This window comes from Dipodomys merriami, unplaced genomic scaffold (assembly GCF_024711535.1).
Source record: "Dipodomys merriami isolate MVZ:Mamm:240054 unplaced genomic scaffold, mDipMer1.0.p SCAF_401, whole genome shotgun sequence".
In the NCBI taxonomy this organism is placed as follows: Eukaryota; Metazoa; Chordata; class Mammalia; order Rodentia; family Heteromyidae; genus Dipodomys; species Dipodomys merriami.
The window spans coordinates 586450-725045 of NW_027205616.1; the positions used below are offsets into that span (position 1 = coordinate 586450).

General features: G+C 55.3%; 6 protein-coding genes and 1 long non-coding RNA gene across 9 annotated transcripts in view; 4 read left to right on the forward strand and 3 right to left on the reverse strand.

The window, feature by feature from the left end:
- Window positions 1-496: 496 nt before the first annotated feature.
- LOC138806611 (uncharacterized) lies at window positions 497-6865 on the forward strand. The gene is made up of 3 exons (XR_011365939.1): window positions 497-1573; window positions 2846-4868; window positions 5152-6865. It is a non-coding gene; the product is annotated as an uncharacterized lncRNA (long non-coding RNA).
- Window positions 6866-10867: 4002 nt separating this feature from the next.
- On the forward strand, window positions 10868-12667 carry LOC138806630 (putative per-hexamer repeat protein 5). Its single transcript, XM_069992069.1, has one exon. It carries the CDS (start codon window positions 10868-10870, stop codon window positions 12665-12667), a length of 1800 nt encoding a protein of 599 aa, XP_069848170.1.
- A 33277-nt stretch (window positions 12668-45944) lies between these two features.
- On the reverse strand, window positions 45945-61540 carry LOC138806612 (dolichyl-diphosphooligosaccharide--protein glycosyltransferase subunit 1). The gene is made up of 10 exons (XM_069992045.1): window positions 61255-61540; window positions 59617-59681; window positions 57985-58291; window positions 55108-55317; window positions 53072-53264; window positions 50247-50346; window positions 49310-49448; window positions 49010-49129; window positions 47611-47856; window positions 45945-46446 (listed from the first exon to the last, which is right to left on the reverse strand). The coding sequence occupies exons 1-10, from the start codon at window positions 61516-61518 to the stop codon at window positions 46264-46266; spliced, it is 1827 nt and encodes a 608-aa protein (XP_069848146.1). The 5' UTR covers window positions 61519-61540; the 3' UTR covers window positions 45945-46263.
- Window positions 61541-62979: 1439 nt separating this feature from the next.
- LOC138806631 (collagen alpha-1(I) chain-like) lies at window positions 62980-73410 on the reverse strand. Its single transcript, XM_069992070.1, has 2 exons — window positions 72360-73410; window positions 62980-64013 (listed from the first exon to the last, which is right to left on the reverse strand). Exons 1-2 carry the CDS (start codon window positions 73408-73410, stop codon window positions 62980-62982), a joined length of 2085 nt encoding a protein of 694 aa, XP_069848171.1.
- LOC138806614 (ras-related protein Rab-7a) lies at window positions 72492-111451 on the forward strand. Of its 2 annotated transcripts, XM_069992046.1 has the most exons (7): window positions 72492-72671; window positions 79451-79518; window positions 96559-96619; window positions 100799-100925; window positions 103522-103740; window positions 104773-104901; window positions 110013-111451. In XM_069992046.1, the coding sequence occupies exons 3-7, from the start codon at window positions 96567-96569 to the stop codon at window positions 110106-110108; spliced, it is 624 nt and encodes a 207-aa protein (XP_069848147.1). In that variant the 5' UTR covers window positions 72492-72671; window positions 79451-79518; window positions 96559-96566; the 3' UTR covers window positions 110109-111451. The 2 variants fall into 2 exon arrangements, with proteins under 2 accessions (XP_069848147.1, XP_069848148.1); XM_069992047.1 differs by lacking the exon at window positions 79451-79518.
- A 6873-nt stretch (window positions 111452-118324) lies between these two features.
- On the forward strand, window positions 118325-119048 carry LOC138806634 (histone H1.10-like). The gene has a single exon (XM_069992073.1). The coding sequence runs from the start codon at window positions 118386-118388 to the stop codon at window positions 118950-118952; it is 567 nt and encodes a 188-aa protein (XP_069848174.1). The 5' UTR covers window positions 118325-118385; the 3' UTR covers window positions 118953-119048.
- Window positions 119049-125544: 6496 nt separating this feature from the next.
- LOC138806615 (abasic site processing protein HMCES-like) overlaps window positions 125545-138596 on the reverse strand; it is a 20195-nt gene continuing 7143 nt past the window's right edge. For both annotated transcript variants that reach the window (XM_069992048.1, XM_069992049.1), the window contains exons 3-7: window positions 138122-138265; window positions 134407-134532; window positions 132199-132380; window positions 129734-129926; window positions 125545-125993 (exon numbers count right to left, since the gene is read on the reverse strand). In XM_069992048.1, coding sequence (XP_069848149.1) covers window positions 125751-125993; window positions 129734-129926; window positions 132199-132380; window positions 134407-134532; window positions 138122-138265 — 888 coding nt within the window. In that variant the 3' untranslated portion in view covers window positions 125545-125750. The remainder of the gene's footprint in view (window positions 125994-129733; window positions 129927-132198; window positions 132381-134406; window positions 134533-138121; window positions 138266-138596) is intronic.

Consider the following 138596-nt stretch of genomic DNA (forward strand, 5'->3'; position numbering starts at 1 on the left):
TGCCGCGGAGAGACAGACAGACCGACAGACAGCTGGGGAGTTCTTCCCGCGCGGGCGCGCCGCGCCTCGGTCATTTTTCACCCGCCGGCTAATCCTCGTCCCGCAGATAATGAATGGCCAATCGTTATCTGCCCGGGAAGGGCCGCGCGGGCCGGGAATTGTTTCCCGAGTGCGGCGGAATAAATGGCGCTCTTATCTCTGCCTTCCAGATCGGGGCCTTTCAGAGCCACCGCGGCGCCCGTGCGCGGCTCCGGGCCGCGCCGATGGGCGGCAGATAGCGCGGGCGCGGGCGCGGGGCGCCGGCTCCGGGGAGCGGAGCCGCGTGGGGCCCGCGCGGGGCGGGGCGCGGGCCCCGCGGAGCCGCGTGCTGAGCCCCGCAGGCCCGGGCCCGCTGCGCGCGCGCGGCTCCGGGGAGGCCGGCCCGGGCCGCGGCGCCCTGCGCTCCAGGCCCGCCCCCCGCGCGGCCGGCGGCCTCGCTCACCTCCGGCGGGTCAGCCCTGTCGCCGAGACCGGCCGTGCGCGGGCGCGCGGCGCCACCTGGCGGCCGCCGCGGACACAGGCGGGCTGGGCCCAGGCCCGAGGCGAGGCCGAGCTCCTGAGCCGCTGGGCACCGGCCGGTCACCCCGAGAACGTTCCGCGCCCTCCACGCGCGCCCCACCCAGCCCTGGACGGCGCGGCCTGCGGGGAGATGTCTCTCCTGAGGCCCGGGACGCCGGGAGCTGGCCGCAGGCCGCGTCCTCGGGTCCTCGCGAGGCCCGCGCTCGGCCGCTGTCTGCGGGAAGGCCGGTCCCGCCTGGCCTGGCCTGGCCAGCGGGTCCTATCTTCCCTGAGAGGGAGCCCAGTCCCCCGCAGGGGCTGGAGCTGGGGACAGGCCCGGCCAGTGCTCCCCTGGGCCCCAGGCTCACCTCCCTCTGGGATTTAGGCCTGAGCACCCTTTGGTTTCCCGAGTCCACACATCGGCAGCCATGGCCACCAGGGTCCATGAAAGGAGCCATCTCGCCAGCGCTCGAGGCGGGAGATTCCAACCACGGAGCCTCGCTGGCTGCTTGTCTCAAAAACCTGCAAGGAAGACTGGCCACATGACCGGTGTCTGGCGTGGGGTGAGGCGCTGGCGCTCTGGCCGGGGCTGTGTGGACTGACCGCCGTGACCCCAGGCCCTGTCCCGGGACACGCCTCTTCTGGAGAGAGCGGGTGCTGGGTGCCAGCTTTGGCTCTTTCGGATGTTGGGACTTCCCATACTGCCTTTCTTCTCCAGGGACAGCTAGCCACTCGTAATCAATTTGCTAATGAATGAATCCAGCTAACACTTTTAACTAATGTGTTAGGCCATGCTGTAGTAGACCCTGGCTCAACAGTACTGCACAAAACAGCCCAGGACCTGAGAATGCATCCCACTGAATCTCAAGTGAAAGCCAAACTCCTTGGATTCTGTGTAGCTGCCTTTCTGAGCTCCCCACCGTGAGGGCCACGCACAACACATCCCCAGCTACGGTAGGAGCGCTGAGAAGAAAGAAGAATCGGCTGTGCCTGACGGCATGGCACGCTGTCTGCTGAACGGAGGGGGGTAATCTGGGTAGGTCTCTGTGCACTAATGGTGCAGACAAGCAGCCCTGCCACCAAACCTTGCTGGGGGACTGGAACCACAGGGCGCTCGCTGGGGGGAGGTGCTTATAGCAGTGGGAATTCAATATACACGGAGTCCCTACAAGTTGCAGAGAAAAACAGCCATAAAAATGGGCAAAGGGGCTTCAAAATCCACTGGAACAAAATTGCTCTTTTAAAGTCCTCAAATTCATTCAGAGAAGTGAGGTTTTAGAACGCAGTGAGAAGGCGAGGGGGGGGAGGGGGGACAGGAGGCAGGGAGAGGCCGGGCAGGAGGAGGACACGCTTGCTGGTGGCTGGGGGTGCTGCCCGCTGGGGTGCTGCCCGCTGGGGTGCTGCCCGCTGGGGGTGCTGCCCGCTGGGGGGTGCTGCCCGCTGGGGGTGCTGCCCGCTGGGGGTGCTGCCCGCTGGGGGTGCTGCCCGCTGGGGTGCTGCCCGCTGGGGTGCTGCCCGCTGGGGTGCTGCCCGCTGGGGGGGTGCTGCCCGCTGGGGGGGTGCTGCCCGCTGGGGGGGTGCTGCCCGCTGGGGGGGGGTGCTGCCCGCTGGGGGGGTGCTGCCCGCTGGGGGGGGGTGCTGCCCGCTGGGGGGGTGCTGCCCGCTGGGGGGGTGCTGCCCGCTGGGGGGGTGCTGCCCGCTGGGGGGGTGCTGCCCGCTGGGGGGGTGCTGCCCGCTGGGGTGCTGCCCGCTGGGGGGGTGCTGCCCGCTGGGGGGGTGCTGCCCGCTGGGCTGCTGGAAAGCGACAACTCAGCCAGGAGCTTTCTCTCCTGCACTACCTGCATAGTCAGTGGAATTCAAACACACTAACTGCTCATCTTTATACTGGTTTTTGGGGCTTGAACTCAGGGCCTGGGCTCTGTCTCTGAGCTGCTTGTTGCTCAAGGCTAGCCCTCTACCGCTTGAGCCACAGCGCCATTCCCAGCTTTTTCTGTGTATGTGGTGCTGAGGAATCAAACCCAGGGCTTCATGCATGCTAGGCAAGCACGCTACCACTGAGCCACCTTCCCAGCCTGTTGGTGATCTTTTTATTTTTGCAAATTCTTTCTTGTGATTAAGTGATTACATAATTTCCCAAATTTCACAGTATTATGGGATAGTGATGCTCAGTTAAATTCACAAACACATTCTAACTTTCATGGGGCCAAGTGTGTATCGTGGTCTATAACATTTGTGAGTTCTATGAGCTTTGCGATACAGTTATTTCTTCCACGTCGGGTGATGTGTACGTTCCTTTCTTTTTGCATAGTGTCAGCTGTTCCCTCTTGGTCCCTTTGGTGATCTCTTTAAACTGCTGCAGAACCAATGCCCAAAAGAGGACAGAGAAAACTGTAGGAACAGCACAGTTTTTCACCGGAAGTAAGAACACTGACATCACCGTAATCAAAGCAGTGTGGTACCGGCAGCAGCACAGACGGAAAAAGGACTGAGTCCAAAAACCCTCCCCGGGGAGAGAGCCCCCTCTGCATTCCCAGCCAGAGTCCAGATGGACTACACTCAAATGTGAAGAGTGAATGACTAAGGACCTTGCAAAACTACCATGTGGAGGAGAGAGCACCAAGGCCTGGCCCCTCCGCCCCGGAGCCCCCAGTCCCGCTCTCTCTCTCTGGCCTCCTGGCATGCTCTTCAGACACCGCTGGCACGCGTCCACCCAGCGTGTCTGCCCCTGCTGTGGCCCCTTCCCCAGATGCCTGCACTTCTAGACGGCGGGCCTCCTCCAGCCCTCCACCCACCCCTTTGGATGGCTGGGGCCAAAGCCTGGGTGAGCGGGTCCCGTGCACCGGGCGTCCAGGCAGCCCTGCGTGAGCAGGACACACTGAGGCCAGGCAGGTCCAGATCCAAGGCCTGGGGTGGGAAAGGAGAACTGGGGGCCCGAGATCGGCTCTGAGGGGGGGCCCCTTGTTTGGAGACAGTAGAAGGCCCAGAGCTGGGTGCCCTGCAGGTTCCTGGACAGACAGCCACCTGGATAATCAGATGCAGCCAATATTCCTCTCCAGAAATGACATCCCCTCTGCCCACTGGCCTGGCCAATCAGCCCTCCTAGCAGAGGCAGGACTGGCTCGGGGTGGGCTGGACGCACACCTAGCCCCCTCGCTCTTCTGGGGTCACAGGTGATCGTGGGGAGACTGTGCCACCTGAGAGAGCTTGCACGAGAGTCAAACCAACCCCCAGAGAAGCTAAGAAGAGGGAGAGTCGCAAGCCCAGGGTCTGAAACCAGCCGCATCCCGAGGTCATGGTGGCACAGGCCTGTGCTGGCCGGGAGGCTGTGGGAAGACACCAGGCAGCTCAGGCCAGGCCAGGCCACTCCCCAGCAGCCAAGAAAGCCGTCCGTGCGGGGAGTGCGCGAGCCTCTACTAACCAGGGAGGCCTGAATGCGAGCAAGGGGAGAGCGGTGACCGGCGGAGCACAGAGGAGGAGAGCCAGCGGTCCTGTCCCGTCCGGCCAGCGCCCCGTCCCGTCCAGCACCCCCGTCCTGTCCAGCGCCCCCGTCCCGTCCAGCTCCCCCGTCCTGTCCAGCGCCCCGTCCCGTCCAGCGCCCCCATCCCGTCCAGCGCCCCCGTCCTGTCCAGCGCCCCCATCCCGTCCAGCACCCCCGTCCTGTCCAGCGCCCCCGTCCCGTCCTGTCCAGCACCCCCGTCCCGTCCTGTCCAGCACCCCCATCCCGTCCAGCACCCCCGTCCTGTCCAGCACCCCCGTCCTGTCCAGCACCCCCGTCCTGTCCGGCCAGCGCCCCCGTCCCGTCCGGCCAGCGCCCCCGTCCCGTCCGGCCAGCGCCCCCGTCCCGTCCGGCCAGCGCCCCCGGCCCGTCCAGTGCCCCCGTCCCGTCCAGTGCCCCCGTCCCGTCCAGTGCCCCCGTCCCGTCCGGCCAGCGCCTCTGTCTGTGTGTCCCTGGGAGCTGGCACAACCACTCACGCCCTCTGGCCGCCGCGCAGTCATGGGGGCACAGCAGCAGCAAAGGAGGCTGGGAAGCCACTGCACCACCAAAGTTCTGTGGAAGGAGAGAATGGATTCTGGACATCTCTGCCTTGTGGCGGATGGCTCCCTACTTTGGGGAGCTTTTGTGTTGAGCCTCTGCCGTCTACCAGTCCCATGAAGCCAGGGACGGTCTAACATCCCTGTCAGAACAAGACCTGGCAGCGGGGCCGACGCACGGCCCCACGCAGGACGGGTTGTCCTCCTCTGCTCTTGCCACCCTCCCTCAGGCTGCTCTGCCCGCCCTCCCAGGACGGCTCCCCCAGCTCTGGCGCCCCAGCCCTGAAGGCTTGGTCTTGGTGGGTGCTGCTGGGAGGTAGTGGAACCTTTAGAGGGGGGTTGGGGAGTGGGGGGGTTGAGGGGGCACTGGGTCCCAGCACTGCCGCCTCTCTCCTGACTTCCCAGGTGCCGCGAGGCCTACTGCCTGTGGCCCTGGAGAAACCTGAGGCCAGTGGTGTGCAACGCGGACCTCTGCTCCCCACGGGCTCCCACCCCGGGGTGTGCGCGGTGCGGGGGCTGGGTGCCGCCTTGCTTCCTCCGTGGCCTCGAGCACTGGCTTCCCCCCCCTCCTCTCTCACACAGGCAGCGTTGTCGGGTGCGTCTGGCCGGGCGCCCTTCCCGGAGGGGTGTGCAGGCAGCAGCCGGCCGGGGACACTCACCACGCCAGACATTACAAGTCCCGCCACAGAAATCTCTTGGAAGCCGGGAGCTGGTGGCTCACGCCTGTAATCCTAGCTACTCAGGAGGCTGAGATCTGAGGATCTCGGTTCAAAGCCAGCCCGGGCAGGAGAGACCGTGAGACTCCTATCTCCAATAAACCACCAGAAAACCAGAAGTGGCGCTGTAGCTCAAGTGGTAGAGCGCTCGCCTTGAGCTGAAGACCTAAGGGACAGCGCCCAAGCCCAGAGTTCAAGCCCCATGACTGACAAAAAAAAAAAAAGAAATCTCTTGGAGTCACTCCATCCTAGAAACGGCACTTTCAGGGCCACTGCTAGGGCTCCTTTCCCAGTCCACACCTGAGCTGCGGGGTCCCCGCACCACAGCCCCTCAGGGCCTTTGCCACCACCGCACCCGGCCAGCCCGCGCTGGCTGGACTCAGCTGCAAGCCAGGGCTCGGTGGAACCCACACGCATGCGGCGCTGAAGGCCTCCGTCTGATCAGCATAGGGACCACAGGGTTCTGACAGGTAGCTGTCAGGGAGGCTGAAGATGGCGCTGGCTGGGCGTGAGCTCCTCCTACGGCCAGTCGGCTGTGTACTCTGACCCTGCTGGGGCCCAGCCACGTGTCCGTGCCACGGGGACCCCCAGATTATTTGTACCGTGAAAGTCAGCAGCCAGGCCCCAATAGCAGAGGTCCAGGCCTTAGCGGTCTCTCCTGCTGGAGACCATGTCACACAGGCCTGCTTTAAAAAATGCTAAACTATCTAGACACACAGAAGATTAAATCGAATAATACAATAAACAACTGCACACTGCACATCAGCTTAAGCATTAAAAGATCGCTAGTTAAGGGACATAAACTTACAACAGTCCAGGATAAACTGCACAATATTTTTGTAACTTTAGGTAGGATGGGATTTTCTAAACACTACTCCCAAAGCAGAAGCTATAAAGGAATAGATTGATTTGCGGCACAGCACAAAAGTTTCAGCACAGGCTTAGTGAAAGGTACTAGAAGCAAATTTAAGAGATAAACAAAAGATGGAGTATTTGCATGGCATGTAATGAAGTAGCAATCACTATACTATGCAAAATGTTCCTGAAGTCAGTAAGAAAAAGATAAATAGCCCAATAAGAAAATGGTCATTCATACAAGAAACCTAACGCTCAATAAAGATATAAGAAAAAAGCATGTCCTATCTATAATCAACCAGAGACTTGGAGCAGCAATGGAATACGATTTTTCACTTAGATGGGGAAGACAGTTCTGCAGGTACCCAGAGCGCCACCCCCCACACAAGGCTCCAGGCTGTGAGGGTGTCTTCTTGCCATCCTGAAGAGCGACTGGTAGAATCCAGTGGCCTTCACTGCGACGTTACGGTCCCACACCGAGAGCTGCCAAGCAGAAATGTTAGCACAGGGCACTCAGCATGAAAGCACACACCTGAAGATCCTCTCCAGAATCCCCGTCACAAGCACCTTCAGGATTCATATGGACCGGCATCGCTTCCATGGTAATGAAGTTACAGTGCTTCTTTTGTAATCTAAAGCAGGACTTTCAAAATTCGAGTGACAATGCTCAAGTAAGCTATTTTAAAATAATAAAGATGAAAGCTATTTTTGTTTGTATCTGTGAATGGTGTCTTTGGTGCCTTATTCTAAAGAATCTTTGCTGAACTCGGTGTCACAAAGGGTTTTTTTCCTGGGTTTTCTACTAGACTTTTGGGAGTTTAGGCTCTTGGGTTTAGATCCATGATCCTTCTTAACTTTTGGTGGGGTGTAGAGGTCTGGGGTTTGAGCTCAGTCCTCCTCCCTTGGCCTCCTTTGGGTCTAGGATTACAGCTGCGGCCACCACACCTGCCCTTCCAGTTAATTGGTGAGTACAGTAATTTGCACTTTCATTACAGTTTTGACCAAGAGTAACCCAAAGCGTATGTATATATAAACCAAAAGAAATTTCAAACACAAAACTTTAAATTCCTGAGCTCTGCCCCCAGCCACCGGGGAGAGCTGGCAGACCTGCAGTGCTTCTGCCTTATTTTCAAATCACAGTGATCCGCTAAGCGTTTCCACGTACTTAATTTTGAGAAAATCGGCCTCCCCAAAAGTGGTTTTCACGAAGCCAGGTACAAATTACAGTAGCCGCCCTAAGCCAGGAGGACTTGGACTGGGTCTGTGTCTCTTGTGGACCCCCAGCAGGGGACTGTGGAAGTGCAAGGGTTGTTGTGGTAGAGATACAAATCACCGTAACCAGCACAATCAGCCTAAGATGTATGTGCTGTAATGGCGGCCAGGTCTAGCCTGCTCTAGGTGAAGGGACAGCAGCTACTTCAGCTCCAGTTGACCAGTGCCTGTGAGTCAGGCTCAGCCTGCCTGAGTTCCTGGGGAAAACTGATAGAGCCTCCACTGGGAAAAGGTCCTGGGCCTCTACCGGGAGAAGGTCCTGGCCTCCTGAATCAAGCCTCAGAGGCCCACAAGGGCCCCAGCTGCCCAGTGTCCTGCAGAGAAAAATAAGCAGATGGTTTTGCTGACATAAGGGAAAGTGGTGTCTCTACTGGCCTTCCCGGCTCTCTGTGTCTTATGGTGGGCACCTACCACCCTGGACGTCCGGTGAGGCTCTCCGGTGAATGCCCACCACCCTGGACGTCCAGCGAGGCTCCTGGTGGCGACCATTCTTCTACCATTGGTTGTCTCTCCTCTGGGGAAGTTGGCAGCCATGGTGGTCATTCTCATTTCATTCGTGATTCTGCACAAGGCTAATGTTCTGATTCTATCTTCTAGGAGTGTGGAATAGATGCTTAATTCCATCCCTTTATTTACCAGTTCACAAAATAATGAGTTGGCCCCTAGTGCTCTCCAAGTGGCGGGCGAGGGTGTGTGCCGAGCGTCTTCACAGAATTCATTCAGGGTATCGATGGCCACTCCATCGCTGGTGCCAAGAGGAAGGGCTGGCACACAGCTGGGTGCCAGCAGCTCACATGTGGAATTAATCCATTTTTGGATACTTGCCGAGCCCACAGACCGGGTCCATCCATCAGGCTTGAACACATGCCCAGTGAGGTCACCCGCACAGGCCGCAGTGTTCTGGCTGGAAAGGAGGCTGAGGAGGGGCTCCTCGTGAAGGGGGACATCACCCCTCAGGACGCCACTGTGGGTGCGTGCTGGAGTTCACTGGAGGTCACGCAGCTTTGCTCTGGCCGTGCAAACTAACCACTGGCAGGAGCAGCCAGCTCTAGGTCTGGGGTGTGGTCTGCACAGGGAGGAGCAGCCGGCTCAGGGCTCTGGGGTGTGGTCTGCACAGGGAGGAGCAGCCAGCTCAGTTCTGGGGTGTGGTCTGCATAGAGAGGAGCAATCAGCTCAGGGCTCTGGGGTGTGGTCTGCACAGGGAGAAGCAGCCAGCTCTAGGTCTGGGGTGTGGTCCGCACAGGGAGGAGCAGCCAGCTCAGGGCTCTGGGGTGTGGTCTGCACAGGGAGGAGCAGCCGGCTCAGGGCTCTGGGGTGTGGTCTGCACAGGGAGGAGCAGCCGGCTCAGGGCTCTGGGGTGTGGTCTGCATAGAGAGGAGCAATCGGCTCAGGGCTCTGGGGTGTGGTCTGCACAGGGAGGAGCAGCCAGCTCTAGGTCTGGGGTGTGGTCCGCACAGGTTTGGGGTGGGGCCGTTCACCTCACTCTCAGACTTCCTCCGGCTCTGTGGGCAGGCCACCATGCCAGCCAACATGTGTGGCACAGCAGGCCAGGTTGCAACACATGCCCGGCATGGCAGTTGGTGAAGGTTATGCAATCACCACCAACGTACGGAAACCACCGTGACGCCCAGGGGGAGCAGCATCTGGCTTTGCCACCCGGCCACGGCCTTGTGTTCTGTGGCCGTGGCCTGAAGAGTGGCCAGGTGCGTATGGAGGGTATTGAGAGCAGGGACGCCAGGTGTGAAGCCAGCAGGAGCAGGGCACCTCTTTCCTGGAGTCACCTGGGGGTCCATGGACCCTGTAATCCCTGCACAGTGGCCTCCTAGCCTTGGTATCCTTGCCTCCACAACCCCAGAGGAAAGCACGCAAATGCCTGGTGACCTTCAGGACCCAGGAGAGGAAGGGGAACAAGAAAGGACAGGGCAGGACTTACCTGGGCAAGCAGGAAGGGCTGCCACTGCCGTCCCGTCCCCTGCAGGGCTTGTGACAGAGTCAGCGCTGTGGGGAGTCCCAGGGCGGTCCCTCCCCCGGCAGAGGACTCGTTTTGTTGTTGTTTGGTCAGTTCTGGGGCTTGAACTCAGGGCTTGGGCGCTGTCCCTCAGCTCTTCAGCCTAAGGCTAACGCTCTACCACTTGAGCCACAGCTGGTTTTTCTGGTGGTTCATTGGAGAGAAGAATCTCACAACCTTTCCTGCCCTGACTGGCTTTGAACCACAATCCTCAGACCTCAGCCTCTTGAATCACTAGGATTACAGGTATGAGCCACCAGCACCGGGTTCATGAATATCCACTTAACTGCCCAAAAGCTGGAAATGGAGTTGTGAGTTGAGTGAGCCACAAGCAGAGGAGCAGCCTTGAGCAAAACAGTTTGGGGACAGTGCGCAGGCCCTGAGATCAAGCCCAGACCGACACACGTGCATGCACGCGTGGACCCATGCACACAATACACTCCCATGCACACATGCACCCATGCACACACGCACACCCATGCACACGCATGCACCTATGCACACACCCACACAATGTGCCCATGCACGCGTGCACCCATGCACACACGCACCCATGCACATGCACACACGCACGCCCATGCACACGCATACACCCATGCACACACCCACACACAATGTGCCATGCACGCGCGCACCCATGCACACAATGCGCCTATGCACGCGCGCACCCATGCACACACGCACACCCATGCAATACATGCACCCATACACACACCCACACACAGTGCGCCCATGCACACGCGCGCTGAGACTGGGCGAGTCCGGGAACGTACCTGGTGCCCCGGCTCGGGACAGACCGCTCCCGCCGCGCCGCCGGCTGCCTCCGAGGCGCCCACGGGGCCAACGCCAGAGCCAGGGGCGCAAACCCCGGCGAGGCCCAGGCCCAGGCCCAGGCCAGGCCAGGACGCGACCCAGGAAACAAGAGACGCGGGAGTGCGAGGCCCGGCCGGTCCTCCCCTCCGTCTGGAGCGGGTTCCGGGCGGCCCAGTGCCAGCCCGACCCCTTCCCTCGCCACCGCGGAGCTGAGGCTCTTGGGGGGGTGGGGGGGGTCTGTGGGCCGCGCGTGCGCCTTGGCGCTTCCTGAGCCGTGGGCCGCGCGTGCGCCTTGGCGCTTCCTGAGCCGTGGGCCGCGCGTGCGCCGTGGCGCTTCCTCGGCCGTGGGCCGCGCGTGCGCCGTGGCGCTTCCTCGGCCGTGGGCCGCGCGTGCGCCGTGGCGCTTCGCTGTGCCGCGCATGCGCCGAGGCTCTTCTTGGAGGAAGTCTGTGAATCCCAGGGGCACCTTGACGGTGGGAAATGCTTCGCCCGTGTACTTTATTGAAAGGAGGGAAAAACACACGGAAGGCGTTACCAAGAGAGGCTTTTATGGGCGGAACGCTTTTGGGGGAGGTCGGCCGTGGCCCTGAACCCGGGGCCTGGGCGCCGCGCTCAGCGCCGAGGCGGGGCTCGGATGGCCGGGCCGGGGACGGAGGACGGAGGACGGGGACGGAGGACGGAGGACGGAGGACGGGCCGGGGACGGGGACGGAGGACGGAGGACGGGGACGGAGGACGGGGACGGAGGACGGAGGACGGGGACGGAGGACGGAGGACGGAGGACGGGGGACGGGGACGGAGGACGGAGGACGGGGACGGAGGACGGGGGACGGGGACGGAGACGGAGGACGGAGGACGGAGGACGGGGGACGGGGACGGAGGACGGAGGACGGGGACGGAGGACGGAGGACGGAGACGGAGGACGGAGGACGGGGACGGAGGACGGGGGACGGGGACGGAGGACGGGGACGGAGGACGGGGGACGGAGGACGGAGGACGGAGGACGGAGACGGAGGACGGAGGACGGAGACGGAGGACGGAGACGGAGGACGGAGGACGGAGACGGAGGACGGAGGACGGGGACGGAGGACGGGGGACGGGGACGGAGACGGAGGACGGGGACGGAGGACGGAGGACGGGGACGGAGGACGGAGGACGGGCCGGGGACGGGGACGGAGGACGGAGACGGAGGACGGAGGACGGAGGACGGGGACGGAGGACGGAGGACGGGCCGGGGACGGAGGACGGGGACGGAGGACGGAGGACGGGCCGGGGACGGGGACGGAGGACGGAGACGGAGGACGGAGGACGGAGGACGGGGACGGAGGACGGAGGACGGGCCGGGGACGGAGGACGGAGGACGGGGACGGAGGACGGGGCTCGGATGGCCGGGCCGGGGACGGAGGACGGGGACGGGCCGGGGACGGAGGACGGGGACGGGACGGAGGACGGAGACGGAGGACGGGGACGGAGGACGGGGCTCGGATGGCCGGGCCGGGGACGGGGACGGAGGACGGGGACGGAGGACGGGGACGGAGGACGGGGACGGGCCGGGGACGGAGGACGGGGACGGAGGACGGAGGACGGAGACGGAGGACGGGGACGGAGGACGGGGCTCGGATGGCCGGGCCGGGGACGGGGACGGAGGACGGGCCGGGGACGGAGGACGGGGACGGAGGACGGAGGACGGAGGACGGGGACGGAGGACGGGGACGGAGGACGGAGACGCCTGCGAGCAAAGGACTCCCCGCGGTGTCCCGCCACGCGCCCGCCTCCCCCGCCACGCGCCCGCCTCCCCCGCCACGCGCCCGCCTCCCCCGCCACGCGCCCGCCTCCCCCGCCACGCGCCCGCCTCCCCCGCCACGCGCCCGCCTCCCCCGCCACGCGCCCGCCTCCCCCGCCACGCGCCCGCCTCCCCCGCCTCCCCCGCCACGCGCCCGCCTCCCCCGCCACGCGCCCGCCTCCCCCGCCACGCGCCCGCCTCCCCCGCCTCCCCCGCCACGCGCCCGCCTCCCCCGCCACGCGCCCGCCTCCCCCGCCTCCCCCGCCACGCGCCCGCCTCCCCCGCCACGCGCCCGCCTCCCCCGCCACGCGCCCGCCTCCCCCGCCTCCCCCGCCACGCGCCCGCCTCCCCCGCCACGCGCCCGCCTCCCCCGCCACGCGCCCGCCTCCCCCGCCACGCGCCCGCCTCCCCCGCCTCCCCCGCCACGCGCCCGCCTCCCCCGCCACGCGCCCGCCTCCCCGCGGGCATCGCACAGGCCCAGGCCGCCCGCCACGCGCCCGTGGGAAGCGGCCGGGGCCGTCTTAGGGCTCCAGCACCAGCCTCAGGGTTCGCCGACGGGTCTGGCCCGGGCGGGCGGCCACCGGGGCCTTCAGCCGGCCTGGGCTCGGGCGGAGGAGCCTGCGGGGAGGAGAGGAGTGGAGCGCCCCAGTGAGAAGGTGCAAGGTAAACGATCAGAGGAGCCGCATTTTGAAGGACCAAACCTTGGAGACTTTTTTACACAGTTAGCAGTCTGTGACGCCAGCCAGACCTGATCTCCCTTCTTCACGAGGACGAGAGATGACCCGGGTGGAGCAAGGCAGGCTGCAGCCATGGGGACGCAGGAGGGGCCCGTGGGCTGCTGACACGCACCCCAGCCTAGCCACGAGCTCCCGGCCTTGGGCTCCCCACCCACAAATGGGACGTACACATCCAGGTGAGGGGCCCTGGAGGTTTCAGGTCCCCAAATGGCTTTGTACCCGGTGACAGGGACAGAAATCAACGTGAAGAAGGACACACAGGAAGAAATCAGACTGGGCTGGGCACCGGAGGCTCACAGCTGTAATCCTAGCTACTCAGGAAGCTGAGATCTGAGGACTGAAGTTCAAAGCCAGCCCAGGCAGGAAAATCCATGAGACGCTTCTCCCCAATTAGCCACCAGTAAACAGGAAGTAACGCTGTGGCTTAAAGTAGTAGAGTGCTGGCCCTAAGTGAAAAAACTCAGGGACAGTGCCCAGGTCCTGACTTCAAGCCCCACAATAAAAGAAGGAGGGAGGGAGGGGGGAGAGAGAGGAGAGAAGGGAGGAGGGAGGGAGGGAGGCCATGTGAAGGTAGTACAGTGATGGCCCCAAATCTACCTTCCCTTCCTCAGAGAACAGGCTTCCTCCAGGGCTTCCCGAGGCCGTCCGGAAGGGCTGACAGGCCACCCAGGCAGAGGCCTGTCCTTCGGCCACAGGCGGTCAGAGTCATTGCTCCTGGCTTAGGGCTGGGAACTGCAGATGGGGTGGTGGACCTAGCGCCTGGGCCTGCCCCCTCACTCAGGAAGAAAGTCCACGGGGCGGGGTCGCCCCAAGGACCAGCCCTTCCCCAAATCAGAAGCTTCATTTCATAAATCAATGACTCTCCATCCAATGACACCTGCTGGATGTACCATGCGTGGTAAGAGCCCAGCTCCTCGGTGGGCAGCCCGGCCCTCTCCCCTTCCCCGGTGCCCTTGGCCTGCCTGTCTGTCCATCCATCCGTCTGTCCGGCCCATTCTCCCAGAGGAGGCCCAGGCGGCCTTGGGGAGGCCTGAGTAGAGGCAGGTGAGGTAAACACAGAATCCAGCAGAACGCACCAGAGCAGGGGAAGCCTGACACTCGAATTTACACGCTCACAAAGCTGTGTGTGGTGCAACTGCTAGCATGGCGTGTGTGCACGGCGCTCCGTTACCATCTTACTTGCAGATGAATGTTTAAAAAGAGGCCTTACGTTCTCTGTCGCCTTGCCTTCTGGCCCCAACTTGCTTTCCACACGCTCCTGCTGAGAGGAGAGGGAGGGGCTGAGCCACGGAAACTCTGGCCCCTGGCTGGGGGCAGGGTGCACCCAGGCTCCAGCAAGGGCTTGGGCAGGAAGCCAGGCAGGAAGGGACCAGGGAGTTTCTGGAAGGGCTGTCTGGAGAGGCCAGCCTGGGTCTGGTGGCCTGGTGGCTCGGTGGCCTCCCCCTCAGTCCAGGGAACCCTTGTTCTTCCTGGCACACGCAGAGAATGGCGGGGGGGCGAGGCGTCGGTCACCCCATGGGTAGCCAGGGGCCGTGGGAGATGTGGCACATCTCCGTTCCCCCTGCTCAAGGTTGTGAGCAGGGGAGCAGAGTCCTCCGGGCGGTAACGGGACCAGGAGCGCGGGGCTATGAGCTTCGCCAGGCGCGGCCAAGGCAGGGCCTGGCGCTGACTGCGGGGCTGTGAGCTGTTGCCCCTCTCCCTGTCGGTGTTCGAGAGAGAGAGGACAGCTGGCCGCCACACGGCCTCAGCTCGGGTGCTCCAGCCCAGCCGCAAGCACCAGGGCCGTCTGCGGCCTTCACAGCCGTCTATCCCCCCGTGGATTGTTCCTCCATCCGCTCCCTCACTCAGCACAGACCCAGGGGCCCGCCCTGCCACACTCAGACCTGAGCCTTGCCCGGCACCAGCTCGTCCAGAGCAGACGGCCCATCCACTCACCCACAGGAGCAGGACAGAGACAGGATGGGGGCAGGACTGGGGGGGAGGGGAGGGGGCGCGTGGGGGCAGGGCAGGGGCAGGGCAGGGGCAGGGCAGGGCAGGGGCAGGGCAGGGCAGGGCAGGGCAGGGCAGGGCAGGGGCAGGGCAGAGGCAGGGCCGGGCAGGGCAGGGCAGGGCCGGGCAGGGGCAGGGCAGGGGCAGGGCAGGGCAGGGCAGGGCAGGGCAGGGGCAGGGCCGGGCAGGGGCAGGGCAGGGGCAGGGCAGGGCAGGGCAGGGCAGGGGCAGGGCAGGGCAGGGCAGGGCAGGGGCAGGGCAGGGGCAGGGCAGGGCAGGGCAGGGGCAGGGCAGGGCAGGGGCAGGGCAGGGGCAGGGCAGGGGCAGGGCAGGGCAGGGGCAGGGCAGGGCAGGGGCAGGGCAGGGGCAGGGCAGGGCAGGGGCAGGGCAGGGCAGGGGCAGGGCAGGGGCAGGGCAGGGCAGGGCAGGGCAGGGCAGGGCAGAGGGAGCGGCAAGGTGAGTGTGGAAACAGCTGTGGAATGTGTGTGGCTGGGTCAGGGTCCCGGGGACTGCATTGCTGCCAGCCACTTGCCAGCGGGGCAGCGCCTGGCAGGGCGCATTGTGGCCGGAATTCCTGCAGGACGCTGTGTTCTTCCCGCAGAGCAGGCGGTGTGGCGGTAGGGCGGGCGGGGAGGGTGGGGCCGTCCTCAGATGCCGGAGCTGGGCACGGCCCCATGCCACCCTTCCTGCTCTGGGCACCCCCACCACACCAGGGCCCTCCTGGCTCCCTGCTCCGGCCGCCCGGGCGTCCGGCCTCCTCCAGGTATGTGAGCAGGAATAGCTGTGTACCAGGTATGACTGTGGCGTGCATGTGTAGTGAGCATGTGGGGAGGGGTAAATGTGTGTGTGCTTGCATGTGAGAGGTGTGAATATGTGCAGTTCCATGTGAGATGTGTAACCGTATGTGAATGTGTATTGTTTACTTGTGGATCGTGGGACTGTGTGTGAATGTGTGTGCTTACGTGAGTCCTGTCACTGTATTGTGTGAGCATACATGCATGAGTACAAAGGTGTGGTGTGTATTGAATATGTGTGATGTGTGCTCTGTGCCTGTGCACTAGCCCAAGATCTCCAGAGCAGAACTGCAGGCCTGGGCTGGGCCGGGGCTGGGCCAGGGCTGGGCCGGGGCTGGGCCAGGGCTGGGCCAGGGCTGGGCTGCTGAGCTTCTGGGGCTGGGCTGGGCTGGGCCGGGGCTCGCTGCTTCTGCCCACAGAGGGGCTGATCAGGGCCCAGCAGAGGTGATGTCTAGTGGAACCTTGGGGAGCAGGTGCTCCTGGGATGCTTCCTGACAGGCATTGCTCTACGTGGGCAGGGGAGGTCGCCGGGGTCAGAACTACCACATGGGGACCCGGCTGCAGCACCCGCGGGGTGGACAGGCCCGGCCACATCTCAGGGTGGAAGAGCAACGGTACAGACAGCAGGGGCAGGCCCCCAGCTCCGCTGCACCGCCCTGCCAGCGGCCGCGGGCATCCAGGGACCAGCCCTGGGAGCAGAGCTCTGACCAGAGTGGGGTGCGGGTCTTCGGCTAAGTGCCGACGGTTTACAGTGCCACCAGCTGCAAGTGCTTAGTGTGGCTGCAGCATTTGGGAGCATCACTCTGATGGAAGGAAATGCATCTCTGGAGCAGGGGGGTGGCTGGGCACACAACCAAGTCCTGCCAGCTGGCATCGGCAGCTGCACTTGACTGCCTGCCAGCCATGTGAAGCCAGAGTTGGAAGAAAGAGCTTCAAGAATGGAAGGGTAGCCGGGCGCCAGTGGCTCACGCCTGTCATCCCTAGCTAGCAGGAGGCTGAGATCTGAGGATCATGGTTTGAAGCCAGCCTGGGCAGAGAAGTCCATGAAACTCTTATCTCCAATTAACCACCAGAAAACCAGAAGTGGCACTGTGGCTTAAGTGGTAGGCGCTAGCCTTGAACTGAAGATCTGAGGGACAGCGCCCAGGCCTAGAGTTCAGGCCCCATGACCAACAACAACAACAAATAATGGAAGAGTGACCAGCCATATTGAACCCTGCAGACATGTCACACTTGCTGAGGACTTCTTCAGGACTGTGTACAACATCAGCCGTACAAAACATGGTGCAACAGAGAACCACCTCTTGCCATTTGGAAAGTCCATATCCTTAAACCAGCTTGCAAGTCAGAGCAAGAAGGAAGGAAAGAAAGAGAGAAGGAGGGAAGGAGGGAGGGAGGGAAAGAGGAAGGAAAGGAAGGGAGGAAGGAAGGAAGGGAGGGAGAGAGGGAGGGATGAGAGGAAGGGAGGGAGGAAGGAAGGAAGGAAGAAGAGGGAGGGAGGGATGAGAGGAAGGAAGGAAGGAAGGAAGGAAGGAAGGAAGGAAGGGCATCAGCTTGCTCATTTTCAACCTCTTGTAGTTTCTCACACAGGTATCAATGCTGTGATTTTGCCTCTAAGCATGGCTTGACTGCATCCCATGAGACTTTTTAAGACTATTGCTCAACTTCTAAATAGTTATCCTTTAAATTACTTTTCTACTCACATACATTGTGATCAGAGAAGGTACTGCACATAATTTAAATTCTTTGAGCCTGAATTGAGGCTTGGTTCTCAGTGGGAAGCAAGCTGGTAAGGTTCTAGTTTCTATTGCAGAGTTCTTGGGTGCTGTGGAGGACATCAGATGTCGGTTAGGTTGAGATTGCTGAGCCTGCTGTTTGTATCTGTGTATCCTACTTACATCTTTTCAAGTTGTTCTGTAAGTTACTGAGAGAGATAAGAAGTACATTAATTGCACATCAATCCATTTCCATTACTATAGTTGTGTCTGTTTTCAGGCTTTCCAGCTTCGTGGTAGCATGTGTGACGTCGAAATGCAAACACTGTTGGTAGAAATAATTTGAGACCTAGGACACTATTATTTCCTCCTGTAGGGTCTGAAGGCTGTCTGGGGCACTGCTAATTCTCAATCCAGCTTTTGAGTTTGAGATTGCTTCAAGCTCAGCAGCCCACCTTGACTTTTGGGCGGAAAGCGGGGGACCTAAAACCCAGGCCGTGTCACTCCTGCCAACTTCTCTTCCTGCAGCTGACAAGCTGCCAGACACACTCCTCCACTCCTCCGATGCTGGCAGACACCCGAAGGACAAGTATGTCCATGCTGAGCTCTCCTGTGTGTGTGCTGGACTCTCTGTGTGTGTGCTGGACTCTCTGTGTGTGTGTGCTGGACTCTCTGTGTGTGTGCTGGACTCTCTGTGTGTGTGTGCTGGACTCTCTGTGTGTGTGTGCTGGACTCTCTGTGTGTGTGCTGGACTCTCTGTGTGTGTGCTGGACTCTCTGTGTGTGTGCTGGACTCTCTGTGTGTGCTGGACTCTGTGTGTGTGCTGGGCTCTCTCTGTGTGTGCTGGACTCTCTGTGTGTGCTGGACTCTGTGTGTGTGTGTGCTGGACTCTGTGTGTGTGTGTGCTGGACTCTGTGTGTGTGTGTGCTGGACTCTGTGTGTGTGTGTGCTGGACTCTGTGTGTGTGTGTGCTGGACTCTGTGTGTGTGTGTGCTGGACTCTCTGTGTGTGTGTGTGTGCTGGACTCTGTGTGTGTGCTAGACTCTGTGTGTGTGTGTGTGTGCTGGACTCTGTGTGTGTGTGCTGGACTCTCTGTGTGTGTGTACTGGACTCTATGTGTGTGCTGGACTCTCTGTGTGTGTGCTGGACTCTCTGTGTGTGTGCTGGACTCTCTGTGTGTGTGCTGGACTCTCTGTGTGTGCTGGACTCTCTGTGTGTGCTGGACTCTCTGTGTGTGTGCTGGACTCTGTGTGTGTGTGTGCTGGACTCTGTGTGTGTGCTGGACTCTCTGTGTGTGTGTGTGCTGGACTCTCTGTGTGTGCTGGACTCTGTGTGTGTGTGTGCTGGACTCTCTGTGTGTGTGTGCTGGACTCTCTGTGTGTGTGCTGAGCTCTCCTGTGTGTGTGCTGGACTCTCTGTGTGTGTGCTGGACTCTCTGTGTGTGCTGGACTCTGTGTGTGTGCTGGGCTCTCTCTGTGTGTGCTGGACTCTGTGTGTGTGCTGGACTCTGTGTGTGTGTGTGCTGGACTCTGTGTGTGTGTGTGCTGGACTCTCTGTGTGTGTGTGCTGGACTCTCTGTGTGTGTGTGCTGGACTCTCTGTGTGTGTGTGCTGGACTCTGTGTGTGTGTGTGCTGGACTCTGTGTGTGTGTGTGTGCTGGACTCTGTGTGTGTGCTAGACTCTGTGTGTGTGTGTGTGCTGGACTCTGTGTGTGTGCTGGACTCTCTGTGTGTGTGCTGGACTCTCTGTGTGTGTGCTGGACTCTCTGTGTGTGTGTGCTGGACTCTCTGTGTGTGTGTGCTGGACTCTGTGTGTGTGCTGGACTCTCTGTGTGTGCTGGACTCTCTGTGTGTGTGCTGGACTCTGTGTGTGTGCTGGACTCTCTGTGTGTGTGTGCTGGACTCTCTGTGTGTGTGCTGGACTCTCTGTGTGTGTGCTGGACTCTCTGTGTGTGTGCTGGACTCTCTGTGTGTGCTGGACTCTGTGTGTGTGCTGGGCTCTCTCTGTGTGTGCTGGACTCTCTGTGTGTGCTGGACTCTGTGTGTGTGTGTGCTGGACTCTGTGTGTGTGTGTGCTGGACTCTGTGTGTGTGTGCTGGACTCTGTGTGTGTGTGTGCTGGACTCTGTGTGTGTGTGTGCTGGGCTCTCTGTGTGTGTGTGTTGGACTCTCTGTGTGTGTGCTGGACTCTGTGTGTGTGTGTGTGCTGGGCTCTCTGTGTGTGTGCTGGACTCTGTGTGTGTGTGTGCTGGACTCTGTGTGTGTGTGTGCTGGACTCTCTGTGTGTGTGCTGGACTCTCTGTGTGTGTGCTGGGCTCTGTGTGTGTGTGTGCTGGACTCTGTGTGTGTGTGTGCTGGGCTCTGTGTGTGTGTGTGCTGGGCTCTCCTCTCTGTGTGTGCTGGGCTCTCCTCTCTGAAGCTCTGCACCGTGCAGACAGTGCCCCGGGAGCCTTCGGTGCCGTCCGCTCTCCGCTGGCCTTTTGGTGGGCATTGCTTGCCCCAGCTTTTCCACTTGTCCTGGGTGGAAGGATTGGTGCGAACCACATGGCCACCTTTGTAGACCTCGAACTCTGCCCTCATGTGTCTGTAGAAGAAGCCCTCACTTTGCATTTCACGCAGGAAGGACCACCGTGTGTCACAGTGGGTCTCGGCGGGTGACTTGATTTGGGTCAAGGTGTGCCTGTGCCTGTGGCCGAGCTGACCCGTGGGTCCTGGCTCCGGGTGTGGGGTCCCGCTGAGGCTGAGGCCCAGGAGCACAGGGAGCGGGGCACGGCCCACTGGCCTGGCCGGCGCCGGGGGCTCTGCCGGGGCCGCCGGCTCGGAACCCTCCGGGTGAGCCGCAGGGCCAGGTGCCCAGGACCATTCCCAGCCAGCTCTCCCCTGGGATGCGGCCTGGCCCAGAAGAAAAGGTCGTGGGCTCCTGAAAGTGGACTGATTCTGCATTCTCTGCCACACACGCATGCGCGCGCACACACACACACACACACACACACACACACACACACACGTGTCCCCAAATCTTAATTGTGGTAAACCACAACCACCAGCATGAAAGCAGAACTTCCACTTGGTGATGTGGCATTGGCAGCGCCCAGTGAGACACGGGCCAAAGCCAGGTGCCACCGCGTGGGGCATGGCAGGAGCCGCGCCCGGCTCCCCAGCTCGGTCCTGGCCTCGGCCCCCCAGCTCACCGGAGCCCGGACCTCAGGAGCAGCAGCTCGGCTCCAGCCCGCCTCACACGCAGCCCACCCCACGGCCCTGCTTCCTGGCTACGTCCTTCCCACAGACGTAAAAAGCATCTCTAAACCAGGTGGTTGAGATCTGTGGATCACGGTTCAGTGCTGGCCCAGGCAGACCAAAAACAGCCACACGTGGAGCTGTGACACACGCTAGAACACTAGCCTTGAGCAAAAAAGCTAAGGGACAGTGCCCAGGTCTTGAGTTCAAGTCCAGGACCACACAATAAAAATAAGTAAATAAGTAAATTTTCAAAAGCCGCTCTCTGTGCTGCATCTTGATGATGTCCCTTGGTCCCTAGGGGCTCCAGGGCCTGGGCCTTGCATGGACAGCCCGGCCTCGGTCCCGTGGGTCCGCCGGGGCCAGGCACAGGGGTGCAGTCCAGAGCACCCCCTGTCAGCCAGGCTGCACGTGGCATCCTGGCGCTGTGCCAGGGCCACGGATGTTGCCGCAGCCATTCCGAGTGCCTGCTAATAGGTTGAGTGTTTTTGTGGGGTTTGAACATGGGGCCTCAAGCTTGCTGCACAAGCACTCAGCTGAGTAAACCAATGCTTTCTTTTTAATAGTCTCTGTTTGCCTGGGCTGGCCCAGCATCATGGCGTACCAAAATATTCCCGTTGTGATAGGAGTGAACCACCACACCCCGTTTAACAGTTGAGATAGGGTTTTACAAACGTTTTGCTCAGGTTAACCTCAGACATGGGCCCCCTGATCTCAGCCTCCTGAGATACCAGCCAGGGTGCTCACAGCTGGATTGATTGATTCTGGCGTGCACAGAATCCATGTGTGCTGACGTGCACAGAGCTCATGTGTGTGGAAGGAGGGTGGGTGGTATTTTGGCTTCCTCAGGCAGCAGGATCTCCTGGTTGGAGGAGGTGGGAGGCGTCTGCGGGTGGCTCAGCACCTGCACCGGTGGCTCTGGCAGCAGCTGCCACCCCTGGTTTGCACTCCCTTTTCCCCCAATCTCAGGTGGGACGGGCAGGCGGGGGCAGAGGTCCCTGTGTCTCTCAGCTGCCACAACCCTGTCTGTGCTGGCCAGGGTGCCAGGGGCTAAGGGTCTGGGCCAGGGCAGTGGAGGCTGGGATGGAGCTGGAGGCTGGGCTGGAGCTGGAGGCTGGGCTGGAGCTGGAGCTACAGCTGGAGGCTGGGACAGGGCTGGAGGCTGGGACAGAGCTGGAGGCTGGAGGCTGGAATGGAGCTGGAGGCTGGAATGGAGCTGGAGGCTGGAGGCCAGCTGGCCGAAGGGATTATCTGATGGAGCACTTCCTCCATGGCACTAATATCCACGTGGGAAACAATGCCAGGCTTCCTGTCCGCTCAGAGAAGACATGGACAATGGGAAGCCTCGAGTCACAGCGTTTCCATTCCTGAGGCCCAGTCCTGGAAACGGAGGGAGGGAGAGTGGTTTGCTCGTGACCTGACAGGCAGGTGGGGGCTGCCCCAGAGGCGGCCAGCCCGGGGGTTCCACCCGGGAGGGACCGCCCACCGCCTGGCCCGCACACACGTCCACAGATAAAAGTTTCTCTGGTAAAAGGACGTCTGACGTCCCGGCGTTCACACACTGGTCTCCGCCCTGACTCCACCAGGAGTCGCCGGGGCTGAAGCCCCTGCTTCACCTCAGTCTCTCCCGGCAAGTCTTTGCCTTCCCGTCTTCCCAGCTTTCTGGAGGAGAATGGGTAAAGTTGTACACTCAAAGAGCTGCCCCAGCCCTTCCTGCCCAGGGCCTTTTAGGGAGAGCCTCAGTCCCCCTCTGCCTGGACCAGGCCCCTTCCCTCCGAGCACGAGTGAACGAAGGGCCGGGTGCGGCTCAGGGGCCCAGCCTGTGGCCTGCGCCAGCCTCGGTTTCACCCCCAGCCAGAAAGGGCCAGGCTATTGTCCTTTAAAAGATAAATATGGCACGCCCTCAGGGAAGAAGGATTGTTCATTTCATGGCTGGTGCAGAGATCCATGACATTCCAAACATTGCCTGTCGATCAAGCCGTAGCCGGTTATCAGCTGAGCTTCAGTGGGAGCCTCTCCAGGCTGGGCCTGGGCTGAGGCCGGCCCCTGCCCGCGAAACCCACAGACCGAGGCCCTGGTCCTTCCCGATGACGCTTCCGGGTTGGACCACCGCGGACACGGGCGTTGACCCTTGTCCTTGCAGAGCTCCTGGTCCTGCATGGAGCCGGGGGAGGGGCGCGCGTGCCCTCACGCCCTCGCCCCGGCGGGTCCCGGGGCCCCAAGCACACTCACGCTGAAGACCCGTGCGTTCAGAGATGCCTGCTACACAGCCATTCTGGAACACACTGTGGCATACACTGCGCCCGGGCTGGTCCAGGTGGCCGTGGCCCCGCAGCGGGGCCTCTACGTGGCGGCGCTGTCTGCCCGTTGTCCTGGGCTGGGTCAGGAAGGACGCTCGTTGGCAGGAGGAGCTCAGAGCTGGCGCCCACCCCTGCTGTTCAGTCTGAGAAAGGGGGCCAGCTTCTGGCTCAGGGTTCCCGGGAGGACCCCCCCCCCCCCGCAGCGCCCGGGGCCTCCGGGAGCCCTGCCTGCCCCGGCCAGCCCCCTACCCGGCAAAGCTCAGCCCTGCGGGGCCCAAGCCTGAGGCTCAGCAGTCGGAGCGGCAGTCGGGCTCGGGGACCCAGCACGCCCCAGATGTGACCCCACGGAGCTGAGGAGATGCCAGGCCGCCGTGCAGCTCCGGTCTCCTGCAATCCATGTCCAAGGGAGACGGCGACACTGCAGCGCCGGCAGCCTCAGCCAGGCCTCCCCGGAGGACCGCAGAGAGCACCGCCGTGCCCTGCGGCCCTGCCCACCGGCGCGGTCACAGGCACCTCGTCCACGTGCACAGGGCCGGCTGGGGGTCCTCGGGCCCAGCTCCCCAGCGCCCAGTGTGCCCACGCCCCTCCAGTGGGGAGGCAGAGGAGGGTTTGGTGTGTGCTAGGGGCCTGTGGTGCAGGCCTAGCCTCCTTTCATGGACGGCCTACAGAGGCCACCCAGCCCTCCACCTTCCCTGCACAGCCACGGCTGACCCTGCCACACGCAGCCAGCGAGCTCCACTTCACTGACAGATGAGCTCAGCTCCCTGGCTCTGATGGGCCCAGGCCCCTGCCCGACGTCCACTCTCCTCCCTGACTCCGGCCTCCACCTGATGTCCACTCTGCTCCCTGAGCGCAGGCGCCTGCCCGCCTTCTCCTGCCCCTGCCTCCCACTGGAGGGCTGTGGCTGCCCCTGCTGGACGGCGGGAGCATTATCACGAGGCCCTGGGCCCGGGCTCTTCTGCCGTCCCCTGACTGACAGAGCTGCCCTTTGTGGAGGGGGAGATTAGAGGCGCCCAGATGACAGGGACGCTGGCCCTGTGCACGGCGGAGCTGTGCGGAGTCCTGACGGGCCTGGAGGGGGTCCAGCAGGGGAAGGGGGGCCTCCCACACAAAGGCCAGGCCTGTCTTCACACCTGCGAGAGCCGGGCTGCGGCAGGCGGGGCTGCGGGGGATGAATAATTCTCTCTGAAAGAGGCTTGTCACGGGAGACAGCTGGCCAGACACGTCAAATAAAGGCAGGCAGTGCGGTGACAGGGGACATTCTCTGCACCGGTGTGCTGCTGCGATGCGCCGGGCGCTTCCAAGCTATTTTATTAAAAAGAGATGGGGGGGGGAAATACCGCCGCAGAAGCGAGATGAGGCTCAGAGCCCCGAGAAAGGCCAGGCCCTGACGCCTGGCTCCAGCCTTTACCTGTGGCAGGAAGAGCCACCCTCTGGACAGGCCTAAGACCCCAGTCTGAGCCCGCAGCCCCTCTCGGCCACCTACACCCACCCCTGGCCGAGACCCCTGCCCAAGTCCAGCCCAGACTTCCAGAACCATCCCGGATGCCTGTGGCTTGTGGGAACGCCCGGCCACCTCGCTTTCCTCTCCTCGCCCGGCGCTCTCCTCCTCCCCCCTTGCTCGGGGCCCCGGTGGGCATCTTTCCTGTGGACATAGCTATGCCTCCCCCGGCTGGCGCCCGGAGCACGGGAGGCCCTGCCCAGCCCCCGGCCTCCCACCCGCGGGCAGGCCCGGCGCCACCCCTGCGCTTGAGGAGCTGGGTGCCCATCTGCCAGTGCGAGTGCCCCGCCGTTCACAGAGGAATAACTGGGCGAGCCGTGGCAGTGCTGACGCTGCCCCGGTCCATCCATGGTGAGGGCTGGGTGCCAGCACCCCGGAGGCCGGGCGGGAGGCGCTCAGGTTCAAGGCTAGCCTAGGCTACACAGGCTAAAAAGCACCTCGAAAGAATGATGTTGATCGATCTCACTATGCATGTCCTTATACTCAGCCATTACCAGGCCACAGAATCCCGTGAACATTGTGGATGGTGTACTCGTGCGTGCGTGTGCGTGTGTGTGCATGCGTGTGTGCGTGCATGCGTGGGGAGGGTTGTCTCAGTATGCTTACTTTGTTACAAGAAAACACCTGAGTCTCAGTTATTTGTAGAAAAAACAGGTCCACTTGTCCTGCTGTTTTCTAGGCTGAACGTCGGAACGGCAGGTGACGGCTCCGGCCAGGGTCTCCGGGTTTGCCGCCAGGGCAGTGCACATCCCTGCACCACGAGGAAGCAAGGGGACGCCGTGTGATGAGACGGGGCCCAGACGCGGACGAGGCCATCCTCCCGGTGAACAAACTGCAGCCTGGCCTCAAGGAAGGAGATGCTGGGGCCCAGGGAAGCCTGCGGATGCCAGGGGCTGAGGAGGCCAAGGAGGGAGAGGAGGGGAGAGGAGGGGAGAGGAGGGGGAGGAGGGGGAGGAGGGGAGAGGAGGGGAGAGGAGGGGAGAGGAGGGGCTGAGGAGGGCAAGGAGGGGAGAGGAGGGGCGAGGAGGGGAGAGGAGGGGTGAGGAGGGGCGAGGAGGGGAGAGGAGGGGTGAGGAGGGGAGAGGAGGGGTGAGGAGGGGAGAGGAGGGGGAGGAGGGGCGAGGAGGGGCGAGGAGGGCTGAGGAAGGGAGAGGACGGGGGAGGAAGGGAGAGGACGGGGGAGGAGGGGAGAGGAGGGGAGAGGAGGGGAGAGGAGGGGCAAGGAGGGGTGAGGAGGGGAGAGGAGGGGGAGGAGGGGAGAGGAGGGGGAGGAGGGGCGAGGAGGGCTGAGGAAGGGAGAGGACGGGGGAGGAGGGGAGAGGAGGGGGAGGAGGGGTGAGGAGGGGAGAGGAGGGGGAGGAGGCGTGAGGAGGGGCGAGGAGGGGCGAGGAGGGGCGAGGAGGGGGAGGAGGGGTGAGGAGGGGGGAAGACGGGGAAGGAGGGGAGGGGCGAGGAGGGGGAGGAGGGCCAGGCGGGCGAGGTGGCTGGAGCTTGCTCAGGGAATTCCTCTTGGTTCATGGCTCATCCGGCCTCTTCTGCCTGTGACAAGGGAGCGCAGGGCTGGGGCCTCCCCAGGCCGCGGTGCCCCCCAGGCGAGGACTCCGGATGCGGCCTGGGCCTGGGCCTGGGCGCCCTGCGGCCCACACAGACATCGGTGTTTCCTCGGCCTTTCTCCACAGGATGAAGGGCACTGTTTGAGTGTAATGGGGAAACTGAGAAAAGGTGAACGAGAACGCCGTCACATACCTGTGTGCCTGGCATCTCCCAAATAAGGTCTGCGAAGCCAGGGCCACAGCATTGCCTCCCACGGGCCTTGTCCGGAGGGAGCAGGTCCCACACCTCCATCCTGACCTCTGTTCTTCCTCAGGGCCAGCCTAGCTCACCCCGGCGCCCCGGGCTGTGGAAAGGGCACAGACACAGACCAGACCAACTGCCCAGAGCCCTCCGCGAGGACCACGCCCTGAGCACTCTTGAGACGTTGTGGGTTTGGGGTTTGCCTTGTGTTCTCTGGCACGGGGTGGGGCGGGAGCCTCGCGTGTGCCGGGGCTCTGCGCTGAGCCCCTCCCCAGACTTTCCCACCCTTCCCGGCTCTGGTGAGTTCACACTCTGCTCACACTCGCTCTGCACAGGCCCTGCCCTGACTCAGAACCTCTGCCGCTCTTTCAGGGAGGCCTGGCATTTAGAGGCCTGGCATTTAGAGACCACAAACGAGACACGGGGTGTTCGCGCGTGGCCTTGTTTCCGGCCGCTCTTGAACACCCAGCATAAAACACCCTTCACATTTAGCACAAGACAGAGCTCACACTTGCAGTCCAATTCCGTGCCTGTGGTGTGTCTCCTTTCTCTCTCGCCACAGTACAGGTGCACGGCGTTACCCTGTGTCCTATCTCCTTCCCATCCAAAGGCCCCATGCGAAGCTCCAGCTGGGCAGTGCTCGCGGAAGGGACGGCCAGGGCGGAAGGGTGGCCGAGGTGTGTGAAGCCACTCTGGGCCTCCTGAGCCACATGGGGAACTACGCGAGGGGAGTCCTAATCGGGAGGCCCCAGGGCTGAGGCTGGAGCAGGAGGCTACTTGGGCAGAGAAGAGCTGAGCCCTGCCAGCCCAGCAGCACGGAGGCCAGCGCCGCCTGGCCCGGAGGGGCCCCGCTGCGGGCATGCGTGACACCCAGGCAGTGTGGAGGCGGCAACATACACCGCAGCGTGTGCAGTTTCCATTCAACACAGACGCTGCGAGGAGGAGAAAATGCCCGCGTGGGACTCACACTGGAAGCTGGGTGTAGGTGTGTATAGGACGGTGTGCACACCTGTTCATGCTTGTGCACGCACACGCTAGGGTGCTGTAGGAGTGAGTGCATCCGCGGACCACACACAGGGAGAGGAGGGCAGGAGCTGCCTCCCCAGTTCCGGGGAAGTCTTCTTGTTTCACTTCCAAATTGTAATATTTTTCAATAATCTCTATCTTTGGAGAAGTTTCAGGTTTACAACACAACAGAGCAGAACTCCTACTTACCATCCATCTCCCCACCGCAGCCTCTCCAGCCCCAACACCTGCCTGCGGGGCTCAGCTGCCAGTGAGTGACCCCACGCAGCATCGGGCCCCACACACAGGGGACATGAGGGTTCAGGCAGGGTCAGCCTGGACTCGGGAGAGGAGGAAGGCCCGGGGCCAAGCACTGCAGTGTCACCGCTCAGGATATACCTACCACTAACTACAGTGTCAGGCTGCAGTGTCACCGCTCAGGATCTGTCCCCACTAACTACAGCAGCACACTGCGGTGTCACCGCTCAGGATATACCTACCACTAACTACAGTGTCACACTGCGGTGTCACCGCTCAGGATCTGTCCACCACTAACTACAGCAGCACACTGCAGTGTCACCGCTCAGGATCTGTCCACCACTAACTACAGCGTCACACTGCGGTGTCACCACTCAGGATCTGTCCACCACTAACTACAGCAGCACACTGTGGTGTCACCGCTCAGGATATACCTACCTCTAACTACAGTGTCACACTGCGGTGTCACTGCTCAGGATCTGTCCACCACTAACTACAGCGTCACAATGCAGTGTCATCGCTCAGGATCTGTCCCCACTAACTACAGTGTCAGGCTGCGGTGTCACTGCTCAGGATCTGTCCACCACTAACTACAGCAGCACACTGCGGTGTCACCGCACAGAACTCCAGCCCTGCATGCCCCGTGCCCCGCGCAGGTCTGGGCAGTGTTGGGAAGGCTGTAGCCTGACCATGGTGACGTGGGTGATGAGAAGCACACACTGGCCTGCTACTCAGGCCTGCCGTCCCACAGCCCCTGTCCACCCTTGGGAAATGACGTCGTAGGCTCATCATGCAAGACAGGATCTCCCCAACCTGGCAGGTGGCAGGAATGAGTGATGGCCGCCTCCTTGTCACTGTGGGGTCCCCGTGACTCTGAAGCTGCCCCACGAGAGTGCCTTGCCTCACTCACACTTTGCTGCACACCGAGAAACTCCTCTGCTCCATTCTTAGACCTTTCACCAACAAACCAAGGGCCGGCCGGCCCTGGCGACTTTGCCGCCTCCCCGACCCCAGGAAATCACAGGTCTTCTCACGGCCTCTGTGGTTTCTCCAAATGCACGGAAACTTTTAGCAGGTGCTATGGTGATTAACCTGACTGCCAATGTGATTGGATGGAGAGACAGAAACGAGGGTGTACCTTCTGGCAGGGCTGGGAGGCTCCTTCCAGAGACGGTTGCATCCTGAGGACTCTGCTCCAGCCGGCGGTTGATCCACTGATGCATTCGAAATTGGAAAGTGGTAAGACTGGAACAGAGACCCTGGTTAGAGAGCTCACGGGGCACAGCGTCGAAGGCTTGCCTTTCCAGCACACACTCACTCTTGCATTCTCTCCCACACATGCACACGCACACTCACACATGCGCGTGCACACACACACACTAGGCTGCCTGAGGTGAGTGCTTCTGCTCCACCACCTCCCGCCGTGACCCTCTGTCCCTCAGGCTCAGCAGCAGGGGGGCAGCCAGCCATCGAGCGTCCTGAAATCACCTTTCAGCTGCCTGTCTCGGCAATGGCGCCGTGGCTGCCTAGCCACCCCTTGGCAGACGGGCTTCCTCCAGCGCCCACGCGTTTGCCACGTCCACGGTTTTCCGTGAGTTGATAGTGCTTTGATTAGCACCGGGTCACGCCGGAGCGTGGTGCGTGGAGGCCCCGTGGTGGGAGGTGAGGGGAAGGAGCTACGTGTGAGCAGAATCTGCGTGTGCAGGGCCCGGCAGGCAGAGCCCCGCGGTGGAGGTGGCCGGGAGGCAGGGACGCCTTTGAGAATAAGTGGCCATGCCGGCCCACGTCCAGGGCCTGTGCTGACCGGAGCCACTAGGGGCCGGCCTCACGCCGCTCCTTGCCCTTGTCCCTGCCCACCCGTCTCCTGGGGGGACAGTGCCCTCCGGGCCTTGCTGAAGGACCAGGAATCAGACGTAGGTGTGGGGGCTGTCCCGGGGTTACCCTGGGGAAGGTCCACGCTCCAAGCCCAGCCCTGGCCCTGACTCAGGGTTACACAGACCTGCCTTTACCTGACAGGACAGGTCACCTGAATACAAACTATAAAACTGTTTGCATTTGACTCCTTTTCCAAAACACACGCCACCAGGAACAGCCAGGCCAGCAGAAGGCCAGGCTGCAGCCAGCGCTCTCTCCGGGCCCGCGTTGATGCTAACCTCGCAGAAACCCGTCCATCCAGCGCAGAACCACGGCTGCCCTGGGATGAAGAGGAGTTGTCAGATCTCTGAATCCCCGTGGTGAGCTGGGTGAATGCGTGTCTCACGTTGGCAGCCCTGGGTGCCAGCCCGGCACCCAGAAGGAGGAGAGCAGGGGGGACAAAAGAGAGGCTGACTGAGCAGATTCCTGAATTACCCACAGACTGGTAGAGCCACAGGAAGGGAGCGGCTGCCATTGGCCCAGCCCCAAGCGGGAGGCCCAGGACTCACTGCAGGACTTCAAGCTCCCTGTCTTCTGGACGCATGTCATCTGAACACCATCATGAAGCTGAAACATTTAGTGTACCACTCTACCTTGGGACCGTCTGCTTCGCTGTTATAGTCATAGTAATCATAAATGTGTCACGGGGGCTGGGAAGGTGGCTCGGGCAGCGCGCCGGCCCCCATGCACAAAGCCCTGGGTTCCATTCCTCAGCACCACATACACAGAAAAAGCCAGAAGCGGAGCTGCGGCTCAAGTGGTAGAGCACTCGCCTTGAGCAAAAGCATCTCAGGGTCAGTGCCCTGAGTTCAAGCCCAGGACTGGCAAATAATAAATAAACAACAGCAAATCAATCAATTAATCAATACTAAGTCATGGCGGAGGGCGGGCTGAGCGCCAAGCGTCTGGAGATGGTCCCGCCACCCCGCAGTCACCGTGGTCAGCGGCAGATCGTTCCTCAGAGGGCAGCTCTGCTGGCCCCCAGATCAGCGGGAAGCTGAGGCAGGACGCAGCGCCCCACAGGTCCACACGGGACGCAGCGCCCCACAGGTCCACGCGGGACGCAGCGCCCCACAGGCCCACGCGGGACGCAGCGCCCCACAGGTCCACGCGGGACGCAGCGCCCCACAGGTCCACGCGGGAAGCTGAGGCAGCACGCAGCGCCCCACAGGCCCACGCGGGAAGCTGAGGCAGGACGCAGCGCCCCACAGGTCCACGCGGGACGCAGCGCCCCACAGGCCCACGCGGGATGCAGCGCCCCACAGGCCCACGCGGGAAGCTGAGGCAGCACGCAGCGCCCCACAGGCCCACGCGGGAAGCTGAGGCAGGACGCAGCGCCCCACAGGCCCACGCGGGAAGCTGAGGCAGGACGCAGCGCCCCACAGGCCCACGCGGGAAGCTGAGGCAGGACGCAGCGCCCCACAGGCCCACGCGGGAAGCTGAGGCAGGACGCAGCGCCCCACAGGCCCACGCGGGAAGCTGAGGCAGGACGCAGCGCCCCACAGGCCCACGCAGGACGCAGCGCCCCACAGGCCCACGCAGGAAGCTGAGGCAGGACGCAGCGCCCCACAGGCCCACGCGGGATGCAGCGCCCCACAGGCCCACGCGGGAAGCTGAGGCAGGACGCGGCGCCCCACAGGCCCACGCGGGAAGCTGAGGCAGGACGCGGCGCCCCACAGGCCCACGCGGGAAGCTGAGGCAGCACGCGGCGCCCCACAGGCCCACGCACGGTGCTGGAGGTCAGCTCGGCCGGTGCGCACCTGCCCACAACCGCCAGGCCCTGACTCCAAGCTCGGCTACCGCCAGAGGAGGAGGGAGAAACGCACATGGGAGGACAGAGGAGCCTCAGGACCAGGACTGCTGCCCCTCCACACGCTGCAAGCCAGCGCCGACACGGCCGCGCCGGGCACAGGGCGCAAGCCGGGCCCGAGGGGGCTCGGCGCACCAGCCCCGGCCCCCGCCGTGACGGAGCCGAACAAACGCCACCCCGGGGGAGGCGGGGACGGCGCGGGTGGTTTGTTACTGCGCGGCCATCCTCCCGAGCGCCCGGGGTGTTAGAGCATTGCTGCCTCTCATCCTGGCGAGCAGAGCCATGTGTAGAAACCACAGGACGGGTGGTCTGTGGGTGGACATCACTGTGCCGTGCTGTGGTCTGTGAGTGGACATCACTGTGCCGTGCTGTGGTCTGTGGGTGGACGCCATCACCCATGGCCCCTGCCCGCACAGCAACCACGCAGGAGCTCGGACATTTGCTCTCCGGGCTCTTGCCCGGTCACACGCTCCGGCATCTCTCGGTGGAGCCTTCCTCCCGTGCCCACTCCTGCCGCCCGTGCGGGGCATCTGTCCCGCACGAGAAGGACCAGGTCAGCTCTGTGTGGCTTCGGCCCTCGGCCACACCCTCCTACTTCCTGAGAGCATTTCAGATAGTGCAACGAAGGTGGCCAGATGACCGGCAGTGATAATGACACCAAAGCTGTCCGGGCAGCTGCCCTTCCGGCAAATTCTCAAAAGTGATCTAAGATGCTACACCCCGCAGCCCCTCCCGTGAGGAGCCCGTCTAAGATTGGGTCAAAAGAGAAATTGAAGAAGAGGAAACAGAGAGAGGGAGAAGCAGAGACGGAGACAGCAAGAGGAAGGAAGAAAGCAAGGAGGGGGTGGAGGGACAGCAGCGAGGCGGCGCGGAGCGGACCTGGAGAGGTTGGGTTTGGCTTTGTTACTTTGAAACATTTTGAAACTACATGCTTTCATTTTTATTTTTTATTTTGTTGGTCGTGGGGCTTGAACTCTGGGCCTGGGCGCTGTCCGTCAGCTCTTCAGCTCAAGGCGAGCACTCTACCACTTGAGCCACAGCGCCACTTCCGGTTTTCTGGTGGTTTATTGGAGATAGGAGTCTCACAGACTTTCCTGCCCGGGCTGGCTTTGAACCGCGATCCTCAGCTCTCAGCCCCCTGAGCAGCTACAATGACAGTCATGAGCCACTGGCTTACACGGCTTTCATAAGTTGGACTAAATCAATGCAAGAAACTAAAACAAGGGCATCTGCCATCCTGCATGGGGCTGGGGGCCAGGAAGACCACGCCCGTGGCCCCTGGTGCACAGGCCCCTGCACGGGAGCCGGCCCTCGGCCTGCCAGGGGCACAAGATGGAGTCTCCGTGCAGAGGGCGGACAGGCTGGGGCCCGCGCAGCAACCGCATGCGGGTGAAGCCCGCCACCACCACCCCTGCACTCCGGAGCCCCGCCGGCCTCGGAGCCCCCCCTGCCTTCCCACCGCCAACCTCACCCGCATCCCCAGCTCCTGATGAAGCTAACCAGCACCAGAACAGGATTCATGCATTCCGTTGTTATGCGGACGTGTTTTTAAAGTCAGCCGCATGGAGGGGGAGCAGGAGAAACCATGTTGGACAAGAAATGTGCGCATTACCTTACCATGCAGCAGTAACCCACACACCACCTTACCATGCAGCTGCAACCCACACACCACCTTACCATGCAACAGTAACCCCGCACACCACCTTACCATGCAGCAGTAACCCCGCACACCACCTTACCATGCAGCAGTAACCCCGCACACCACCTTACCATGCAGCAGTAACCCCGCACACCACCTTACCATGCAGCAGTAACCCACACACCACCTTACCATGCAGCAGTAACCCACACACCACCTTACCATGCAGCTGCAACCCACACACCACCTTACCATGCAGCTGCAACCCACACACCACCTTACCATGCAGCAGTAACCCTGCACACCACCTTCACCACAAAACTACATTAAAAACAGAAAAGTAAAGCCAACCGCACATCCTATGTCTGTGAATACCTCCTCATACTCTCACACCTGCCTGGAAAATACCGGAACAGAAGAGCACTGTGTGAATTCATCCAGGAATTGGTTGTTTCACGGGCAAACTTCAGGATAGCAGTAAAAATTTGAGCCAGACAGGATGGTGCACACGTCTAATCCCAGCACTTGGGAGGCTGAGACAGGAGGATCCTGGGTTCAAGGCTAGCCTGGGCTACATAGAGAGACCTAAGTAAAGACAACGTCAAATGAAACTGTGATTCGTGCTTCTCTGAGCCGGGGTCAGGTATCCACGGTGAGGTGGGCAACATGCAGACCCACTGCCACTGTGTGGAGCTCCTATTGCGGAGCCAAAAGTGCCACGGAGCCAAAAGTGCCACGGAGCCAAAAGTGCCAGGGAGCCATGAGTACCACTGAGCCATGAGTACCACAGAGTCATGAGTACCACTGAGCCATGAGTACCACAGAGTCATGAGTACCACAGAGTCATGAGTACCACTGAGCCATGAGTACCACTGAGCCATGAGTACCACAGAGTCATGAGTACCACTGAGCCATGAGTACCACTGAGCCATGAGTACCACTGAGCCATGAGTACCACAGAGTCATGAGTGCCAGAGAGCCAGGAGTACCACAGAGTCATGCGTACCACAGAGTCATGAGTACCACAGAGTCATGAGTACCACAGAGCCATGAGTACCACAGAGTCATGAGTACCACAGAGCCATGAGTACCACGGAGCCATGAGTACCACTGAGCCATGAGTACCACAGAGTCATGAGTATCACAGAGCCATGAGTACCACAGAGCCATGAGTACCACGAAGCCACACGTACCACAGAGCCATGAGTACCACAGAGTCATGAGTACCACAGAGCCATGAGTACCACAGAGCCATGAGTGCCACAGAGCCATGAGTACCACAGAGCCATGAGTACCACTGAGCCATGAGTACCACAGAGTCATGAGTACCACTGAGCCATGAGTACCACAGAGCCATGAGTACCACTGAGCCATGAGTACCACAGAGTCATGCATACCACGGAGCCATGAGTACCACAGAGCCATGAGTGCCACAGAGCCATGAGTACCACAGAGCCATGCGTACCACAGAGTCATGAGTACCACAGAGCCATGCATACCACAGAGTCATGTGGACCAGAGAGCCATGAGTACCACGGAGTCATGAGTACCATGAGCCATGAGTACCACAGAGCCATGAGTACCAGAGAGCCATGAGTACCACAGAGTCATGCATACCACGGAGTCATGCACACCAGAGAGCCATGAGTACCACAGAGTCATGAGTACCACTGAGCCATGAGTGCCATGGAGTCATGAGTACCATTGAGCCATGAGTACCACAGATCCATGAGTACCACAGTCATGAGTACCACAGAGCCACACATACCACAGAGTCAGGAGTACCACAGAGTCATGAGTACCACAGAGTCAGGAGTACCACTGAGCCTTGAGTGCCACAGAGTCATGAGTACCACAGAGTCATGAGTACCACGGAGCCATGAGTACCATGAGCCATGAGTACCACAGAGCCAGGAGTGCCACGGAGCCATGAGTACCACAGAGTCGTGAGTACCACTGAGTCAGGAGTACCACTGAGCCATGAGTACCACAGAGTCATGAGTACCAGAGAGCCATGAGTACCACAGAGTCATGAGTACCACAGAGCCACACGTACCACAGAGTCATGAGTACCACTGAGCCATGAGTACCACAGAGCCATGAGTACCACAGAGCCATGAGTACCACGGAGCCATGAGTACCACGGAGCCATGAGTACCACAGAGTCATGAGTACCACAGAGTCATGAGTGCCACAGAGCCATGAGTACCATGGAGCCATGAGTGCCACAGAGCCACGAGTGCCACTGAGTCATGAGTACCAAGGAGCCACGAGTGCCACGGAGTTACAGAGCCATGAGTACCATGGAGCCATGCATACCACGGAGTCATGACTACCACAGAGTCATGAGTACCACGGAGCCACACGTACCAGAGAGCCATGAGTACCACAGAGCCATGAGTACCAAGGAGCCACGAGTGCCACGGAGCTACAGAGCCATGAGTGCCACAGAGCCAGGAGTGCCGCTGAGCCATGCGTACCACGGAGCTTGAGTACCACAGAGTCATGAGTACCAAGGAGCCATGAGTGCCACAGAGCCACGAGTGCCACGGAGCTAGGAGTGCCACTGAGCCATGCGTACCATGGAGCCAGGCATACCACAGAGCCACGAGTACCACGGAGTTACAGAGCCATGAGTACCACTGAGCCACGAGTGCCACGGAGTTAAAGAGCCATGAGTACCACGGAGCCACGAGTGCCACATATCCAGGCCTACCACGGAGCCACGAGTGCCACGGAGCCATGAGTGCCACATGCAGCTGCCTTTTCACCCAGCAAGCCCAGGTCTAGGATGTATCCTTCCACTGACACACGCGCACATGGTGGGAACAAGGAGGACTGGCCACAGTGCTGCCCACATGGCTGGTCAAAGGCCAGAGAGGCCAATACTGTGTTAGGCATGGCTGTGGGTACCTGCAGTCCATGCTCCCAGATGCCAATGCCGAACAATCCTGAACTCAAGGCCAGCCTGGTTACACAGTAAGACCGTCTCAAGAAAAATAGCAAAAAGCCGGGCACCACTGGCTCACACCTATAACCCAAGCTACTAAGGAGGCTGAGATCTGAGGAGCAAGGTTCAAAGCCGGCCTAGACAGGAAAGTCTGTGAGACTCTTATCTCCAATAAATAACTCAGAAAAATGGAAGTGGTGCTGTGGCTCAAGTGGTAGAGTGCTGGCCTTGAGCTGAAGAGCTGAGGGACAGCGCCCAGGCCCAGAGTTCAAGACCCACAACCAAAAAAAAAAGTATGCCAAACACATATAATAAACACACAGAGAGAGAATAATAAAATGTTAACAGTAGATGTGGGGTAAATGGTAGACAGTGATTTCTATTCCATTCTTACTTTCTCGTAATCCAGAATTTATCTCTAAAATGAAGTGGGAGATGATGCCGCTGGCGTGTCGGGTGAGAGGCAGCAGGAGGCAGCGGTGCGGCAGCCTGGGACGGATGGGCTGCGGGCGCACTCGGTGGGCCTCGGGACGCCCAACGGCCCAGAGCTGGAGGGAGACGTGCAGACATCTTATAAGAGAGAAGAAAAACAAATCAGTATGGAGAACCGTTTGGCCAGCCCCAGGAAGGACAGGGGTCTGGTCTCCAGAGGCCCTGTGGACTTCACCCCAGGACGCTCTGCCGGGGATCTGACCATGAGCCCTGCCAGACCCCTCCCCCTCCTCCACCAGGCCCTCCCGGCCCTGCAGCCCACCCCCTCGCCCGGGCCAGCCCCACGGCCCACCCCCTCGCCCAGGCCGGCCCCGCAGCCCACCCCCTCGCCCGGGCCAGCTCCACGGCCCACCCCCTCGCCCAGGCCGGCCCCGCGGCCCACTGTGGCCCCACGGCCCACCGTGGCCCCGCAGCCCACCCCCTCGCCCGGGCCGGCCCCACGGCCCACCCCCTCGCCCAGGCTGGCCCCGCGGCCCACTGTGGCCCCACGGCCCACCGTGGCCCCGCAGCCCACCCCCTCGCCCGGGCCGGCCCCGCAGCCCACCTCCTCGCCCGGGCCAGCCCCACGGCCCACCGTGGCCCCGCAGCCCACCCCCTCGCCCGGGCCGGCCCCGCAGCCCACCCCCTCGCCCGGGCCAGCCCTGGGCCACACCTGCATGTGCCCCGACACTCTATTAACAGGACAGCTGGTCTGGGTCCTGGGGGGAGGGGGCCACGCCCGTCTGGGCACCTCTGTCACATTCCACCCAGCACCAAGGCCCGCGCTCCCCGCCAGGACCCCTGGCCCCACGCCGCTCCAGCTATCCCCTGCCTGCTCTAGAGGAGGGGCAGGGCTTGAGGAGGAACTTGGGGAGCAGTAAGCAGAGCAGGGATCCCCTGAAAACTTCACCACTCCTCCCCTGGGGCCAGAAGAACCCAGAAGTTTCCTCTCGTGTGCCTGAGTCTGCTGGTGGGTGGGGCTCGGGCGAAGACAGAGTGGAGGTGTCACCCGGCACGAAGAGAGTGAGCAACGTGAGCGAAGACTCTAACGGCCAAGCCGGACACCGGCCGCCACACCTACGATCCCAGCTACCCCAGCGGCTGAGAGCTGAAGATCAAGATCCGAAGCCAGCCCAGAGACACCCCTAAGCTTCTTGTACCCAGGGAAGAGATGGGAGCCAACCCCAACCCAGGGCCCGCTCCATGCCCATGGCTGGCCCCCCGAGCCCCGGCCCCGTCCCCCAAGCCGGCAGGGGCCGGAGGGACGGCCGCCATGGCCTGAAGAGCCCGGGCACCCAGGAGAGGCGGCGGGGCGGGCGGCCTCCTGGGTGGCTGTGTCCGTTACTCGCCCCCGCCGGCCTGCCCGCCACACAGCAGTGATAGATAGTTTGTGAAATACCCCGAGCTTGCGGTTGACCAGAATTCTGAAATAATTCCATTGAGACCGGAATTCATGCAATGCTCTGTATCCTGATGTGGTGAAGAAGGCGGCAGTGGGGGCCGTGGCCACGGCCGCGCGGGCGTGTAGCCTCAGCCGCCACAGGCCTCCTCCCCCCAGCCACGGGCTCCGGAAGGCCCCCCTGACAGGAGCAGGCTCTGATAAGCACCACCTGACCAGGACGCCCAGGCAGAGAGATTAATGCACAAATTGTCAACAACCTCCCCACACAGCACCCGAGGGGCGGGGGCGACTGGGAAAGGAAGGACAGAGAGGAGAGGAGGCATGGATGGGTCAGAGATAGGAGGGCACAGCCGGCCCTGCCCGCCCCCCCCCAGCCCGGGCTGGCCGCCCGCGTCCCCCCCCAGCCCGGGCTGGCCACCGGGCAGCCACAAGCCAGGCATCGGGCCAGCGTCACTCCCCAGCCAGGGGGCTGAGCGCTCCAGGTAGCCAGGCCCCAAGGCCTCGGGGACCTGAGCGGATGGCTACCGAGCCTCTTCCAGGTCCGGGGCACTGCAGCCGCGACTCCTCACCTCTGCCGTGGGCCAGCAGCCCAGGCCGGGCTCCAAACCCCAGGAACTGACGTAGAGCCCACAGCAGCTCTCAGTTGAGCTAACGAAGCTCCCTGCCCAGGGAGAAGCCCAAAGCCCGAGGACACACGGCCCGGCCTTCACCGGGCAGCACGGGCTCGGGAGAGGCTGCCCACCCTGCCCCGCTCTGCTGGGCGTGAGCTCGGCAGGCCTGGGCCTAAGTCCTATTTCCAGCTGGAGACTTGGGAAACCCAGTCCACACGCCTCAAGCCCCAGCCCCGCCCAGCCCGCCTGCCGCCCAGGCTCCTCATCCTGACTGCCTCCCCCCCAGCCCACCACGTGGAGCAGACTCCCTGAACCCCTGGATTTTAATCCCTCCACAGGCAGGGGCTGACCGAGGCCAGGGCTCTGCGGAGGGACACACATACAGATGCGACCTGATCCTCTGAACTGACAACAGACAAGAGACTGAGCACGTGGGGAACACCCTTCTGGGTGTGGAGTGTTGAAACTGAGTCCGCAGGACGGCAGGCATGGGACTCCGGCCGTGCGGCGCCCTGTCCCCGTGAGCTGTGCCGGGCCACGCGTGCCCGCTGGGCAGCCCTCCCACTCCCGCTGGACACGCCGCTGCACCTGCATGTGTCAGGCCTTCGCCGGTCCCAGGGAGTGGACAGACCTCACAGCCCGTGCGGGGGGAGGAGCCTCGGGCCTCCCCGCGGGGGGCCCGGCTCCGGCCTGCAAGGACTGGCTTTCCTTTCACAGTTTTCAGAACAGACTCTTGTTAAGTAGCAGAATGTAACTCGGGCGTGGATATTGTTACAAGACGACGACGGCGGTGACCTCTGCGTGCGGGGCAGCGCAGCGTGGGTGCGGACGGGCTCCGGCGCCCTCCGGGGCCAGGAGCGCCCGGCCCGCAGGCCCAGCAGCAAGGTAGCAGTCTTGGCTATGCCGTCCGCGCTTTCTGGTAGCCTCGCGCCACAGGGCCAGGGCCACCCACACTGCTTCCCAAGGACCAGCACAGTGCTGCCCTGTAGTCCACAGGACCAGAGAAGACGGCCAGGCGGGACTCACACGGGACACACCAGCCTGTCTGCTGCCTGCTGGCGCGCCTACGCCCCGTCCACGGACGCACTCACATGCCGACCCCACAGAGCCTTCTGCGACAATGCCCACCTCCACCGGAGCCAGGGACTGCGGCAGAAGGCGAAGCCACGCCGTGCCCCTGCACGGCCACTCACGTGTCACCATCCAGTCTTGCCTTCCTATCATTTGTCGCCTGCTTGTCCACGGGCACCGCATGAGCCTGATGTGTGGGCAGGAAGTTCTCCCGCCACGGCCACGGCCTGACGCGTGGGCAGGAACGAATATTCCGCTGAGAAATTGGCGGACATTGAGTTCAGAACAGTCGGCTGCCCAGAGCAGAGTCCTGGCACCTTGAAATGTGTCCCTCGCAGAGATGAAACCCTTTCACAAATCCTTAAGAAAAGGTAACTGGACCTCCGGAGCCAGAGGTGCCACCTTCTGTCCCCAGCTGCAACGTGGGAGAGGAAAAGGCCAGCTCAGGAACGACACAGGAGGTGAAGCAGGATACAAGCCCAGCCCAGCGAAAGGAGCTCAAGAGCCTGTCTCAAAAACAAAGTAAATCTAAACAAAAGGCCTGGGCACCCCATCAGAATCTCACACACACACACACACACACACACACACACACACACACACACACACACACACACACGTGCACTCACACAGTAACTGAACTTAAGTACAATTTAATCTGAATCAAAGAAAGTGAATCCATTCTGGGGAGAAAAACTGGCCAGGGAGCATCATGGACACGGCGCTGCATGAGGTGGAGAGGCGGCCGTGGCTGGGGGCAGCGTGGAGCGTGGGCCGTGGCTGGGGGCAGCGTGGAGCGTGGACACGGCACTGCGTGAGGTGGAGAGGCAGCCGTGGCTGGGGGCAGCGTGGAGCGTGGGCATGGTGCTGCGTGAGGTGGAGAGGCGGCCGTGGCTGGGGGCAGCGTGGAGCGTGGGCCGTGGCTGGGGGCAGCGTGGAGCGTGGACACGGCACTGCGTGAGGTGGAGAGGCGGCCGTGGCTGGGGGCAGCGTGGAGCGTGGGCCGTGGCTGGGGGCAGCGTGGAGCGTGGGCCGTGGCTGGGGGCAGTGTGGAGCGTGGGCCGTGGCTGGGGCAGCGTGGAGCGTGGGCCGTGGCTGGGGGCAGCGTGGAGCGTGGACACGGTGCTGCGTGAGGTGGAGAGGCGGCCGTGGCTGGGGGCAGCGTGGAGTGTGGACACGGCGCTGCGTGAGGTGGAGAGGCGCCGGTCGGCTCTGTGGAGAGAGCTCCCTTTGGATTTCAGGACCTGGCACACAGAGCCCTGCAGACGTGGGTCCATGTGCCTGTCGGCTCCTGAGCTGGCCACGCTGTCACTGACTGAAACCCACACTGACCAACTGAGCAAAGTCCTACTCCAGAGCCAACGACACACACAACCCATGTCACCTGCGGTCAAATCACCTGTGAGGTCACGTCACCTGTGAGGTCACACGTCACCTGTGTGGTCACACGTCACCTGTGAGGTCACATCACCTGTGAGGTCACACGTCACCTGTGTGGTCGTGTCACCTGTGTGGTCACGTCACCTGTGAGGTCACATCACCTGTGAGTTCACGTCACCTGTGTGGTCACGTCACCTGTGAGGTCACATCACCTGTGAGGTCACGTCACCTGTGAGGTCACACATCACCTGTGTGGTCACATCACCTGTGAGGTCGCATCACCTGTGTGGTCACGTCACCTGTGTGGTCACACGTCACCTGTGAGGTCGCATCACCTGTGTGGTCACGTCACCTGTGTGGTCACACGTCACCTGTGAGGTCACGTCACCTGTGAGGTCACACGTCACCTGTGAGGTCACACGTCACCTGTGTGGTCACACGTCACCTGTGAGGTCACGTCACCTGTGAGGTCACACGTCACCTGTGTGGTCGTGTCACCTGTGTGGTCACATCACCTTTGAGGTCAAATCACCTGTGTGGTCACGTCACCTGTCACCTGTGTGGTCACACGTCATCTGTGAGGTCGCGTCACCTGTGAGGTCACGTCACCTGTGTGGTCACGTCACCTGTCACCTGTGAGGTCACGTCACCTGAGGTCACGTCACCTGTGAGGTCACACGTCATCTGTGAGGTCACGTCACCTGTGTGGTCGCGTCACCTGTGAGGTCACATCACCTGTGTGGTCACGTCACCTGTGAGGTCACGTCACCTGTGTGGTCACACGTCACCTGGGGGCATGTCACCTGGGGTCACGTGTCACCTGGGAGCAGGTCACCTGGGGACACATCACCTGGAGGCAGGTTACCTGGAGGCAGGTTACCTGGGGTCACATGTCACCTGGGGGCACACGTCACCTGGGGGCAGGTCACCTGGGGTCAGGTTACCTGGGGTCACATGTCACCCAGGGACAAGTCACCTGGGGGCAGGTCACCTGGGGTCACATGTCACCTGGGGGCAGGTCACCTGGGGTCACATGTCACCTGGGGGCAGGTCACCTGGGGGCAGGTCACCTGGGGGCAGGTCACCTGGGGGCACGGGGCTGAGCACACTCCCCATGGGGGCTGCGGTTGGAGGGCAGCAGAGGCAGAGGACAGGGCAGTGCACCCCAGGGAGGAGGAGGACCGAAGTGGAAACCGTGCAGGAATGTGCAGCCGGGCAGGTTCAGGCACCCCAGGCCGCCGGCTCCAGCGTCCGGCCGCCGGCCCTGCTGGGAGCCGTGTGGCAGGGGCGCCCCCTGCCTGCGCTGAGACCCGCCTGGGAGGCAGTTTTGTCTCTGGCTTCGCCTGGTGCATGGGTAACGCTGGTCTCACAGGACCAGGTTGTTAGAAAATAAAACCACTTCTGCTTCTCTGCCATGTGGAAATGCGGCCAAGACCCTTGGCCGGGAGCCAGAGCCACGTAGCTTCCGGTGGGCTTCCAGCCACCAGACTCCTGAGCCAAGAACATGCCCTACCAGACACTCAGCCTCAGGCACCGTTAGAGCAACTGAGACCACCAAGCAAAGGCCCGTGGGCAGGCCGCTGTCCCCCAGGCCTGGCCGGGGTGTGGCCATGGGCTGTGCCCGGGGACCGCGTCCCTCCGATCGCATGGTGGCCACGCATGAGGGCCTCGGCAGACCAGCTACGCCATCACCGTCGCTCCCAGTGTGAGGGGCTCTAGGATCACCCCACATTCACTGATGAGTCTTAGCACACATCTTTCTAGAACACTGGGATTATTTGTTCTGTAGCTGGATGGAAGATTTACCTCCAAGTCACCCCTAGGCAGGATCAGGACTCCAGTTTCCCAACGCCCCAGTGCCACACACCGGTGCACATGGACAGACTCAATACGGCACACACAGGGTCGGGCACAGGCCACAGCCACCGCCCTCCCCAGGCCCCCCTCCGCAGCCCCTCCAACACTGCTTCCTTGGCTGCGGGAACCATGGCCACTCGCCTGTGCAGGGCCAGGAGTGCATCCTGGCCCCAGATGGAAGTGGGATCCCTGGGAGAGGGGGGGTTGGGGGGGTGAACGGGAGAGAGGCCACAGCCCTGTCTGTCCAGCGTTCAAACACAGCTTACGTAAGCCCACCCTCTTCACTCCAGGGAGGTCTGGGCCAGGACAGGAGCTGGCACTGAGATGTGGAACCATGGAAGGAGATGGACACCGGAGACCCGGGGCCTGCCCTGCTCTGGTGTGTGTGTGTGTGTGTGTGTGTGTGTGTGTGTGTGTGTGTGTGTGTGTGTGTGTGTGTGTGTGTGTGTGTGTGTGTGTGTGTGTGTGTGTGTGTACAGGTCTGCTGCACGCTTCAGGCTGGCAGGCTCCCCACGGAGCACACTGCACAAGCCCTCATCACTATCACCTACCAGCACCTCTGGCAGGGACTCTGCCCACTCCCTTTCTATCTCTAGAACAGACCCATTTCCAATAAGCATCTTGGCTCGGTGGTAGAGCGCTTGCCTTGCATGCATGAGGCCCTGGGTTCGATTCCTCAGCACCACATAAACAGAAAAAGTGGTGCTGAAGTGGTGCTGTAGCTCAAGTAATAGAGCTCTAACCTTGAGCATATTGGAGCTCAGACAGCACAGGCTGAGTTCAAGGCATCTGCATGCTGCAACCTCCCCATCTGTTGTGTTCAGGTATGCTCACCTGTGTGTGCGCACAGCAAGGATGCACAACCATCCTGGAGTAGCTGTGCCCCGTGCTGTGTGCACACCTGGCCAATGCAGGACACGGACAGGGAAGGCCCGCCCTGCCCCAGGGACACCATCCAGGAAGGGCCCCGAGAAAATCACTCGGTCACGGACAGGGAAGGCCTGCCCTGCCCCAGGGACACCATCCAGGAAGGGCCCCGAGAAAATCACGCGGTCACGGACAGGGAAGGCCCGCCCTGCCCCAGGGACACCATCCAGGAAGAGCCCCGAGAAAATCACGCGGTCACGGACAGGGAAGGCCCGCCCTGCCCCAGGGACACCATCCAGGAAGAGCCCCGAGAAAATCACTCGGTCAGTGCTCAAAGGCTCACAGACACATCACAAGACTTGAGGCCGAGAGGAGGGCCAAGTGCCTGGGTCTCAGTCTGTGGCGCAGCCCGGGCTGGCTGCCACCGCCCCGCGAGCCTGGCCGTGTTCCGAGGCTGCCTCCTGCGGCTGGCTCCCCCCAGGTACAGTGTTGGTGCCGTGGGCGTGTTGCCCAGCCTCTGAGGCAAAGGGCCTGCTCTCCAAAAGCCAGCATGAGTCAGAGCACCTCGGTGCTCACCTCGTGCTCACAGAAGAGGCGGCCCCAGTGGGTGGCCCCAGCCACAGCCTGGGGTCCTACCAGCTCAGCTCCTGGACCCAGGCCTGGGAAGAGGAGGCTGGGAGCCAAGGCAACTGGGGGCAGGCACCCGGACTTGATGCAGAAAAGTGAGGCCGAGGACTCTGGAAGGAACGCAGCACTGGAGCCATGCAGCCACCCCGCCCCGGCCCTCAGAACAGAGGTCGCACCGTCCCCGACGGCCCCCCGCTGCAGGCTGAGCCCCTCAAGTGCTCTCTCCTGCTCATTCACACCCTGAGCCTAAAACAGCGCCTAACTCCACGTGAAGATGTGCTGGAGGAACGGGGTTCTGTTCCACGGCAGCATCACGTGACCCTGTCCAGTGGGGCCTCGGGGAGGCCTGCCAGACCAGCCAAGGGACCGGAGCGGACAGACAGCGGCGGGCGGCATCAGATCAGCATCAGCCTACCAGGCCTGGCCGACTGGATTGGTCTGAGCTCCCTGGGCTTCTCCAATCCCCAAACCTGGTCTTCCTGACTGGCAGTGGCCAGACCTCACAGCCAGGCCAGGACCTGGCCCAGCTTTAAAATGGCAGCAGCCTTTCTGGAAGCCCTGAGCCCTGGGGTGCACCCTGGCATTTCCTGTCTCAACCTGCAGCCCCCAACTGCTGGGAGTGGGTTTCCGGCGGGGCTGCGGCCAGGCCTGCACTATCAGCGCGGCACCAGACACCCCGGTCAGGATACTTGTGGTGAAACTGTGAGGTGGCCGGTCCTTGGGGTTTCTCTCCATGTCAGCCTCCAAGACAAATGGAGAGGAAAGTGACCCCCAGGCCCTCTTCAGCCCTGTGGGGGGAAAGGACCCCAGGCCCTCTTCAGCCCTGTGGGGGGAAAGGACCCCAGGCCTTCTTAGGCCCTGTGGGAGGAAAGGACCCCAGGCCTTCTTAGGCCCTATGGGGGGAAAGGACCCCAGGCCCTCTTCAGCCCTGTGGGGGGAAAGGACCCCAGGCCCTCTTCAGCCCTGTGGGGGGACAGGACCCCAGGCCTTCTTAGGCCCTGTGGGGGGAAAGGACCCCAGGCCTTCTTAGGCCCTGTGGGGGGAAAGGACCCCAGGCCCTCTTAGGCCCTGTGGGGGGAAAGGACCCCAGGCCTTCTTAGGCCCTGTGGGGGGAAAGGACCCCAGGCCTTCTTAGGCCCTGTGGGGGGAAAGGACCCCAGGCCTTCTTAGGCCCTGTGGGGGGAAAGGACCCCAGGCCCTCTTAGGCCCTGCGCTCCCCTCTGAGGCAGGCTGGGCTGCCTGCAGCTCCCCAAGTCCAGCCCCATCTGCCCTCTTGCCCCCCAAGGCTTGGAGACATGCAAAGGCCAGGCCCGGGCTACTGCGGGTCATACCTTACCAAGTGGGGGCCACAGTGGCCGTGCCACAGGGACAGGTGTCTGTACCCACAGGGAGGGTGCCTGGCTTCCACAGGGCCCCCCAGGGCACAGGGAGGCTCCCGGGGCAATGGCCTGGGGCCCAGGAGGGCAGGAGGCTGGGGCCTGCAGGTCCAGGTGTAGGCCTGAGCAGCACCCAGGGGCCTACATGCCTTCGTGACCAAGCTGTGGCCCCAGAGCAGGCTCTACCAGGACAGGCAGTGCCCTGTGCCCAGCCGGTGTGTGAGGCCACAGCGGGATTGCACAGCCCAGAGCCGTGGGAACCCCAGGGCCCCCTCCGGAAGTGGGGAAGGCCGGCCCGGGCTTCCCCAGGGGAGGGGCTGGGAAAGGTAGGCACACCCAGGCCCTGTCGGCCCCCCAGCTCTCCTCCCCCCGTGCGTCCTCTGCCGGGGACACAAGCAGCCTTGCCTGGGCGGGAGGTGCGGTGCCCTCCCGTGGTGTGCGCCAGTCTCTCCATTCCAACCTGGCTCTAAAACGGTCATCAGGCCAAGCCTCGTCCCACTGGAGCCTGAGCTCCGGCAGACTGGTCTGCGTCTCTCCCAAGCACGTCTGGAAGACCCATGTTGGGATGGATCTGCGTTCCGGTCTAACTGCTAAACTTGCGCTGAGGAACAATCCACCCCTCAGTGGAAAGTACTAGGAAAGCATTTATTTTCATTTGGTCACACGTGCTTTGAAAATAAAACAAAACGTATACACTCACAAAATAACCAAACATCAAAAGTTAGAAGGACTACAAGATGAAGAAGGGGGAAAACATGGACTGCTGAAATGCCTTTGTTCAAAACACGATGATGTTTGGTGGTGGAGTTCTCTAAGCTCACAACCAGGAAGGCAGGCAGGGCCCGGCCTCTGGTCCCAAGGCCCGGGCCGCCGCTGGGCTGCTGCGCCGCCTCCCTCCACCTACCCTCTGCTCTCGAGTGCAGGCACAGGGCCCTGGACACAGGGCTACAGCGCATCGAGGATGTGGTCGATCTTGGTGACCAGCTCCTGGCGCTTCCCTGAGATGAGCCTCTCGCTCTCGATGTAGGTGTCTTTCTTGAGCTTGCCAGCCACCAGCCGCTCGGCCTCCACTGCCGACTTCAGCACCAGCTCCTTGACCTGCACGTCCAGCTTCTGCATTTCACTCACCTGGCCAAGAGAGTGGGGGCACTGAGAACAGGCCTCTCGCCGACTCAACACAGCCGCGGCCCAAAGCCAGTCACAACAGCAGCCAAGGACAGAGGGGCCGGCCGGCCGGGAGGGACTCTGGGTCCTGCCCCTCTGGGCGCCGACCTCACGGCCAGCCACTTGCCACCCCCGGCCTCATCGGCAGAAAACTGAGGACCAAGGGCAAGCACCGTGGAACCACCTGGCAAGATGCCCTGGTACCCGGGTGAGGGGGAGCATCTCTGCTCTGCTCAGTTAGGCAGTAGACCAATGGCTGGTGTGGGGTTAGGGCCGGCCAGGTGGAACTCATCCCATTACCAACAGTGCATGTGGCAGGGGACTGGAGTGAGCACGGTACGCAGCCCAGGCCCAGCTCACGCACACCCAGGCACCGTCCTCATGTGGAGGCTGTACATACACTAATGCCCAAAGAGGAACGGGGCGCAGTCAGGGACCGTGAGGGACAGCTCTGAGCGGTGCCGGAGGTGAGGACACTTGCACCGCATGCCAGCCCGTGTGCAAGGCACTTACTCACAGAGCTACTTCCCCATAGCTTGACCCAGAGGTCAAGTAACATCCCCAAAGTCAGAGTTGGAAGCAGAGCCTGCATTTGTATTTTTTGCCAGTGCTAGGGCTTGAACATTGGGCCTGGGTGCTATTCCTGAACTTCCTTTGCTCACAGTGAGTGCTCTATCACTTGAGCCACAGCACCACTTCTGACATCTTCTGAGTAGCTTATTGGAGATAAGAGTCTCATGGACTTTCCTGCCTTGGCTGGCTTTGAACCATGAACCTCAGATCCTGTATAGCTAGGATTACAGGCGTGAGCCACGGGCGCCCTGCTTGAGTTCTTTTTCCGTTGTCGTTTTTACCCTTTAGCTAAGTCTGGTCTTGAACTCTAAATCCTCCCACCACAGCTTCCCAAGTAACAGGACTGCAGGCAAGGCCACTGTGGCACTGAGAGGTGCACCCACACTCCGTAGAGGGCCATGGCAGACTGGAGCCCAGAGGAAACCCAGCCCCCCACCAGGACCTGGAACTTCCTGTGCCCAGGTGCAGTGCCTCGCAAACCGTGCCTGAGCAGCTCACCCGGCAGGCCACCTGGCTGGAGGCTGACTGAGAAGAGACCACAATGCAAACACTCACCCTGTCACACAGGTCAGAGCCCTCTGTCTTCAGTCTGGACTGCAGGACTGCGATCTCGCTGGTCACAGCCTTGTGCTCAGTCTCGAGGCTCTTCTTGCCACTGTTGAGGGTGGAGACATCCCGAGACTGTTTGTACCTATTGATGGTCTCGTCAAAGTGACGATAGAGGCCTATCCTCTTGTTGACCAGGGTCAAAACCTGCTCTGTGATGCAAGCCACCTTCATCCTGGCCTCTGCAGCTGGATCCTAGAGGAGGGAAGGGGTGCCATGTCTGACGGTGCTCAAATTTGAGCCCACTGCAGAACGCCTCCCAGGACACCCGGAAGCCCCCATTGTAGAACTCTCAAACCCATGCTGACAGTCAGGACGACGCGTAGCAATGGGCCTGACAGGGAACAAACAGATGAAGCAGCCCACAGGGCTCACCAAGCTGAGCCAGGACGGTAACATGAGAGCACACTGAGAACAGATAGGGAAAGTGCTGAGAAGAGGCTTCAGCACTAGCTGAAGGCTTGAAGGAGGCTTACTGTTACACGCTCCTTCTTAAATAAAGCCTTCGAGCGGAAGCTGGGAGAGCGCTTGCCTAGCAAGATGAGGCCCTGGGTTTGATTCCTCAGTACCACATAAGCAGAAAAGGCCAGAAGTGGCCTGAAGCTCAGGGACAGCGCCCAGGCCCTGAGTTCAAGCCGCAGGACTGGCACCCAAAAAAAAGCACAAACCAAGCATCTGTGGCTGTCTGTAACAGCTGTTAAGAAGCTAAGACCTGAGGATGGTGGTTCAAAGCTAGCCTAGGTAGGAAAGTCGGTAAGACTCTCATCTCCAACTAATCACCCAAAAGCCAGAAGTGGAGCTATGGCTCAAACGGCAGAGCATCAGCTTTGGGGAAAAAGGCGGCCCAGGCCTTGAGTTCAAACCCCAGGATTCCACCCCCAAAAAAGTAAGGAAACTGTTACAGATGACTTCCAGTATGTGTATTTAAAAAAAAAAAAAAAGTTTAAAGAAATAAAAAAGCATCTGCTTATTCTAGAAATTAAAAAAAAATACTATGTCGCATGTGCAGCCCGAGAGGTCTACAGGTATCTGTCAGTAGAGGGGGCTGGCAAGGCAGCCAAGGAAGTGCCACGCCACCCCACCTACCACGCAGCAGGGGCTGCGTAGCCACCACCAACCCATCCACACCCACGCCGCCACGCGGGTTTCCAGAACTGAAACCAGACAGGGACTTCACCCAGTGCACTGGAAACCACAGTATCGAGAGAGAACTGGGAAGGCTGAGAACAAACACCAGGCCCTGGCTTTACCCCCAACTCCACACATACAAAGTATCTGCACAGTAAACGTTCGCCAAGAGGGGAGTGTCTGACAACAGAAGGGGGCTGCTCTCGGCTGTGGAGGTCACCTTGGTGATGGAGAAGTCCAGGCGCACATAGACAATGACGGTGAAGAACAGGATGTAGAAGGCAGCGACCACCAGCAGGGGCTCCTGCAGCATCAGCACCTTGTTGAAGGTGTAGTGGATCTGGGGGAGACGGGGAGACAGGCAGAGTCAGGGCCACAGGGACACCAGGACCTAGGTGCACAGACCCACCCCCAGCCTGGCTCACTCTTCACCCTGACCCAGTGGCAGCCCAAAGGCAGAGACAGGTCAGTCGGCAGCTGCAGATGCACTGCCTTGTGGCAGAACGGCACGGCCACGCACCACAATGTCCTGAATGTGCTGTTCCACCAGGTTCTTCTTGTAGGCCACAATCACGGGACGGCCAAAGGTGTCGAGGTAGGTGTAGTGCAGCTCGTCCGGGGCCCGGCTGATCTCGTAGGGGCTGTCCACTTGGATGTTCCTGGAGACAGAAAGGAAGGACACCCCGCGGCCTCCGGCCTCAGAGCTGGGGCCACAGACAGCGAAGCTCATGCTCCACTCAACACCCTTGCCCTCAGCCCTGAGGAGAACACGCCCAGCCCCAGCTCAGGGCCCACCTACACAGAGCCTCAGGAACACCAACACTCCTCACATGAGGGACAGGCTCCTAAGAGCACACCTGCGGCTCTCGTCTGCCTAGGTGCCCGCTGGAGACAAGAGAGGCCCCTGCTGAGCCATCTGAAGAGCCCAAGACGAAGTGGAGCTCCAGTCACTGCTCCAGTCACAGCAAAAGGCACACCTGGCCATCCTAGCCTCAAGAACTTCCTTCTGCTGGACAGAGCTCTTTATACAAGTTTTTAATTAATAAGTTTTTATTGTGAAAATACCGTACAGAAGGGTTACAATTACATGAGCAAGGTAATGAGTACATTTTTTTTTTGCTTATGTGGTGTTGAGGAATCGAACCCAGGGCCTCATGCATGCAAGGCAAGCGCTCTACCACTGAGCCACCTCCCCAGCCCAATGAGTACATTTCTTATCAAGCATTGTTGCCTCCTCCTCCTGTGTTTCTCCTTACCATCCCATCTCTCTCCCCCCCACTGTACGTCCTCCCCATACCCCCCCCCGAAAGTTTTATAAATAAACCTCATGCCTTCCTTTGAGCTTAACTTCAAGCTTCAGTCAAAGCTTTTGATAGGTATCCACTCAGACCCACGGAATGCAAGTACTTGAGGACCAGCGGAGAAACAGGGACACGGGGAAGGACCAGCATACTCACTTGGCCCCCTCAGGCAAAATGATCTTCACGGTCAGAGAATCTATTACTTGCTCGTCAAACACATGGTCCACAAACCTCATCTTCAGTGCATACTGGTCACCTGAGGAGTCAGGCAGATACAGGCAGCCATTAGAACAGAGAATGGGTCAGCAACTGGATCCAAGCAATGGCGCACACCCATATCCTTGCTACTCAGGAGGCTGAGACACAAGGATCAGGATCGTGGCTCAAAGCCAACCTGGGCAGGAAAGTCTGACACTCTTATTTCCAATTAACTAGCAAAGGCTAACAGTGAAAAAATAGTACTCAGGTATTGAGTTCACTCCCTAGTATTGGTATGCATGTGTGCGCGCACGCGCGCACGCACACACGCGCACACACACACACACACACACAATTCTGTGAACTGGAGAACTGTAACAGAATTAAAGAGAAATATGCTGCATAACACCTATTTGCTTCAATAATGCTCCCATAGCCCAAGCAGGTAAGATGGGGAAAGGAGGATTGTTTTTTATCTGTTGAGTTGTGTGGTAAACCAAATGACTTGACTGAAATGTTGAATTCTGCCATCTGATACCCTCCAGATCCAGATTTCCAACACAGAATTAAATGTAACATACCAACAAAATGTCAACTGTAATACACACATCTTTCATACATGAAAGAAACTGGCCAGCCTCAAAGCAACAATTCTCGTGTGTGTGTGTGTGTGTGTGTGTGTGTGTGTGTGTGTGTGTGTGTGTGTGTGTGTGTGTGTGTGTGTGTGTGTGTGTGTGTGTGTGTGTGTGTGTGTGTGTGTGTGTGTGTGTGTGTGTGTGTGTGTGTGTGTCAGTGCTGGGGTTTAAAGAACATAAGGCCTAGCCAAGTGCTGGTGACTCGTGCCTGTAATCCTAAGATCACAGCTCAAAGCCAGCCCGAGCAAGGAAGTCTGTGAGACTACTTATCTCCAATAAACTACTAGAAAAAACTGAAAGTGGCGCTGTGGCTCAAGTGGTAGAGCGCTAGCCTTGAGCTGAGGAGCTGAGGGACAGCACCCAGGCCCAGAGTTCAGGCCCCACACAAACAACAACAACAACAAAAACGCAAGGCCTGTGCTCTTTAGGCATGTGCTCTACTACTCAAGCCATATTCTAAGACGTTTTAGCCTTTGTTATTTTCCGTTTTTCTGACCATGTCTCCAAGACAGCACTGACCATGACCCCTCTTATGTTTCCTATGGCGCTGGGATGTTATGTAACCAGCTTTTTCTAGGTTAATCACATTCTCACCTCAACCTTCTGAGTAGTTGCCCAGTCTCATAGATTATGGTCTTAAAATACCATTGTCCACTAGAAGAAACTACAGTTTCTTGAAAACTAAATTTAAGATCTGGGGCTGGGAAGGTGGTTCAGTGGTAGAGCGCTTGCCTTGCATGCATGAGGCCCTGGGTTCGATTCCTCAGCACCACATAGGCAAAAAGAAAAAAGCTGCAAGTGGCACTGTGGCTCAAGTGGTAGAGCGCTAACCTTGAGCTGCAGAGCTGAGGAACAGCGCCCAGGCCCAGAGTTCAGACCCCACCACTGCACCGCTCCCCCCCAAAAAAGATCTGTAGCTGAAATTATACAATTGAATCAGAAATGTCTTTCCACAAGACATCAAGAAAGAAGAGACTGAGCCAGCCACCAATGGCTTACACCTATAATCCTAGCTACTCAGGAGGCGGAGATCTGAGGATCGGGGTTCAAAGCCAGCCCAGACAGGAAAGTCCATAAGACGTTTTTTGTAGGTAGTGGGGCTTGAAGTCTGGGCCTGGGTGCTCTCCCTCAGCTCTTCAGCTCAAGGCAAGTGCTCTACTGCTTGAGCCACAGTGCTAATTCTAGTTTACTAGTGGTTTTTATTGGAGATAAGAGTCTCATGGACTTTCCTGCCTGGGCTGGCTTTGAACCTCTAGCCTCAGATCTCAGCCTCCGGAGTAGCTAGGATTACAGGCGTGAGCCACCAGCGCCTGGCTTATTTATTTTCGGTCAGTCATAGGACTTTTACTCTGGGCCTGGGTGCTGTCCCTCAGCTCTTCAGCTCAAGACAAGTGTTCTACCACTTGAGCCACTTTCTTGCCCGGGCTGGCTTTGAACTATGATCCTTAGATCTTGGCTTCTTAAGTAGCTGGGATTATAGGCATGAGCCACCGGGGCCCAGCAAAACACTGCCTTTTTTGTTGTTCGTGGTGGTGGTTGTGGGGCTTGAACTCTGGGCCTGGGTGCTGTCCTTGTCCCTTGGCTCTTCAGCTCAAGGCGAACACTCTAACACTTGAGCCACAGCACCACTTCCGTCCATAAGACTATTATCTCCAGGTTGCTGTATGGCTCACGCCTGTAATCCTAGCTACTCAGGAGGCTGAGATCTGAGGATCACGGTTCAAAGCAAGCCCAGGCAGGAAAGACCATGAGACTCTTATGGCCAATAAACCACTCAGAAAACAGAAACATGATGTGGCTCAAGCAGTAGAGTGCTTGACTTGCACTGAAGAGCTGAGGGACAGCACCCAAGCCCAGAGTTCAAGCCCGACAGACAAAAAAAGAAACTAAAAATTTAACCAGCTTTCTCTGATAGTAGAGAATTTCCACTAGTGTATGAACCCATTAGTATACAGATGCATTACTTTTACAACAATAATTTGTACAACAGAGTAGGCTCCTGACCTATTAGCATTCCCAAGAATACAAGAGAATACTACTGACACTGGAAGGGCTGGTGTGCTGGGAAAGAGGAAGCCACAAGGGAGGGAGGGGAATAAAAGACAGAAAGCCTCTCCTGTACTATTCTCTCACTGCATACAGACTCACCCAAATTATAGAGGTACTCATAGCTTGGGAGGTTGTAGCCAACCATGTAATGTGTCTTCCACCCGCCAAAGAGAGGGAATCGAGGCCGGATCTCCATCTCCACAGAGTCGTCCAAAATGAGAAGGTGGCTGGTGGAAACATTGCCAATCTCATCCCGGTAATAAACGTCCTGGGCAGCAGCAGGGAGGATGGTCTGCAAGGCAGTGGACACGGCTTCAAGACGCTGCAGGCACCTCCATGGAGTTGACCTCAGAGGCACAAGACTACAGCATCTTCATTATCCCTTCATCTAACTTTACTCCTATGGCTTTGAAATTTCTAATAGTCACATCTAACTCAATCAAGAATGCTAAGTAGACAAGAATCCTCTATATAGTAAATAATTAATCCTTGCAAATGCCCTTGTGAACTAAGCTTAGTAGAGGTAAAAACAATCCTACAAGTGACTATGCAAAAAAAGAACTTAAAGACGGAAGAACTTACATCAAATTACTAGGTAGAGTAAGGCTTTTTTTTTTTAGTCGTGGCCCCAGACTGCCAAAAAAAAAACAACAAAAAACAAAACAAAAAGATTTCTAATACTTGGTCATGAGGGAAGGATGAAATACATAACTCTGTTCATACTTTAAGCCTTTCTACAATAGAGAAGAACATGAAGATATTTAATACTGGGTTAAGAATATAACACAGTTAACCTGACTGACATGCTCAAAGCCTTGGGCTTCATCCCAGAAAAAAAAAAAAAAAAAATGTCCTTTTAAGACAAAAAAAAGACACAGAACTATTCAAGTCACTTAATTTTTTTTAAACTGAAAAAGCAAAAATGTTGCTGGGCGCCAGTGGCTCACTCCTGTCATACTAGCTACTCAGGAAGCTGAGATCTGAGGATCATGGTTCAAAGCCAGCCCAGGCAGTAAAGTTCCTGAGACTCTTATCTCCAATAAATCACTAGAAAACCAGAAGTGGCACTGTGGCTCGAGGTAGAGCACTCACCTTGAGCTGAAGAGCACAGGGACAGTGCCTAGGCCCAGAGTTCAAGCCCCACAACCGACAAAAAAAAAAGTCAACAATACTGTTTGAGTGTGGTATTATTTTTCCTTTCAAACCCATGGTTTGGGGCTGGGACACATAGCTCAGTGGCAAAGCACTTGCCTAACAAGTACAACAACCTGGGTTCCATTCCCAGTTCCAAAAGGAAGGGACAAAAAAAAAACACAGGGCTGGGAAGGTGACTCAGTGGTAGAGTGCTTGCCTAACATACATGAAGCCCTGGATTCATCAATTCCTCAGTTCCACATACACAGAAAAAGCCAGAAGTGGCCCTGTGGCTCAATTGGTAGCGTGCTAGCCATGAGTAAAAGCTAAGGGACAGTGAGTGCCCAGGCCCTGAGTTCAAGCCCAGGACTGGCAGTGAAAAATGAAGTCCAAACAAAAATTATGGTCTAGAGCCAGACACAAAGATACACATCATCCATAATCTCATCACAGAAGCAGCTGGATGGAGTACCAGGACAGCCAAGGCTACATTCCAGACATGATGGTGGTACACATTACTCATAATCCCAGCACATGGGAGGCAGAGGCAGGAAGATCGAGTGAGTACAAAGACATTGCCATATTCCAGTTATAGACCAGCCAAAAAGAATAAAAAATAATAAACCAGGCGCCAGTGGCTTACGCCTGTAATCCTAGCTATTCAGGAAGTTGAGATCTGAGGAATGCGATTTAAAACCAACCCATGCAGGAAAATCCATGAAACTCTTATCTCTAATTAACCACCAGAAAACTGGAAGTGACACTGTGGCTCAAAGTGGTAGAGCACCAGACTTCAGCAAAAGAGCTCTGGACAGACAGCATGTAGGCCCTATGTTCAAGCCCCACAACTGACAATAAAGAAATAAGCAAACAGTCTACTTGTCTAAGTTTTTCACTCAATTACTTGACAATTGATTAATTCCCAAACTATCTACTTTTTGCTACTTTCAAAAAGCAAGAGAGGGAAGACTGATGAAGTCAGTACTCACAGTGTCACATACCTTAAAAGAACGAATGGAAGATATCCCACTGTCTGGCTGCCTCTGGTAGTCGTATCGAGAGAAAGGCCCTTTGAGCACAGCCCCAGTGTGCTTCAAATCCACATTCTCTTCCACGGCAATATTACCCCAGTGGGAGACCTCGATCACACGGGTCATGCCGGTGATGGTCAGGAAAGGGCTGTTGTTCTCATAGTGCACCTTAAAGGCATCCTAGGGAGGAGGAGAAACAAGCACCTCAAGGTTCTGAGAAATAGTTTTCAACACTAGTCTACAATCACATTTGCAGGAGACGGTCTACACACATCAACACAATAGTAAATATGAAACTGCTAACTTTTTTTTCTGAGCCAAGATCTTGCCATACAGTAGCCCAGGCTGTTTCAAACTTGCAATCTTGATCTTTATGCCATCTCCCAAGTATGGCTGGAATTATACTTGGCTATATGCAATATATATATATATATTTTTTTTTTTTTTTTTTTTTTTGGCCAATTCTAAAGCTTGAACTCAAGAAGCTTACACTCAACCTGTTCATGGCTGGAACTCTACCACTTGAACCAGTCCTCTAGTGTGTATGTGAACCATTTTTTCTTTTTTTTTTTTGCTTATGTGGTGCTGGGGAATCGAACCCAGGGCCTCATGCATGCAAGGCAAGCGCTCTACCACTGAGCCACCTTCCCAGCCCTGTGCACCATTTTTTAATGACATACATTAGGTCCTTTTGCAAATGTGGAAATAAATGTTCATTTGAAAAGACAAAATACACAAATTTTTTTAAAACCTAACATATCTTTTGTATTTAAAAAATTGAATATAAGCCAGGCACCAGCGGTTCACGCCTGTAATTCTAGATACTCAGGAAGCTGAGATCTGAGAATTGCAGTTCAAAGCCAGCCTGGACAAGAAAGTCCATGAGACTCTTATCTCCAATTAACCAGAAAGCCAGAAGTGGTGCTGTGACTCGAGTGGTAGAGTGCTCCCCTTGAACTGAAGAGCTCAGGGACAGAGCCCAGGCCCAGAGTTCAAGCCACATAACTGGGGGAAAAAAACTGAATATATCTATACTTCACTTACCTTACAGTAATGATATCAGATGGGTTGGGTGATTTTTGTAGGTTTTTTGGTAGGTTGTAGGGCTTGAACTCAGGGCCAGGATGCTGTCCCTGAGCTCTTTCACATCAAGGTTAGTGTTCTGCCACTTTAAAACACAACCTGTTTTCTGGTGTTGTTAATTGAAGAGTCTCAGACTTTCCTGCTTACACTGGCTTTGAAGTGTGATCCTAGGATCTCAGCTTCCTGAGTAGCTAGGATTACAGGCTTTAGCCACCAGTGCCCAGCTGGCTGTACTTTTTTTTTTTTTGCCAGTCTTGGGGCTTGAACCCAGGGCCTGAGCACTGTCCCTGACCTGCTTTTGCTCAAGGTTAGCCCTCTACTACTTGAGCCACAGCACCACTTCCAGCTTTTTCTGTTTATGGAGTGCTGAGAAATCAAGCCCAGGGCTTCTCCCAGCCCTGGCTGTATAATTTTAAACTGTAAATAAAGGAAAACTTTAACTAGGAAATACAAGCTCCAATGAAGACATACCATAAACTAGAAAAAAAAAAAATATATATATGTGTGTGTGTGTATATATATATATATGTGTGTGTGTGTGTGTGTATACATATATATATATGTATACACACACACACAGTATTACTGCTTTTTTCTAACTGGAGTTCACAAACTTTTTTAGCTAAAACTTATGGAGCTAATATAGAGAGAGCTAACATACATACATGTATCAGGTCCTCTTTTATAAACCTTAAATGCATTATCTCATGCCACCCACAAAATAAGCTAAAATAAGGAATATTTTTATTTCCATTATAAAACCAAAATGGAGGCCCAGACCTAGCAGCCCCCCTTACTTACTAAAGAGCATAACCCTAAGTGGTAATACTGCACATTCAGCTCTGACCTGGGCAGTCCAACTTCATCATTTTATAGTTAAGTACCGCCTCCCACTTAGGTCCAGAAAATTAACATCTATACTTTCATCAGCTTCCTAACTTCTTAGCCACTTTTACCTTGAGGTTATTAGGGGGGAAAAAATCTTGATACCAGCAAAAATCAGCAGCACGAGCTGGGAAGGTGGCTCCGTGGTAGAGCGCTTGCCTCGCATGCATGAGGCCCTGGGTTCGATTCCTCAATACCACATAAGCAGAAAAAAAGCCCGAAGTGGCATTGTGGCTCAAGGGGTAGAGCGTTAGTCTTGAGCTGAAGAGCTGAGGGACAGCACCCAGGCCCAGAGTTCAGGCCCACAACCAACAAGAAAAATCAGCAGCAGCAGCAGCAGCTCTGACCACTGTATAGCCCTAATGCCCTTCTGTGAAAACCCTTGAAGCACAGAGAACAAAATGTCAAAGAGCACCCTCCTCAAGTTCATTCTGCCACTAGATTTTCATTGTCCTCGGCTTTGTGTTCCTGTACTGAGGCTTTAACTCAAGACTTTGTGCTTTTGCTTGACTTTTTTAAAGCTCAAGTCCACCATTCTACCACTGAGCCAAACCTCTAGGAAGTTCCCTGTGACCAGACTTGGTTATACCAGTACACCTTCATGTTTGAAGTTTTCTACAATATCTAAGTCTCAAGCCTGAACTGCTCCCTCCTAGCAGCACCCCAAGGCCCTCAGTCACTCCGGGACACTGCCACCCCAGCCACCCCAGCCCCCATCTCATCCCTCCACCACCCTCAACCCCCATCCCCACATGCAGTTATCCACTGTGCTCCAAGAGAATGGACGCTGAGACACACTCCACTTCAAATGTCCACCCACCCCAAGCCACCCCAGGCTATCAGCCAAGAGTCACTCTGCAGGATGCTACTTGGCCCCACCTGACTGTAGGCAGGGACATCTCTGAAAGGCCCATAATCCAGGAGGTCTTCAGAGCGCGTTGGGTTCCCCAGCTTGGTATAGCTCTCCACGTTTCGGGAAGCAAGCTTCACGCGAGTGGTCTGGGTCTTCGTTGGGTAGGGAGAGTAGAAATAGTGGTTCCCCTCAAAAACCACAAACTGTTTCTCTGCCTGTGTTATCTGGGTTGGATAGGGCTGAAGCACATGGGTGAAGACTGTTTCCACGATGACTGAAATCTTACTCCCGGGATCCAGAGCAACTGGGAGCTTGACCACGAAGAATCTTCCACTGAAGCAAGAGAATTGAGAAAGGTTTAGGTTAAAAGGTTAACAAGTGGGCTAGGAAGGTGCTCAGTGGTAGAGCGCTTGCCTTGCATGCATGAGGCCCTGGGTTCGATTGCTTAGCACCACATAAACAGAAAAAGCCAGAAGTGGGGCTGTGGCTCAAGTGGTAAAGGGACAGCGCCCAGGCCCAGAGTTCAAGCCTCACGACAAAAAAAAAAAAAAAAGGTTAACAAGCTTGTAGCTCAAAGTCACAGAAAAATTCTAGACCCAAAACAAATTTTTTTTTGTCAGTCTTGGGGCCCACACTCTGAGCCGGGGCGTTGTCCCTCAGCTCTTCAGCTCAAGGCTAGCGCTCCACCACTTGAACCACAGCACCACTCCCAGTTTTCTGGTGGTTTATTGGAGATAAGAGTCTCATGGGCAATTTCCTGCCTGGACTGGCTTTGAATGGAGATCCTCAGATCTCAGCCTCCTGTGTAACTAGGATTACAGGCATGAGTCACCAGTGCTCAGCTAAAGATGACTACCTTTAAAAGCTCACATTTTTATTTTTTTGGTCAGTCTTGGAGCTTGAACTCAGGTCCTGGGCGCTGTTCCTGGGCTTCTTTTGCTCAAGGCTAGCACTCTACTACTTGAACCACTAGTGCAACTTCCAGCTTTTTCTGTTTATGCAGCACTGAGTTGAAGTTCTAAACAGCAGAAGCCCATAACACCATCTCTAAATAACCAGCAAAAAGCTGGCTTAAGGCATAGCTCAAGTGGTAAAGCGCCACCAAGCAAATAATCAGAGCAAGATAACCTTAGCTCAAACCTCAGTACCACCTTTGTGTTGTTTTGGGGTTTTTTTTGGTCACTCATGGGGCTTGAACTCGGCCTGGGCATTGTCCCTAAGTTTTGCGCAAGGCTAGCAACTTTAACACTTTGAGTCACAGCACCACTTCTGTTTTTCTGGGAGTTAATTGGAGCCTCACAGACTTTCCTGCCCAGGCTGGCTTGGAACCACAATCCTCAGAGCTCAAGACTCCCCAGTAGGTAGGATTACAAGCATTAACCACCAGCACCCTGAATTCAGCTTCTGAATGTTTACTAGTCAGTTCCAATGATTACCCATAGCCAGTTCCCTTCATGACCTGATTCCCTTCCTCTGTTCATAGCACTACCATCTAACCAATTCTGGAATTCAGATTAATATTACCACTGTTAATAGCACTAATATCAAACCAACTGCAGAAACCTCAGGGATGTTCTGATACTTCACTCTACCCCATCCCAAATATCTGGTCAGTCCTGCCTTGGAGATTCCTCTTACACAGTCGTTTGTCAGATTACCTTTTACCCTTGATTTTGGTTTCTCGTACTTCCAGATTATTCTCTTCCTCATCTTCTCCCTTCACCTATTGCAAAAAAAAGTGAGTTATTCTTTAAACTTTTGGTTTCTAAGTTTTTTCTCTACAATAAAAACATAGCCAGCCAGGCACCAGTGGTCTTACCTGTAAAAAAAGGGGGGGGGGGCCTGGGAAGGTGGCTCAGTGGTAGAGTGTTTGCCTTGCATGCATGAGGCCCTGGGTTTGATTCCTTAGCACCACATAAACAAATAAAGCTGGAAGTGGTGCTGTGGCTCAAGTGGTAGAGCGCTAGCCTTGAGCAAAAATAAAGCTCAGGGACAGTGCCCAGGCCCTGAGTTCAAGCCCCAGGAGACAGGAAGGGAGACAGACACACACACAGAAACACAGACACACATACAGAATGGGATTTAACACTCAAAGCATTCGAAGATGGTGGTGGTACAGCTAAGTAAAATAAGGCCTGATCCACTCTTCCCAGATACATCTGAGTACAGATGTTTTCATCCAGGGCAAGGCATGAAAGGGATTGGGGTCACTTTAGAATTCCAATCTCTATTACCCCTTTGTAGAGCTCCACATCCAGAACAGAGTGCTCCCAAGAAATGTGACACTCAATGGCTAGTCTCTCGGAGGAGCTGGGTAATCGCTTCCTGCCTTCTGTCCAGCGCCAACGGCCCGAAAAGCGCACCGCTGGGGTCCCGCCGCCTCCCCCGGAATCCACCGGCCCCTTCCTCTGGGCAGGGGAGGGGCGCGGCGCCCCGGGCTCGCCTCGCCCGTCTGGGCTGGCGGGGATCCGGGGCCCCCAGCGCCCTCAGCGCCCTCGGCTGCAGCCCAGAGGCCGCGCCCGCGAGGGACCCGGGCAGCCACGTGGGCGGCGGCCTGCGCGTCGGGGCCGTGCGGACCGGTCCGGGGCGGAGGGCACCCCGACCCCGGCGGCTCCCCGAGGCCTGCTCCCCGTCGGCCCCACCCGCCCCCCGAGCCCGCCCCCCGAGCCCACACCCACCCGCACCGGGGCGCCCCCACCCGCCCCCCGAGCCCACACCCACCCGCACCGGGGCGCACCCACCTGCACCGGAGCCCGCCCCCACCCGCCCCCCGACCCCACACCCACCCGCACCGGGGCGCGCCCACCCGCCCCCCGAGCCCGCCCCCACCCGCCCCCCGAGCCCGCCCCCACCCGCCCCCCGAGCCCCCCCACCCGCCCCCGAGCCCGCCCCCACCCGCCCCCGGGAGCACCCACCCGCACCTCGAGCGCACCCACCCGCATCCCGAGCCCGCCCCCCGAGCCCACACCCACCCGCACCGGGGCGCCCCCACCCGCCCCCCGAGCCCGCCCCCACCCGCCCCCCGAGCCCACACCCACCCGCACCGGGGCGCACCCACCTGCACCGGAGCCCGCCCCCACCCGCCCCCCGACCCCACACCCACCCGCACCGGGGCGCGCCCACCCGCCCCCCGAGCCCGCCCCCACCCGCCCCCCGAGCCCCCCCACCCGCCCCCCCGAGCCCGCCCCCCGAGCCCCCCCCACCCGCCCCCACCCGCCCCCGGGAGCACCCACCCGCACCTCGAGCGCACCCACCCGCACCCCGAGCGCACCCACCCGCACCCCGAGCGCACCCACCTGCACCCCGAGGTGCGCCAGCCGCGCCTCGAGTTCCGGCTCCAGAGCCAGGAGGAAGGAGGCGGCGCGCGGCGCGGAGCCGCCGCCCGCGTGCGCCAGGACCACCTCGGCCGTGACCTTGGCCAGGTGGCTGCTCAGGTCCACCGTGCGCCTAACGTCCTCGTTGACGAGCGGCGGGGCCTCCGAGGCGCCGCCCGGCGCCGGGGCGCAGGCCCCGAGCCACAGGAGCAGCGGCAGCAGCAGGCCGGCGGCGGGCGCCTCCATGACCGGACCCAGCCGAGCGCCGACGCCCGGCTCCGCCCCCGCCACGGGGCGGCCTCCCATTGGCCAGCCGGGGCCACGGGGCCGCGAAGGACCCCGTCTCCAGGGCAACCGAGCGGCCGCCGCGCGCCTGACCACAAACCGGAGATCGGCCCGGCGCTGCCGGAAGGCCCCCAGGTCCGACTCCGCGCCTGCGCCCGTCCTCTGCCCCCAAGGCCGCCAGCTTAGCTCGGGCAGAAAACGGAAGTTGGGTCCTCCAGCCCGCGACGCCGGCGGAGACTCGCGGGCAAACGAGTGCGCACTGGCCCCCGGACGCTCACCCGGCGTGAGGACCGCTGGGGCCGCCCCCGCGGGAAGGGCGGGGCCGCCGTCCGGACCCGGGGTGCCCCCCCCGCGGGAGGAGCCGCCGTCCGGACCCGGGGTGCCCCCCCCGCGGGAGGAGCCGCCGTCCGGACCCGGGGTGCCCCCCCCGCGGGAGGAGCCGCCGTCTGGACCCGGGGTGCCCCCCCCCGCGGGAGGAGCCGCCGTCCGGACCCGGGGTGCCCCCCCGCGGGAGGAGCCGCCGTCCGGACCCGGGCCGCCCCGCCTGGGCACACTCGGTGGGCACACGTCGGAGTGGAAACTCCAGGGAGGGGTAGCGGCAGGGCCAGCACCGAGCCCGGTCGCGGCACACGGGGGCGCCCAGTCCACCTCCGGTCCTCCTCGAATCAGGCTCACTGCCGGCTCGGCCAGGCCAGAGAGTAACGAGGGCGCCTGAGCGCCCTCCAGGCGACCACGGCCAGACGCCCCTCGCTGCGCCCTTCCTGGGCATGAGCTTTTATTTACTGTGGTTGGTGGGTCGTCGGTCTTGAACTCGGGGCTGGGCGCCGTCCCTCAGCTCCGCAGCTCAAGGCGAGCGCTCCACCACTGAGCCGCCCTCCCAGCCCTGGGCTGGGATGATGAAGCCCGAAGGCCACGGGCCAACAAGAAGGATAGTACTCAGGAGGCTGGGCCTGAGGATGGCGGTGCGGAGCCGGCTCTCCACTCAACTGCCGCTCCCTGACAGACAGACAGACCGGCGGTCGGCCAGCTCCGGCAACCGGCCTGGGTTCTGGGCAACACCCGGGAGGAGCTGCACCTCCAAGACGCGCGTGCGCGCACAGGCACACAAACATCCATCAGCCTAAATGAACTATCCGCCACTGGCGTGCGCACACGCCTGCGCGTGAGCACGCACGCGTGCTGGTTCCTCCGGAGGCGGAGGCCCGCCCGGCGAGGCCCGACGGAGGGCCCGGAGGCTCCGACGGAGAGCGCTTCCGCGGGGACGCCCCGGCGAGGCCCCGCCCCGGAGCCGCCGGCCCCGCCCCCGCGCGCTCCCACTGCGCACGCCCGGACAGCCGGACGCGAACTCAAGCCTCTCCAGGCTCCGTGGCCGAAGCCACCCACCTAGACCCGGAAGCAGAATCTCCGCAGGTCAAGACGGCGTTACTGCCGCGCCGCCGCCAGAGGGCCGCGTCGGCGCGCGCTCCCCTCGGCGCCCGGGGCGCGGGCCCTGTGTGGTGACGCGCTCTCCTCGGCGTCCCGGGCGCGGGCCCTGTGTGGCGGCGGCGCGCTCCCCTCGGCGCCCGGGGCGCGGGCCCTGCGTGGTGACGCGCGCTCCCCTAGGCGCCCGGGGCGCGGGCCCTGCGTGGTGACGCGCGCTCCCCTCGGCGCCCGGGGCGCGGGCCCTGTGTGGTGACGCGCGCTCCCCTCGGCGCCCGGGGCGCGGGCCCTGTGTGGCGGCGGCGCGCTCCCCTCGGCGTCCCGGGCGCGGGCCCTGTGTGGGGGCGGCGCGCTCCCCTCGGCGTCCCGGGGCGCGGGCCCTGCGTGGTGACGCGCTCCCCTCGGCGTCCCGGGGCGCGGGCTCTGTGTGGCGGCGGCGCGCTCCCCTCGGCGCCCGGGGCGCGGGCCCTGTGTGGCGGCGGCGCGCTCCCCTCGGCGCCCGGGGCGCGGGCCCTGCGTGGTGACGCGCGCTCCCCTCGGCGTCCCGGGGCGCGGGCCCTGTGTGGCGGCGGCGCGCTCCCCTCGGCGCCCGGGGCGCGGGCCCTGCGTGGTGACGCGCGCTCCCCTCGGCGCCCGGGGCGCGGGCCCTGCGTGGTGACGCGCGCTCCCCTCGGCGTCCCGGGCGCGGGCCCTGTGTGGGGGCGGCGCGCTCCCCTCGGCGTCCCGGGGCGCGGGCTCTGCGTGGTGACGCGCTCCACTCGGCGTCCCGGGGCGCGGGCCCTGTGTGGGGGCGGCGCGCTCCCCTCGGCGCCCGGGGCGCGGGCCCTGTGTGGCGGCGGCGCGCTCCCCTCGGCGTCCCGGGGCGCGGGCCCTGCGTGGCGGCGGCGCGGGCCCTGCGTGGCGGCGGCGCGCTCCCCTCGGCGCCCGGGGCGCGGGCCCTGTGTGGCGGCGGCGCGCTCCCCTCGGCGTCCCGGGGCGCGGGCCCTGTGTGGCGGCGGCGCGCCGGTCCGGTCCGGCGGGTCGAGCCCGCCCCGCGCCTGGAGCTCGAGCCCAGGCCGCGGCCCCCGTCCCAGGCCGGGGCCTCGGTGCAGGGCTGTGCGGGGGCCCCCCCCCCCCCACGACCGCGCTCCTCTGCTCAAGGCGAGCGCTGCGCCACGCTAGCCATGGCGCCCCTTCCGGCTATTGAGAGAAGCGTCTCGGCCCTGCCTGCCGGGGCTGGCCTCGAACCGCGATCCTCAGAGCTCGGCCTCCTGTTGGCGAGGGTGACGGGCCTGAGTGCCGGCGCCCGGCTGAGCGGACATCTGAAAAGTGTTGGGTTTGTGACCACGAAGCTGTGCTGCTTGGTACAGAACGCGGGGGGGGGGGGGGGGGGGGGACACGTGGCTCGGTAGCCTGATCGTCTCATGTGCAGGAGGCCCTGGGTTCGATTCCTCAGCACCACACGCACAGAAAAAGCCAAAGTGGCGCTGTGGCTCAAGTGTTTGGGCGCCATCCTTAAGCAAAAGCAGCTCAGGGACAGCGCCCAGGCCCTGAGGTCAAGACCCAGGACTGGCAAAAAAAAAAAAAAAAAAAAAAGCCCAAATCTCTATGACAACCTGGAGCCCACACATTCAAAATCTACCGTAAAAAGCAACACACCTAAAGCTGGGCATGATGGTGCACAGCTGCAATCCCAGCTACACTGGAGGCTGAGGCAGGAGAATCATGAATTCAAGGCTGGTTTGAGCTACATAGTAAGACCCTGTCAGATAAAAAAGCAATGAGGGAGCTGGGAAGGTGGCTCAGTGGTACAGCGCTTGCCTTGCATCCATGAGGCCCTGGGTTTGATTCCTTAGCACCGTAGAAAAAGCCGGAAGTGGTGTCGTGGCTCAAGTGGTAGAGTGCTCGCCTTGAGCTGAGGAGCTGAGGGACAGCGCCCAGGCCCAGAGTTCAGGCCCCACAGCTGACCAAAAAAAAAAGCAATGAGAGTGTTAGCAGTGCCCAGGTTCGATCCCTAATACCACCCACAAGTGAATACAGTAAACCTGCATGCAGAGAGATTGTTTGCATGGTCACAGATTTTCTGTAAGTTGCTGTTTTTTAAAGTTATAGAGTACACCTTACTGGGGTTTAGTACAATGGTATTTCTTTTGCCTAGTATGTATGAAGCTCTGAATTTGACCCCTGGTCATGCAAAAACATGTAATAAAATATACATATAAAATAGAATACAACATTGAAGAATTTATAGAAAAGACAATTTTATATTAAAATATTGTTATCTCTGGGAGGTAAATTTATATAGTTTTCTCCTTAGTGTCAATTTTCCAATTTTTTTGGTGTTTTGAGCATGCATTTGAAAATCATGAATGGCTAAAAAAAACTTAAAATCTTGAGTCTAATAAAAAAAAAATACTGGAGACTTTTTTTTTTTTTTTTTTTTTTTTTGTCGGTCGTGGGGCTTGAACTCTGGGCCTGGGCGCTGTCCCTCAGCTCTTCAGCTCAAGGCGAGCGCTCTACCACTTGAGCTACAGCGCCACTTCCGGTTTTCTGGTGGTTTTTATTGGAGATAGGAGTCTCACGGTCTCTCCTGCCCGGGCTGGCTTTGAACCGCGATCCTCAGATCTCAGCCTCCTGAGTAGCTAGGATTACAGGCGTGAGCCACCAGCGCCCGGCTAATACTGGAGACTTTAAAGTTGGCACTACCAAAAAGGACTCTGGCCTCGGGACAAAGGATGGTGTCTTAAGCAGGACCACTAATGGGATCTTCTCAGTCCGTACCCGGTGGCTTTCTTACTCAGTCTTCCTTACCTGTGGCTCTCATCTTTATACATGACACCTCAGGCTTACAAGATGGCATATCACTTCCTCTATCACATCCATGTTTCAGAAAGGAGGAAGGGGGTAAAATGTCAAACTTCCCTTTCTAGCTCAGTCAGCGCTTCTCTTTATGGGCTTCACAGGGAGCACACCCAGCAACTTCACTTCCACCTCGCTTAGAACCCTCTTACCTGGCCACCTCTCCCTGTACTGTGTTACGTGTATGTGTGCTGCTCATGTGCTTGGACATGTTCCAGACTAGCCCTCTACTACTGGAGCCACATCACCACGTCCAGCCTTTTCTGAGTAGTTTATTGGAGATAAGAGTCTCATGAACATCCCTGCTCAGGCTGGCTTTGAACTGTGATTTTCAGATATCAGCCTTCTGTGTAGCTTGGATTATAGACATGAATAGTGAGGTTTTTTTGTTTTAGTCAGTTGTGAGGCTTGAACAGCCCTGGACACTGTTCCTCAGCTTTTTTACTCATAGCTTGTGTTCTACCACTTTGAGCCACAGCACCATTCCTGGTTTTCTGGTGGTTAATTAGAGGTAAAAGTTTCCCAGACTTAGCCGGGTGCCGGTGGCTCACACCTGTCATCCTAGCTATTCAGGAGGCTGAGATCTGAGGATCATGGTTCAAAGCCAGCCTGGGCAGGAAAGACCATGAGACTCTTTGTCTCCAATAAACCATTAAAAAACTAGAAGTGGTGCTGTGGCTCAAGCAGTAGAGCGCTTGCCTTGAGCTGAAGAGCTGAGGGACAGCACCCAGGCCCAGAGTTCAAACCCTATGACTGACAAAAAAAAAAGTTTCCCAGACTTTCCTGCCCAGGCCAGCTTTGAACCACAATCCTCAGATCTCAGCTTCCTGGGTAGCTAGAATTACAGGTGTGAGCCATCCATGCCCAGCTCAAGCAGTGTATTTTTTTTTAATTATTTTTTTTGGTGGGGTCCAGTCATGGGGCCTGAACTCTGGGCTTGGGCTCTGTCCCTCAGCTCTTCAGCTCAAGGTGAGCACTCTATCACTTGAGCTACAGCAGCACTTCTGGTTTTCTGGTGATTTTTTTTTTTGCGGGGGGGGGGGGAGTCCGGTCGTGGGGCCTGAACTCTGAGCCTGGGCGCTGTCCCTCAGCTCTTCAGCTCAAGGCTAGCGCTCTACCACTTGAACCAGAGCGCCACTTCCGGCTTTTTTCTTTTTTTTTTTTTTTGCTTATGTGGTGCTGAGGAATCGAACCCAGGGCCTGGAGCATGCAAGGCAAGCTCTCTACCACTGAGCCACCTTCCCAGCCCTCTGGTGATTTATTGGAGATAAGAGTTTCACAAACTTTCCTGCCTGGGCTGGCCTTGAACCGCAATCCTCAGATCTCAGCCTCCTGAGTAGCTAGAATTACAGGCGTGAGCCAGCGGTGCCCAGCTCAAGTAGCATATTCTTTATCCGGACACATTACCTGGAATAGAACACTTCTGTCAGAAGAATGAGAGTAAATACATGGCTTTAGTGTCTATCATAGTATTAATACTTTCTGTGGGGCTTCAAAGCCTTTAAAATCCCATTGTTTAATGGGAATCTTGAGGGGAAAATGCAGTTGCATCCCTGACCCCTTTCTACAGTAGCCATGTGTCAGGAACAGTGTTTCACAGCACAGGTCAAGAACCAAAGAACAAACCCCATCTCTTCAGCTCTTACAGACTGGGTTTGTTAGTCATGTAACTACCAGTAAGAGGAATAGGTCTAATGTCTTTATGATAGTATCACATTGTTTCAGCTTTACCATCTAAAATGCTCATTTTCCACATTTATCATCATAGTTCAGGTTTCTTCCCAGGCTGACCCTCACAACAATCTTTTAGTTTTTAGTGTGGTTTGCTTTTGTTTTTGGTTTGTTTTGCCAGTCCTGGGGCTTGAACTCAGGGCCTGGGCATTGTCCTTGAGTTTTTTTTTTGCTCAAGGATAGGACTCAACCACTTGAGCCACAACACTACTTCTGGCTTTTTCTGTGCATGTGGTACGGAGGAATCGAACCCAGGGCCTCATGCGTGCTTACGCAAGGCACCTTCCCAGCCCAGGCAAGAGAAACTTTGCACTTAACATCTTGAAGTATTTCCTCTTTGTCTTTTTTTTTCTGAGTATAGGTGTGTGTGTAAATATATGCATAAATATTTTATATTTTATTGTAAAGATGCTGTAGAGGGGTAATGAGTCCATTTCCTATCAAGCATGTTACCCCCTCCTTTGTTTTTCCCCTGCCATCCCTTCCCTCCCGACATACTTTTTTTTCAGCAAGCAGTGTTTCTCTTCCTGTTCCCCTTTCTGAGCCAGGCATAAATTGAGGTTAACACAAGAAAGAAGGCTTTGCTTCTGGCTGACATTCCTACTTCCTGGTTAAGGCACACTGGTGACAAAGCTCAGTCAGACAGCAGTGCAAAGTAACAGTGACCTTATCAAAATGGGCGTGTATATGTCACACATCTACGTCCAGACTGGTCTGGGGATGTGGTTCAATGGTAGTGTTTGCCTAGCATGTATAAAGTCCTAAGTTCCACCCCCAACACTGGGGTGAAGAATGAGAAGACTACATGAAGCTACATTGTAGCTGTTTCAGGAATCACCCATATCTCCACAATAGAAATAGAGCCTCCCCCTTTTGCTTCTTCCCTTCTTGGGAGTTGCCATGTTTAAATAATTTAAAACTGGACTGGGATGTGGCTCAGTGGCAAAGCGCTTGCCTAGCAAGTGCCATGTCCTGGGTTCGATCCCCAGTACCAAAAAAGAAAAGACCAAAAAAAAAAAAAATACGGGCTGGGAAGGTGGCTCAGTGGTAGAGCGCTTGCCTTGCATGCATGAGGCCCTGGGTTTGATTCCTCAGCACCACATAAGCAGAAAAAGCCAGAAGTAGAGCTGTGGCTCAAGTGGTAGAGTGCTAGCCTTGAGCTGAAAAGCAGGCCCCATGACGGACAAAAAAAAAAAAAAAGAAAAGAAAAAAGAGCATCTTGGTATGGGAGGATTTGCCTTGCCTGCCTTTACTTTTATGTGTGCCACTACTGAGGTTTGAACTCAGAGCCTGGAGCTCTCCCTTGACTTTATCGCTTAAGGTTATCACTCTAGTACTTGAGCCACAGCTCTGTTCCTGGATTTTTGCTGCTTGGTTATTTGTCTTTTTGGTCGTGGCTTAAACTCTGGATCTGGGCGCTGTCCCTCAGTTCTTCACCTCAAGACGATGGCTCTGCTGCTTAATTGAATAGAAAGGTCTCCTGGAATTTCCTGCTGAGTCTGGCTTCAAACCAAGATTCTCAGATTTCAGCCTTCTGCATAGTTAGGATTATAGGCATGCTCCATTATACCCAGCCTGAATTTACATTTCTTAAAGATAATTTTAGGAAGTGAAGCTGTAGAACAAGTGGCAGCGCACCCACCAGCTTTGAGGGGGAAAAGCTGTGAAAGCATCCAAGTCCTGCGTTCAAGCCCAGAACTGGCACACAAAAAAAGAAAATTTTACTTTAACAAGTATAAAACCTACATACCATCAGGTCTAAGAGGAACTGAATACTTCAAAGCCAGGCATCAATGACTTATCCTGTAATCCTAGCAACTCAGGAGGAAAGCTGAGGATCACAGTTCAAAGCCAGCCCAGGCAGGAAAGTCCAAGAGACTCATCTCTAATAAACTACCAAGTAGCTAGAAGAGGATCTGTGGTATAGCAATAGCCTTGAACAAAGGAAACTTGAAGACAGCACCCAGGCTCTGAGTTCAAGTCTCAGGACCAGTACAAAAACAAAAAACAAAAAACTTGCAAGTCACCTATCTTTTAAGACTGAACATCTAGAATAATGAATTTAAAATAGGTAAAATGTATTCCATTAAAATTAAAGACTTCTAAATGTATCAAAGAAAACTTAAGGTTAATGAAGTTTGTCACTATTAATTTGGAGATTATTTATTTATTTTGCGGTTGTGGGGCCTGAACTTGGCCTGGGTGCTGTCCCTGAGCTCTTCAGCTCAAGTCTAGCGCTCTACCACTTGAGCCACAGCACCACTTTTTTTTTCCTGCTTATGTGGTGCTGAGGAATAGAACCCAGGGCCTCAGGCATGCTAGGCAAGCGCTCTACCACTGAGCCACCTTCTCAGCCCCAAGTGGCTATTAATTTGGATACAGTTCTTTTACTAGGGCACTGTAGACCAACTTGAAATGGAGTCACTAATGCTAAAACCAGAGCTGTTTGCTGATGAGATAGAAGTCTGGCTCAGTGGCAGAATACTTACCTAGAATGGGTGAGGTTCCTAGGATCCCCAAAATCTCTCCCCTCCCTAAGGAGTCAAGTGTCCTGTGCTTTAGTAAGGTCCGCGATGTAGGCTGGTATCAGCCAGCTGATAGCTAGTTAGTTGCTTGTTCCCTTCCCACATCCAGTGGAGTTCCTGAGCACTATACAGCTAATTCTCAGTTCTTGAATAACAAGCAAATCAGATCTCCAAAACTCAATTTGTTGAAGTTTTCTTCTTTGATACAACCCATAGAATGGGAGAAAATAGTTAAAGCCAGACATGGTAGCACATGTTTGTAATCCTAGCTACCTGGAAGGACATATTAGCAGACTGCCTGTGGAAAAAGCATGAGACCCTACCTGAAAGGCAAGCTAGGGCTGGGGAGGTGGCTCAGTGGTAGAGCGCTTGCCTTGCATGCCTGAGGCCCTGGGTTCGATTCCTCAGCACCACATAAGCAAAAAGAAAAAAGCCAGAAGTGGCGCTGTGGCTCAAGTGGTAGAGTGCTAGCCTTGAGCTGAAGAGCTGAGGGACAGCGCCCAGGCCCAGAGTTCAGGCCCCACGACTGGACCAAAAAAGTCTCTGGGACTTTTGTGCCCAGGCTGGCTTTGAACCGTGATCCTCAGATCTCAGCCATCTCAGCCTCCTGAGTAGCTAGATGACAGGCCTGAGCCACTTCTACATCCAGGCAGCATGCGTGCCCGGGTGTACGGTGTGTGTGTGTACGTGCACGCACGTGCATGTGTGTACACAGGTGTGCTCGTGTATGTGCGTGTGTGCGTGTGTGCCCGTGTATGTGTATGGGTGTGCCCGTGTATGTGTGCGCGCGTGTATGTGTATGGGTGTGCCCGTGTATGTGCGCGTGTGTGCGTGTGTACGGGTGTGCCCGTGTATGTGCGCGCGTGTGCGTGTGTACGGGTGTGCCCGTGTATGTGTGCGTGTGTACGGGTGTGCCCGTGTATGTGCGCGTGTGCGTGTGTACGGGTGTGCCAGTGTATGCGCGCGCGTGGGCGTGTGCACCCGTGTATGTGCGCGCGTGTGTGCCCGTGTATGTGTGCGTGTGTACGGGTGTGCCCGTGTATGTGCGCGTGTGCGTGTGTACGGGTGTGCCCGTGTATGTGCGCGTGTGCGTGTGTACGGGTGTGCCAGTGTATGCGCGCGCGCGTGGGCGTGTGCACCCGTGTATGTGCGCGCGTGTGTGCCCGTGTATGTGTGCGTGTGTACGGGTGTGCCCGTGTATGTGCGCGTGTGCGTGTGTACGGGTGTGCCAGTGTATGCGCGCGCGTGGGCGTGTGCACCCGTGTGTGCCCGTGTATGTGCGCGTGTGCGTGTGTACGGGTGTGCCCGTGTATGTGCGCGTGTGCGTGTGTACGGGTGTGCCCGTGTATGTGCGCGCGCGCGTGTGCCCGTGTATGTGCACGCGCGTGTGTGCCCGTGTATGTGTGCGTGTGTGCCCGTGTATGTGCACGCGCGTGTGTATGGGTGTGCCCGTGTATGTGTGCGTGTGTATCTGTGTATGTGCACGCACGCGTGTGCGTGTGTATGGGTGTGCCCGTATATGCGCGTGTGCGTGTGTACGGGTGTGCCAGTGTATGTGTGCGCGTGGGCGTGTGTACGGGTGTGCCCGTGTATGTGTGCGTGTGCGCGGGTGTGCCCGTGTATGTGTGTGTGTACGGGTGTGCCCGTGTATGTGTGCGCGTGGGCGTGTGCGCGGGTGTGCCCGTGTATGTGTGTGTACGGGTGTGCCCGTGGGCGTGTGCGCGGGTGTGCCAGTGTATGCGCGCGTGCGTGTGTGTACGGGTGTGCCCGTGTATGTGTGCGTGTGTGCGCGCGTGCCCGTGTATGTGTGCGTGTGTGCGCGCGTGCCCGTGTATGTGTGCGTGTGTGTGCGCGTGCCCGTGTATGTGCGTCCTAGGCCTTGCACTCGGGCCCCCGCCGCCGAGGCCCTCGGTGGTTCTCGGCTTTGGGGCCGCGGCTGGCGGCCCCTCGCTTTCTCGCGATGCTGTGCGGGGCCTCCTGAGGAGCAGCCGCCCGCTCCGCACCCCCGGGTCGGTCGGTCTGTCGGTCCCGCCCCCCGTCCCGGGGTCAGTCTGTCGGTCCCACCCCCCGTCCCGGGGTCGGTCGGTCGGTCGGTCGGTCCCGTCCCCCCGTCCCGGGGTCGGTCGGTCTGTCGGTCCCGTCCCCCCGTCCCCCGTCCCGGGGTCGGTCGGTCGGTCGGTCGGCCGGCCCGCCCCCCGTCCCGGGCACCCAGCCTCCGCTGTTCCGAGGCGTGGGCCCGGGGGGGCGGAGGAGCCGGTCCGACTCCACAGGGCGCCGCCGGCCGCCAACTTTGCGTTCGTACGGCGGCCGAGTGCGCGCGGCCGGGACGTGACGTGACGTGACGTGACGTGAGCGCGGCCGGGGCGGGGCGCGCCTCCTCCGGCGTCGGGCGTCTCGTGACGGGCACTTCCGCTCGGGGCGGCGACGGTGGCGGAAGTGGGAGCGGGGACCGAGCCTTGGCCATAAAGCCCGAGGCGGCGGCGGCGTCGGGGGCTGGCAGACGCAGGGCCGACCGCAGGCCGACCGACCGCCGCAGCGCAGCGCAGCGCTCTCCGCCCGCCCTCCGTCGCGTCTCCTCGCGGAGCCCGCGCCGCGGCCGCGGTGAGTAGCGGCCCGGGCCGGCGGCCTCCCCCCCGCGGGCCCGGGCCTGGCGTCCCGCGGCCCGGGCCTCCCCCCCGGGCCGTCCGAGCCGCCGGGCCGCCGCGTCCCCGGCCCCCGGAGCGCCCGCGGGCGGCGTCGCGGCGGGGCCCCCGCGCCGGGCCCGGCCCCACCCGCCCGGCCCGCGGTGGGCGAGGTCGCCGCGGCCTGAGTCAGGGCGGCGGGCCGGGTCACGTGCCGCCCGCCCGGCGAGCGCGGCGGCGGCCGCGGGGCTCCGGGGCTCCGGGAAGTTTCCCGAGTCGGTGCGCGGGCGGCGCGGCGGCTCCGGCCGGCCGCGGGTCTCGGCTCGCCTCCCGCGGGGCCGGGCCGGAGCCGGAGCGGGGCCCGTCCGCCCGCGCCCGCGGCCCCGCGCGCCGCCCAAGGTCACCGTCCGTGGTCCGAGCCGCGGCGGGGCGCCTCGGCGGCGGGTGCTGTGCGGGCGCCGGCCGGCGGGAAGGCGCCGCGCGCGGGGGGCGCCCGCTGGTGCGGCCCGGCCGGGCTGAGCCCAGCCCCGGGACGGCCCGGCCCGCCCGGCGAGGCCGGGGCGCGGGGACAGCGGCGCCCGAGGGGCCCGCGCCGCTCGGGGGCTCCGGCCGAGCGCTGGCGTAAACAAACCCGCGGTGGGCAGGGAAGGCGCGGCCCTGCCACTTGGGGCGGCGTTTTCTTTCCCCTTCTTACTTGCCTGCCGTGCCAGCCATGCCATTGTCACAGCCCCAAACCCTGTCATCACGGAGCAGCCCTTCAAGTACCGTCCGGCAGGGCCCCGTGGCTCGCCTGGCCCCCAGCTGCGGGAGGCTGAGCGCTGGGGAGGGGAGCTAGCCCAGTCTGCACCGAAGCCCACCAGCCTTTTTTATTTTGTTTTTTTAATTGGTTATGGGCCTGGGGTCCAGGACCTGGGTGCTGTCCCTGAGCTCTTGAATTACAGCACCACTTGCAGTTGTTTTTTTTTTTTTTTTTTTCTTGTGGTTAATTGGAGATGAGTCTCTTGGACCTTCCTGCCAGTGCTGACTTTGAACCACGATCCGCAGATCTTAACCCCTTAGTAGCTAGGATTACAGGATGAGCCCCCACCACTGGCTGAGACTTTCATCTTCAATAAACTATGTAGAAAAACCTGGAAGTGGGATTGGGAATGGAGTGCTTGCCTAGCCTGCCTGAAGCCCGAGGCTCAATTCCTCAGTACCAGGAAACAGAAAAAGCCAGAAATGCCGGTGTAGCTCTCACCTGTCAGCCTAGCTACTCAGGGGTCTGAGATCTGAGTATCAAAGTTCAAAGCCAGCCTGGGCAGGGAACTCTGTGAGACTCCTATCTCCAATTAACCACCAGAAAACCAGAAGTAGTGCAGTGGCTCAAGTGGTAGAGCGCTCACCTTGTGCTGAAGATCTCAGGGACAGTGCCCAGGCCCAGAGTTCAAGCCCCACTACCACCAAAAAAAAAAAAAAGTGGAAGTGGCACTGTGTCCACAAGTGGTAGAGTGTTTGTTAACCTTGAGCAAAAGAAGTTTAAGAACAGCCCACAGGCCCTGACTTTGGAGCTAGTTTTCTGGGTCTACCAACAAATAAAGCAATAAAGTTTGGTCTTTTTTTTTTTTTTTTGTCCGTCGTGGGGCCTGAACTCTGGGCCTGGTTACTGTCCCTCAGCTCTTCAGCTCAAGGCTAGGGCTCTACCATGTGAGCCACAGCACCATTTCTGGTTTTCTAGTGGTTTATTGGAGGTAAGAGTCTCACAGACTTTCCTGCCTGGGTTGGCTTTGAACCGTGATCCTCAGGTCTCATCCTCCTGAGTAGCTGGGATTACAGGTGAGAGCCACCGGTGCCCAGCTTTGATTTTTTTTTTTTTAATTTTTAATCTTTTTTTTTTTTTTTTTTGCCAGTCTTGGGGCCTGAACTCTGGGCCTGGGCACTGTCCCTCAGCTCTTCATCTCAGGGCTAGTGCTCTACCACTTGAGCCACAGTGTCACTTCCGGCTTTCTTCTTTTTACTTATGTGGTGCTAAGGAATTGAACCTCAGGCATGAGGAATTGGGCCTCTGGCATGCAAGGCAAGCGCTCTACCACTGAGCCACCTTCCCAGCCCATACTTGAGCTTTTTTTGGTGCTTAATTGGAGATAGGAGTCTCACAGATCCTGCCCAGGCTGGCTTTGAACTTCCATCTTCAGATCTCAGCCTCCTGAGTAGCTAGGATGACAGCTGTGAGTCAAGCCACTACTACCTGGCAAGAAAGCTTCTGAATGCTGCTTTGGATAGTGGTTCATGAATTACTGGTGACCCTGATGTGGTTGAAATCAAAACAGGCTTTTTAGGAATCTGACTAGCTTCAGTTTTTTTTTGTTGTTGTTGTTGTTATTTGTTTTTTTTGTTTTTGGTGAACTCTGGGCTTGGGTGACCTTCAGCTCAAGGCAAGCACCCTACCACTTGAGCCACAGCGCCACTCCTGGTTTTCTAGTGGTTTATTGGAGATAAAGAGTCTCATAGACTTTCCTGCCCCGACTGGCTTTGAACCGTGATCCTCAGATCTCAGCCTCCTGAGTAGCTAGGATGACAGGCGTGAGCCACTGGCACCTGGTTTAGCTTCAGTTTTATTACTCTAGATTTTGATTCTGAAAACAAATTTGAGATTTGTTACTCAGGAAATTCTCCTGGGGGGAAGAGAAGACTTGGGAGTTAGTTCCAGTGGTGACATTCAATATTAGCCTTGTTCATTTGCTTCAAGAAGCCATACTTGATGCAGTGGGCCTAGAGTCCCCTGGGACTTTCTGTTTAGCTGACATCATCACTACTGTAGAGATTGGTCTGCTTGATTCTATCCATTTCCTGGTCACCTAGGACTGCGTGTGTTGGCATGAAACAAATCTGAGGAAGCACATTGTAGCACATTAAACCCTGAGGACTTAGGCAGTTCTTGTAGGAATTTGGCATCTGACTTGGCAGGTAGAGGAAAGCGGTTCTCTGCTCCAGCTGTAAAGACAGCCTGCTTCTTACTGGGTGACTCATCTGACTTCAGGTGTCCTTTAAATATTACTTAACAGACAGTGCGCATGTGTGCAGGTGTAGCAAGACCGCGGTGTACAACCAACACGGGTTAATGAGTGGGAAAATTACTCATGTAAACAGTTACACCATTTGGTTTCCAGTATTCTTTTTGTTGTTGTTGTTGTTGCTCATGGGGCTTTTGAACTCTGGGCCAGGGCTCTGTCCCTCAGCTCTTCAGCTCAAGGCTAGCACTCATGCAAGGCAAGCACTCTACCACTGAGCCACCTTCCCAGCCTCAAAGCTACTATTTTTAAGGTTTGTTTCCTTTTGTCAGTCCTGGGGCTTGAACTCTGGGCATGGGCACTGTCCCTAGGCTACTTTTACTCAAGGCTAGTGCCCTGTCACTTGAGCCACAGTGCCACTTCGGCTTTTTCTGTGATTAATTGGAAATAAGAATCTCATGGACTTTCCTGTCCAGGCTGGCTTTAAACTATGATCCTCAGATTTCAGCCTCCTGAGTAGATAGGATTAAAGATGTGAGCAACTGGTGTCTGGCTTATTTTTTTTTTAACTATTTTTTTGTCTTTTTTGGTACTGGGGATCGAACCCAGCACGTTGCACTTGCTAGGCAAGCGCTTTGCCACTGAGCTACATCCCAGCCCTGCCTGGCTTATTTTTAAGTTTTTACGTATTTACTATTTTGTGTTGATCTTGGGGCTTGAACTCACCACCTGGGTGCTGTCCTGAAATTTTTGCATTACACTGCTTGAACCAGTGCTCTACCTTGACTCTTCGGTGATGAATTGGAGTAAGAGTATCACAGCAGCTGGGAATGTGGCTCAGCGGTAGAGTGCTAACTAGCATGGATGAGTTCAATTCCTCAGTACCACACAAATAGAAAAAGCCGGAAGAGGTGCAATGGCTGAAGTGGTAGATTGCTACCCTTGAGCAAAAGAAGCTCTGGAGCCAGTTGCTAGTGGTCAACACCTGTAAAATCCTAGCTACTGATGATCATGGTTCAAATCCATCCCAGACAGGAAAGTCCATGAGACTCTTTTTTTTTTTTTTTTTTTTTTTTTGTCGGTCGTGGGGCTTGAACTCTGGGCCTGGGCGCTGTCCCTCAGCTCTTCAGCTCAAGGCGAGCGCTCTACCACTTGAGCTACAGCGCCACTTCCGGTTTTCTGGTGGTTTATTGGAGATAGGAGTCTCACGGTCTCTCCTGCCCGGGGTTGGCTTTGAACCGCGATCCTCAGATCTCAGCCTCCTGAGTAGCTAGGATTATAGGCGTGAGCCACCAGCGCCCGGCTGTCCATGAGACTCTTATCTCCAATTAACTACCAAAAAACCAGAAGTGGCGCTGTGGCTCAAGTGGTAGAGTACTTGCCTTGAGCTGAAGAGCTCAGACACAGTGCCCAGGCCCAGAGTTCAAGCCCCAAGCCTCAGGACTAGAAGGAAAAAAAGGTCTCCCAGACTTTCTGCCTGGGCTGGTTTTGAACCATGGTCCTTAGATCTCAGCCTCCTGAGTAGTTAGGATCATAGGTGAGTCACCAGCACCCAGCGAAAGGAACTTTTAATCTTTAAAACCACAGCATAAGCTTAATGAAAAATACTACCTTTTATATATAAATGTAGTATTTTGTTATTCTACCAGCATCGTGGACTGACCTGAAATAGCTCTGGGTTCCCTGAGCCAGACCCTGGTAAAGAGCCTGTGCCATTCAGTTGATGATGGTAGTTGGTTTGCTTGTTTTTAAATACGTGTGTTTTGCTGGGCATCTGTAGCTCAACCTAGTCAGGGGACTGAGGTACAAGAGTTGCGATTTGAAGCCGTTCCAGGCAGGAAAAAAGGCTGTGGAACTCTTCTTTCCAATAAACTACTCAAAGCCAGAAGTGGTAGTGTGTGGCTCAAGTGGTACAGCGCTAGCCTTGAGCAGAAAGTTCAGGAACAGAGCCCAGACTCAGAGTTTAATGAAACCCCAGGACAGCAAAAATAAAGTGTTTTTTGTTTTGTTTTTGGCAGTCCTGAAAAAAAAGAACAACATACTGTTTAGTTTTTATTTTATTTTTGCTGTCCTGGAGTTTGAACTCTGGGTCTGGGCGCTATTCCTGAGCTGCTTTTGCTCAAGGCTAGCGCTCTACTACTTGAGCCACAGTGCCACTTCTGGCTTTTTCTGTGTGTGGTACTGAGGAATTAATTGAACCCAGGGCTTCATGCATACTAGGCAAGCACTTTACCACTAAGCTACATTCCCAGCCCCCCAAAGTGTTTTATAGAAATCTTCCTGCCCTCCATTTGTAAAGTGCTTACAGTTTACATGTTCTCTTGGTGCTCAAGTTCATTTCTTCCTGAGATGGCTGAGGTTGGGTGTCGGGGATTATCTGTCTACTGAAACCAGCTCATGAACTTTCTGATAGACTCTTCTGCGTTTTCTATTACTTTCATGCCATAAGTCTTTCATTTAAAATCACATGTCTTTTGGCTGATTATTAAACTAGTTCTTAAAAAAAAAGAGCTAGGAAGTAAGAAACAAAGAAAAATTTGTGGTTCATTATCCAGAGATCAAAGTATAAACTGGTTATTTTCCTCTTTTGAATGTATACTTTGTATACTTTGATTCTTTTTCTGGGGGGGGGGGGGGGTCCGGTTGTGGGGCCTGAACTCTGGGCCTGGGCGCTGTCCCTCAGCTCAAGGCTAACGCTCTACCACTTGAGCCACAGCGCCATTTCTGGCTTTTTTCTTTTTGCTTATGTAGTGCTGAGGAATCGAACCCAGGCCCTCATGCATGCAAGGCAAGTGCTCTGCCACTGAGCCACCTTCCCAGCCACATATACTTTGATTCTTTAGTGAATCACCTTATCCTGGGTGTGAGCATTGAACTGGGACAGATCTGAGGATCACGGTTCAAAGCCAGCCCGAGCAAGGAAAGTCCATGAGACTCTTATCTCCAATAAACCACTAGAAAACTGGAAGTGGCACTGTGGCTCAAGGAAGTGGCACTGTGGCTCAAGTGGTTAGAGCGCTTGCCTTGAGCTGAAGAGCAGAGGGATAGCGCCCAAGTCCAGAGTTCAAGCCCCACAACCGACCAAAAAAAAAATTAAAACGAATAAAAGACCTTAGAAAGCAAATGTTGGACTTTAAATTATGTTCATAAAGTGTCTAACCAGTTCATGTTCTGTGTTCTCTGGTTTTTTCTTGCTGTATTATAACATAGAGGATTCCTAATAGTGGATTCCACGTGGATTTGTATACATATATTAAAATATTTCTTTTCTGCTTTATTATTTTGACACATAAAGTGGGGATTAATTTTCATACATAGAGTGGACTTTGGGGCTAGTTTTTATTTTCAGGGCTTTTGATTTGTTTTTTGGTTTTTTTTTTTTTTTTTTTTTTGGTCCAGTTGTGGGGCCTGATATCTGGGCCTGGCCGCTGTCTCTCAGCTCTTCAGCTCAAGGCTAGCGCTCTACCACTTGAGCCACAGCACCACTTCCGGCTTTTTTCTTTTTGCTTATGTGGTGCTGAGGAATCGAACCCAGGGCCTTATGCATGCAAGGCAAGCGCTCTACCACTGAGCCACCTTCCCAGCCCTTTTCAGGGCTTTTGAATTGGAGAAAGCTTCTAGGTAGGAAGAGTACATTGTGTCAGCTCAGTCCTTCTGTCCTCTGGCTGGTTTTTGAAAGGTTACAAAGAGGTACTAATCATTTCTGCAAGATGTTGTGTAAAATCCCATCTCCAGCCCCTCCTGCCCGGTGACTGTCTCTGGCTTGCAGTTCTAGGAGCCTGTGAGGTCAGCTGAGCCTGCAGAGCACCCAGCTTGTCGCCCCGTTTCTGACGAGAGGTGAGTCCAGTACTACCTGAGAGGGAAGCGCGTGGTTATGCCATTGCCAGCTCTGCCTGCACACCTCCCTCAGGTGGCGTGTGCACCTGTTCAAACACTGCTGGTCAGAAACTGAGGAGTGAGTTGGTTCTTTGCTTCCCACCTCCCCAGGCTCTACGCCTGTGGATACTGGAGAAGGAGAAAAGGTGAAGTCATAGCTCATTGAGTGGTAGAGGGCTTGTCTAGCATGCATGAAGCCCTGGGTTTGATTCCTCAGTACCTCATACACAGAAAAAGCCGGAAATGGCTCTGTGGCTCAAGTGGTTAGAGTGCTAGCCTTGAACAAAAGAAGCTCAGGGACAGTGCCCAGGCCCTGAGGTCAAGCCCCTGGACTGGGCAAAAAAAAAAAGGTGAAGTCACCATGCAGGCTTCCTGGGACCTGCTATGTGAGTGCTGTGGCCAGGGAGAGGCTCAGAGACTCTGCCCTTGGGGAGGCTTTCTGACTGGCTGCGTGACACAGGAAGAGCCATCTACAAAAGAGAGTGAGAGTGTGTCAGTCGTGATGGGTAGTAGACTTGAAGACAGTGTGTTTGCTGTTATTATTGCTTGTAGCATGTTTTGTGATGCTAGGATTAAGCCCGGGACCTTAAGACTTGTTAGGCCAGCATTCTACCACTAAACTACATCTCTAGACTTATGTGTGTCAATAAATACAAAATGGTATATTGAATCAGGTGCTGGTGATTCACGTCTGTAATCCCAGCTACTCAGGAGGCTGAGATCTGAAGATTGTGATACAAAGCCAGCCTGGGCAGGAAAGTCTGATACTGAGCATCCTTCCTTTCGTTGGTCCTGGGGCTTAAACTCTGGGCCTGGGTGCTGACTCTCAGCTCTTCAGCAAAAGGCTAATGCTCTACTATTTGAGCCACAGCACCACTTCTGGTTTTCTGGTGGTTTATTGGAGATAAGAGTCTCACAGACTTTTCCTGCCCGGGTTGGCTTTGAACTGTGATCCTCAGATCTCAGTCTCCTGAGTAGCTAGGATTGCAGGTGTGAGCCGCCTGGCTGTGAGACTCTTAATCTCCAATTAACCACTGAAAAACTGGAAGTAGAGCTGTGGCCCAAAGTGGTAGGGTACCAGCTTTGAGCAAAAAAGTTCAGGGACAGGACCCAAGCCTACGAATGACCCCCCCCAAAAAAAAAATTTTTTTTTTGATAGAACAAGAAATTTTGCAAAGAAGTCTTTGTACCATCTCTGTTTATACCTACAAAAAGACAATTCTTGAGGGCTGATCAAAAATATTCTATAGGATACTGAATACAAGTGGGAATATGTCTTTTTTTGTACTAAAAATATACATCCGTAAATAAACATTTAGATGCATACACAGAATGTTTGCTGATGAGGGGAGTTGGTTTCATCTAAATAGTTATTTTGGATTGGGGTTGGACAGAGATCCCCCTCTCGATGTGGATTTTGTTGATCTGGAGGTACCTCCAGGAAAGGGGAGAAAGTTGGGTCTATAACCTTGCAGATAGGTTAACGCAACAGAACTTGGAAGCTGGGAGCTAGGTAAGCAGTCATGTGATGGTGGTAAGCCATGAAAATAAGGAATTGGTAAAACCTGAGTGCAGTAAAAGAGCATGGTATACATTTTTACTCAGATGATTTTAAGTAGGGTGTGTGATTTTCAGGTGTGCTAGTATTTAATAGGAATCCAGCTAAGAACTACGATGTGGCTAAAAGTAAATGGTTTGTGGTACTCCAAATTGGTCATGTTTCTTTTTTTGTTGGTCATGGGGCTTGAACTCTGGGCTTGGGTGCTGTCCCTGAACTCTTCAGCTCTGCCACTTGAGCCACAGCACCACTTCTGGTTTTCTGGTGGTTTATTTTTTTATTTTATTTTTTTTTTGGGTCCCGTCATGGGGCCTGAACTCTGGGCCTGGGCACTGTCCCTCAGCTCTCCAGCTCAAGGCTAGAGCTCTACCACTTGAGTCACCACTTCTGGCTTTTTTCTTTTTTGCTTAGGTGGTGCTAAGGAATCGAACCTAGGGTCTCATGCATGCAAGGCAAGTGCTCTACCACTGAGCCACCTCATCTTATTGAAGATAAGAATCTCACGGACTTTACTGCTCGGGGCTGGCTTTGAACCCTGATCCTCAATCTCCTCTTCTGGTTTTCTAGTGGTTTATTGGAGATAAGAGTCTCACCGAGGGGCTGGGAAGGTGGCTCAGTGGTAGAGTGCTTGCCTTGCATGCATGAGGCCCTGGGTTTGATTCCTCAGCACCACATAAGCAAAACAAAAAAAGCTGGAAGTGGAGCTGTGGCTCAAGTGGTAGAGCGCTAGCCTTGAGCTGAAGAGCTGAGGGACAGTGCCCAGGCCCATAGTTCAGGCCCCATGACCGGACCCAAAAAAAAAAAAAAAAAAAGTCTCACCGACTTTCCTTGCCCAGGCTGGCTTTGAACTGTGATCCTCATATCTCAGCCTCTCTTGAGTAGCTAGGATGACAGACATGAGCCATCGGCGCCCGGCTTTAATAAGTTTTTTATTGTGAAAATATTGTACAGAGGGGTTACAATCACATGAGCAAGGTGACAGATCTCAGCCTTCTGAGTAGCTGGGGGTTACAGACAGGTGTGAGCCACCAGCGCCTGGCGCCCAAAAACCTTTTAAACCTTTTTTAGTGCTGGGAATGTGGCTTAGTGGTAGAGTGTTTACATGAAGCCCTGGGTTCAATTCCTCAGTATCATGTAAACAGAAAACGCTGAAGTGGAGCATGGCTCAAGTGTTACAGAGTGCTAGCTTTGAGTAAAAGTATCTCAGGGACAGTGCCCAGGCTCTGAGTTTAAGTTTCAGGACTGGAAAAAAATAAAAATAAAGAGCTTTTTTAGAGAAGATCTAAGCTGACTTCTGTAGAGCATTCTTTGTATCCTCCATTAAATATACTTTCAGAGGATGCTTCTGTTAAAGCAAAAGAAGTTAAATAGTTCGCCAGAATACTAGAAGTTTTCAGGTGTGCTGATCACAGAGTTACAGCAAGTTTATACTCCCTGCAAGCTTGAGACTCCAGGCCCTGTTTCTAGAAGAAAGCCAGGTGTGGTGATTCATGTCAGTACCCAGGAGGTTGAGGAAGCAGGACTGCGGTCCCACGCCTGAACCTCAGTTGGTGCTACGCTCCATACAGTGAGATGCCAGGTAACAGTGTTTTCTTCATGATAGTAATCCCTTGAGGTTACAGATTGTCTTGTGATCTTGGGGCCATCTAGGCCGTGTAAGCATCCCTGATGACGTTTTCACAAGGATGAAATTACCAGATGATGCATTTCTCAAAACTCAATCTTGTCATTAAGCAATATGAACACAGTCTGTTGGTTGGCACCTGTGTTTGTGTCCTCCACTCACAAATGTGATCTTTCTCCATTGTGCCTGAGCATTGATCTTGCATGTACTTTGGCTGAAACTTGAAGTTAGTGTGTGATGGGAAGTAACATGAAATTTTTTCCTTCACAATTTCATAAACCTTTTTTTTTTGGTCTGTCATGGGCCCTGAACTGTGGTGCTGGGCACTGTCTTTGCTCTTTTTGCTCAAGGCTGGTATTGTACCCCCTGTAGCCACAGCATCCCTTCAGTTTTCTGGAGGTTAGTTGGAGATGAGAGTCTCACAGGCTTTTCTGCCCGGCTGACTTTGAACCGTGATCCTCAGATCTCAGCCTCCTGAGTAACTAGGATTACGGGCATGAGCCACTGGTGCCCGGCTGCAGCCTCTTTGAGTAGGTAGGATTACAGGCTTGAGCCACCAGCACCCACCTCTTTTCTCTTTTTTTTTTTTTTTTTTTGGTCAGTCCTGGGACTTGAACTCTGGGCCTGGGTGTTGTCCCTCAGCTCTTCAGCTCAAGGCAAGCGCTCTACCACATGAGCCAGAGCACCACTTCCAGTTTTCTGGTGGTTTATTGGAGAGAAGAGTTTCACAGTCTTGCCTTCTTTTTTTTTTTTTTTTTTTTGGTTGGCCGTGGGGCTTGAGCTCAGGACCTGGGCACTGTCCCTCAGCTCTTCAGCTCAAGGTGAGTGAGCTACAGCGCCACTTCCGGTTTTCTGGTGGTTTATTGGAGATAGGAGTCTCACGGTCTCTACAGCCCGAGCTGGCTTGAACTGCTATCCTCAGATCTCAGACTCCTGAGTAGCTAGGATTACAGGAGTGAGCCACCAGCGCCCGGCTTCTTGCCTTCTTTTTATAGACAAGGTTTTATTGTGTAGCCCAGTCAGGCTTTGAACTTAGTTTTCTCCTCAGCTGTCCAAGTACTGGGATTACAAGATGTACCACCGTACCTGGCTCTACTTAGGTACGTTTGAGTTTACTGTCTCTCTTTTTTTTTTTTGTCGGTCGTGGGGCTTGAACTCTGGGCCTGGGCGTTGTCCCTCAGCTCTTCAGCTCAAGGCGAGCGCTCTACCACTTGAGCTACAGCGCCACTTCCGGTTTTCTGGTGGTTTATTGGAGATAGGAGTCTCACGGTCTCTCCTGCCCGGGCTGGCTTTGAACCGCGATCCTCAGATCTCAGCCTCCTGAGTAGCTAGGATTACAGGCGTGAGCCACCAGCGCCCGGCTGAGTTTACTGTCTCTTTAAGAAGACCGATCCAGTAGCAACAAATACTGCAGATTGAAATGAGGAAAGACTGGAGCACAGTCTGGAGACTTGTGCTACGCCTAGAGTAATGCTAAAGGCAATGAGGAAGGCCAGTAAAGCCCAGTAACTAAACCTGCAGAATTTGCTAATGAGTGATAGGAAAGAAAAGAGAAAATTGAAGTTGTGTAGATTTAACCTATAGGATTAGAAAAATCATGGATCCTGAAACCACAGAGAATTGCTTTGGAAAGGAACTAGTATTGGCAAGGTTAAGTAATAGCTGTCTGGTATCCCTTTTGTGGTAAAGTAGCTTTTGAAATACAGAAGCAAAGTGTTGGGAAACTTTGGATACTTTGTTTCTTAGCACTTCCTCCTCAGCCTGAAAATGTTGGCTTCTGCTTCAGCCTTAGAGCACCCTATATTACCTGAAATTTAGGTTTTCTTGTCTATCCATGTATGATCACTTGTTTTTTGTTTTTTGTTTTGTTTGTTTGTTTGTTTTGATCATGGGTCTTGAACTCTGGGCCTGGGCGCTGCCCCTCAGCTCTTCAGCTCAAGGCCAGCGCTCTACCACCTGAGCCACAGCACCACTTCCGGCTTTTTTCTGCTTATGTGGTGCTGAGGAATCGAACCCAGGGCCTCATGCATGCAAGGCAAGTGGTCTACCACTGAGCCATCCAGCCCTAAGAGAGTTGGGTTTTGTTTTTGTTTTTGTTTTTTGGTTGGTTATGGGGCTTGAACTCTGGGCCTGGGCGCTGTCCCTCAGCTCTTCAGCTCAAGGCAAGCACTCTACCACTAGGTCCACAGCACCACTTCCGGTTTTCTAATGGTTTATTGGAGATAAGAGTCTCACAGACTTTCCTACCCAGAGTTGGCTTTGAACCTTGATCCTTAGATCTCAGCCTCCTGAGTAGCTAGAATGACAGGCGTGAGCCACCGACACCTGCCAAGAAAGTTTGTTTTTTTTTTTAAGAAAATCTTTTTTTGATTTCAAGCATCTATAAGGAGAAATGTTTTGTTTAAACAACAACAAAAAAACAAATGGTTCCTGCAATTTAAGGTTCAAAGATTTATTATTGCTCAGATGTACTGGCAAAATGATCCTTTTTTTTTTTTTTTGGTCCGGTCATGGGGCCTGAACTCTGGGCCTGGGCGCTGTCCCTCAGCTCTTCAGCTCAAGGCTAGCGCTCTACCACTTGAGCCACAGCGCCACTTCTGGCTTTTTTCTTTTTGCTTTTGTGGTGCTTAGGAATCGAACCCAGGGCCTCAGGCATGCAAGGCAACCGTTCTACCACTGAGCCACCTTCCCAGCCCCCAAAATGATCCTTTTAATCAGCTAACCAACCCCTTGATTGTTAAAGCCTCTGTTGAACAAAAGGATATGGCAGTGAAAGGTAATCCTGTTTTTGCCTTTCCAGAGCTTCATGAAAATCACCAGCCTCTAGATTGAGTGTTATGAACATATAGGACTAGTGGGTCTTGGAGTTTCTGCTCTAATCATTTGCTTAGAAGACCTACCTCTAGGCAGGAGTTTAGTATAAAGAAAGCCTCTTTGTCAGGTGCCAGTGGCTCACACCTGTAATCCTAGCTACTCAGGAGGCTGAGATCTGAGGATCAAGGTTCAAAACCATCCCTGACAGGTAAGTCCATGAGACTTTTATCTTCAGTTAATTACAGAACAAGCCAAAAATGGAGCTGTAGCTAAGTGGTAGAACACTACTAGCCTTGAGCAAAAGAAGCTCTCAGACAGTTCCCAAGCCCTGAGTTCAGGCCCCATTATCAACACACAAAAAAGAAAAAAGCGTCTTTTTGGAAAGCTTTTTCTGAGCCTACCTAGATTAATCACTTCTGGCTCTTTATTTTGTGTTTAAAGATTTTGTTGTTCTTTTAATTACAGTTGCTGATTACCTTAAAAGTTCAACTATGGCAACTGATGCATACTTTGTTTTTTTGCTTTTGTTTTGGTTGGTGGAGAGGCTTGAACTGGAGGCCTGGGCAGTATCCCTTAGTTCTTTTTGCTCAAGGCTTGTGCTCTACAACCTTCAACCATAGCTCCACAGCTCCACTTCTAGTTTTCTGGTGGTTAATTGGAGAAACGAGTCTCACAGACTTTTTTTTTTCTTTTTGCCAGTCCTGAGGCTTGATTCAGGGCCAGGGCACTGTCTCTGAACTGCTTTTGCTGAAGGCTAGCATTCTGCCACTTAAGCTACAGCACCACTTCTGGCTTTTTTTGTTTATATGGTGCTGAGGAATTGAACCCAGGTCTTCATGCATACTAGATAAGCACTCTCCCACTAAGCCACCTTCCCAGCCTCATGGACTTTCTTGCCTGGGTTGGTTTTGCCTCCTGAGTAGCTAGAATTACAGGTGTGAGCCACCAGCATCTGGCTCTGATACATGCTTTCAAAAGTCAAGGTCCTTTATAGTTCCCACATCTCACTCTTTGAATGAAATCTAATATTGCATAAACATCATTACCTCCCTGTGTGCTTAGGCAACGAGCAAGTACACGTGTGTGTGCCAGTATTGGGGTGGGAACTCAGAGTCTTGTGCTCTTAATCCACTCACAGCTAGCTGGTGCTCTTCTCTTTTTTGGCCATTCCTTAGGCTTGAAGTCAGGGCCTGGACACTGTCCTTGCTTTTCTTTTGCTCTACCACTTGAACCACAGCTCCTCGTCTGGCCTTTTCTGTTTCTGTGGTGCTGAGGAATCAAACCAGGGCTTCATGCATGCTAGGCAAACACTTTACCACTGAGCCACCTTCCAAGCCCCTGGTGCTCTAACTCTTAAGCCGTATCTCTATTTACAGCTGTCTTCCCTTCCCTCTTCCCCCTCTTTTTCTTTTTCTCCTCTTCCTTCCCCCCCTTCCACCTTGCCTATTTACCTTTTCCTCTTTCTCCCTTTCTTCTCCTTTCCTTTTTGTGTTGGTACTGGGGCTTGTGAACTCAGAGCCTGGTACTGTCTCTTAGCTCTTTTGCCCAAGGCTGGTGCTGTACCACTTGAGTCATAGCTCTGGTTTCAGATTTTTGGTTGGTTAAATTGGAGAAAGAATATCACAGACTTTCCTGCTTGGGATGGTTTTGAGCTGCGATCTTCAGGTCTCAGTCTCCTGAGAAGCTGGGATTATGGACATAAGCCACTGGCACCTGGCAGCAATGACTCTAATTTTAAGCCAACCTCAGAGCAGGGAGAATCTCTTAGTAATCTTTGCAAGTTTAGCAGTTGGCCTTGTACAAGTGCTTGAAAAACGAATCTTTGTTGATTCTCAGGTCCGCTTCTGAATAGACCTATGTGTTGGGACCTGTCTCCCCAAATTAGCATGTCCTCCGAGCCAGTTGTCCTTTATAAGATCTTCAAGACTTGGTTCTACACAGCAAATACTTGTGTAAAAGGAAGCACGTCTATTGTGGAGCAGTAGCTGCCAGGCTACTTAAGATGGCTTAAAAATAATTGGAATTTTAGAGTAATTATAGGAGCAAGTTCTGGTTGTACTTAACTCAGTGTGTTGAAATAGTGAACTGAGTAAGATGATTTTAAGCACTGCTGCAATGCAATTAGCATTTAATATTCTCTTTATATAAGCCTGCTGACTGGCGCCATTCCTGATAAGCATTTATGTTGGGCTTACCGGAAGTGGCGCTGTGGCTCAAGTGGTAGAGCGCTTGCCTTGAGCTGAAGAGCTGAGGGACAGTGCCCAGGCCCAGAGCTCAAACCCCATGACCGACAGAAAAATTAAAAATTAAAAATTAAAAAAAACATGAAAAAAAGTATGTTGGGCTTCCCATGTAGAGAGCTCTGAGCCCAGTCTTCACATTGTCCTCCCTTATACTAGGCACCAAATTTAATCCCCTATTTTGATACTTTAAAGTGGGATTTAAAGTCTGTTGTAATGATTTTTTTTAAATGGTGTCTTATTCCACAGAATTGTACCCCTATTGTAAATGGTTAAAATGCTAAATCTTAGCTATATTTTTCTACAGTAACATATGAACTGTAATAAAGGAGTATTTGCTGTAACTTTATGCTAATGAATTTAAAACCCAAGATGGGAAATTCTGGTGGTTTTGAAGTAAAAATGATGGGTGAGTTTTGTTTTTCCTAGGCTTCGGGTAGACTTTGTAAAGATTAAAAGGGCTGGGTGATGGAAAATGGAAACCATGTTTCTGCCGACTCTTCAGGAGCTGGAAAGGATTCTTTTTTAAAAATGTTTAATTCTCTTTTAATCTTTCCTCACCAACATACTAAACCAAATCATGTTACTACTACTTTTTTTTGGTCGGTTGTGGGACCTGAATTCGGGTCTGGGTGCTGTCCCTCAGCTCTAGGCTAGTGCTCTACCACTTGAGCCACAGCGCCACTTCCGGCTTTTTCTGCTTATGTGGTGCTGAGGAATTGAACCCAGGGCCTCGTGTATGCAAGACAAGTGCTCTACCACTGAGCCACCTTCCCAGCCTACTTGTTCTTTATTATAACCCCCAAACTACAGAGTTAGATGAAGGCATATGCACATTGGTATGGGACTGAGGCTTAAACTTATGCTCTTGGCATTCTAACTCTGCTTTTTTGCTCACAGCTGGCGTTCTCCCACTTGAGCCATACTTTGCAGTGTGGCATTTTGCTGATTCATTGGAAATCGAGCCTCTTGGGTTTCCCTCCCCAGGCTGGCTTTCAGCTATAATCCTTGAGTTGGTAGGATTACAGGTTGACTGGCAGAACTACTTAAATTTGTCTTCTAAAAGTGGGGTGTAGAAGAGTAAGTATGTCATTAAACACTCCTGAGTACTTTGGTATTTTGGGTCAAGAAATTTCTACTTGTTGAAATAACTTAGACCAAGTCTGCCTGTACAGTTGCTTTGTTCCACAGGACAGATAGGAACAGGGTGCTCACTAACAAGTAAGACAGCCCAGAAGAAATACTATGGGAAACAGAACATAGATCTTTCATGAGAGCTAATGGCCCAAGAGTGTACTAAATGTTTGATTCCTCTCTGACTTTATGATTTTAAAATCAACTACCCAGTCGACCATGACTGTCTGGGAGCAGGAGCAAGCTGGTCCTAACCTGATCATACCAGCAGAGCATACTTTCTGATGAACAAGACTGTCAGTACTTCTGCCTTGGGGGCTCAGCTCAGGTGAGAAGAGCACCTGTATAGCAAATGCAAGGCCCCAAGTTCAGAATATCTAGACACTTGGCTCAAGCTTGTAATCCTTGCTCCTCAGTAGGCTGAGATCTGGTGGTTTGAAGTCAGCCTGAGCAGGAAAGTTGGTGAGACTGTCTACAATTAAGCAGCAAAAAACTGGAAATGGAGTGCTAGAGTGCCAACCTTGAGTGAAAAAGTTAACAGACATCCTGGACAGACAAATCTAAGAGATCTCCCTCCCCTTCCTCCCCCCCTCCTTGGTCATGGGGCTTGAACTCTGAGCCTGGGCGCTGTCCCTCAGCTCTTCAGTTCAAGCTAGTGCTCTCCCACTTGAACCACAGCGCCACTTCTGGTTTTCTGGTGGTTAATTGGAGATAAGAATCACATGGACTTTCCTGCCCAGGCTGGCTTTGAACCGTGATCCTCAGATCTCAGCCTCCTGAGGAGCTAGGATGACAGGTATGAGCCACCCGACCCGGCAGACCCTTGTCTTGAAGCAATGGCTCCCACAGTTTGCAGATGATGCACTGATCAGGGTGAGAATACCAGGGTCTCTGCTCCCAGACATACATGTCTGGACAGGCTCCCTCTTTTGTCAGAGTCCACTCCTTCCTGCTGTGAAAATTGAACTGTTGCTCAAGTCCATGACACTTGTGTTTTTACCATGTCTGCCTTCCTCTGGGTACACATTAGATACGCATGTGAACCAAATAAAACAAATGAGTACAAAATGCCACTCCTATTTGTGTGTCAATAGTTATTTAAATTTACCGTGCCTAAGACCATCCCTGTTCCCCTCACACGTGCTCTTCTTCAGGGTTCTTGGTCTAAGAAATCCCCTTGGTCTTCAGAGACACAGACCTACTTCTTTGGCATTACTCCACACACTTCCTGCTGCTTTGGCATGCAACTGCTGTCCACTTTGCCTTTGCCCTCACTAATAGAGTTTTCTTTTGAGATGGCAAGTGGCAGCCTTTGGTTTTGCAGGGCCTTTGCATGGTGTGGTGAGAACAGAGAGGAGGGAGACCTCCCTGGTGAGGCTGCCGAGTGCTCTGAGCATCTTAGGTCCTCCACAGTGACAGAAGGAAGGTTGGAGGCTGCCTGGGGCTCTGTGGAGAGGACTGGGTATTCTTTTCTGTGATCTGACTTGAAGAGACTAGGGAATCACAGATAAACCCTTGTACCCCGAGGGGTAGCACTGGACTAGGAGTTTTGGGTTATTCTGAAACATTTATGTTGACTGAAAGGCAACTAGCACTTAGCCAGTTAAGGGAGGTGCTGCATGTCAAGGCTAGGAGAGCAGAGTAACAGGATTCAGACAAAGGCTACTTACAAACACGTACCCAACTCATTATGTCAGTGGTGCATACCGATAATCTCAGCCCCTTAGGAGGCTGAGTTAGAAAGATCTGGAGTTCAAGGCCAACCTGGACAATATAGTGAAACCCTGTCTCAAAAAAAGTACAGATGGCAGAATTACTAAACTTTTTAAACCGGTACTGGGGCTTGAACTCAAGGCGTATGGCTCTCACTTTTTAACTCTCAGTGTTGGTACTCTACTGCTTGAACCACAGCTCCAGTTCTGGTTTTTTGCTGGTTATTGGAGATATAGTGTTAGATTTATCTTCACCAGCTGGCTTCAAACCACAATTTTAAAAAGTCTGCATCCTGGGTAGCTAGGATTATCAGCACAAGCCACCAGTGCCCAGCTTGAGTTACTGAAAAAACATAAGCCATTTTTATTTTATTTTTGTCGGTCATGGACCTGAGCTCTGGGCCTGGGCGCTGTCCCCCAGCTCTTCAGCTCAAGGCGAGCGCTCTACCACTGAGCCAGCCCCAGCCCCCATTTTTATTTTTAAGTTAATCTAGTCTGTTGTGTTCTTCTTGCCCCCAGATTTTCTTGGATTAGTTTAACCTCTGGGAGTAGGAGTGGCTGCTCTTGAATCCTGTTCCCAAAAGACATGCCACCCTTTGAGTTCCTGTGCTGTCTTAACTCTCAGGCTTCCCCACGTGTCCTGCCTGCCTCCCTCCCTGCCTGCCTGTTAGTGGTCACTTCCTGCTTTCCCTCCTGGCTCCAAAGCCCTGTTGAGGGGGCTTTTTATTCACCTTTGGCTCTTCTTTTTTTTCCCTGCGAAGAGGGGCCTCATCCTTTGCTGCTGCTTCACAAACCCTTAGTGATGTTTTTAGCCATTGGAGTAAGTAAAATGAGCTGGTGCTGGCACTCACTGAGGTCTACTTGTTCCAACTTTACCCTTTCTGATTTAATCTCTTGAGACAGAAGTCCAAATTTGTATGTAGAATACCACTTTCTCTCATTCTTTGACAACTAACCTGAGCTGTTTTTATCAAAAATTAACTAGTTGCTTTTTTCCCCCTTAGACCTCCTTTTTAGAAGGTATATGCTAAATGTTTCTATAACCTCAAATTCTACAGTAGCAAAACTTGTTCACCTCCTAGCCCAAGACTGGTTATCAGAGATAGGCCAGAGAGGATTTTAATTTGGTGAAATAACTGACTTTATTATTTTTAATGTAATTTTTTTTTTTTTTTTTTTTTTTTTTTTTTTTTTTGTCGGTCGTGGGGCTTGAACTCTGGGCCTGGGCGCTGTCCCTCAGCTCTCCAGCTCAAGGCGAGCGCTCTACCACTTGAGCTACAGCGCCACTTCCGGTTTTCTGGTGGTTTATTGGAGATAGGAGTCTCACGGTCTTTCCTGCCCGGGCTGGCTTTGAACCGCGATCCTCAGATCTCAGCCTCCTGAGTAGCTAGGATTACAGGCGTGAGCCACCAGCGCCCAGCTTTTAATGTAATTTTTATTGAGATTAAGTGATTACATAAATTTCACAAATTTCACAGTATTGTAGGATAGTGATACTTAAAGTCACAAACATTTTAACCTTCACAAGGCAAATTGTTATTATCTTGCCTATAAAGTTTGTGAATTCTATAAGCTTTGACAATACAACTATTATTCCCTCCTTCTATTATTTTTTTAAGACAAGAAGTACCTCTCCCTACCCCTTACCCCCCAACAAAAGTGGCACAGTGACTAGCCCTACAAGTCTTAGAAAGTACCTTATATAAAAATACAGAATTGGCCGGGTGCTGGTGGCTCACGCCTGTAATCCTAGCTACTCAGGAGGCTGAGATCTGAGGATCACGGTTCAAAGCCAGCCCGGGCAGGAGAGACCGTGAGACTCCTATCTCCAATAAACCATCAGAAAACCAGAAGTGGCACTGTAGCTCAAGTGGTAGAGTGCTGGCCTTGAGCTGAAGAGCTGAGGGACAGCGCCCAGGCCCAGAGTTCAGGCCCCACAACCGGACCCAAAAAAAAAAAGAAAATACAGAATTGGGGGCTGGGAAGGTGGCTCAGTGGTAGAGCGCTTGCCTTGCATGCATGAGGCCCTGGGTTCGATGCCTCAGCACCACATAAACAAAAAAAGCCAGAAGTGGCCGCTGCGGCTCAAGTGGTAGAGCACTAACCTTGAGCCAGAAGAGCTGAGGGACAGCGCCCAGGCTCAGAGTTCAGGCCCCACGACCAACAAAAAAAATTTAAAAAAACAATACAGAATTGGCCGGGCACCAGTAGCTCATACCTGTAATCTTAGCTACTCAGGAGGCTGAGATCTGATGATTGTGGTTCAAAGCCAGCCCTGGCAGAAAAGTCCAAGAGACTCTGTCTCCAACAAACCACCAGAAAACGAAGTAACACTGTGGCTTAAGTGGTAGAGCGCTAGCCTTGATCTGAAGAGCTGAGGGACAGTGCCCAGGCCCAGAGATCAAGCCCCAGGACCGACCCTCGCCCTCCCTCCCCCAAGGAAAAAATCCTCAGAAGCTGGGTACCAGGATTGAGAGTCAAAGCCAGCCCAGGCAGATAAATCCAAGAGATTCTTCAGTCAACTAGGAGAAGGCTGAAGTAAAGCACATGGCTCATGTGGTTGGAAGCCAGCCTTCAGTAAAAAACTGAATGAGAGCACCAGGCCTTGGGTTCAAGCCCCAGTAAACACCCCACTCCATTCCTGCTTTTTTTTGGGGGGGAGGGGGTCGGTCATGGGGCCTGAACTCTGGGCTTGGGCACTGTCCCTCAGCTCTTCAGCTCTAGACTAGCGCTCTACCACTTGATCTACAGTGCCACTTATGGCTTTTTCTGCTTATGTGGTCCTGAGGAATGGAATCCAGGGCCTCATACATGCAAGGCAAGCGCTCTAGTACTGAGCCACCTTCCCAGCCCTCCCTGCTATTTTTTATTTTTTTTATTTTTTATTTTTTTTGGGGGGGGTCTGGTTGTGGGGCCTGAACTCTGGGCCTGGGCGCTGTCCCTCAGCTCTTCAGCTCAAGGCTAGCACTCTACCACTTGAGCCACAGTGCCACTTCCGGCTTTTTTCTTTTTGCTTATGTGGTGCTGAGGAATCGAACCCAGGGCCTCTGGCTTGCAAGGCAAGTGCTCTACCACTGAGCCACCTTCCCAGCCCTCCCTGCTATTTTTTTTTTTTTTTTTTTTTGTCGGTCGTGGGTCTTGAACTCTGGGCCTCGGCGCTGTCCCTCAGCTCTTCAGCTCAAGGCGAGCACTCTACCACTTGAGCTACGGCGCCACTTCCGGTTTTCTGGTGGTTTATTGGAGATAGGAGTCTCACGGTCTCTCCTGCCCGGGCTGGCTTTGAACCGCGATCCTCAGATCTCAGCCTCCTGAGTAGCTAGGATTACAGGCGTGAGCCACCAGCGCCCGGCTCTCCCTGCTATTTTTTAAATGGAGAATTCACATCTTTATCTTGAGTCTTCTTACTTTAAAATGTCTTTGTTTATTCAGATTTTTTTGTCTTGTTTCCTCATTTGGAGTTTCTGCCTATGAACAGCCACAGTGGTAATTACAGTGTAAATTAGGGAAATTCTGGGGGGGTGGGGGGAGGAAAATGGGAAGGGGAAACAAAGGAGGAGGTAACAATGCTTGATAAGAAATCTTTCCCATGTAACCCCTCTATTATACGGTAATTTCGGTATTTTCACAATTAAAAAATTAAGGAAATTCCTCAAGAAAATGAAGTGGCAAAAGTCATGCAAGTGGGCTGGGAAGGTGGCTCAGTGGTAGAGTGCTTGCCTCACATGCATGAAGCCCTGGGCTCGATTCCTCAGCACCTCATAAACAGAAAAGGCTGGGAGTGGCGCTGTGGCTCAAAGAGTGCTAGCCTTGAGCCGAAGAGCTTGAGGAACAGCGTTCAGGCCCAGAGTTCAAGCCCCATGACCGACCAAAGAAAAAAAAAAATCATGCAAGGTTTATAGTTTGACTCAGTGTTCCAATTTTCTGAGCAGTGTCTGTGGGTTACAACTGTACCCTTCCCCTACACCAGCACTTAACCTTGGTTAACTTTCCCACTGTTTATTTGGGAGCTAAAAAGGGCAGTTAACACTTCTGATCCTGTGCCCTGATTAGGATGTTGCATCTCAGTGTTTAGGGCTGTAAACACCTATGAGCCACCCCAGGCTTTCCTTGGGCTTGGTGACTCCCTGGAGAGCCTGAGAGTCAGGCTGGGGTAGTTGCTCCCTGAGGAACTGGAGTACCAAGTCAGGTGGTTTGGCAGGCCCAGTGTCCCTGATTTCTGAGCCTTCTGCTGAGTGGACTCTTTCGAGAACTCCCACTCAACTGCAACCAGCCTGCTACCACCTGCTTCCAGGTGTGGGCTGAATCTAAGAAATCCGTTTGTTCCTTGTCTGACCTGGGGAGTGAGGAAGGGGAAGGCTGCAGTCAGAGCTAATGCTTTGGGTTTGTAGTCTAGTACCCTACTGCCTGCGGACAGACAGCTGGCAGCAGTATCGAAATGCCTCTCTGTAACCTGCTCTCATCCTCTTTCCTATTGGACTCTGCTCTGTCATCTGGTCATCTGTGTTTGGTGCAGAAATTAATAGCAACCAGCCAGGCACTGGTAGCTGAAACCCATAATCCTGGCTACTCAGGAGACTGAGATCTGAGGATTATGGATTAAAGCCAGCCAGGCAGGCAAATCTAAGAGTCTTTGGGGTGGGGGTGGGGGAGAGGAGGGAAGGTTGGTCCCGGGGCTTGAACTCTGGGCTTAGGTACTGTCCCTGAGATTCTTTTTGTTCAAGGCAAGTGCACTACTACTTGAGCCACAGCGCCACTTCTGGCTCTTTTGAGCAATTTATTGGAGATAAGTCTCCCAGAGTTTCCTGCTCTGGCAGGCTTTGAACCTCAATTCTCAGATCTCACCCTCCTAAGTAGCTAGGTTGCAGGTGTGAGCCACTAGTGTCCAGTTCCTGAAAGACTTACCTACAAATAGCCAGCAAAAAGCCAGAAGTGGAGATTTGGCTCAAATGGTAGAACACCCGACATGAGTGTAAAAGCCAAACAATACAAGGCCCTGAGTTTAAGCCCCAGTGCCAGAGTGCACACAAAAAAAGTATAATAAAATAATTGTGCCGGGCACTGGTGGCTCAGGCCTGTAATCCTAGCTACTCAGGAGACTGAGATCTGAGGATCATGGTTCAAAGCCAACATGGGCAGGAAAGTCTGTGAGGCTCTTTAGCTCCAATTAAACACCAGAAAACCAGTAGTAGCTCTGTAGCTCAAGTGATAGAGTACTAGCCTTGAGCAAAAAAGAGTCCAGTGCTCAGACCCTGAGTTCAAACCCCAGAACTGACACAAACAAAAATAGCTGTTAATAATTTTTTGTTTTTTTGTTTTGTTTTTGTCAGTCGTGGGGTCTGAACTCTGAGCCTGGGCACTGTCCTTCAGTTCTTCAGCTCAAGACTAATGCTCTACCACTTGAGCCACAGTGCCACTTCCTGCTTTTTCTGCTTATGTGGTGCTAAGGAATTGAACCCAGGACCTCATGCTTGCAAGGCAAGCACTCTACCACTGAGCCACCTTCCCAGCCCTAACAAATAGTTTTTTGTTGTTATTTTTGTTCTTTGTGGGTCGTGGGGCCTGAGCTCCAGACCTGGGCGCTGTCCCTCAGCTCTTCAGCTCTAGGCTGGCGCTCTACCACTTGAGCCACACCTATGCTTCTGTCATTTTGGTAGTTAATTGTAGATAAGAGTCTTAACAGACTTTCCCTCCTGGGGGGCTAGTTTCAAACCTTGATCTTCAGATCTCACTCAGCCAACTGAGTAGCTGGGATTATAGCCACTGGCACCCTGCTAGAGGCCCTCTTCTTTATTCAGGTCTTAGGGGTTCTAGTAGAAGACCCCTCAGACGGCTCTGGAACCTGCTCTGGGGCTGCCTAGCATAGACACAGCAAAGGTGCTTCTTCCCGATGTTTCAGCTCACTGTGTTCTCCTCCTATAGTCTGAAGGATGACCTCTAGGAAGAAGGTGTTGCTGAAGGTCATCATCCTGGGAGATTCAGGGTAAGTGTTTCTCAAGAATTTGAGCTGTAAGGTTGGTTTGGAGCCTTGTCCTGCTCTGGGCCTCTCTTCCCTTCAGTTTGGGATGTAGTGGAAACTTGAGTGTTCTCCTTTGAAGTGTAATTTGCATTCTTTGCAGTGTGTGGGGTGGCTGTTGGAACCTGACAAATGGTTATTTTCATGACTCTCCTTTCCTCCAAGCTGGCCAGACTAAGGAATCCTGTTGGCTCTGGCATACTGACTACTTTCCCATGCACTTGTTACCCTTCTCCTGTGGAAGAGTCCGGGAGAGGGGACTGGGTTCTGAGTCTAGATCTGCCATTAACCAGTAATTAACTAGTAGCTCTTCAGTATTGTCTGGCAGCCTTTCCAGATTTAGTGTCTCACTTGGCCCATGGTGGCTTTGATTTCCATGAGACGGACATTAAAAATAAGCCAAGAATGAAAGTATACAGATATAGTCCCATCTACTTGGGAAGCTGAGGCTGGCAAATTGCTTGGACACAGGCAAGGCTGCACAACAGAGACCCTATCTCCAAAAATGCTCTCTCCATTTATTTTTTGCCAGTCCTGGAGCTTAAACTCAGGGCCTGGGCATTGTCCCTGAACCTTTTTGTGCTCAAGGCTAGCGCTCTACCACTTGAGCCATAGCACCACTTCTGGTTTTCTGGTGCGCAGCGGGTGGAGGTGGAGGGGGTGGAGGTTATTGGAGATAAGAGTGTCATGGACTTTCCTGCCCTGCCTGGGCTGGCTTTGAGCTGTGATCCTCAGATCTCAGCTTCCTTAGTAGCTAGGACTAAAGGCCTGAGCCACCAGTGCCCAGCTTGATTCAGTTAATTTAAATTGTCTGAGGAAGCTTTACAAAATCAGCATGTGTCCATCCTTAGACAGGTGAGAGGACTTCAGTATGTATTTCCCTTTCCTGCTAATGTCAGGATTGACAGAGACTGCTTGGGGCCCTGTATTGGCCTAAGAAGAACCACCAGGCCCTTCTTGCTCCATTATGTACGGAGTGTTTCCCCGCAAGTTCAGTGCTGGTAGTGGTGGTATAAAGAAGACTCTTTTTTTTTTTTTTTTTGGTCCTGAGGCTTGAACTCTGGGCCTGGGCGCTGTCCCTCAGCTCTTCAGCTCAAGGCTAGCGCTCTACCACTTGAGCCACAGCGCCACTTCTGGCTTTCTGAGTGGTTTATTGGAGATAAGAGTCTCACGGTCTTTCCTGCCCAGGCTGGCTTTGAACCGTGATCCTCAGATCTCAGCTTCCTGAGTAGCTAGGATGACAGGCTTGCCACCGGCACCTGGCTTAAGAAGATCTTTAAAAAATTATCACCATCTTCAAAACCTCATCTTACCAACCCCTCCCTTTCCCTCCCTCCCTCCCTCCCTCCCTCCCTCTTTTTTTCTTTTTTCTTTTTTTTTTTTTTTTGGTCCGGTTGTGGGGCCTGAACTCGGGGCCTGGGCGCTGTCCCTCAGCTCTTCAGCTCAAGGCTAGTGCCCTACCACTTGAGCCACAGCGCCACTTCTGGCTTTTTTCTTTTTATATGTCTTTTTTTTTTTTTCAAACCAGGGCTGAGAACCGAACCCAGGGCCTTGGGCGCGCCAGGTGGGTGCCCTTCCGCTGGGCTAAACCCCCAGCCCCCCGGCTTTTTTCTTTTTGCTTATGTGGTGCTGAGGAATTGAACCCAGGGCCTCATGCATGCAAGGCAAGCGCTCTACCACTGAGCCAACTTCCCAGCCCCCCTCTTTCTTTTTTTCTTTTCTTTTTTTGGTCGGTTGTGAGGCTTGAACTCTGGGCCTGGGCACTATCCTTCAAGGCAAGCGCTCTACTGCTTGCCACAGCGCCACTTCCAGTTTTCTGGTGGTTTATTGGGGTGGGATGGTGTGGAAATGGGAACGGATGAGAAGAGGAAACAAAGCAAGAGCAACAATGCTTGATAAGAAATGTACTCATTGCCTTGCTCATGTAATTGTAACCCCTCTGTATGGTATTTTCACAATTAAAAAAAAAAAGTCTCATAGACTTTCCTGCCTGGGCTGTCTTTGAATCTCGATCCTCAGATCTCAGCCTCCTGAGTAGCTAGGATTACAGGCGTGAGCCACTGGCGCCTGGCTCACACTCCCTCTTGATGTTTTGTTACTGAATAATTTCTTTGGTAGAGTTCTCCAATCCATCCTTTCCTACCTTCCTTCTTTTCTTCCTGCATCCATCCTTTCCTTCATTTCCTTACCATTCTTTTTTTTTTTTTTTTTTTTAATAAACAAAAGAGCTGGGCACCTGTGTCTCACACCTGTAATCCTAGGTACTCAGGAGATTGAGATCTGAGAATTGAGGTTCAAACCCAGCCTGAGCAGGAAACTCCGTGAGACTTAGAACCAGAAAACCGGAAGTGGGGCTATGGCTCAAGTGGTAGAGCGCTAGCCTTGAGCTGAAGAGCTGAGGGACAGCGCCCAGGTCCAGAGTTCAAGCCCCATGACCGATACCAAAGGAAAAAAAAAAAGAAGAACAAATCCTGATAGGTAACCCATGCTGGCCTTGAACAAATTATAAGCCTTCTACCTCACCCTCCTGACTGCTGGGATTGCAGGTCCTGGCTCAGAAGAGCTTGCTTGCTTTGAGTTAGATTGTGATTTGATTACATAACTTGTTTTCTCTGTGTTGGGTTTTTAAACTTGAAGCAGCATGTCAGCTGGTGTGGCACGTGTTTCTGCTCAAAGCCAGTGGCTTCCTCTTGTTATTACTTCACCAAACTGAATACAGCCACTAAGTGGAGAAAGTGGCGATCATTTTAGAATAGCTCTTATTCTTGAGCTTCCTTTAGGAGTAAGCATCTTCTGATGTTGACATTTTTGAAAGGGAAAAAAAGAAGGATAACTCCTCTCTTCTGAGTTGCCTCTGTTAACACTGTAAACAGCTATTCCACGTGTGACATTTGTTTTGCAGTGTTAGGGATGGAGTCCTGGGTCTGGAGAGTGCTAGGCCATCACTGCTACTGAGCTATTCCCCTAAGCATACCCAGGACAGTACACAGCTCCCAATGTGTGGTGCTGCCCTCTGCTGTGGGGAAGTTCCTCGTTCTCAGTCAAGATGAGCAGGTTGTCTTTGCCTTTTCCTTTCCTTTCCTTTCTTTTTTTAAAATTTCTTTATTGAGATTAAGTGATTACATAAACTTCACAATATTGTGGGATAGTGATTCTTAGCTAAGTCACACACACATTCTAACCTTCATCAGGCAAATTGTCATGATCATGATCTATCAAGTTTGTGAATTTTACGAGCTTTGACAGTACAACTATTTCTTCCACACTGGGGGATATGTGCATTTCTGTCCTTAATGTGACCTGTTCCCTCTTTCCTCTCATTCCCTTCTCCCATCACTGCCTTTGAGTTGCTTCGTTCATTTTCACCCGTGTCCAGCGCAGCTGATGGCCCTCTGTTGTGCTCTGGTTCTGTGCCTCCTCCTGGCTTCCCTCAGAAGAGCACATGTGTATTCCATATATGGGGTCAAGAACATAGAGTCATCTAAAAACAATAGGACAAAGTAAGAAGAGGTCCTTTGTTTTTTGAGTCCTGTTTACTTTTGAGCAGGTTTTTTTTTCTTTTTCTTTTTCTTTTTTTTATCAGTCCTGGGGCTTGAACTCAGAGCTTAGGCACTGTCCCTGCACACTTCAGCTCAAGGCAAGCACTCTACCACTTGAGCCATAGCACCACTTCCAGTTTTCTAGTAGTTTATTGGAGATAAGCGTTTCACAGACTTTCCTGCCTGGGCTGGCTTTGAACCGTGATCCTCAGATCTCAGCCTCCTGAGTAGCTAGGATGACAGGCATGAGCCACTGGAGCCCTGCTCAGGTTTTCTTTTAAAGCTGCAGGTGTCACAAGTGGTTTTATTTATTTTATTTTAGTTATTTATTGGTCATTTGTGGGACTTGAACTCAGGGCCTAGGCTCTGACCTGGAGCTCTTTCGCTCAAGGCTAGCGCTCTACCACGTCTGGTTTTCTGGTTGTTAATTGGATAAGAGTCTCACAGACTTTCTGCCTGGGCTGGCTTTGAAGGCCATCCTCAGATCTCAGCCTCCTCAATAGCTAGGATTATAGGTATGAGCCCTGGGGCCCAGCTTCAAAGTTGGTTTTAATTGTTGGTTTGGTTTGGTTTGGTTTTTTTACTTGTGGGCTTTCTCCAATTTCAGTGTGGGTAAGACATCACTCATGAACCAGTATGTGAACAAGAAGTTCAGTAACCAGTACAAAGCCACAATAGGAGCAGACTTTCTGACCAAAGAGGTGATGGTGGACGACAGACTAGTTACCATGCAGGTAAGCCATTGTACACTAGTGCTAGCCACACCTTGTTAGCTTATCTAATAATAAACTTAAAATACTTAGGCATTTTTCCTCTTTGTTGCTCAAACTTTACTGTTACATTCATGTGTAAGGCATATAGATATCCTACAGATGGAATTACTAGATGAAATTCTAGACACCCAGGTTTTTCTTGTTTCTGGGTTTGTTTGTTTTGTTTTTTGTTTTTCTTGGTAGTGGGGCCTGAACTCTGGGTCTGGGTGTTGTCTCCTACTCTTCAGCTCAAGGCTGGCACTCTACCACTTCCAGCTTTTTCTGCTTTTGTGGTGCTGAGGAATCGAACCCAGGGCCTCATGCATGCAAGGCAAGCGCTCTACCTCTGAGCCACCTTCCCAGCCCTTGTTTCTGTTTTTATTAGCATACACAACTAGTAGATGGAGGGTCTCACTGTGGCTTCTTTACACAGCGCATCCCAGTCAGCCTCCCACTCCATCACCGCCTCACCCCATTCCTCCATTCTTTTTTTTTTTTTTTTTGGTCGGTCATGGGGCTTGAACTCTGGGCTTGGGCGCTATCCTTCAGCTCAAGGCGAGCGCTCTACCTCTTGAGCCACCACACCACCTAGAGCTTGATACCAGGGCCTGGGCTCTGTCTCTGAGCTTCTCTGTGCTCAAGGCTAGCACTCTATCACTTAAGCCACAGCGCCACTTCTGGCTTTTTCTGTGTATGTGGTACTGAGGAATCAAACCCATGGCTTCATGCATGCTAGCTCTACCACTAAGACACATTCCCTGCTCGGATTATGCTTTTTATAACTTTTTTCCTTTCCTTTCTTTTTTTTTTTTTTTTTTTTTTTTGGTCACAGGGCTTGAACTCTGGGCCTGGGCACTGTCCCTCAGCTCTTCAGCTCAAGGCTAGCGCTCTACCACTTGAGCCACAGCAACACTTTCTGTTATCTGGTGGTTTATTGGAGATAAGAGTCTCACAGACTTTCCTGCCTGGGCTGGCTTTGAACCACAGCCTCAGATCTCAGCCTCCTGAGTAGCTAGGATGACAGGTGTGAAACACCAGCGCCCGGGTATAACTTTGAAGTTAAATTATTTTGAGCTTATTAGGAATAGCCCCTCCAACTTCTCAGCTTTTCCTTTTCATTTCACTCTTTGCCTTTTCTATTAGTAGTCATTTAGTTCTCAGCTGAGAGACCAGTTCTCACGTATCTCTGCTCTTGGGATCTGTCTGAAATACCGGCAAAGCATAATATTTGAGACGAGGCCACATGTGAGAGGGTGTCATGGGACCCTTTATATTTGAAAAGTGTGTCCAAGTCTAGATTGAGTTCTGTTTATGAAACTTTCATACTTTCATAGGAATAGTGATCTGTTTCTACTTCATTATGTGACCCAATTCTTGATTCTTCTCTACCTTAGTCCCCTTCTATGAGAAAATGGTTGTTTTTACACGTACACACATATACATCCTCAAGGAAGAACATTTATGAGTAAACACAAAGATCCTATCACTGGTGGCTCCTCAACCCTGCCTTGGCCCTGCAGACCCTGTCTCACCTGCATGTGTGTTCTGAGGCAGAGGACTGTTTCTGATAACCTCGTCCTCATATTACCACAGCTGTCTTCTCAGTTTAGGTGGCTGTCAGGGAGTGGAGAAATCTAGTGTTGCTCTTGAACCTACCCTAGCACTGGAAAGCAACAATTTGCATTGGTCAGTAGGACCTGTGCGATATTCCATTTCTGTCAGGGTGTGTGATTGCTTTGTTTTGTAATAGAGGGTTTGTTGTTGTTTGGTCCTGGTTCTGGGGCTTGAACTCAGGGCCTGGGCACTGTTTCTGAGCTTTTTTTGCTCAATAGTAGTGTTGTACCCCTTGTGCCACAGTTCTATTTTCAGTTTTTTGGTAGTTAATTGAAGATAGGAATCTCACAGACATTCCTGTCCAGGCTGGCTTCAAACCATAATCCTCAGGTCTCAGCTGCCTGAGTAGCTAGGATTACAGGTGTGAGCCACCAGTGCCCAGCTTGTAATTGAATTATAAAATATTATAAAAAATACAAAGCATGCTGAACTTTTAAACCAGACTTCACTTTATTGAAATGTATAGATGTGAATGTACAATTCAGTGACTAATCACCTCCTTTTGTTTGTGTTTCCCCCAGAAAGGCTGGGTGTGGGAGCCATACCTGTGGTCTCAGCACTGGGGAAGCTGAGGCAGGAAGAGGCCAGGGTCCAGGCCAGACGAAGCCCCATAGCAAAATTGTTCTCAGAAACAAACGAATATTCCTAGAGAATTCCCAGGGTTATAAGGGTACATAAGCATATAAGAGTATACATAGCTACCCATGTAGGGCAGTATATAAAAACTTACTTCCTAGCACTCCAGAGAGCAGACTCCAGGTCCCACTCTCAGATACTCTCTGCGCTTACTTGGTAGGGTTGTTTAGGGTGCTGCTTCACTGTGGGGGTCTGCGTCCCGAACCCTGTAGCTTTGTGGGTGCCCCCCCCCCGTCAGCCTGTGTGCTGTTACAGGCCCCCCAGCACAGATGCACCTGCTGCTCTGCTGAGCGTCCTCCAAGTTGGAAATGTTTATTATTTCTTGCAGATCTGGGACACAGCTGGTCAGGAACGGTTCCAGTCTCTTGGTGTGGCCTTCTATAGAGGTGCAGACTGCTGTGTTCTGGTGTTTGATGTGACTGCCCCTAACACATTCAAGACCCTTGACAGCTGGAGAGATGAGTTTCTCATCCAGGCCAGTCCCCGGGATCCTGAAAACTTCCCCTTTGTTGTGTTGGGAAACAAGATTGACCTCGAAAACAGACAAGTAAGTGCCAGAGGTGATGGGAGTTGTCACAGACACCCACCCCTCCAATTCCTTAGGGCTTTGAAAAGTTCTATGCTAGGCGGTTCTGGATGGTTCTTGGTGATAGAGTCCCTCATCCTGGGCCAGGGCCATCCTTTGAGGTCTTTGAGAAGTCTGGCCATGCTGGCTCTGTGTCTGACCCTGAAGCACCTCCTCCAGTAGTGTTGCTGCTGCCAGCTGTTGCTGCTCTTTGAACCTTTTGCTCTCTGAAGTAGGGAGTTTGATCTCACTCTCGGTGGCCTGCACAGATCAATGGTATAGAAGATTGCTGGGGGTTTTGAATTAAATGGTTTTTGTGTATTTTCAAACAGTATTTGTTGGAAACATTCTTTTACTAATTATAGCTGCTTATTTCTGACCACTAATCCCTTAATTTTCTCCTTTCTAAGACTTGTCTCTTGGCTGAAATGGGCTAGCATTGGAAAGGAATGAGGATGTGTGAAAGCTATGAAATTATGTGTCACTTGAGTACACAGCACGGGTATCCACGGCCAAGCAGGCAGGAGTGTTCAAGAGATGAGATGGTGCTGTTCGTCCTAACTGGCTTTTTTTTGGGGGGGGGGTGCCAGTCCTGGGGCTTGAACTCATGAACTCAGAGCCTGAGTGCTGTCCCTGAGTTTTTCTGCTCAAGACTAGGGCTCTACCACTTGAGCCACAGCTCCACTTCTGGCTTTTTCATGGTTGAGGCTGTTTGAACCACAATCCTCAAATCTCAGCCTTCTGAATAACTAGGATTATAGGCATGAGCCACTGGTGCCTGTCTTGGTCTGGCTTTTATTCCCTTCACAAACCACATGTGAGCATAGCTGAGGTCAGTAGCACAGGCTGCCCACGCTCTGAGTCTGGCACTATCTGTGATCCTCACAGCCAGCTCACGAGTCTTGGCAGATCTCCACGGTTGTTGCTCATCCTCATCCCAGGTCTGACTTGCCTGTGTACCTACAGGCTGTCACTGCTCCTGTTAGTGCACATATGCCCTGCTTCTTCCTGCAGGTGGCCACGAAGAGGGCACAGGCCTGGTGCTACAGCAAAAACAACATTCCCTATTTCGAGACCAGTGCCAAGGAGGCCATCAATGTGGAGCAGGCGTTCCAGACAATCGCAAGGAATGCACTTAAACAGGTAGGTGTCCAGGTCTCCACAGTGGTCTGGCACCCTCTGGTGATGACAGCCTGGCACTGGCCCAACCCTACTGCCCTTGCTTGTGATCTTTCCTAGCACCTTCGCATGGGCAGCCAGGAAACTCTGTTTCTGGGAAGTCAAAGGCAGTCTCTGCCTGAGTCCCAGAAGTTCTGCTCTGTGCGTCATCTAAAGACTGTGCAGTGAAAACATGGGCCTGCGGCTCGAACCCAAGAACGCAGGGCCGGGGTGCTGTCCCTGAATTTTTCTGCTCAAGGCTACTTTCTTTTCATGCCAGTAGATCAGAAAACCCTTTTCCAAATTGCTCCTTCTCTTTAAGGAGGAGATACACTTAAATTCAATTACTAATTCTATTAGTCCTTAGACCTAGCTTTTAAAAATTACATCTGAGCTCCTATTTCCCCATCTTTGTAACATGCCCTTTGCAGGGCATTTGTGATGGTTTTATGAGGTGGACATACATGTTAAGAAAGACCAACAAGAGGCAAAATCCAAAACAACTGTATTAAGGAGCCTGGAGCTCCGCGTGACAAGGTAACAGGAAGGCAGGGTGGGCTGGAGCAGGGGAGAGCAGGTCACCCAACATCGTCCCACGTGGCACAGCAGGTGTTGGGCTGCAGAGAAGGCAGTTGTCAGGACACCAGGCTGGTCAGGTGCACCGGTTCTCAGAGAACAAGATGTCTGGCTGTGTGGGTGAGAGACCCTGGGAACAAGAGGGCCTGCACAAGTGACAGCCTGCCTGGCGAGGCTTGCGCCCGAGCGCCCAGCACCTCTCTGGAAACGCCAGTGTGTGCTGACTGCAGCACAGACCTGCACTGACTAGTGACCCCACAGGCTTTTCAGAGTCCATGCGGCCACTTAGGAGTCCCCTCCTTGGTGGCTGGCGTCACTCTCAGTGTTCCTCTGATCCTTGCTGTCCCTGCTTCTTTGCGTCACAGCTGTTAGGCTGAGAGGTGTGCTTCCTCGCACGTGTGTGAGGGTTTGGTTTCTCCACCTCCCTCCCTCCCAGCGAGCAGAGGGTGTCCTCAGCTGCTGAGGGCCACGCCAGGTGCGGGCCTGCCGGTTCCCCTTTGTGGCCACTGGTCCACTCTAGCTCGGCTATTTGGGTCTCTCTGCTTGACTAGCCTCCACAAAGCACCTGAAAATTCTCACCAGGGCCTGGGGAATTGAAGTTCAGTTCACCTGTGCTCCATGGGATGGTCTCATGTTTCAGCCCAGCCTGTGGTATTTATTAAGACTGTCTGAGAAAAATTGAGGAAGTGCTACACAGGAGACCCTTTCACAAAAAGAAAGTTAGGGCCAGAAAGCAGGACATCTTTGGAAATACTTTTTTTTTCCTTTCGAATAGCCATTTGTTTACTTTGCTAACATATGGAATAAGAGATCTTCCCTGTCCTGCCGGCGTGGCCTGTGTTGTATTTAATGTGCACATACTTTGGGATGCATGTACAGTTCCCTTAGTTTCTCCTGGCGATGTCTGTGTCTCTTTGGACACAGACTTGATTTGGTGTTTTGTTTTGTTTTGTTTTTCCCTTTTTGCCAGTCCTGGGGCTTGATCTCTGGGCCTGGGCACTGTCCCTGAGCTTCTGCTCAAGGCCAGCACTCTACCACTTGAGCCACAATACTACTTCCAGCTTTTTCTGTGTATTTGGTACTCAGGAATTGAACCTGGGGTTTCGTACACACTAGGCAAGCACTCTACCACAAATTCACATTTCCAACCCTCAGACTTGATTTGAAAGCCTTTAGATGTGGAGGTGTGGCTCAAGCGGTAGAGCTCCAACCTACAACCTAGCAAATGTGAGGCCTTGCATTCAAACCTCAGTACTGTCTCAGAAGGAAAGAGTCTGGGGTCTGGGGTCCGGCTCCTGTCAGGGCACAGTTCTACTTGTTGTTTGTGGTTAATTGTTTGCCAGTGCTGAGTCCACCCTGAGGACCCGTGGTGCTCTGTCACTTCTGAGCCATACCTGTAGCCTGGCTTTTTGCTGATTATTCTAGAGATGGAGTTTCTCCAGCCTTTATGCCTGGGCTGACTGTGATCCATGATCCTCAGATCTCACTCTCCTGAGCAGCTAGGGTTACAGGTATCCAACTTCATCATTCTATCTTATATCTTTTTTCTTGCCTGGCATTTCTTTTTTTAGCTGTCTTGTATTTTATGGGTTTTTTTTTTCTTTTCTACTTTATTGAAATCTGTGTTTCTTTTTCTTTTTTTTTTTTTGGTCCGGTTGTGGGGCCTGAACTCTGGGCCTGGGTGCTGTCCCTCAGCTCTTCAGCTCAAGGCTAGTGCTCTACTACTTGAGCCACAGCGCCACTTCCGGCTTTTTTCTTTTTGCTTATGTGGTGCTGAGGAATCGAACCCAGGGCCTCAGGCATGCAAGGCAAGCGCTCTACCACTGAGCCAACTTCCCAGCCCTTCTTTTTCTTTTTTTTTTGTTAATTTGTTTTTATTGGGGTTTAGGACATGGGATGAGAAAGGTCACCTTGGGACATGCCCTTCCCCCCAGGAAATGTCCATTCTAATCCTGGGATGCTTTTTTTTTTTTGAGCTTTTTCTTTTTCTTGGCACTACTTTCTACTTTATTGAAATCTGTGTTTCTGCGGTTTTCTCCCCTCCACCCCAGCTGCAGCCCGTGCGTCTCTGTGGGGTGCGCCTGTCCCCATAGGCTGCCCGGCACACCACAGGGACAGGGTGGCTTGCACCTTGGACCTTGACCTTTCAGTCCAGAATGAAGCTGCAGCAGGCTGGGTCCTGCTGTCCTCTGTCTCTGTGCAGAGTGGGCAGGTTCAGCTGCTGCCTGGGGCATCCCTGACCCCGTGGGAGCAGGCCACACCAGACGACCTCGTTTAACTGTGGCCGCTCGGAACACAAGGACCCCGGTGGGCAGGGCTTCCACAGAGGGGCTTCGAGGGAGTGACCATCCTGCCCATACTATTACTTAGGTTTTATATCCTTCAGAACGATTTTATAAACTTCAGATCCTTGCCTAGAACGGATGTAGGTATTCCGAGGCACAGGTGGGAAGGAAGGTGGCTCAGTGGTGGAGTGCTCGCCTTGCATGCATGGAGCCCTGGGTTCCATTCCTCAGCACCACATACACAGGAAAGGCCAGAAGTGGGGCTGTGGCTCAAGTGGTAGAGGGCTAGCCTTGAGCTGAAGAAGCTCAGGGACGGGGCCTGAGTTCAAGCCCCAGGACTGGCAAAAAAAAGGATGAAACGCTGGTGAATGTTGCCACCAGAGACTAAGACGCGAGGGGGAGCCTTCGGGACGGGAGTGGGGCTTGGAGGCAGAGCCCTTGCTTACCAACCCGGAGGCTGTGGCTGCAGTCCCCGAGCAGGGCCAGGGAGGCCACTCCCATAACTGGACTGATGATGCTTGGGGGAGGGGCGGCCACAGGTGAGCACAGAGGTTCTTTTTGGAATGATGGCTGTTCCATACAGAGGGTGGTGACCATTCAGTCTTTAAACACACTAACATCACATTTGCACAATTCATGAACTATACCACCGTAAAAGTTGTATCTTCCTTAAATATGTATTCCCAGATGTTGTCTATTTTTTATTTATTTTTTTGTTGGTCATGGGTCTTGAACTCTGGGCGTGGGCACTGTCCCTCAGCTCTTCAGCTCAAGGCTAGCGCTCTACTACTTGAGCCACAGCACCACTTCTGGTTTTCTAGTGGTTTATTGGAGATAAGAATCTCATGGTCTTGGGCTGGGAAGGTGGCTCGGTGGTAGAGCGCTTGCCTTACATGCATGAGGCCCTGGGTTCAATTCCTCAGCACCACATAAGAAAAAAGAAAAAAGCCGGAAGTGGCGCTGTGGCTCAAGTGATAGAGCACTAGCCTTGAGCTGAAGAGCTGAGGGACAGAGCCCAGGCCCAGAGTTCAGGCCCACGACCGTACCAAAAAAAAAAAAAAAAAAAGAATCTCATGGTCTTTCCTGCCCAGGCTGGCTTTGAACTGTAATCCTCAAATCTCAACCTCCTGAATAACTAGGATGACAGGCATGAGCTACCAGCAACCCAGCCACTGAGAGAGCTTTAAATGAAAAGGAACAGAACTGGGACGTTGACTCAGTGGTAGAGTGCTTGCCTTGCATGCGTGAGGCCATGGGTTCGATTCCTCAGTACCACATAAGCAGAAAAAAAGCCCAAAGTGGCTCTGTGGCTCAAGTGGTAGAGTGCTAGCCTTGAGCTGAAGAGCTGAGGGACAGCGCCCAGGCCCAGAGTTCAAGCCCCACGACCAACAAGAATAGAAACAGTCCCTACTTGTGTCTAAGGCTGCAGGCAGCAACTGGCACATCACCCAGTTCCCTGATAATGCACACGGTTCTGCCACACCCAGAGGTGCAGCCCTGCTCCCCACGGGAGCCATGCCCTCCAGTGGGGGTCTGCTCCTGATTCTGCAGCACTCGGGAGACAAACCTCTTCTAAATCTTAGGAAGAGAAAGGAAGACCGTGGCTGTCCATCAGTCTGAAAACAAGTGGGAGGTGAGGACAGGGGAGACTGGGACTGGGTCCAAGAGACTCAGAAGCAAAGCTGCAGCCGGCACCATATGGGAATCCTGTCCCAGGTTGGCCTAGTCTGAGAGAAGTCAAGAATCCAGACTATGGCAAACTGTTCTGTTTTTTGTACTGGTCTTAGGCTTGAACTTGGGACTTGGGCACTGTCTGTGAGCTTCTTTTGCTCAAGGCTAGTGCTATACCACTTGAGCCACAGCTCTACTTCTGGCTTTTTGGTTATTCATTTGTTTCATTGGCTTTCCTGCCCCAGCTAGCTTCAAACTACGATCCTCATTTCTCAGCCTCCTGAGTAGCTAGGATTACAGGTGTGAGCCACCGGATGCCCAGCAGGTAAGTTTTAAGTATTGGCAACTCTATGGGCCAACCATCCATGAACATGTGTGAGCAGGACATGGTCTTCGGGTCACCAGGCCATGCTCTGGGCAGGAGTATCAGGCAGCTTGTCCCTGGATTTGTCATCACCAGGTGGCCTGCTCTGCATCCAGGGTGGGCCCACTCTGTCCCTTCTCTGTGCTGTGCTGCTTGTCAGAAAGCCCAGAGGTGACTAGCCTTTCTTTCTTGCTGTCTAGGAGACAGAGGTGGAGCTGTACAATGAATTTCCTGAACCCATCAAACTGGACAAGAACGACCGGGCCAAGGCCTCAGCCGAGAGCTGCAGTTGCTGAAGAGGCAGTGAGCACTGAGCACAGAGTCCTTCACAAACCAAGAACACACACACAGGCCTTCAAACATAAGCCCTCCCTCCTGTAAACAAACAAGAACACACACAAGCCTTCAAACACAAGCCTCCCTCCTGTAAACAGAGCAGAAAGCAACCTCTCACATCCAGCTGCCAAAAGAAACCCCACCACATTGTCCTCCATCCACACATACCCACGTCATAGTACACACACAGACACACACACACACACACACAAGCGAACTGCAGCACAGGCCTGCGGGGCTCCTGGTCAGTCGCCCCCCGGTGTGGCTGCAGACCCCAGTCTGGCTGGTCAGCAGTGAGCTTGCTCTTCTTGTCCATTGGAAAGCGAGAGGACTGTTCACAGCGAATCTCTCTAATTAGTGATCTGATTTTTTTAACGGTCTTGTTATCCCTGACCCCATCCTCCCTGCCGAAGGCCCCCTTGGGAAGGCCGGTGCCCACGCTTCATTTACAGGCTTACACCCAGTCTGATCAGACTGAGTTTTGTATGTATCTGTTAATGCTTGTTACTTTTAACTAATCAGATCTTTTTACAGTATCCATTTATTATGTAATGCTTCTTAGAAAAGAATCTTATAGTACATGTTAATAATATATGCAACCAATTAAAAATTATAAATTAGCGTGAGGAATTTGTGGATCATGTGTGTCAGGCCCTGTAATACAGGCATGTAAGGTGGAGGGTTGGACCCTGTCTGGATTGCAGTGTTAGAGATGCAGCATTTGGAAATCCAGCTAGTGGCAGTATTCTGTACAGTAGATGCAAGAATCATGTACGCCTTTTATCAAAGACTTAAGAGCCAAAAAGCTTTTCATCTCTCCAGAGGGAAAACTGAACTAGCAGTCCCCTTGTGTCTGAATTTTCCAAAAAGTTGACTTGCATAATACAGTTGTACGTGCAATGGATAAATGGCTTATTTCAAAACTCGAAATTCTTATTTCCTCCCTTCCCCTACTGCTCCACATTTCAGAACTCCCGTTAGATGTGCACCTACTCTCCGAGGAGAGGAGAGCCCTGGCAGACCTGTCCTAGCGACTTGACCTTTGTTCTAGAAGGCGCTCCTTTTAGGATTGTGGTGTCCTAGGTTAGCAGACCTTCTCCTTCCCACCTAGCTTCCCCCCCCCCCCAGCCACCCACCTTCTCAGTTGAGCCCTGGCCACTCGGCCCCCTCCCGAGGACTGCCTGCACCCTGACTGGCTTGAGGGAGCACGCCCTTCTCCAGAGGTCTGTGTTCTAGGTGTGGGCTGCGTCTTCTGTAAAGAGATGAATGGGATGCCAATAAAACTTAACAAGAACAAACAACAGCTTCCTTGGCCCTGTGTGCTGGTTTGTTGTTTTTTTTTTCCTCTCTCTTCCTGTAGATAAATGGCTCCAAAGAGATGTTTACTGCCCACAGCCAGTGTTCTTAGGGTAGGGTCCTTCTCCCTGGCCCATCCACCCCTGTAGGACCTGCCTTTATTGTTTTTGCAATCTCAGTATTGTGGGTGGTTAATCCTTAAATGGACACAGCATAGTCCCCTCAGAGTAATGGTCACCATGACCCTGAATTCAAGCCCCAGTTACAAAGTAAATCCAAAGAGGTGTCACCTAGGAGCCAGACTCCAGTGGCTTACACCTGTAACCCTAACTCCGCAGAAGGTGGAGGTCCAAGAGACTCCTCTCCAGTTTGCCAGCAAACAGTGGAAGTGGAAAGTGGGGCTACGCTCAGATACTAGACCTCTATCTAACCTTTAGTTCAAGTCCAGGACCTGCATGAAAAGTAAATAAGATCTATGAGAGTAGAGCTGTGGCTCAAGTGGTAGAGCAAAGCAAGAGAGCAGGGAATGTGGCTTAGCAGTAGAGTGCTTGCCTAGCATGCATGAAGTCCTGGGTTCAATTCCTTAGTACCACATAAACAGAAAAGGCCAGAAGTGGTGCTGTGGCTCAAGTGGTAAAGTGCTAGTTGAGCAAAAGAAACTCAGGGACGGTGTCCAGGTTCTGAGTTCAAGCCCCAGGACTAGAAGGCATACACATGTATGCGCATGCGCCCACACACACAAACACACACACCAATAGGAAGTGGTTCCATCTTCTGGTGTGTCTTCAAATCCTTCTAGGTTTCTTTGTTTTTTTTGTGGGTTGTGGAACTTGAACTCTGGGCATGGGCGCTGTCCCTGAGCTCTTCAGCTCTAGACAAGTGCTCTGGCACTTGAGCCACAGCATCACTTTTGGATTTCTGGTGGTTAATTGGAGGTAAGAATCTCAGGAACGTGGGCTGGGAAGGTGGCTCAGTGGTAGAGTGCTTGCCTTGCATGCCTGAGGCCCTGGGTTCGATTCCTTAGCACCACATAACCAGAAAAAGCGTGAAGCGGGCACCAAGGCTCAAGTAGTAGAATGCTTGCCTTGAGCTGAAGAGCTGAGGAACAGCTCCCAGGCCCAGAGTTCAGGCCCCACGACTGAAATAAATACGAACCCTGGGCCTCATGCATACAAAGCAAACACTACCTCTGAGCCACCTTCCCAGCTCAAACTTTTTTTTTTTTGGTCAGTCATGGGGTTTGAACTCGGCCTGGGTGCTTGTCCCTCAGTCTTCAGCTCAAGGCTAGCGCTCTACAACTTGAGCCACAGCGCCACTTTCAGTTTTCTGGTGGCTTCAGAGTTTCACAGCCTTTCCTGCCTGGGCTGGCTTTGAACTGTGATCCTCAGATCTCAGTCTCCTGAGTAGCTAGGATGACAGGCCTGAGCCACTGGTGCCCCGCTTCCAGGAACTTTTTTTTTTTTTTGTCGGTCGTGGAGCTTGAACTCTGGGCCTGGGTGCTGTCCCTCAGCTCTTCAGCTCAAGGCGAGCGCTCTACCACTTGAGCTATAGCACCACTTCCAGTTTTCTGGTAGTTTTATTGGAGATAGGAGTCTCACGGTCTCTCCTGCCCGGGCTGGCTTTGAACCGAGATCCTCAGATCTCAGCCTCCTGAGTAGCTAGGATTACAGGCGTGAGCCACCAACGCTCGGCTCCAGGAACTTTTTATTTTACCCCTTATTACTTCAGTGACTGGCTCATCTTCCAACAATGTGTGGGCAGTTTCTATGTGTTTGGATATCTTCTGTAGTCTCCTTTGCTGTTGAATTCCCGTTTAAATACTTTGCCTACCCTGGGGTGCACTCCAGCTCCTAGTGTATGTTATTTTCGCTGGAGTTCTCACCAAGGAAGGCAGTCCTTTGATTTTGTAAACTTCTTAGGGTTTAGTCATGGCCAAGTGGTGAATTATTTATTACTCATAGCTCTATTTTAGGGAAGAAAAGGAAAAAGGCTGTTAAAATAAATGTAGCTCAGGCTGAGCACGCGACTCAAGGCCCTGGGTTTTGTAGGCAACATCACCCTCCCTGCCAAAGAAGGAGAAAAAGTCCTACAGTAAGTAGAATTAAAGGGTTGGAGGCATAGCTCATTGGTGCAGCACTAAACCAATGAGCCAAAATCGGGTCCCAGTCTCACACCAAAAAAGAATTGATAGCCTGAAAACAGCCATACTGCCAAGGCGATCTACGAATTTAACACAATCCCCATTGAAATCCCAATGACATTTTTTACTGAGAGAAAATATAAAAATTCACCTGGAACAGCAAGAGACCTCGAATAGCCAAAGCAATTTTAGGCAAAAAAGAAGGAAAAGAAAGCTGATGGTATCATGATCCTAGGCTGAAAGTCTCCTACAGAGCTATCAAACAAAAACATTTCAATGTTGGCATAAAAGCAGGCCTGAACACCAGTGGAACAGACTAGAAGACCCAGTGGCGCTGTGGCTCAAGTGGTAGAGCGCTAGCCTTGAGCTGAAGAGCTGGACCCAAGATATAAAAAATAAAAATGTAAAAAAAAAAAAAAAAAGGTTGGGCGCCACTGGCTCACGCCTGTCATCCCAGCTACTCAGGAGGCTGAGATCTGAGGATCCTGGTTCAAAGCCAGCCCAGGCAGGAAAGTGCATGAGACTCTTGTCTACAATGAACCACCAGAAAATAGGAAGTGACGCTGTGACTCAAAGTGGTACAGCACTAGCCATGAGCAAAAAGAGCTCAGGACAGTGCCCTGACCCTGAGTTTAAGCCCTGACAGAGGAAAAACAGAAATCCTCAGAGCAGGATAGCAGTAGCAGTAAATAAAAGGTATTTTCTGGAAGGCTCTCTGGTTTGACCCAGTGCCTGGGGCCTAGCGGCATCCAGCCCTCCCACAGGTCAGAGGCCTTCTAGCCCCTCCCAGACCCAGACTGCTCTTAAAAAGTTGAAGCCAGGTGCTGGTGTCTCACGCCTGTAACCCTAGCTACTCAGGAGGCTGAGATCTAAGGATCCAGGTTCAAAGCCAGCCCGGGCAGGAGAGACCATGAGACTCCTAATCTCCCATTAACCACCAGAAAGCCGGAAGTGGTGCTGTGGCTCAAATGATAGAACACTAGCTTTGAAGAGCTCAGGGACAGCGCCCAGGCCCAGAGTTCAAGTTGTTTGAAGAGCACCCTTGAGTTTGTTTGGGCAAAATAGCAAGTTCTTCTAAAAAATTTAATGGTAAGAGCTCACAGTCCATAAGTCCACTGGGATGGGAGGCCCCGGAGACGGAGGCGCCAGGCTGCTAGCGCGGAGGGAGAGGGCATCCTCATCATCAGCCCCGGGACTCAGCTAGGCCCGGCACGGAAACATCAGCCCACAGACCCCTGGGAACCCAGCGGGATCCCCGGACCCTCCACACTGCACCGGGGAAGGGGCTCCCGGCCCTGGAGCGGCGGGCCCTGCCGACGGCCCAACGCCCCATTTCCCCCGCTTTTTTATTGGCTTCTTGGGAACCCCCCTCCGGCTTCCACTGTGGGCTCGTGGATCCCCACCATGTGTCTGGTGGAGCTGAGCGCTGCCGCCTGCGGGCCTCTCCCGCCTGGCCACGGCGCAGGCGCAGACTCAAGCGCGTGGTGCGCGCCCTCCCTCGGGCGTCCCCCTCCCGCCCTGCCCGTGGCCTGGCCGGGCGTCCCCCTCCCGCCCTGCCCGTGGCCTGGCCGGGCGTCCCCCTCCCGCCCTGCCCGTGGCCTGGCCGGGCGTCCCCCTCCCGCCCTGCCCGTGGCCTGTACTGAGGGAGCTGTGGCGTGCAGGCTGAAGTCTTTGACATCACCTGAGCTTAAATCCTGGAACTATGTTTCACCAAGTGCAAGCACAGCGTTTGCAGGGTACTGGGAGCCTGCCACGCCCTGTGAGGGACCAGAGTGACACTCCTGAACTTCTCAGCTTCACCGTGGGCTTCAAGGAACGGACTTTAACTCTTCCCTGCCCCTCCTCCAGGGCAGTGCTTCCCGGGAGCTGACCTCGGTCCGGGAGCTTCACCTCCAACTCTGACTCCACACCCTGGCCCTGCTCCTTGACTAGCCCGTGCAGTGGCCTCCCTCGCCTAGGGGCCGCCTGCCTCTCCACCCCACACCCGGCGCACCAGCCCCACCCACGCGGCCGTGTCCACTGACCTGGCTTTGGCCTGCCTCGATGTCCCTCCCCTTCGAGGCTCTGCACCCTCCGTGCTGCTGGACCAGTAAGCACCTTGCTTTTTTTTTTTTTTTTTGGGTCTGGTCGTGGGGCCTGAGCTCTGGGCCTGGGTGCTGTCCCTCAGCTCTTCAGCTCAAGGCTAGCGCTCTACCACTTGAGCCACTGCACCACTCCCGGCTTTTTTCTTTTTGCTTATGTGGTGCTGAGGAATCGAACCCAGGGCCTCGAGCATGCAAGACAAGCGCTCTACCACTGAGCCACCTTCCCAGCCCCGCACCTTGCATTTTCAGAGTAGTCTGCTCAAACTGTGCAGTCTCTGACAGACATTTTTCTCTGAGGGCCACCTTGCAGGCATGGTCCCGTGCGTGCGTGCGTGCGTGCGTGCGTGCGTGTGTTTCACCTGGATTCTGGACCTGAACTTTCTGCTTAAAGACCTCAGCCTCCCGAGTCCCTGGGGTGACAGGCGTGAGCCACCAGGGTTCAGGCTGCATGGAACTTGGACGTTGTGGTGTGTCCCTGGCCCTGAGGAAGTGGCTGAAGTGGTTGAAAGGCTGAGCAAAGAGGCTGAGAGAAACCAGGCCGCTCCCAGAGAACCTGACCTCGGGTTTATTTTACACTGGATTGCAAACGGGCTCAGAACAGGGCAACAGGTGACAGGGCTCTCAGAGAGCAGCACCAGGGCCAGTGAGGGTCAGTGAGGGCCAGTGAGGGCAGCGTGAGGGTCAGTGAGGGCAGCGTGAGGGCAGCGTGAGGGCCAGTGAGGGCAGCGTGAGGGCCAGTGAGGGTCAGTGAGGGCCAGTGAGGGCAGCGTGAGGGCCAGTGAGGGCAGCGTGAGGGTCAGTGAGGGTCAGTGAGGGCCAGTGAGGGCAGCGTGAGGGCCAGTGAGGGCAGCGCCAGGGTCAGTGAGGGCAGCGTGAGGGTCAGTGATGGCAGCGTGAGGGTCAGTGAGGGCAGCGTGAGGGTCAGTGAGGGCAGCGTGAGGGTCAGTGAGGGTCAGTGAGGGCCAGTGAGGGCAGCGTGAGGGTCAGTGAGGGCCAGTGAGGGCAGCGTGAGGGCAGCGTGAGGGTCAGTGAGGGCAGCGTGAGGGTCAGTGAGGGTCAGTGAGGGCCAGTGAGGGCAGCGTGAGGGCCAGTGAGGGCAGCGTGAGGGCCAGTGAGGGCCAGTGAGGGCAGCGCCAGGGTCAGTGATGGCAGCGTGAGGGTCAGTGATGGCAGCGTGAGGGTCAGTGAGGGCAGCGTGAGGGTCAGTGAGGGCAGCGTGAGGGTCAGTGATGGCAGCGTGAGGGTCAGTGAGGGCAGCGTGAGGGTCAGTGAGGGCACACCCCAGGACGCGGACGCGGACACGCGCGGACGCTCACACCCAGCACAAAGGCTGGGAAGGTCCTCGGTGTCCGTCCCCGGCCTGCGCGGTCCGGGTCCTCCTGGTCCCACCAGCCGCTCCTTCTGGAAGAGAAAACACGGATTTTCTGCGGGGCCTTGGGCCGCATCCGCTCCGCCCCGCCCCGCGGCCTGGGGGGCCCAGAACTGCCGACCCAGGGCGGGCGGAGCTGCGTGGGGACCCCCGCGCCCTCCTCGCCGCTGGCCTCCGCCCCGCCGCCCAGCGCCCTCCCCCCCCCCGCGCCCCCCAACGCCCTGCGCCCCCCGCCCCCGCGCCCCCCGCCCCCGCGCCCTCCTCGCCGCTGGCCTCCGCCCCGCCGCCCAGCGCCCTCCCCCCCCCCGCGCCCCCCAACGCCCTGCGCCCCCCGCCCCCGCGCCCCCCAACGCCCTGCGCCCCCCGCCCCCGCGCCCCCCGCCCCCGCGCCGCCCCGCCCCGCGCCCTCCGCCCGGCCCCGCGCCCCCCGCCCCGCGCCCCCCCGCGCCCCCCCCGCACCCCTGCGCCCCCCAACGCCCCGCGCCGCCCGCCCCCGCGCCGCCCCGCGCCCCCCACCCCCGCGCCGCCCCGCCCCGCGCCCCCCGCCCCGCGCCGCCCCGCGCCCCCCGCCCCGCGCCGCCCCGCGCCCTCCGCCCGGCCCCGCGCCCCCCGCCGCCCCGCGCCCCCCGCGCCGCCCCGCGCCCCCCGCCCCCGCGCCGCCCCGCTCCGCGCCCCCCGCCCGGCCCCGCGCCCCCCGCCCCCGCGCCGCCCCGCCCCGCGCCCTCCGCCCGGCCCCGCGCCCCCCGCCCCCCGCCCCGCGCCCCCCGCCGCCCCGCGCCCTCCGCCCGGCCCCGCGCCCCCCGCCCCCGCGCCGCCCCGCCCCGCGCCCTCCGCCCGGCCCCGCGCCCCCCGCCCCGCGCCGCCCCGCGCCGCGCCCCCGCGCCCCCCGCCCCGCGCCGCCCCGCGCCCCTCGACGCTGGCCGCCGCGCTCCGAGGCCGGGCGGGCGCGGGCCGGGGGGCGGGCGGCCCCGGAAGGGCCCCGGGAAGCTCTCGGCGGGCGCGGGCCGGGCCCCGGCTGTTGGTGCTCTCAACGCGGTCCGCCGAGAGGCAATAAAAGCGGGGCGGGGCGCCGTCCTCGCCAGAACGCGGCGCGCGCCCCGGCTCCGCGCAGCTCGCTCGGCCTCGCCCCGGCCCGCCCGCCCCGGTCCCCGGCGGGACCCCGGCCCGCGCCGCCCCCTCCCCGCCCGCCCCAGCCCTGCCGCCCGGGCCCAGGCCCGGCCGCGGCCGCTCCCGCCCGGAGCCGCCGCGCGCCCCCGGCCCCGCGGCGCCGCCCCGGCCCCTCGCCTTCCTCTTCCCGGCGCGGCCCCCCGGCGCCCGCGCGCCGTCCTCCGCCAACCCGCTGGCCACCATGTCGGTGGAGCTGGAGGAGGCCCTGCCGCCCACCGGCGCCGAGGGCGCGCGCGCGGCGGCCCGCGGAGGCCCGGCCGCCCCGGCGCGGAAGCGGAGGAGCCGCAAGAAGAACCAGCCGGGCCGCTACAGCCAGCTGGTGGTGGAGACGATCCGGCGGCTGGGCGAGCGCGGCGGCTCCTCGCTGGCGCGCATCCACGCCGAGGCCAAGAAGCTGCCGTGGTTCGACCAGCAGAACGGGCGCACCTACCTCAAGTACTCGGTCCGCGCGCTGGTGCAGAACGACACGCTGCTGCAGGTGCGCGGCTCGGGCGCCAACGGCTCCTTCAAGCTCAACCGCAAGAAGCTGGAGGCCGGCGCGGCCCGCGGCGCCCCCGCCGCCGCCGCCAAGGCCGCCAAGGCCGCCGCGCCGCAGGCCGGGCGCGCGGACTCCAGGCCCGGCCCGGCCCGGCCCGAGCGGCGCGCGCCCGCCCCGGGCAAGGGCGCCGCGGCCCCGAAGGCGGCGCCCGCCGGGGCCAAGAAGGCGAAGAAGGCGGCCAAGCCCGGCGCGCCCCGGGCCCGCAAGTGAGCGGGCGCCGGCGCCCCTCCCGGGGGCCCGGACCGGGCTCGCGCGGCCCCGGCGCCCCCCCCCCCCGCGCCGCCGTCCGCCCGCCCGCCGCTCGCTCCGGGTGTTTGAAACGGCCCCGGCGACGTCCTATTGGCTCGCGCCCTCGGTAAAAGCCGTCGCCATGGTTACCAGCCCGGCGGCGCCAACGGGCCGGCCGCGCCCGCGGCCCCCGCGGCCTCCGCGCGGCCTCCGCGGCGCAATAAAGAGTTCAGCCTCCGAGCGTCTGGTGGTCCTGTGCGGGGCGGGCGGGGGACGGGGAGGGGGGGCGCTCGGTCCGGCGGGGCGGGCGGGGGACGGGGAGGGGGGCGCTCGGTCCGGCGGGGGACGGGGAGGGGGGCGCTCGGTCCGGCGGGGTGGGCGGGGGACGGGGAGGGGGGCAGGGAGGGAGTTCCAGTGAAGAATGGCAAATTCCCCGGTGGGCCACGCTTGGGGCCGGGGCCTGATGGGTCCCAGCCTGAATTGAGTCCTAGGTCCGTGGCTCACCAACTGGTCCCGCCAAGGGAGAGGAGGCTGGGTGGACACCATTTTGTCCATAGATTGTCTCCAGAGTGACAGCAGCTGCCCAGACCCCAAGAGGGGGAGCAAGTGAAGCAAGGGGGTGGGGGTGGCCAGAAGGGGAGCAGACATGAGGCGGAGTCCTGAGCCCCCTGGGGCTGTCCAGGCCTCCCTGGGGCTGTCCAGGCCTCCCTGGGGCTGTCCAGGCCTCCCGGGGCTGTCCAGGCCTCCCTGGGGCTGTCCAGGCCTCCTGAGGCTGTCCAGGCCTCCCTGGGGCTGTCCAGGCCTCCTGAGGCTGTCCAGGCCTCCCTGGGGCTGTCCAGGCCTCCCTGGGGCTGTCTAGGCCTCCTGAGGCTGTCCAGGCCTCCCTGGGGCTGTCCAGGCCTCCTGAGGCTGTCCAGGCCTCCCTGGGGCTGTCCAGGCCTCCCTGGGGCTGTCTAGGCCTCCTGAGGCTGTCCAGGCCTCCCTGGGGCTGTCCAGGCCTCCCTGGGGCTGTCTAGGCTCCCTGGGGCTGTCTAGGCTCCCTGGGGCTGTCCAGGCTCCCTGGGGCTGTCCAGGCCTCCCTGGGGCTGTCCAGGCCTCCCTGGGGCTGTCCAGGCCTCCCTGGGGCTGTCTAGGCTCCCTGGGGCTGTCCAGGCCTCCCTGGGGCTGTCCAGCCTCCCTGGGGCTGTCCAGGGCTCTCTGGGGCTGTCCAGCCTCCCTGGGGCTGTCCAGGGCTCCCTGGGGCTGTTCAGGCCTCCCTGGGGCTGTCCAGGTCCCCTGGGGCTGTCCAGGCCTCCCTGGGGCTGTCCAGGTCCCCTGGGGCTGTTCAGGCCTCCCTGGGGCTGTCCAGGCCTCCCTGGGGCTGTCCAGGCCCCCTGAGGCTGTTCAGGTCCCCTGAGGCTGTCCAGGCTCCCTGGGGCTGTCCAGGCCTCCCTGGGGCTGTCCAGGCCCCCTGAGGCTGTCCAGGCTGCGCTGGGAGGGGTGGCCTGCTCACTGTGGAGCAGAGGCCCTGAGGTTGAAGATGGAGTATGTCCTTGCACTCCAAGTTCTCCAGGAGCCCTGTGTCCACCCAGCCCCATCTGGAGCCAGGGCTAGAGCTGGGGGCTCTTCCCATGCCCTGCCCAGGGTCACTGGCCACTCCAGCTTGCTCACTGGACCCCGCTGGGCTGGCCAAAACACCTGCCTTGTTTGGTCATCTGCATCTCTGAGAGCACCTGGGACAAAGCCCTGGACTCGTGCCGTGTGGGCCTTGTGCTCTGGGGCTCTGGGGCCTGGGCGCTGACCTGGGCTGTGTGAGGGCCACACGACTCCATTGAACCCTCTGGCTGCCGCCTGGGAGGGATCTGTGCAAAGCCCTCAGCTTTGTCCCTAGGACACCATTGTCCATGTCAGAGCGTACCTGACTCTGGGCCATGTTCACAAAACATGAGCCTCTTTCCTTCTTTCCTGTTTTGCCCTGGAGGGAGCCTTGGTTCCAGTGGATACACAGCGGATACACAGCGGAGCACTCCGAGGAGAGCTTCCTGCCCAATGTGGCTGGAGGCAATGGGTTTATGAAATGGCCAGGTACTCTCATCCCACCCAACCCACAAGGCTGGGTCAGGTGCTGGGCCTGGCTCTACCAGGAGCTTTTAGTCTGTTCTGTTTCCTTATCTCAAGAGGAATGAAGAAAGCCAGGCATGGTGGCTCACAATGCAATCCTAGCTAAGCAGGAGGCTGAGATCTGACGATCGTAGCTCAAAGCCAGCCCAGGCAGGAAAGTCCTTGAGACTCTTCTATAAACCACCAGAAAACGGGAAGCTGAAGAGTTGAGGGACAGCGCCCGCCCAGGCCCAGAGTTCAAGCCCCACAGCAGACCAAAAAAAAAAAAAAAAAGAGGAGCAAAGAAAGATTGGTGTGTGTGAGACAGAGCTGGTCTGGGCACTGTCCCTGGGCTTTTTGCTCAAGAATAGCACTCTACCACTTGAGCCACAGCGCCACTTCCAGCTTTTGCTGTGTATGTGGTACTGAGGAACTGAACCCTGCACTTCATGCATGCAAGGCAAGCACTCTACCGCTAAACCACCTTCCCAGCCCGGTACTTCTGGTTTTCTGGTGATTCATTGAAGGTAAGAGTCTCACGGACTTTCCTGCCCACACTGGCTTCAAATCACGATCCTCAAATCTCCACCACCTGAGTAGTTAGGATTACAGGCATGAGCCAGCAGTGCCTGGCAGAGATTTACTCACCTGCTAACAAACTAGCCTCATAAGCCACTTCAAGATCTCAGGCAGGCTTTGGGGAAAAACAGATCTATCTCCATCCGCACCCCAGTCTCCCGCAGACACTGCCAGGACCACACACACGCCACTTGCAAGGTGGAAGGAGTAAGTCTTGAGGAGCTGGTAAAATAAAAGGAGATCCCACATGGAAGGACTCCTCCACAGTCAGTCACTCCTGGCTGGATCCTCAGGACTGTGCCAGGCTGGGATGGGAGAGAGGATTCACTGAGGATTCACACACAGGCAGGAGAGCCAGTCAACAGCATCCCAAGGGTGGTCAGAGCCCCGTCAGGGCCCAGGACAACAGGGCCAACCACATCCAGGAGGATTTTCTACTCCAGAGCCCACCATGGGCATGGGTCTGGGGCAGGAAGGAGGGCTCCCCCCAGTTCCCAGGTTCCATGCAGAAGTACAGGTAGTAGAGATGCATACTTGAGGCTGGGAATGTGGCTCAGTGATGGAGTACTTGCCTAGCATGCATGAAACCCTAGGTTCGATTCCTCCATACCACATAAACAGAAAAGGCCAGAAGTGGTGCTGTGACTCAAGTGATAGAGCCCTAACCTTGAGCAAGAACGCTCAGGAATAGTGCCCAGAACTTAAGTTCGAGCCCCAGGACTGGCACAAAGAACAAACAAGCAAACAAAACCTAGAGAACAAGAGACAAAGCACTACGCTGGTAAAGTGCATTACACATTGGCAAGGAAAGTGAGGGAAACAAGATTCAAGTAACTCTAAAACAAGTGAAAATCTGAAACGCAATCTGACAATAGTAAAGCTGGTGACTTAGAAAAGTGTCTGAGGACTGCACATATGAAACCTGAACCTATAAGCAACATGTTTTTGTTTTTTTTTTTGGTCGGTCGTGGGGCCTGAGCGCTGTCCCTCAGCTCTTCAGCTCAAGACTAGCGCTCTACCACTTGAGCCACAGCACCACTTCTGGCTTTTTTTTTCTGCTTATGAGGTGCTGAGGAATCGAACCCAGGGCCTCAGGCATGTAAGGCAAGCACTCTACCCAGCCCAATATGTTCTTACATAGGAATGTATTTGCTGCAACATGATGCCTATCTAAAGTACAGCTCAGCTGTGTGCTGGTGGGTCCGGCCAGTAATCCCGGATGTTTCAATAGGCTGAGACCTGAGTATCCTGATTCAACACCAACCCAGGCAGAAAAGTCCCTGCCCCTGAGTTTATTACCTACCTGCAATTAGCAGCAAAAAAGTTGGAGTGGAGGCATGGTTCAAGTATAAGGTAAATGAAGATTAGTCACACCTTTGAACACTTTTGTTTTGTGTTAAGACTCCACTGCCCTGGGCTCCGTACTCCTGGGTCCACAGAGGCTGAGATCTGAGGATCGGGCTTCAAGTCAGGCAAGGCAGGGAAGTCCCCAAGACTAACCAGCAAGAGCAAGCATGGAGCTGTGACTCAAGTGGTAGAGCACCAGCCTCTAGCAAGAGAGCTGGAGGGGGCAGCTCAGGGACGGAGCCAAGACCCCTAGAGTTCAGGACCCCCCCCCCCGAGGGCGCAGCCCCCTCAGCACAGCCCCACCAAAGCGCAGCCACCCCAGAGCTCAGCCCCACCAGAGCGCAGCCCCCCAGGGCACAGCCCCCCCCAGAGCGCAGAACCCCAGGGCGCAGCCCCCCCCAGAGCACAGCTCCCCCCAGGGCACAGCCCCCCCAGAGTGCAGCTCCCCAAAGGGCACAGCCCCCTCAGAGCGCAGCCCCCCAGGGCACAGCCCCCCCAGAGTGCAGCTCCCCCCAGGGCGCAGCCCCCCCAGAGCGCAGCTCCCCAGGGCGCAGCCCCCCAGGGCGCAGCCCCCCAGGGCACAGCCCCCCCAGAGCGCAGCTCCCCAGGGCGCAGCCCCCCAGGGCGCAGCCCCCCCAGCGCGCAGCCCCATCGTCCCCCCCAGGGTGCAGTGCCCCAGGCCGTGGCCCGAGCGCAGGCAGGCCCCTGTGTGCGCAAACGCCGCTGTGACAGAGAGGGAAACAAAGAGAAGCCATTTACGGACCATGAGAATAGGAAACAGAGTCGTCCCCATTCCACAGGCTAAGTCCGCGGGCGCCCGGGGCGGGGCCGACGCGGGCGGGCCGGGGGGCGGGGCCGGGGAGGCGCCCTCTGATTGGCAGAAACCAGGATCCCTGATTTGCATAGTGCCTGAGGCCATAGCTCCCAGCTGGGGTGTGGGCGGGGCCGGGAGGGGCGGGCAGGCCCACGCGGCCTGGGCCTGGCCGGGTCCCCCCACCCCCCGGCCCGCGCGCAGGGCACCCCCCACCCCCCGGCCTGCGCGCAGGGCGGCCCCCGACCCCCCGGCCCGCGCGCAGGGCGCCCCCCGAACCCCCGGCCCGCGCGCAGGGCGCCCCCCACCCCCCGGCCTGCGCGCAGGGCGGCCCCCGACCCCCCGGCCCGCGCGCAGGGCGCCCCCCGAACCCCCGGCCCGCGCGCAGGGCGCCCCCCACCCCCCGCGCAGGGCGCCCCCCACCCCCCGGCCCGCGCGCAGGGCGCCCCCCACCCCCCGGCCCGCGCGCAGGGCGCCCCCCACCCCCCGGCCCGCGCGCAGGGCGCCCCCCACCCCCCGGCCCGCGCGCAGGGCGCCCCCCACCCCCAGGCCCGCGCGCAGGGCGCCCCCCACCCCCAGGCCCGCGCGCAGGGCGCCCCCCACCCCCCGGCCCGCGCGCAGGGCGCCCCCCACCCCCAGGCCCGCGCGCAGGGCGGCCCCCGACCCCCCGGCCCGCGCGCAGGGCGCCCCCCACCCCCCCGACCCCCCCGGCCCGCGCGCAGGGCGCCCCCCCCTCCCCGGCCCGCGCGCAGGGCGCCCCCCACCCCCCGGCCCGCGCGCAGGGCGCCCCCCACCCCCCGACCCCCCCGGCCCGCGCGCAGGGCGCCCCCCCCTCCCCGGCCCGCGCGCAGGGCGCCCCCCACCCCCCGACCCCCCCGGCCCGCGCGCAGGGCGCCCCCCACCCTCCGCCTGTCCTCCCCACCCCTGGGTCTCCGCCTGTTCTCCTCCCCACCCCCCGGCCCGCGCGCAGGGCGCCCCCACCCCTGGGTCTCCGCCTGCCTGTCCCCCCGCCCCCGCCAAGGCAGCCACAGCTGGGCCTGGCTTGAACTCAGGACGGCGCTGTCCCTCAGCTTTCTTGCTCCAGGCCAGCGCTCCACCCCTTGGGCCAGACCCGTCCTCAACCCCAGCCAAGGGCGGCCTGGGGACCCCGGCGCCCAAAGCAGCCAGGGCCCTGCAGGGCCATCCACTCCAGGGCCAGCCTGACCCAGGCCTGCGCGGCCAGTGAGGGGGCCGACACTGGCCTCCCCAGCTGTCGGTGCTGGGATGCGTTTCCTCGGGTGTCATTGCAGATGTCACAAAAATGATCATTGTTCCCTTGACAGTGGGATTTGGTAGAGGCCACTGGGAAAGATGTCCTTCATATAGCAGCAGGTTGCACACTAGTTGGGGAGGGCCGTCCACCCCAGGTAGAGGGGAGTGTGGTGGCGCACCACCCACCCACTGGTGGCCTCAGGCTCCCAGTGCATGGAGCACTCCCACTTCTGGCCACTTGGTGGGAAGTCTCGGTTTCTCTACCTGTGCTGGCTTTGAATCACAACCCTTCTGTCTAAGCTCCCTGAGTAGCTTGGATTCCAGACAGGAGTCACTGGGTCAGCCTGGTTCTACATGAAACCATTCAAGACACCCCCAAGTCCTTACTGAAGAGATGAAATAAGGAGCCTCCACCTGGCCTGCCCCCCCAGACCATCCACAGGATGCCAGGAAAAGCAGTGTGACCCAGAATTCCCCCGCCAGCATCACCTAAAGTGCAGACCAAGGTTTATCCAATGTACTTTATTCATAATGAGCTAGCAGCACGGGATTGGGCTCTCAGCAGGGAGGGCTTGGATGGAGAGCCCACCTCTCCTCCCAGGCTGCCCTGCTGTTAGCCACTCTCCTCAGGAGCCTCAGCTGCAGGACCACAGGCTGTTCTCAGCAGTCCCCTTTGGGAATGGAGCAGCCGGGCCTGGGTCTGTGAGAGTCTGTCACTGCCTGTGAGGTCGCTTGGCCTTGGGTTCCTCCTCCTTCTGCTCCTGCTTCAGCCATCGATCCAGGAGGCCTGCCCCACTGCCTCTCTTGGCTGGCTGTGGGCTCTTCTGCAGGAACTGACTGGACCACTGAGGCACATCCAACTCTTTCTTCAGGAGGGCTTTGGGGGTTTCCTTTATGGGCGACTTTGTGACCAGCCACTGCATCAATTTCTGGCTACTACCACTTGCTTTGGACTCCTAGGAAAGAGAGAAGTTTTTACCACCCACCTTGACCTTTTCAGGAAGACCATCCAAAGAGCACAAAGAGGCCTTAGGAACCAGCATTCAGCGTGCTCTAAGAACAAGAGCAGCCAGCAGAGAAGGCTGCAGACAATGAAAACAGCCTTAGAGAAATGAAGTAATTTACTGGAACCAAGTAAGAGCATGTAAGAAAACCAGAAGGCACTAGTGGCTCACACCTGTAATCCTAATTACTCAGGAGGTTAAGACCTGAGGATCGCAGTTCAAAGCCTGGTCAGGAAAGACTGAAACTCTTAGCTCCAATAAACCACCAGAAAACCAGAAATGGCACTGTGGCTCAAGTGGTAAGAGTGTTTGTGTTGAGCTGAAGAGCTGAGGGACAGCACCCAGGCCCAGAGTTCAGGCCCCATGACAGAAAGAAAGAACGAAAGAAAGAGAAAGGAAGGATGGAAGGAAGGAAGGAAGGAAGGAAGGAAGGAAAGAAGAAAACCAGCAGGCTCAGGACTGTAATCCCAACTACTCAGGAGGTTGAGATCTGAGGATCATGGTTTAAAACCAGCTGAGGAGCCGAGCGCTGGTGGCTCACGCCTGTCATCCTAGCTACTCAGGAGGCTGAGATCTGAGGATCTCGGTTCAAAGCCAGCCCGAGCAGGAGAGACTGTGAGACTCCTATCTCCATTAAACCACCAGAAAACCGGAAGTGGTGCTGTAGCTCAAGTGGTAGAGCGCTCATCTTGAGCTGAAGAGCTGAGGGACAGCGCCCAGGCCCAGAGTTCAAGCCCCATGACTGACCAAAAAAAAAAAAAACGAAAAATAAAACCAGCTGAGGGGGCTAGGAATGTGGCTTAGTGGTAGAGTGCTTGCCTAGCATGCATGAAATCCTGGGTTCAATTCCTCAGTACCACATACACAGAAAAAGCCGGAGGTGGCGCTGTGGCTCAACTGGTAGAGCGCTATCCTTGAGCAAAAGAAAAAGAAGCTCAGGACAGTGCCCAGGCCCAGAGTTCAAGCCCCAGTACCAAGAAAGAAACACACAGACACACACAGAGGTTGGGCAGGAAAATTCATGAGAATCTTATCTTCAAGGAACAACCAGACACACAGACACAGACACACAGAGGTTGGGCAGAAAAGTTCATGAGAATCTACAGAGGTTGGGCAGGAAAATTCATGAGAATCTTATCTCCAAGGAACAACCAGACACACACACACACACCACACACCCACACACACCACACACCCACCCCCCCCCACACACACCACACACACACACACCACACACACCACACACACCACACACACACACACACACACACACACACACACACACACACACACACACACACACACACACACACACCCCACCCCCCCCAGGTTGGGCAGAAAAGTTCATGAGAATCTTACCTCCAAGGAACAACCAGAATGCCACAAGAAACTAGGCGGGGGTGGGGGAGGGGTGGGGGGGGTAGGGGGTGTCAGCAGGGGCGCGGAGATGGGAGGGCAGGGATGGTAAGGGGAAACAAAGGAGGAAGCAACAATGCTTGCTAAGAAATGTACTCATTACCTTGCTCATGTAATTGTAACCTCTCTGTATGGTATTTTCACGATAAAAAATAAAAATAAATAAATAAAGGGCTGGGAAGGTGGCTCAGTGGTAGAGCGCTTGCCTTGCATGTCTGAGGCCCTGGGTTCAATTCCTCAGCACCACATAAGCAAAAAGACAAAAGCCGGAAGTGGTGCTGTGGCTCAAGTGGTAGAGCGCTAGCCTTGAGCTGAAGAGCTGAGGGACAGCGCCCAGGCCCAGAGTTCAGGCCCAACTGGACCCCAAAAAAAATTTAAAAAATAAAAAAAACTAGGCAAGCGTGAAATGCCCTTCTGAGAAAAAAGGGTGAAAAAGTATGGCAGTGGGGCACACTGACATTGATGAAAGTGAACTACATACATAACTAGTGGGGGAGATGGGAGGAGGGAATGGGAGAGAATGAGGGTACTCTTACCTGACACATGTAAATGTAATCCCTCTGTACTATCACCTCTATAATAACCTTTTTTTTTTTTTTTGTCAGTTGTGGGGCCTGAACTCTGGGCCTGACTGGGCGCTGTCCCTCAGCTCTTCAGCTCAAGGCTAGTGCTCTACCACTTGAGCTACAGCGCCACTTCCGGTTTTCTGGGGTTTTTTGTTTTTCTCAGTAGTGGGGCCTGAACTCTGGGCCTGGGCGCTGTCCCTCAGCAGTTCAGCTCAAGGCTAGTGCTCTACCACTTGAGCCACAGTGCCACTTCTGGCTTTTTCTGCTTATGTGGTACTGAGGAATCAAACCCAGGGCCTCATGCATGCAAGGCAAGCACTCTACCACTGAGCTGCCTTCCCATCCACTTCCGGTTTTCTGGTGGTTTATTGGAGATAAGAGTCTTACAGACTTTCCTATCCCGGCTGGCTTTGAACCATGATCCTCAATCTCAGCTTCCTGATTAGCTAGGATGACAGGCCTAAGCCACTGTCGCTCAGCTTAACAATAATTTCTTAAAAAAAAAAAAAGGCTCAAGGCCCTTAGTTCAAGCCCAGAAATGGCACAGCAGAAAGAATACAAGCAAAAAAGAAAGCCAGGGAAATGTGTGCTCCACAGCCACCACAATCAGGGTCACAGGCATTTCTGGGCTGTTGTTACACCCGGTGCCCCATTCAGAAACGCCTATTCCAAGCAGAGGTTCTGGATTAACATCAGGCTGCCTCTCCAAAATATGACAGTGCAACCACTAATGCAAAGTGAATATATGTATTTACTTTTTTTTTTTGGGTGTCGGTCCTGGCACTTGCTCTCTCTGCTCAAGACCAGAGCTCTACCACTTCAGCCACAGCTCCACTTCCAGCTTTTAGGTTGTTAACTGGAGTCTCATGGACTTTTTTTTTTTGGCTAGAGCTGGCTTCAAATAGCAATCCTGCTGGGCACTGATGGTTCACACCTGTAATCCTAGCTATTGAGGAAGATGAGATCTGAAGATTGTGGTTCGAAGCCAGCTTGCCCAGGAAAGCCCGTGAGACTTTTTTTTTTTTTTTTTTTTTTGGTCACGGGGCTTGAAGTCAGGGCGTGGACAGGGCCTCTTTGTGCTCCAGGCTTGAGCTCTATCACTTTGAGCCACAGCTCTACTTCTGGTTTTCTAGTGGCTTCATGGAGATGAGTCTCACAGACTTTTCTGCCCAGGCTGGCTTTGAACCGCTCTCCTCAGATCTCAACCTCCTAAGTAGCTAGGATTACAGGAATGAGCCACCAGCACTCCACTTCATGAGACTCTCAAGTCCAATAAACTACCAAAAAAGCTGAAAGTGGAGCTGTGGCTCAAGCAGTAGAGTACTAACCTTTAGCAAAAGAAGCTCAGAGTCAGTGCCCAGGCAGGCCCTGAGTTCAAGTCCCAGGGCCAGCACCAAAAAAAACAAAAAAACAATGGTGATCCTAAGATCTCAGCCTTCTAAGTAGCTGGAGTTACAGGAATGAGCCACCCACGCCCAACTACATTTTCTTTTTTTGATGGGACCCAGGACCCTGAACATACTAGATAAGCGTTCAGCCATTGCAGTGGAGCAATGGAACCTTACTGTTAACATTTTGGGAGAGTTTTCCAGAGGCACAGCTGCTCCGTACTGTCTGCCTAAGGAGTGTGAGCATTTTGGGTAGTTCAAAGTGCTGACTGTGAAAGGCTTGTCACCAAAGTCTTACAAGGGGACTAATAGCGCCCCCTACCTTTTTAACCATCAAGTTGACAGGAGCCAGACATTCAGGAGTATCGTTTCGAGAGTTGTTCACCACTGGAGAGACCGGGTGGAAAGTGATGTTCTCTGTGGGATGAATTAACTTCAGAGCTTCCTGAGATGAGACCTCACCAAAGTCGAGCCATTTGGAGACTGCTTCCTCTCCATCTAATATGGCAGGCATCCTAGCCAAGAGGTCAAAAGTGCCATTAGTGAGGATAGGAAGACAAAGGACAGATTTCACTGATGCCTCCCTTGGTCATCTGAGGGGAAGCCGCACACTGTCTGTCACATGCCTCCCAAGGGCACAAGAGTCAACCCTGGGAGAGACAGGCATGTAGCTGTCTGGTCTTTTTGAGACAGGGTCTGGCTATGTAGCCTAGGCTGTCCTCAAACTTGAAATGCTCAGCCTCAGCCTCCCAAGTTCTGAGACTATGTAGAGAAGGACCACTATACATGACAAAACCTATCTCAAAAAAAAGTTGGACCTTTCATGACATTAGATACCACAGAATTAACTTAATGATAATCATGGTGGTTTCAAACATTTTTCCAAAGCTATCTTCAGTGAAGAAAGGCCACAAGTATATATGAAAATGGTATGAAAGGATGAAGGAGGTTACGCAGTAGATCAAATGTTTAAAACAAGTTGCTATGCTCTAAGCTACATACTGGTAGCTCATACCTATAATCCCATCTACCTAGGAGGGTGAGATGTGAGGATCAAGATTCAAAGCCAGCCCGGGCAGAAAAGTCCATGAGACTCTTATCTCCAATAAATCATTCAGGAAAAGCTGGAAGTGTTGCTGTGGCTGAAGTGCTAAAGCGCTAGCCTTGAACATAAAGAGGATCGGGGATAGCATCCAGACCCTGAGTTCAAGCCCCAGGACTGGCAAAAAAACAAGTTTATGTTCTAGACTAATACAATGCAAATAGCTAATACTAATATAACTAATACTAATACAAATAGCTTATACTAGCCGGGCGCTGGTGGCTCACGCCTGTAATCCTAGCTACTCAGGAGGCTGAGATCTGAGGATCGCGGTTCAAAGCCAGCCCAGGCAGGAGAGACCGTGAGACTCCTATCTCCAATAAACCACCAGAAAACCGGAAGTGGCGCTGTAGCTCAAGTGGTAGAGCGCTCGCCTTGAGCTGAAGAGCTGAGGGACAGCGCCCAGGCCCAGAGTTCAAGCCCCACGACCGACAAAAACAAAAACAAAAACAAAAACAAATAGCTTATACTTCCTGGCCAACGGTACAATTGATTTTAGGAGACACACACAAACATCCACATTAACAGTACACACGTACCAGACGTAGGGCTCAACTGAACTCAGGGCCTAAAAACTATCCCTTAGCCCTCTGCTCAAGCTGGAATGCTACTATTGAGCCAGAACTCTAGCTCAAACTCAAGTAGCTATGACTGGAGTAGCTAGGACTATGTTAATGTATTTTTCTTTTGTGGGCTGGTACTATTCTTTAAAGGTACTTGTTTTCTGTTTGTTTTGTGGTGGTACGGGGCACTGTCACTGAGCTGTTTTTTTTTTCCTCAAGACTAGCATTTTACCACTGGAGCCACAGCTCCACTTACAAAAAACTTTTGGGGGGGCTGGGAAGGTAGCTCAGCGGTAGAGTGCATGCCTTGCAAGCATGAGGCCCTGAGTTCCATTCCTCAGCACCACATAAACAGAAAAAGCCGGAGCCGGGCGCTGGTGGCTCACGCCTGTAATCCTAGCTACTCAGGAGGCTGAGATCTGAGGATCGCGGTTCAAAGCCAGCCCGGGCAAGAAAGACCATGAGACTCCTATCTCCAATAAACCACCAGAAAACCGGAAGTGGCGCTGTAGCTCAAGTGGTAGAGCCCTCGCCTTGAGCTGAAGAGCTGAGGGACAGCGCCCAGGCCCAGAGTTCAAGACCCACGACCGACAAAAAAAAAAAAAAAAAAAAAAAAAAAAAAAAAAAAAAAAAAAAAAACGGAAAAAGCCAGAAGTGGCGCTGTGGCTCCATTGGTAGAGCGCTGAAGAGCTGAGGGACAGCGCCCAGACCCAGAGTTCAGGCCCCATGACCGGCAAAAAAAAAAAAAAACAACCTTTTGGTGGCTAAATGGAGGTAAGAGTCTCATAGGTCTAGGGATGTGGCTTAGTGGTAAGAAGCTGCCTAACAAGCTCAAGGCCCCCAAGTTCAAACCCCAGTACAAAAAAAAAAAAAAAAAAAAAAAAAAAAAAATCTCCTGCTCGGGCTGGCTTCAAACTGCAATCCTCAGATTACAGCAAGTCAGAGGTGCCAGTGGCTCACACTCCTGGAGACTCTAATCTCCAATTAACTACTCAAAAACCAGAAGTGGCATTGTGGCTCGTGGTAGAGCACTAGCCTTGAGCAGGAAGAGGCTCAAGGCTAGCACCCAGGCCGAGTTCAAGCCCCAAAACAACAAAAATAAAAGCTGAGGAAGTGTCTTGCCTGTGGTGGATGTCGCTCAAGCCTCTGCAGGAGTCCACTGTGATGATGGTGTAGGAGTAGAGGAGGTCTCCCCCCTCCGGGGGCTCCCAGCAATCAAAGATCCCTGCCATTGTCAGCAGCCTCCAATTGTCCCAGACCTTCTCCCAGTTCTCTGGGCTGCCTATCACACCACTGCTACCTGACTGGAACACATGGGAAGATTAGACACACTCAACAGCCCTCCCATAAGCACAGCAGGAGCTTCTTCAGACCACAAAGCAGTCATTTTAGAAATAATTCAGCCCATTCTCATTCCCCCTCTCTCTCTCTCTCTCTCTGTTGGTTGTGGGGCTTAAACTCAGGGCCTGGATGTTGTCCCTAAGATTTTATGCTCAAGGCTAGTGCTCTATCACTGGAGCCTCAGCTCCACTTCCTTTTCTGGTGGTTAATTGGAGGTAAGTCTCAGGGACTTCCTGCCCGGGCTGGCTTTGGACTGTGATCCTCAGATGTCAGCCTCCTGAGTAGCTGGGATTAGAAGTGTGAGTAACTAGTACCCAGCTTCAGCCCATTCTTTATCACTGATCCACTGTCATTAATAAAAAGGGGCTTGGTGGCAAATAGTTCTGAAGTTGAGGCTTACAGTTCCTAAACACCTTTCTCATTTGGCATTTTCGGGCCTACACAGGTAACTTGAACTCAAACCCCTGTTTGTAAAATGAAGGTCTCATGCAACCTACACCTCTGTGTAGGTTGCTGAAGCAGTCTTCTTCACAAAACTCTTCCCACCCCCTTTCTCACCAGGCCAACTCCTATACACTGTTGAAGCGTCCATTTAAAACCTGTAATATTGAAGGCTGAGAAATGCATTACTTATATTCCAACAGTAAGAAAAAAGGTAGGCAATTTACAAAATCATACATTTTTTTTAAGGTTATATCAGTGATTTGAGATCCTGTTCAATCAACAAGACTGGAGCCTGAAAAAGAGCAGGGATAACCTCTCTGAGACAACACAAATACTAGTTTATTGATGGCAACAGAAGGAAAACACGGCTTCATACAAACAGTAAAGAACTCTATAACCCCCAGGCACTGCAGAAATCAAGGGGTTTGTGTTGACTCACAGGGTCTCTGCAGACCTCATTAATGCTTAGAGAAAACAGGAGCAGACTGGGCTTCCAGGCTGTTGCTGCGTACAGAAGGAGGCCTTCCCTCATGATTTCTCTCCTAAGGACTTGTCTCTAGTTGCCAGGGAAACAGTGGAATTTAAACCACGATCCTCAGATCTTACTTAGCCTCTAAGGAAGCTAGGATTATAGGTGTGAGCCACTGGCACCCCACTTTTTTTTTTTTGAAACAGGTCTTACTACATAGCTCAGGCCAGCCTCTAAGTCAAGATTCTCCTGCCTCAGCCTTCTGATTTCTCAGATTATCAGATTATAAATTTGTGTTCACCATATGTGTCTTTATTTTTTTTATTTTTGTCAGTCGTGGGGCTTGAACTCTGGGCCTGGGCGCTGTCCCTCAGCTCTTCAGCTCAAGGCGAGTGCTCTACCACTTGAGCTACAGCGCCACTTCCGGTTTTCTGGTGGTTTATTGGAGATAGGAGTCTCACAGTCTCTCCTGCCTGGGCTGGCTTTGAACCTGGATCCTCAGATCTCAGCCTCCTGAGTAGCTAGGATTACAGGCGTGAGCCACCAGCGCCCAGCATATGTGTCTTTATTATTGAAGAAATGTTTATGAGAATTTCTTTGGTCTTGGGGCTTGAACTCTGGACCTGGTGCTATCCTTGAGCTCTTCAGCCCAAGGCTAGTGCTCTACCACTTGAGCTACAGTGCTATTTCTGGTGGTTTACTGGAGATAAGAGTTTTAGGACTTTCCTGCCTGGGATGGCTTTGAACTGCAATCCTCAGATCTCAGCTTCTTGAGTAGCTAGGATGACAGGTGTGAGCCACCAGGTACCCGGCAAAAATATTCTTCTTCATAGTCACATATCCCTTATGATGAGGTAGTTCTGAGAAATTCAGCACTGGAAAATTTCATTGTTGCATAACACCATAGGGTGTACTCACACAAATGCACACAGTACAGCCTACCTACACCGCCAGGCTGAGGCACAGCCACTATACACATGCACTGTATCACTGACTGAAACAATTCATATAGCACATGACTGTGACATGTTTCCCTGTCCTTTCCAAAAATGTATTGTTAGTGCAGCTGCTAATACCTTTTCTGTCTTGACTTGGGGAAAGTAGATGAAGTATGGCTGCCTCTGGCTTGTTCCCTGACAGCGCTGCCACTCGTAGAATCCATCTGCCAAGACAACACAGCGTCGTCCCTTTCCCAGAGGTACCTGAGAAAGAAAAGCAATCATTATGTTTCATAGGGTTCCGTTGTATGGACCTGAGTTTAAAAAAAAAAAAAAAAAAAAAAAAAAAATATATATATATATATATATATATATATATATATATATCAGGTTCAAAACAGTAATCCTTCTGTATATCACCTTTATAATACCTATAAAATTTTTTTTAAAAATCTCAGGTTCAAGGCTGGGGATGTCATTCTGTTTTTGTTTTTCCTGGTCCTGAGGTTTGAGGCCTGAGCTGCTTTTGTGCTCAAGGCTAGTGCTCTACCACTTGAGCCACAGTACCCCTTCTGGCTTTTTCTGAGTGGTTCACTGGAGATAAGAATCTCATGGACTTTTCTGCCCAGGCTGGCTTCAAATTATGATGCTCAGATCTCAGTCTTCTGGTGAGTCAGGCCTGTAATCCTAGCTACTTGAGAAGCTGAGATCAGGAAGATCTCAGTTCGAAGCCAGCCCAGGCTTCGAGAGGTGTGGTGGCACACATCTATGACCCTAGTTATGACGGGGAGCCTCAAAATAGGCAGATTGTCCCCAGCATGTGCTTGGACAGGCAGTGAGACTCTCTCCCCAAAATAACCACTGTAGGTGTGGCTCAGTGGGAAGAATGCATGCCTAGTAAGCATAAGGCCCCAAGTTCAAACCCTAGTACTACCAAAGTAAGTAAACATGTAAACAGAAATATTTACTGGAGTTGGAGTGTAGCAAGTATACAGCACTTGCCTAATATATACAACACACTAAATTCAGTACCCAGGACCTCAAATATAAATTACTTTAACAATAATAAAAGCCGGGCACTGGTGGTTCATACCTATAATCCTAGCTCCAGGAGACTGAGATCTGGGGATAGCTGGATAAAACTATCCCAGGCAGTCCTGTGAAACTTTTATCTTCAATTAACCAGCAGAAAACCAGAAATGGTGCTATGACCCAAAGTGCTAGTCTTGAGGGAAAAAGCTCAGGGACAGAGCCCAGGCCAGAGTTCAAGCCCCACAACTGACAAGACAAAATAATAAAGACAGCAAGTAAATAAACTTTAGAGGCATAACTTGGACAGATATTTGTACACCCATATTTATAGCAGCATTATTCACAATTGTCAACAGGTGAGCTCAAAATGCATCCTCCCCTCCCCATTGATAAATGGATAACAAAAGGTGAATGAAACATTATTCAAACAAAATATTATTCAGAGCTGGGCGCCAGTGGCTCAAGCCTGCAATCCTAGCTACAGAGGAGGCTGAGAACTGAGGATCACGGTTCAAAGCCAGCCTGGGCAGGAAAGTCCATGAGACTCTTATCTCCAATTAACCACTAGAAAACCTGAAGTGGCGCTGTGGCTCAAGTGGTAGAGTGCTCGCCTTGAGCTGAAGAGCACAGGGACAGTGCCCAAATAGAGTTCAAGCCTCATGACCGACAAAAAAAAAAAATTCAGACACGAGAAGAAAAGTCTGATACATGCTACATAATGTAGTTAAAACCTGAAGACATTTTTTTTTAGTGTAGCAAAAGCCACAAGAGGGAAAACATTTTACAATTCTATTTTGATGAGCTATCTAGAGCAGTTAAGTACATGGAGACAGAAAGTAGGATGGTAAGCTGGGTACTAGTGGCTTCACACCTGTCATCCTAGCTACTTGGCAGGCTAAGAGCTGAGGATCACAGTTCAAAATCAGCCCAGGGAGAAAAAGTCCATAAGACTCTTATCTGTAATAAACTACTCAGAAAAGCCAGAAGTGGAGCAGGCTCAAGTGGTAGAGTACTAGCCTTGAGCACAAAGAAGCTCAGGAACAGCTCCCAAGCCCTGAGTTCAAGCCCCAAGACCGGCAACAACAAAAATAAAATGAGCAAGTGCTAGCGGCTCAGGCTTATAATCCTAGCTATCAGGAGGCTGAGCTCTCAGTTTGAAGCTAGCCGAGGCTGTGAAATCCGAGAGCCCTCTCCTGCCAAGTATTGGGACTTGAACTCTGCCTCACAGATTTCTCACTCAAGGTTGGCACTCTATCACTTGAGCTAAACCTCCACTTCTGGCTTTCTGCTAGTTATCTGAAAATAGAAGTCTCCCTGATTTATCTGCTTGGGCTGGCTTCGACCCTTGATCCCTAGAGCTCATCCTCCTGAGTAGTTAGGTTTACAGGTATGAGCTACATTAGCCTGGCTCTATGAGACTCTTTTCTCCATCTAACCAGCAAAATGCCAGATTGGAGGTGTGACTCAAATGACTCGTGGAGTGCCAGCTGTGAGCAAGAAAGCTGAGCAAGAGTCTGAGGCACCAGGACCACTACCACCACCAGCAGCAGCAGCAACAAAACAAGAAAATACCCCAAACTTCAGGTCTAAGATGATCTTAAAGGAATTACCTTTCTTCCTTTTCTTCACTAGTGCTGGGATGGAATCTAAGACCTTGGAACACTAGGCAAGGACCTAGACTACCAAACTTCATCCTGAGAGAAGTTAATGTCTCCCCACTCAGTCACACACATGTTGAAAGGCTGAAATAACGTGTATGCAAATGACCAGTTCTTCTGTAACCAGTGGTACACACGGTAGCCATCTCTGAAGATGGCTCCTAGCACACACACCCTGGGCCCTGCAGCCTCCTGTCCTGAACCAGCAGGCTCTGCCTAACGGACAGACAGCGGTAGGAGGAGGGATGCTGTGTGGAGACCGAGGCCAGGTCACAGCTGTATAACCCTGTCTTACCTTCTCTGTGTGACTGAGGCATACTGAAGCATATCTACCCAGATGCTTCAGGCTTGAGTACATGAAAAGGCTTCCAGATTTCTAGCCAATTATGAGGCATGGGTAAAGAAGCTGTCCGGGGCTGGGAAGGTGGCTCAGTGGTAGAGCACTTGCCTTGCATGCATGAGGTCCTGGGTTCGATTCTTCAGCACCACATAAACAGAAAAAAAAAAGCCAGAAGTGGCGCTGTGGCTCAAGTGGTAGAGTGCTAGCCTTGAGCTGAAGAGCTGAGGGATAGCGTCCAGGCCTAGAGTTCAGGCCCCACAACTGGACCAAAAAAACCCAAAAAACAAAACAAAACAAAAAAGAAGCCGTTGGGCTGGGAAGGTGGCTCAGTGGTAGAGTGCTTGCCTTGCATGCATGAGGCCCTGGGTTCGATTCCTCAGCACCACATAAGCAGAAAAAAAAAGCCGGAAGTGGCGCTGTGGCTCAACTGGTAGAGCACTAGCCTTGAGCTGAAGAGCTGAGGGACAGCGCCCAGGCCCAGCGTTCAGGCCCCACGACCGGACCCAAAAGAAAAAAAAAAAAAAAGCCGTCCTGACATCCACTTCCACCTGTCATCTGATTACAAGCACATCAGAACTTCCAAAGAAGTTGGCAGTTGAGCACAAGCCAAGCCATAGAAGACAACTGTTGAAATCAGTTTTGGCCTATTTGTCTGTTACTGGCCTATTTGTCTGTTACTAAACAGAACAGTATTCAATATTATCAACTGGGAATATTCCTTGGGATCTTTCTTTATTTCTCAGGCATGCAAAGTACTCATTACAAACATGTGTGTGCACATGTGCATGTGTGTAGAGAGAGAGAGAATGTGCCTTCCACCTACCTTGAACGATCGTTTCTCCATCATAGTGTCACTACGACAGTTGGTGGTGTTGAACTGCAGCTTAGAAGGGTCACCTTCTCTGAACCATGAAGGGACCAAGCCCCATCGCATGAGAGCAATGACCCGCTCTGACGAGTCTGAGTCCTGCCACAGAAAAGACGTTAATATCAAGAAGACCATTTGAAATTAAAAAAAAGCAAACTTAGCACATGTACTACACTGTCACTACTGTTGAAATGCAAGGACTACAAGATGATTCAATGGGAAAGGGTCATCGAGGCATGGGGCTCAGGCCTATAATCCCAGCACTAGAAAGGTAGAGGCAGAAGTAGTGCAGATTCAAAGACAGCCAGGACCCTATGTTAAAAACCAAACCATAGGGCTGGGAATGTGGCTTAGAGGTGGAATGCTTGCTTACCATGTGTGAGACCTTGGTTCAATACCTCAAAACCACATAAACAGAAAAAGCCAGAAG

Excerpts from the sequence above, each read along its gene's own strand:
- LOC138806630 (XM_069992069.1), top strand. The coding sequence starts at position 10,868 with ATGGCCGGGCCGGGGACGGAGGACGGAGGACGGGGACGGAGGACGGAG.
- LOC138806612 (XM_069992045.1), bottom strand. The coding sequence starts at position 61,518 with ATGGAGGCGCCCGCCGCCGGCCTGCTGCTGCCGCTGCTCCTGTGGCTC. Across the intron at positions 59,682-61,254 it reads TGGCGCACCTCGGGGTGCAG|GTGAAGGGAGAAGATGAGGA; the intron begins GTGGGTGCGCTC and ends TTTTTGCAATAG. Across the intron at positions 53,265-55,107 it reads CTTCCATTCGTTCTTTTAAG|ACCATCCTCCCTGCTGCTGC; the intron begins GTATGTGACACT and ends ACTGCCTTGCAG.
- LOC138806631 (XM_069992070.1), bottom strand. The coding sequence starts at position 73,410 with ATGGCATGGCTGGCACGGCAGGCAAGTAAGAAGGGGAAAGAAAACGCC. Across the intron at positions 64,014-72,359 it reads GGCCGCCGTACGAACGCAAA|GCGCGGGGCGGGCTCGACCC; the intron begins GTTGGCGGCCGG and ends CTCGAGCTCCAG.
- LOC138806614 (XM_069992046.1), top strand. The coding sequence starts at position 96,567 with ATGACCTCTAGGAAGAAGGTGTTGCTGAAGGTCATCATCCTGGGAGAT. Across the intron at positions 96,620-100,798 it reads ATCATCCTGGGAGATTCAGG|TGTGGGTAAGACATCACTCA; the intron begins GTAAGTGTTTCT and ends CTCCAATTTCAG. Across the intron at positions 104,902-110,012 it reads CAAGGAATGCACTTAAACAG|GAGACAGAGGTGGAGCTGTA; the intron begins GTAGGTGTCCAG and ends CTTGCTGTCTAG.
- LOC138806634 (XM_069992073.1), top strand. The coding sequence starts at position 118,386 with ATGTCGGTGGAGCTGGAGGAGGCCCTGCCGCCCACCGGCGCCGAGGGC.